We start from the raw sequence: 144,179 nt of genomic DNA, 5'->3' as shown, positions 1-144,179 counted from the left end.
TCCTTAGATCAATTTGAGGAATTGGAACACATGAATCCAGCCTTTCAGCACTGTTATAGGTGAAAGACAGTAATGACAATTTTATTAGTCAATGTAGGACTGGGATGGAAGTTACCACATTCATGCTGATTTAAAAAAGTTAAGCAATTATCTTTCATCGCTAAACTGCTCAAGGTTTCCTCCTGGTGGCTGATAACAAAATTGACCAACTTTATAATAATTTACGAAGGTTAGATAATTACCCCCCATGCTTTTAAAACAATAATTCATACTTATTTGTAAGAGGGATGCCTTTTTCTATTTTATGATGTTTTTGCAGCAGATATCAGAACAAGCCAAATTCCAAGACAAAACATTAAATTCTTTAAAAAATGGGTGTTTAGCAGATTATTGAGAGACATAAACATTGTCAGGCACCTGGAAAAAGCAGTGAGTAACTTCACTAAAACTAAATGACTCACGTGAATTTGACTGAGTCAAATTGTCAATTATACTTTCAAATCCTAATCCAAGATTTTTCTTTGCATTAATATTTTCATTGTAAATGTATGTTGCTGTGGTTGGGGGCACAGGATAATAATTTATTTCTTCTTTTAGGCTTAATAACATTTTAAATATTGTAAGAAATTGCAAAACTGTTTTGTGACTAGTGCTACAAGCAATATAATCTTCAAAGATAGAAACATTAGATAGATATTGCATATTTTGTGCAAAAAATACCGTAAATATGTAAACCATTGTGATATGAGTGGAGTCCAATTTTAGAAGACTACTGATTATGGTTTCTAGTGAGAAGTCAGTAAATATCTTTTTAAAATAACACATTAAAACAGAATGTCCTAGCACATGTGTTAAACTACAATCTTTTCTTCTGAAGTGGGATTTTCACTCTGACTATTCATTACTATTTTAATCACTAATTTTGGTCAAAGGCTTCTTAAAATCATAAAGTCCCTTTAAAACTAAACATTATTATTTGTATTTTACACATTTCCAAACTTTGCTCAATCTTCATTCATTCATTCATAAATCAAAATTCTATGAAATTCTATGAGTATAGAAGTTGGGAGGTCATGTTGCAGTTGTATAAGATGTTCGTGAGGCCGCATTTCGAGTAATGTGTTCAGTTCTGGGCACCATGTTATAGGAAAGATGTTGTCAAGCTGGAGTGGATACAGAGAAAATTTACAAGGATGTTGCCAGGACTAGATGATGTGAACTATAGGGAGGGTAGGCTGAGACTCTATTCCTTGGAGTGCAGAAGGATGAGAGGTGATTTTATAGAGGTGCATAAGATCATGCGAGGAATAGATCGGGTAGATGCACAGAGTCTCTTGCCCAGAGTAGATGAATCGAGGACCAGATGACATAGGTTTAAGGTGAAGGGGAAAAGATTTAATAGGAATCTGTGACATAAAGGGTGGTGGGTGTATGGAACAAGCTGCCAGAGGCGGTAGTTGAGGCAGGGACCATCCCGGCGTTTAAGGAACTGTTGGACAGGTACATGGATAGGACAGGTTTGGAGGCATATGGGCCAAATGCAGGCAGGTAGGACTAATGTAGCTGGGACATGTTGGCCAGTGTGGCCATCGGACCAAAGGGCCAGCTTTCACATTGTATCACTCTGTGACTCTAAATTACAGATCTATAAATTTTAATGATAGAGATGTTCTGACCTCTGAAAGAAGTTATTCAGTTGACCAGCTCAAAGCCTTTAAATCTGTTCTGGTGCCTTGCTAATTTCTTGGGTCTTGGCAATGAAGGTCTGCATTTTCTGTAAGAACAATGAAAAATAACGTTAAAATTGAAATTGATTTCAATTGATTGTAAAAAGATTACATGTTTATTGGCATACAAATTAATAAAGAAATTAAAGGTAGACACAAAATGTTGGAGTAACTCAGCAGGTCAGGCAGCATCTCAGGAGAGAAGGAATGGGTGACGTTTCGGGTCAAGACCCTTCTTCAGATTTGAAACAGCATCTGCAGTTATTTTCCAACACCTAATAAAGAAATTAAGATCAGTTGCAACCTTTGTGTTATTGCCTTCAGCCTTTGTGATTATCTCCATGCTTTTCTCCCCCAAGTGGCTCATCTGCCAATCAAACCCTCACTATTTGGATCCACCTATTACTTACCAGCTCTTAGTTCCCCTTGCTTCTTTCTCCCAGCTGTCGCCCCTCTCTTGGAGACCTATTATGTTCTCCATGTGATTTTCCTCACCCGCGTTACAAGGTAACTTGCCACCAGTCATAATGTGACTGCAACTAGGAACCATTTGTGTAGGTAATCACACACTTAACTTGCAATATGTCACTCAAATAATTGCAAATTGCATCATACACGTCCTATGCATCAGATTTGTGGAGTAAGTGAAATTAGATCTCTTTTCCCCCTCTTTTCCTCCCTGTCCCCTACCATCCATATGCCTCCCTCTTCCTATTCATTGGGTATTTCTAAGGCGGAGATTGACAGATACTTGGTTGGTAAGGGTGTCAATGATTATGGGGAGAAGGCAGGGGAATATGGTTGAGACAGAAAGATAGATAAGCCATGATTGAATGGTGGATTGGACCTGATGGGCCAAATGGCCTACTTCTGCTACTATGGCTTATGAACATCATTTCCTCTGGGAACATCCTGCCCTCTGGGAGGCGCTATAGGAGCCTAAGGGCCAGGACAAATCAACTCAAGAACAGTTTCTTTCCCTGGGCAATAAGAACAGTGAACGGAAGCACATGATTCGGCTACTATCATTTTCAAAAAAGAAACTTTATTTTAAGAATTTTTAAGTGTTTAATCCACTCATTATTTATTAGGATTTTAAATCGGTTTTTATATGATACTGGCATTTGTTGTGTTGGTTCGTATGTCTGTGCAATTGTCTCTGCACTGTCGCACTGTTATCAGTTGTAGCATTTCTAATTTCGTTGTACCTTGTGTACAATGACAATAAAGGCATATTATTATTATTATCTGACATCTTTCTGTCCCTTTTTTACCTCTAGCCTTTGTCACTCATTCCACCCCTTTGCCAATCATGCCCCCACACCCTTAACATGTATTCACCCATCACTTTCAAACATTGTCCCACCCCCAGCCTCTCTTTTCCAGCTTCCTCCTCCCTACTCCAATCAGTCTGAAGAAGGATCCCAACCTGAAAATGTGTTTGTCTACTCTCTATGAAGATACTGGCTGAACTGCAGAATTCCTCCAGGACATTGTGTTTTGCTTGAGATTCTAGCACCTGCAGTTTCTTGTGTCTCCATAATTTAATTCTAAACCATGATAAATTAGAAAGCATCTATCACATAACCTTCATATTTGCAATTGGACAATCTTGAAATTATTTGAATAATGTTAAAGTGACAAAAAAGCTAAAATTCTATGTTGATTTTCATTTTGCACTCATTTTGGAGCTACATCTGGTCTAAGATCCCCAGCACTACTATTAACTTTGCTGTTTGCAAAGCACATTCTTCAAATATTTGGACTGGAAAGGGCTGATGATGCCTGTGAAAACAATGTGGAATGTCAGCTTACTGTCAGCTCAGTTTGTTCCAGAAATGGGATTTAGCTTATTCAAAGCTTTGTTTGAGCTTTCTTATTGAGTGACCAACAATCCATATAACATTGTCCAGTAAAATATTTTGAATTCACAGTCTGCACAAATAACAAGTGAATTCTTTCATTTGGCCTAAACATTTTACGCAAGGTTATTCAATTATTTACTTAAACAATAGAGGGGCAGTCTAAAACGATTCAGTTGTAGCTTATTCCGAATTGGCCGTGTACTGACCTTAGTCATGGAACTGTACAATTGTTGATGCACTCTGACAGATATGGTGAGAATTATTATCTAGTGGTTAGTTTATGGATTCTAGTGGTTTGTGGATGCGGAATTTTCTACTGTAGGAAGGGAGAAGAAAGACATTCCACACAGGCCATTTGATACCACAAGTACATCTAAATCCGATTTTCGTTTAGTTTAATTTAAAGATATAGCATGGGAATAGGTCCTTCAGTCCACTGAGTCCATTCCGAAGATCGATCACCCGTAGACACAAGCACTATGTTATCCCACTTTCACATCCACTCGCTACACATAAGGAGCAATGTTACAGAGGCCAATTAACCCATAAATCTGAACATCTTTGGGATCTGGGAGGAAACTGGACCACATGTATCCCACATGGTCACAGGGAGAAAGCGCAAACTCCACATAGAATCAGTGAGTCAAGGTGAAGAACAATCTGAAGAAAGATCCCAACCAGAAACATTATCTGTCCAATGTCCTTCCATTTATTTATGCTGCCTGATCAGCCAAGTTCATCCAGCAGTTTGCTCTTGCTCTTACTTTTTTGTTATAATTTCATAGGCAAAATAAAGATGAATGCATTACCAAGTAGTTACTTATTTTATGTCAATTTGATGTGGATTAAGCATGCTAAATACCTATATATATATATATATATATATATATATATATATATATATATATATATACGTGATCTGATATTTTTAAAATAATGTTATCACTGCCTTTTCATTGAAAAAAAAATCACTCAGACAAGAAACAAGCACCAGCACATTATTTTTCAAATGTCACCAAACAATATATACTGCAACAAAAAAAAAACCAGAAACTAACAAATAAAGAACATTCTATCAAGGCAACCCACATGATCACAATAACTTACTTCACACCTAAGTTGGATTATATAGTCTATTCTCATTATCACGGAACTCTTTATGACGCGTTTTGGTTATAGCGGACGGAGCAAGCCCACAGTAATCGGACACCATGGTCTCCATAAGAAACGGACCACTAGGTACACTGTGGAGGCCACAAAATTGACAAGCAATTGTTTTGATCGACACTTCCGCAATGATACTTTATTTAACAATGTAACAAACAGCCTTTAGTATTTTTAGCTTGCCACAACAAAAATACATTTTTAGCTGCTAAAACAAACGTTGCATTTGAAAACAACTCATTGTTTCATGGAGTTACTGCTAGATGGTTGGAGTGAAACCCTTACTCAGTTATAATGGACAATTGGCAATAACGGACACCATTCCTCCATCCCTCCTCCCCCATGGTCCAATTTCATGAGGGTTATCTGTAGGTAATTTCTGGTTAGATCTTAAAATGCCAAAATCACCATTTACTCATTATTTCATCACATTGATGTGTTATGTAGGTGTAATATTTTGTTATTATGGTGAAACTACAGTTGACTTTTAAAAATTACCCCTAAGTATCAAATATATATTAAAATGAAAATTACTTTTTTTTTAAAGTAATAGTAAAACATAATACTTTTTTACACTTCTGGATACTAAGAAAGCTTTGACATTGGATCTGGTTTCTCTTGAAATAATCAAGAAAGATAATAAAACCATCTACACAAAGTAGAATTATTTCTTAGTACATCAAAATATATCCAGTTATATTTAATCAATATGGAATTCCATCATTTTAACATGTATCATATTGCAGCTTCCTTTAATATAGTTATTAACCATGCCTCCAATTTTGCCATTAACCGTAAAATTGAATATTATCCAAATAGTATTTTATACATCCCACCAGATATATACGGTATATTTAATATAACTGTAGGAGCCATTTATGCTTAAGAAACAGCGTTTGGAAGATCCGTTTTTGGTATCTCAGAGTGCGGTGTGTGCGTAAGCTATCCCTCCATTCCATCCCCGAGCAGTAAAGGTTATCGAAGTTGGACTTTGAGAAGGTATAGAAACTGCCATTACAATAACATCTTCTCATATATTGCACTAAATGTTTTGACCAGGTATCAAACCTTATGCCAACAAATTCTAATTCTTTCTCAAAAGATAAATGAACATTGTTCAAAATAGCTAGAGATCTCATGCAAACTCCTTCAAATCTGTGCTAGGGATTTTTTACTTCGATCACATGAAGTTTGAAAATATGACTGGGGATTCCCCTGATGCATCTCGTTGAACACCTAATATTGTGTTTATGATAAGTTTTAATCTACAATTTGAGAGGGAGAAGGGGAAATCAGAAGTATCACAGTTGATCAAAGGGGACTATGGAGGTATTAGGGAGGAGCTGTCCAAAGTTGATTGGAAGGAGACCCTAGCAGGGATGACAGTGGAATAGCAATGGTAGGTATTTCTGGGAATAATACAGAAGGTGCAGGATCAGTTCATTGCAAAGAGGAAGAAATGTTCCAAGGGGAGTAAGAGGCGACCGTGGCTGACAAGGGAAGTCAAGGACAGTGTAAAAATAAAAGAGAAGAAGCAAAGATGAGCGGGAAGCCAGAGGATTGGGAGACTTTTAAAGAGCAACAGAGGATAACTAAAAAGGCAACACCGGGAGAAAAGATGAGGTGCGAAGGTAAGCTAGCCAAGAATATAAAGGATGATATAGAAACATAGAAAATAGATGGAGACCAATTGGCCCTTTGAGCCAGCACCGCCATTCATTGGCTGATCATCTACAATCAGTAACCTGTAACCTGTGCCTGCCTTCTCCCCATATTCCTTGATTCCACTAGTCCCTAGAGCTCTATCTAACTCTCTTTTAAATTCATCCAATGAATTTGCCTCCACTGCATTCTGTGGCAGAGAATTCCACAAATTCACAACTCTCTGGGTGAAAAAGTTTCTTCTCATCTCAGTTTTAAATGGCCTCCCCTTTATTCTTAGACTGTGTCCCCTGGTTCTGGACTCCCCCAACATTGGGAACATTTTTCCTGCATCTAGCTTGTCTAGTCTTTTTATGATTTTATGCGTCTCTATAAGATCCCCTCTCATCCTTCTAAACTCCAGTGAATACAAGCCTAGTCTTTCGAATCTTGAATGAATGAATGAATGAATGAATGAATGAATAAGTTTATAGGCCAAGTATGCAGATACAAGGAATGTGCCTTGGTGCTCCGCTCACAAATGACAACACAAACATACAGTTAACAATTAAGAATAAAGCATAAACACATCAAAACAATAAGGATACACCATTATGGTCTAAACATGTGGGTGAAAATAAACCAGAGCAAAAAAGAGACTACAGACTTTGGTTATTGAGTAGAACTATCACTCGTGGAAAAAAGCTGTTTTTATGTCTGGCTGTTGCTGCTTTGACAGTCCGGAGTGCTTCGAAGAGTTTGTGGCCAGGGTGAGAGGGGTCAGAGATGATCTTGCCCGCTTGCTTCCTGGCCCTTGCAGTGTACAGTTCGTCAATGGGAGGAAGGTTGCAGCCAACAACCTTCTCAGCTGTGCGAACGATCCGTTGCAGCCTCCGGATGTCGTGCTTAGTGGCTGAGCCAAACCAGACCATGATGGAGAAGGTGAGGACGGACTCAATGATAACAGTATAGAATTGGACCATCATTGCCTGTGGCAGATTGTGTTTCTTCAGTTGCCGAAGGAAGTACATCCTCTGTTGGGCCTTTTTGACTGTGGAGTCGATGGTGGCCCCCCATTTAAGGTCCCTGGAGATGATGGTTCTGAGGAACTTAAATGACTCCACAGATGTGACTATAGTGTTGTTGATGGTGAGTGGGGGAGGGGAGGGGGGTCTCTTCAAAAATCTACAATTAGTTCTACTGTCTTGAGAGCATTGAGTTCCAGGTTGTTGCGATGGCACCAGGACGCCAGCTGTATCACTTCCCATCTGTAGGCAGTCCAATCAGGGTAGTGTCATCCGCAAACTTGAGGAGCTTGGCAGAGGAGTCTGTGGAGGTCCAGTCGTTGGTGTAGAGAGAGTAAAGGAGAGGGGAGAGTACGCAGCCTTGTGGTGCTCCTATGCTGAGGGTCTGCGGGTCCGAGATGTGCTTTCCCAGCCTCACGTGCTGCTTCTTGTCCATCAGGAAGTTGATGATCCACTGACAGAGGGGTTCAGGCACAGTCATCTGGGACAGTTTGTAGTGTAGTAGCTCTAGCACAATGGTGTTAAAAGCAGCGCTAAAGTCCACAAACAGAATCCTGGCATAGTCCCCTTGTGGTCTAGGTGCTGGAGGATGAAGTGCAGGCAAGATTGACTGCGTCGTCCACCGATCTATTGGCCCTATATGCAAACTGCAGGGTGTCCAGCAGGGGGTTTGTGATGTTCTTCAGCTGGGCCAGCACAAGTCTTTCAAAGGTCTTCATGACTACAGAGGTAAGTCCGACAGGCCTGTAGTCATTAAGACCAGTGACCCTTGTCTTTTTGGGTACAGGGACAATAGTGGAGACCTTGAAGCGGGCAGGGCCAGCGCAGGTTTACAGGGACTGGTTAAAAATGTCTGTGCAGAACAGTGCCAGTTGTTCGGCACAGAGCTTAAGCTGACATCTTTCCTCATATGTCAGTCCCTCCATCCCAGGGATTAACCTCGTGAACCTACCATGCACTGCCTCAATAGCAAGGACGTCCTTCCTCAAATTAGGAGACCAAAACTGCACACAATACTCCAGATGTGATCTCACCAGGGACCTACACAACTGCAGAAGGACTTCTTTGCTCCTGTACACAAATCCTCTCGTTATGAAGACCAACATGCCATTAGCTTTCTTCACAGCCTGCTGTACCTGCACGCTTACTTTCAGTGACTGGTGTACAAGGACACCAAGGTCTCGTTGCACTTCCCCTTTACCTAATCTGACACCATTGAGATAATAATCTGCCTCCTTATTTTTGCCGCCAAAGTGGATAACCTCACATTTATCCACATTATACTGCATTTGCTATGCATCTGCCCACTCAATCAACCTTTCCAAGTCACCCTGCAACCTCCTAACATCCTCATCGCAGTTCACACTGCCACCGAGCTTTGTGTTATCCACAAACTTGCTAGTGATACTTACTAAGATAGTAAAAGCTTCTTTTGGTATCTGAAGAGGAAAAAAATAGTTAAGACAAATGTAGGCCCCTTGAAGATAGAAACAGGTGAATTTATTATAGGTGGAACAAGGAGATGGCAGAAGAGTTGAACAGGTACTTTGGATCTGTCTTCACTAAGGAAGACACAAATAATCTCCCAGATGTACTAGTGGCCAGAGGATCTAGGGTGACGGAGGAACTGAAGGAAATTCACATTAGGCAGGAAATGGTGTTGGGTAGACTGACGGGACCGAAGGCTGATAAATCCCCAGGGCCTGATGGTCTGCATCCCAGGGTACTCAAGGAGGTGGCTCTAGAAATCGTGGACACATTGGTGATCATTTTCCAATGTTCTATAGATTCAGGATCAGTTCCTGTGGATTGGAGGGTAGCTAATGCTATCCCACTTTTTAAGAAAGGAGGGAGAGAGAAAACAGGGAATTATAGACCAGTTAGCTTGACATCGGTGGTGGGGAAGATGCTGAAGTCAATTATAAAAGATGAAATAGCGGCACATTTGGATAGCAGTAACAGGATGAAATAGCAGCACATTTAGAAAGCAGTCAGCATGGATTTACGAAGGGGAAATCATGCTTGACTAATCTTCTGAAATTTTTTGAGGATGTAACTAGGAAAATGGACAAGGGAGAGTCAGTAGATGTAGTGTACCCGTACTTTCAGAAAGCCTTTGATAAGGTCCCACATAGGAGATTAGTGGGCAAAATTAGTGCACATGGTATTGGGGTATGGTACTGACATGGATAGAAAATTGGTTGGCAGACAAGAAACAAAGAGTAGGGATTAACAGGTCCCTTTTTAAAATGGCAGGCAGTGACTAGTGGGGTACCGCAAGGCTCGGTGCTGGGACCGCAGCTACTTGCAATATACATTAATGACTGAGATGAAGGCATTAAAAGTAACATTAGCAAATTTGCAGATGACACAAAGCTGGGTGGCAGTGTGAACTGTGAGGAAGATGCTATGAGGTTGCAGGGTGACTTGGACAGGTTGTGTGAGTGGGCAGATGCATGGCAGATGCAGTTTTATGTGGATAAATGTGAGGTTATCCACTTTGGTGGTAAGAACAGGAAGGCAGATTATTATCTGAATGGTGTCAAGTTAGGAAAAGGGGAAGTACAACAAGATCTGGGTGTCCTAGTGCATCAGTCACTGAAAGGAAGCATGCAGGTACTGCAGGCAGTGAAGAAAGCTAATGGTATGTTGGCCTTCATAACAAGAAAAGTTGAGTATAGAAGCAAAGAAGTCCTTCTGCAGTTGTACAGTGCCCTAGTGAGACCACACCTGGAGTATTGTGTGCAGTTTTGGTCTCCAAATTTGAGGAAGGACATTCTTGCTATTGAGGGAGTGCAGCGTAGGTTCACAGTGTACACTGGAATTTAGAAGGATGAGAGGGGATCTTATTGAAAAATAGAAGATTATTAAGGGATTGGACACGCTAAAGCCAGGAAACATGTTCCCAATGTTGGGGGAGTCCAGACCCAGGGGCCACAATTTAAGAATAAGGGGTAGGCCATTTAGAACGGAGATGTGGAAAAACCTTTTCACCCAGAAAGTTGTGAATCTGTGAAATTCTCTGCCTCAGAAGACAGTGTAGGCCAATTCTCTGGATGCTTTCAAGAGAGAGTTAGCTAGAGCTCTGAAAGATAGCGGAGTCAAGGGATATGGGGAGAAGGCAGGAACAGGGTACTGATTGTGGATGAACAGCCATGATCACAGTGAATGGCGGTGCTGGTGCGAAGAGCCGAATGGCCTACTCCTGCACCTATTGTCTATTGTCTGTACTTGTTCTCACTTAGCACACATCCGACAATGACCTGTTTCCTTTATTATCGTTACTATTTTGCATATCTTTCATTCATTTGGTCTATATTTCTCTACATCACAGTCTTTCTCTCTCGTTTTCCATTCCCCTGACTCTCAGTCTGAAGAAGGGTCTCGACCCAAAACGTCATCTATTTGTTTTCTCCAGAGATGTTGTCTGACCCGCTTAATTACTCCAGCTTTTTGTGTCTATATTCTCCTGAGAGTTCCTTTCCTTAGAAAGCAACAAAACTAGTCAAATAAATTGACAAACTTGAATTTACTTCAATCTCTGAGGCTTTCTGGTCAATTTATGTTGCAATAAATAAAATATTGCAACCGTACAGCTTCAAACCATCTAATTTTTCCAGTTATCCAACCCTGTGGTATTATTAGTAATCATGGAAAAATATTATCAATCTTGTTTACCAACGAAATGACTGAATATTATTGGGGAAGGGAGAGGAAGTGGTGGCGAAATTGGGCACAAAATTTGTTAATAACTAATTAGAAGCCCAATTTGTACAGCACATAATTTTTTTCTCAACTAAAAATCTAACCTCAGTTCAATTTAATATAATATTCCATGTAATCGTTAAACAATTTATTATTTTGTGTGCTTCCAAAGAATAATTTCTCAAATAACAACTTTCCAATTGTTCCTCCAAACAGAGACATCTATTGCTTGGCATGCAATCTGTTCCATTACGATTCCTCAGTTGTTTTTGAACATCAAGAATTGGAAATGACATGTGGCACCAACAGAGCACACCATGTTTTCTACTGTTATAGCAAATTTGATATTCTGTTATTGTTGTTACTTGCTGACCTGCATTGGTTGCATGTCTTCAACATTGAATGAGTCATTTGGCAAAAAAAAATAGAAACATGGAGTATTCTTTTTAATGGTGAGAGAATGAAAAGTAATGATGTTCAGAGGGATCTGGGTGTTCTTGCACATGAATCATTAATTGAAGGATTCCAACATTGATTCACCAGGTTGAATTCTAGTCAGAAGGTTTGTTGCATGAGCACTGATTAATCAAACTGCACCCACATTCTCTTTAATCTAGGAGAAAAACATGATCTGATTGAAATGTACCTAATTCTTATGCGGTTTTATAGTTCTGCGGATAATATTTCTCACGTCTGAGATACTTATGACCAGAGGGTATACATTTAAAGTGAGGTCCACCATCTGTTAAGTTTGTCCAACATCTGCCTATTAAAACCCCCCTCACCTGTATCAACCTATTACCTGCCAGGCTTTGTCCCGCCCTTCCTCTCTTCCAGCTTTCTTCCCCCTCCCCATCCCCAACCCACAATCAGTCAGAAGTTGGATCCTGACCTGAATGTCACCTATCCATGTTGCCCAAAGATGCTGCCTGAATGGCTGAGTTACACCCACAAGTTGTTTAAAAAAAGAAAATTAAGTAAGGGATTGACAAAGACATAGAGAGAAAAAAAAATCTTCATCCCAAAGGTAGATAATCTTTGGAATTCTCTAACTACGCAGGCTTCAGAGGCTCAGTATCTGAGCACATTTAAAATAGAGATCAATAACTTCTTGGATAGTAAAGGATCTCAGGGAGGTAGGACCAATGCAGGAAAGTAGAGCTAAAGTAAAAGATCGACCATGGTCTTCTTGAATGGTGGAACAGGTATGAGGGGTTGAAGCAAACTTCCACTTCTGTTTCTTGTATTCTTGCTGATGAAGTACTTTTCACCATCTTTAACTAGTCCAACAAATTTCTTGAAAGAACATTTTTTCTTCCTTTGTGCAGTGTGTGACGCATAACTGTATTAAATATTCTTCCTGTTGGCCAGTCCACTCACTTTTTGTTTAGATGTAATTTTCCTTAATTTCTGGGGTGCCATTTTCCATTTTTCTACTCTTCCAAGCTTAATATCAAGCCCAAAAGTAACCACATTTAATTGTGCTTTGGTCACAAGACATTGATGTAAGTTAGAATCGGCATGAATTCTAAGTTCTGGACCACTCCATTTAATTTTTACCCAATTCTTAAGAAACTGGTTGAAGGGCCGAAAGTAATGTTCATCTTTTCATGCATGCCCTGAACTTTTAAGTTTAATTGACAATCTTGGAAGGGGAATATATGAACTTTTGCGTACACAGATTTATAAGCTTTGGCTGTTAATTCCAAAAGAAATCAAGGTGTTGAAAAGACGACCTTCCTTATTTAAAGGATGTCTCAAAGCTGTCTCATATATGGAGATTAATGACCTTTGACATTTTTTTTATGTCCAGTCAACATCTTGTTAGCCTTTCTCTGATCTATTACTACATCATTAGAATCCACGGATTCCCTCATAATAATTGATGCTAGTTCCTAAGTAACTGTGGCTTATGAAGTCAAGCATTTACATCAAGCCCTCAATTTTCCTGAAAAAAGCTGCAGATAGTTGGGAATAACATTAATGTTAAAGATTTATACAAAATAAATGGTGAAAACTAACTCCATTCGAAAAATGAGCTTTTTTGCTGGAGCAACAGGTAGAACTACCGCAAATCATAAAGCAAATATGACAGATGCAAGAAAAATTGCTGAAGAAAATGGTGTAGATACTCATCCAGTCAGACAGAGAGAACCCTTCCTCTTTCTTGAAACATCCTTTCCCCAAATCTTATGGAAGATCATCAACTAAATCGATGTTGGCCCTCCATTTAAGGTCCTTGGAGATAATGGTTCCAAGGAACTTAAATGACTCCACAGATGTGACTGTGGTGTTGTTGATGGTGAGTGGGGGGAGGGGAGGGGAGCTCCCCTAAAGTCTACTATCAATTCCACTGTCTTCATATCATATCATATATATACAGCCGGAAACAGGCCTTTTCGGCCCACCAAGTCCGTGCCGCCCAGCGATCCCCGTACATTAACACTATCCTACACCCACTAGGGACAATTTTTACATTTTACATTTACCCAGCCAATTAACCTACATACCTGTACGTCTTTGGAGTGTGGGAGGAAACCGAAGATCTCGGAGAAAACCCACACAGGTCACGGGGAGAACGTACAAACTCCTTACAGTGCAGCACCCGTAGTCAGGATCGAACCTGAGTCTCCGGCGCTGCATTCGCTGTAAAGCAGTAACTCTACCGCTGCGCTACCGTGTCTTAAGAGCATTGAGCTCCACATTGTTACGAAGGCACCAGGATGCCAGCTGTGTGACTTCCTGTGGGCAGATTCAATCAGGGTTGTGTCGTCCGCAAACTTGAGAAGCTTGACAGAGGAGTTTGTGAAGGTGCAGTCGTGGGTGTAGAGAGAGTAAAGAGTAAAGAGGGAAGAGTAAGCAGCCTTACGGTGCTCCTATGCTAAGGGTCTGCAGGTCCGAGATTTCATCTTATGAAAGACCAGATTCACAAGATCCCCTCCTTCAATCTGGACAAGAAGCTACATCTATACAAGAAGCAAGAGGGAATAATTACAAAGCGCTCTCCAAAATGGCCCATGAAACATATAACAAACACTTTAATGCTCAGTTTACAAACAATGAAGAAAACATCACACAATACATAACACTACCCCTGAAATAATTACCTGTATCTGGCTTCATCATTCAAATTGAAAATTACCAGTTACACTGTATTCACAACAGATGCAAGAAAAAACACTCAGTTTTCTCCAAATTATCGTCTACACTTTCTCTTATCTTGCACAGCCAAATTTACTATCATCTAAAAACATAAGGCAACTGCATAATCCAACTCAGGTTCCTCCTGAGGTTTCCACCATCAAAGAAGCTGGCCTCCAGCAAATTCAATCACTCCATGTGCTATAAAGAATTGCAGAGAGCATGGGAGTCAGCAGAGGTTTTGGAACAAGACAACATCTCAATCGTAATTCAGAAAAACTCCAGATTAGCTCCTCCAGCATAGTTATAACACCAGTACTGTGTCTATCAAATAACGTGGGGAAACTGCCCAGGTGAGCATCAGGTTGATTACTCTTTATTAATCATCTGCTTTGATGTAACGTGTAATTGATAGTGCTTTCAAATATAACTTAATCAACAATACCCTTCTCACTGTTGTTTGATTTGTTTACCCAGGACAATTAATTCCAGAGCTCATTCCAGCCTTCATCTCAACAAGGCTAAGGAGCTCAATTCAAAGGTTTCAAAGGGCTTTTATTGTCACATGCACCAATTAAGGTACAATGATGTGCAAATTACCATACAAAAAAAACAACAAGCCACACAACTACATAAAAGTTACCATAAACATCCACCACAGCGGACTCCTCACATTCCTCACTGTGATGAAAGGCAAAAAAGTCCAAACTTCTTCCTCTTTATTCTCCCGCGGTCGGGGCAGTCGAACCATCCGTCAGGGTGATCGAAGCACCCGCAGCCGGCATTCGAAGCCCCCGCGTCGGGGCGATCAAAACTCCCACGTTGGGGCGGTCGAAATTCCCTTGTTTTGGAGTTCCTGAAGTCGGTCTCTGACCAGAGACCGCAGGCCCCGTGATGTTAAGTCCGCAAGCACCCACAGTTGGAGCTCCGAGGTCGACCCTTAACAAAGGGATCACAAGCTCTGTGATATTAAAGTCACGTAGGCTCCCCACGGTGGAGCTTTCAAAATTGGTCTCCAGCAAAGGCTGCCAACTCCTCAATGTTAGGCCGCAGTGCGGACAGAGATACAATACAGAAAAAAATCGAGGTAAAAGATTAGAAAAAGTTTCCCCCAACTCCCCCCCCCCCCCCCCCCCCCCCCCACACAAAACAAGCTAAAGAACACTAAAAACATACATTTAACACATACAATACAAAGAAGGAAAGGACAGACAGACTGTTGGCGAGGCAGCCATTGCTGGCGCCACCCGGTGGTTGAGAAGAATTCCAGAGGTGAAGTGAGAATCAATGCCCTTGACTCAATCATATAAGACTCAAACTTCATTGCATGGGTTCCTTAAAGTAACATTCATCCAAGCAAACCATAATCAGTTATTTCTGCAATAACACTGTCATACTTCCTTCACCAAAAGAACTGCAGCTATTCAAGGAAGTAAGCTCACCACTGTTTTTGCAAGAGCAATTATGAATGGATAATCAATACTGGTCTTTCAGCAACACTCATACGCCATTAATGAATAAAATAAATGAGCAAAATAATCAACATGATTTCCTAATTCTGGACCAGCTACTCTATACAGAAGTCCCTATAGAGAAAAATAATTTCCTAGTCATACACACAGGTCCAAATAAAATTATTTAGGGAAACAAATTCCCGCAAAACTATGTTTCTCAATCTTCATTCTATTACTTTGCCTCATGTAATTTTTCAATCCTGTTTTGCAGAATCATAAAATATTACAATTCATGGTAGATTACAACTTGAATAAAATAGCCTTGCTCCACTTCTCTGGTTCCATCCCCAATGACATTAATTAATTAAAAAATATCTACTTTCTATCCCTCATCTCTCACATGTATCATAATTAATATCACTCACAACTTATAGTTCCTTAAACATTTTGTTGGTTACTTTAATAAACTTTTATTTCCCTAAATCTCCAGTAAAAATAATAGTTTGTTAAAAAGCTTAGTTCCTTACTTGAACCAGAATTCATTTTGATTAAATTCTTGATCCTTGATTTTAAAAGAAAGTGGATATGTATATAGGATGAATGGTCAAAAGCATTTTATAACTTGACTAGACCAAGTGGACCCGTTGGGCCCAAACTTCTCCTGCATTGGTGCAGTGCCCTCTCCTCCCCCACTCCCCCCACACCACCCTCCCCTCTCACTCCCCCCTCATACCCCCTTCCATTCCCTCTCCCACCCCCTCCCCTCCCCTCCCCCCCCCACCATCCCTCCATCCCCCTTCCATTCCCTATCTTCCCCCACTCCATTCCCCTCAACCCCTTATCCGCCCTCCCTTCCCGCTCCCCCCTAACCCCTCCCCCTCCCTGCCTCCCCCTCCCCACTCCCTCCCTCTCTCCATCCCCCCCTCCCCCTCCCTCCATCCCCCCCCCCCTTCCCTCCCTCCCTAGGAGATAGATTTAAACTTTAAAATGTGAATAACTAAAAATATAACACCAATTTCAATGAATCTTCTTCATTAGCACCAAAGGGACGACAGTGAGTAAGGTGGGCCTAAAATTGTTGCACTATCGTGTACCGTTTTGGCTGTAGTTAAGGACAAACAAACAATAATTTTAGTATATAGATTACCATTTTAGCTAATTGCGTTGTTTTAATCCATTGCTTATATTTAAAAAATGCAAGTGTCAACTTTGGTTTAATCGTAACACCACTCATTGAATTTCCACAAGAGTTTTGTCATTCTGAGTGACATTGTAGAACATGGGTTAGTTCTTCTGATTTTCTATCAGCAAGTGACAAGAAAGGTACCTGTGTTTTAATAAACTAGTGTCCAACAACAAAAATAATTTGCATTGCATTTTCAAGGCATTGTTTGACCAAAGCTCTGCAAAATTGAAAATGCCTGACATAATTGATGATATGTGAATAAGGGTTTCCTCCTTCAAGTTCATCTTTCAGCGTCCCACTTTCCTTAAGATGTATCTAAATTTATAGCCAAAACTTTTTTTTAAACGGTTTTCTCCAGCTCTTCCCTCACCGCCCATCACCAACCTATTCCACTTGCACCCAACACCACTCTCCATTGAGGTAAGTTACAAACCTATTGCCCTAAGGAATGAGTTTGGATCGACACTTCACTTCGGGAACATAGGAGTAATCTACTGCTCATCTTACATCTGGTGATGAACCAGCTATTGTCACCTCGAATCATGGAGTCAGAAGTACTGAAGTAGAAGTACTACTCTGTCGATCAACCCCTTAATACTGAATTCCAACCCACATTGCTAATAAGCCCACAAAGCCTGATTTAAAAAAAAAAATCTGGTCCTGCCTATCAAGAATATGACAGCGTGAACATTAAAAAAAATGGTAATATATTGATGAACTTAAATTTTACATGTAGTCCAATTGTTCTGTGTCCCTAAATCAGGTAACATTCACCAGAAATGAAATAACTAACTGGGTCAATCCAATGTGGAGCTGTTTTCAATGTCTCTCTTCTCAGGCAATCTCTCAGGATCAATGATGACTCACTTTGGTTTTGTGTATTCAGTGGTGCATATCTAGGCCAAAGTGGAAACCACAACCTCTTGCAAACAGTTCATTTGTCTTTCCAATGAATTTGTAAGATTTTGTGGAGTTAGCATTTGTGTTATTTTTCTTGTGCCTTCTGATGCTTACTTTACCTATCCCAGATCTCAGAAATTAGTAGAAGAGGAGGGCTTGTGAACCTTATGCTTGGTTTTGCTCTTTCAACACCTATTTACTTAAATGGTTAACGGCTGCATGGGCACATTGAAGATTGTCATGAATTTCATCATCAATGACTGCCTTTACTGAGATATAATTTTCAAGATAATGGAAGTTATCCACATTTTGCAGGGTCTTGCCATGACCCTTTACTGATGGTGTAAGTGTGGTAGAAGCCATTTTTATCTTACGATACTGAGTACCAGGTCTATCCTTTTCTATGCTTCAGCGAAACAATCAGACTTTGAGATGTGCAAATACAATTGTGGTCTGCATACTGTAGTTCAACTACAGTTATTTGGTTCTGGAATGGAGCTGCGATAAATGAACATTGCCATTTTTGAAATTGTTTTATTATTATCATGATAAAGAAAAAAACTTTATTTGCATGCTATCCAGTCAAATCATACTATGCACGAGTACAATCAAGTCATCCACAAGTACAACAGGTAATGCAAAGATAAAAATATCAGAGTACAGAACATACTGCTGCAGCATTATAGAACTAGTTACACAGTAAAAGTCCAAATTCCTGAATGAGTTAGGTTGAAGGATTGGGACTCCACCCTAGTTTATGGGACGAACGTTCTAGAGTCTGATAACAATGGGGAAGAAACTGTTCCTGAAACTGGTGGCACGTGCTTTCAAACCTCTGCCCGATGGGAGAACGAAGAAGAGGAGATGACTGGGGTGAAAAACTCCTGCTGGCTGATTTCATGAGGCAGCGTGAGGTGTAGATGGAGTCGATGGTGAGGAAGTTGGTCTATGTGATATATTGGTCTACATCTTGTGGTCTTTGATAGAACAGTTGCCAAACCAAGCAGTGATAGAATCAGAGAGGATTCTTTCTGCAGTAAATTTGCAGAAATTAATAAGGGCTACTGGAGACATACCAAACTCTGAGGAAGTAGTTACACAGCTACAGTAGGGCAGCATGGTGGCGCAGTGGTAGAGTTGCTGCCTTTCAGCGCCAGAGACCCGGGTTCGATCCTGACCAACCATGCTGTCTGTACGGAGTATGTACGTTCTCCCCGTGACCGCGTAGGTTTTCTCCGGGTGCTCCAGTTTCCTCCCCACACTCCAAAGATGTACAGGTTTGTAGGTAAATTGACCGGTAAAATTATAAATTGTCCCTAGTGTGTGTAGGACAGTGTTAGTGTGCAGGGATCGCTAGTCATTGTGGACTAGGTGGGCCGAAGGGCCTATTTCCACATTGTATCTCTAAAACTGAACAACTAAGTAGAGGCATTGAGGTGCTTTCTTTGCTATTGCTTCAATGTGGTTGATATAGATCAAATTGTTAATGATACAAGACCACGTGGACCCGTTGGGCCCAAACCACTCCTGCATTGGAGCAGCACCCTCTCCTGCTCCACTGTCCCCTCCCTCCCCTGCCCCCGCCCCTGCCACTCCTCCCACCTCCCTACCCCTCCTCCTCCACCTCCCCCCTTTCCCCCTCCCCTCCTCCCTCTTCCACCCCCACCTCCTCCACCCCCACCTCCCACCTCCTCCACCCCCCTTTCCCCCTCCCCCCGCCCCCCTTTCCCCCTCCCCTCACCCCCTCCTCCACCCCCACCTGCTTCCCCGCCCCCCTTTCCTCCCTCCCCTCACCCCCTCCTCCACCTCCCCCCCTCCTTCCCCGCCCCCCCTTTCCCCCCTCCCCCTAAGATTGAGAGAAGTGGCGTCCTGTCAAAAAAGTCATGTTTGTTGGCTGATGCCACTTCCTGCATTTTTCTTGGAATCATCGCATTATGTGGACCATGTCCATTCGGTCTTGAGATGAACAGAATCCACACAGTAGTTTGGAGAGCAGCTTATTTGTCACTGTGAGTGTCCGAAGAGGACCTCGGCAAAGACTCATTGTGGCAGAGCAGACTTCAGGGAATCTCTCTGTTATTACCATAGTCTTAAGCTTGCCTGCTAATGGACAATTCCAATTGTGACAGACTCCAATGTCATGACTCGGGAACATAGATGCTTTGACAATGATGTTGCTGAGGAGTAATCCTGGCTTCATTGAGTGACCTTTACCATTAGGAAGAAGCTAGTCTGATATCTTAAACAATCCCCTGCCAGATTAGTGAATGCCTTATGATCCTTTAGTTGCTCCAACAAGAATCAACATTCTATGTGCATAAGAGCACGACCCTTGAAGTTTCACTCGAGGCCAAGGAGAACCTCCACACGGACATTGTAAAATTCCTGGTCTTAACCCCAAATGGAAACAATCTGATGCTCCAGAATAACCACAATGACAGGGTGGTAAGGGATACAACCCTCCACCAAAGTGTGAATTAGTAAGGAAAGATTAAGGAAGGCTAACTCAGTGGGGTCCTTTTTTAAAATAAATTGCTTGGAACACCTCATCACAACGAAAAGCCTGTTTTGATAGAGAAACAAAATGTCATGGCAACTGAATCAATTTAAACACTGGCCTTAGATTATATCATAGTCCTCACAAGGGACTTTAAAGACGTCTGCATTATCCACGCCACAACAGGCACTGATAACTGTTGAACTGACCAGCAACTAACCTGTGGTGTGTCTTCACCAACCTGGCTCCAAAACATCACCGTCAATTGACCAATGTTATAAGATCAATACCACAAAGTTGACTCTTCTCAGAGTATGCATCACAAACAACCTGTCAAATCCCAGCCAACAGGTTGCATATTCTCCCCACTGCTGCATTAATTTCAATTGGGTGCATTAGTTTCCACCACATTCAAAGATGTGCTAGTTGGTTAATTAACCACAATAAATTACCCCTTAATTTAGGTGAGTGGCAAAAGGGAATGAGATAATAAGTTACAAGGCTGCAGGGAATTAAGATGGGAAGTGGGACTGATAGGATTGTTCTCCTGGGTTCCTCTGTACACTTATGGGCCAAAATGACTGCCTCATGTTTTTTTTTTACAACTGCACGTGCAGAGCCTCTTGACTTCTCCAACAAGAATAATCCAGACTGATTTGATAAGAATGATCTTGATATCAAGCAGTAAAATAACTAAGGAAATGGCCTGACCCAAAACATCGCCTATCCATGTTCTCCAGAGATGCTGCCTGACCTGCAGTTACAACAGCACTGTGTCCTTCTATGTAAACCAGCATCTGTAGTTCATTGTGTCATATATTGGCGGTTGCTGAATTGAAGCACCATTTTCGTTACGGAAAAGGAAGTGTTAAAAGCACTTGAAGGCAAAGATCCACCAAAAAATTCACAACATAAAAAGTTGGTGGATGGGAAGAACATAAGAGGCTCAGCAATTTCTCCAGCTATCTAAAAAACCCACACCAAAGTACCCCCTGCTCTCCCATTTCATCCTCCAGAGATTCAGGAACTCATCAGAGGGACTGAAAGGCACCTCCATCCATTACTCTCTCCTTAACATGACTTCATATCAAGCCATTACACTTGACTGACAAAAGGTTGAGAGAACCATATTCCAACTCAAAAATAACAAAAACACTCAAATGTATTTCTAATGAAACCAACTTGCCTGTGAAACTTTGAATGTTTTGGCAAAAAACAGTGGAATATGATATATTTTGTGATCAACCTGCAAATTGATCCAGTCAAACCATAGTTTGTTTGAGCATTCATCTAATTTGTGTCAAAGGTTGGTATGCAGCTCAAGGACCTGAACGTGTATATTGATACAGATCAGATAGTAAAACAATATTATCTGCCTACCCAGGTGGAAAATAGTTGTGTAGCACAGTGTAAATAAGGTCCTTCAGGCATTCAACATTTCTCTCTGAACCAACAATGGACAATTACCTCATTGGTTGCTGTTTCATGGAACGTAACATTTTATCTGTACTTCATTAAAGATGTTTCTATTCTTAAATTTCCCCCAGAAACTTGTGACTGGTATTCAATGGTACTTTGTCAGGTACACCCAAGTACAGTAAAATTATTTTTTTGTGCATACTGTTCAGTGACACCAGGCACAATCATACTTAGTATAAGAGAATCAGACAGTACAGACCACACTGAGTCAGTACAGGTCGCCACGTTTTAGGTGTCATCCTGAACACTTCAAGTCCGAATTTGTGTTTTTTTTAATGTCTTGGCAATAAAGATGTAAATAACTGTATATCATTTATTAAGCTGCGTATATAACCGTATATCAGTTACTAAGCAGTGTAAAAATATATAACTGTATATCATTTATTAAGCGCTGTAAATATATAGCTATTTCATTTACTAAGGAATATAAATATATAACTGTGTATCATTTAGAGAATATTCAATATACTCTTTTTATAGATGCGGGTTTTGCCCCTGATGTGCAGAGAGTGGATGAGAAAGCGGGGATAACATCGAGCTCGTGTGGATGTGTGATGATGGTCGAGGTGGACCGAAGGGCCTGCTTCCATGCTGTATCTGTGCAGTTAAAGTAATTGGATATTTTGTTGGTGCAAAGGCATCAATACTGCGGCCGATTGTTCTGGAAGCCTGCGCGGAGCCAGCTCACCTCACAATGACGGACAATCCCCCTCAGTGTCGCCGCCTCTCGCGCGGATGATGCAACCGCAGCGCAGGCCGGCAACCGCTTAGCCTATTGAAGGGCACCAACCCGTCTCGCGAGAGCAGCTCGCCCGTCTCCCTCAACCTAGCTTGAACAGCACGCGCGCCGTGACGTCGGCGTGAGTGACCAGCAGCTCGACCACGGAGAACAAAGCTCCGGCGACGCTCTCCCAATGAGATGCGCGGTGACGGCGGAGGCGGGCCTTGAGCCCCATCAAGTTAGGCTGAGCGGCGGCTAGCAGCTGCTGCTGGTGGGACGGGGAGACGGTTTTTGGTCAACGTCGTGGAGGTGAGCGCGGGGATGGCCGCGGAAAGGGAGCGGGAGCTTGTTAACCTATCGCCCGGCCGAAATCAAGGAGTTCACGGGCAATTAAGAATCATTTACCATTCGCATTGACCTATTTTTTAAATGTTTTAACAGATACCCGCAAACGAGGGCGTCTCGCTCCACGAACGGGCTTTTAAATTTCTTTCGCCCAGAAGGTGTTCGGCGCCTCGGCACCGCAACGTGCCGCCAAGTAGTTCATATCCAAGAGCGATTAGGCTTGTGTTTATGTCTTTGTTTTGTGGAAACGGTAAGGGGCGCCGGGTGTGGCAGCGAGGTTGACGTTGGTGGTGGGTGTGAGGGGAGGTGGATGGCGGCGGGCGGGCGGGCGGGTGGACGGGTGGAAAGGAGCGGATCGTCGGGTTCGTCAAGATGGCGGCGGCAGGCCGGGAAGCTCCAGCCTCCCATCCTCCGTGTGACGCACTATGCACCAGGCAGACTCCACTCTCCCCAAACCCACTCTTACCCCCCGCACCCCGCGCTTCTTTATCCCCATGGCTCGACAATGACCCTCTCCCTAAACACTGATGTTCACTCCCAAAGGCGAATTTCCTTTTTATTTTTTTCGATGAGCTCCGCATGGCGACGCTCGGCAGTGACTCACGTGTTGCGGAGGCTGCTGCATCAGGAATGACTCAGCACTCAACGGCACTTTTTTTCTTTCCTCACTCCCCAACTGCAATATGCTTTTTCGTGCCCCTTTCGTAAAATGCCACCTACGGCTGCTACATTAATTACTCGATTTTTGTTTTACCCCGATTCTCTATAACTTATAAATGTGGTGATCGTTCTTCTTGTTGCGCACCGACACGACGTGCTGGGAGTAGCCAATCTTTTCCTGCACTTTACCCTGTTTTAATCGGTCCTTTAAAGCAGGAACATTATTTGGGGTTGGAAAATATGACCGTCGTTTGAGTGAATATTTTACTTTTTTAGATCTGATGATGATATTTTTGCTGTATTATTGGAATTCATTTTCGATTCAAACATGTACTTAAAATCACGGTGTTGACTTTATGAGTCCGATATTTTTAATATATGAAATAGGCTCATCGTAGTTGGGAGGTTGGCATGTTTAATTTCCTACATCCACAATCGCCTAGGGTACAATGTTAACAATATTTTATCGGATCAAAAACACTTAAAATGTTTGGAGCCAATGAAACTATTCTCCATGAATTAAAAATTTTTCCTAATGGTTTCCATCTTATTTTACAGAGCTGTTGCGCAGCCGTTGGTACCTGTGTCGAGGAAACCTAACTAACAAGTGGGGAACTTGCAGCCTAAGTGGCGCAAACTTTTTCATGTCAGAGACCGAGCACACTTGCAATTGTTTATGTCATCCATTCTTCTTCAGACAGAAGATACCAAAAAATTCCATTCAAAGATCTTTTCACTTCACTCATAAATCTAATAGTAAACCAGAATGGCTGTCAACGTCAACCGCAGTGTTTCCGATCAGTTCTATCGGTACAAAATGCCCCGTCTGATTGCTAAGGTAAGGTAGCTTTGTAATGTTTGAGTGACAAATTGTCTCAAGGCCATTGTGGAAACTGGAATATAATTTTTATTTCCTCAAGGTCGAGGGCAAAGGGAATGGAATAAAGACAGTAATAGTCAACATGGTTGACGTTGCTAAGGCGCTTAATCGGCCTCCAACGTGTGAGTACTAAGTTCATCACGATGAATATCTCAACTTGATGTTGGGTGTACCCAAGATGCCTATTGGTGCCACACAACATGGAAATAGGCCCTATAGCCCAATGTGTCCATGCTGACCAAAATGCCCCGCCTCAGTCAGTTCTATTTGGCCCATATCTCTCTTATATCACTTGTACATCTTCACAAGTGACTTGTCTGTACACAATGTTCCTGGTTATTTTAGACACAAATTATACAGGGCATTTCGTTCAAATCACCGAGCTACGCTAGTCTTATTTGCATACATTTGGCTAATATCCCTATTGCTAAATCACTTCTATCCACGTATCTGGAAGATTGTCTTAAATGTGTAGTACCTGACTACCACTTGCATTGGAAAGGATTGTCCTTTGGAACCCCTTTAAATCTAGCTAACCAAATTGATCACATCAATCCTTACTATTGATCACAGTTTTAGTGGTTTACATTTGTGAACTGAAAACTTGAATTTGGTGAGTCAGTGCTATCAATTTGTCACTTTTGGCAAACCTAAATCTGAGCTGACAATTAGGGTTGACATCGCCCTAACAAGCAACAAAAACTCATACAGTGGGCAGACTCCAGATGCTATGTGTTTCCAGCACTTGCTGTTTTTGGACTTTACGGTTATTACAGACCCCTAATAAAAATAAAATACCTTGTCTGAGGCTGGAATAAAATGGCATTTCTTGAGAGTTGAAAATTTTATATCTTTTTTTTCTTGTAGATCCCACCAAGTTTTTTGGTTGTGAGCTGGGAGCTCAGACCCAGTTTGATTCAAAGAATGATCGTTATATTGTGAATGGATCCCATGAGGCGAATAAACTGCAAGACATGCTGGATGGATTCGTTCGAAAATTTGTCCTTTGTAATGAGTGTGAAAATCCTGAAACTGACCTGGTGAGTGATTTCAGAGTGAATTTTTCAATCTTAAGTGTCCTGTTAGTTAATATCAAAGTTAACCTTTTTTTAATTGGTGGTAACATTGCAGTTTTTGCTTGAGGCTCAGCAGTGAGATTCATTTGCCTGCATCTCCCATTTTTATTAGAATTGATATGGTTGACACTTGGACATCTTTTAATATTGCATCAAAATTGTGTTTTGTTTTTTTAGCATGTCAATCCAAAGAAACAAACTATTGGTATTTCCTGTAAAGCCTGTGGATACAGAGGCATGCTTGACACGCGTCACAAGCTCTGCACATTCATTCTAAAAAATCCACCTGGTAAGTTTTAACTTGCCCAGGTTCAGAATTTCAATCTCTATTTTTTTTAATTGATTTAATGTGAGGATTTTAACCCTGCAGAGAATGGGGATGGTGGTACAGCCAAGAAAGAAAGGGAAAAGAAAAAGAAAGGCAAGGATAAAGAGAATGGATCGGTGTCCAATTCTGAATCATCCACCCACAATGAATTTGATGCTCCAGAAGCAGTGGTACATTTTTTGTTTAACTTTCTATTAAGATTATGTACATGAAAGTTTAATGAGAGGGATTTATCTATTCATCCTGGTGAGAATATTAGACTGCATGTTTTGATTTTAAATTTCTTAGGATGGTGAAGATGATGATGAAGACTGGTGTGAAGAAACTACAGAAGAGGCCCAGCGACGCCGAATGGGTGAAATCAGTGACCGTGCCAAAAATCTAACACTCGGTGATGATCAGGGAAAAACCTTGGAAGACAGAGTTAACTTATTCTACAACTTCGTCAAGGTAAATGCAGATTTCATACTGTGTGTTGCTACTTGGAAGATCAGCCATTATTTACTAAATGGTTGAGCCATGTGAGTGGCCATTTTCTTGAATCTTGGATTTATTTATTCTTTAACAAACAAAAATCCATTGTTATGAATTGTTAATGGGTTTTCTGCGTGAGATTATGTGTAATAATGAAGTGTGGATATTGGCTCAAATCTAATAGTCATTTATAGTGTTGTACACTGATCGAGTCATTTTATTGAACTCTTCCGCAGAAGAAAAAGGAAGAAGGAATTATTGACTCGGCTGATAAAGAGCTTCTAACAGAAGCTGAACGTCTAGACGTCGTCGCCATGGGTCCCCTTATACTTAGTGAATTGCTTTTTGATGAGAACATAAGGGAGCAGATCAAGAAATATAAACGACACTTTTTGCGTGTAAGTTTTTTTCCACTTTGAACTGAGCAGCATTAATGTATTTCTGTGAATGACATTCTTTCTCTTGATTTAGTTCTGCCATGGTAATAAGAAGGCTCAGAAGTACTTGCTTGGTGGCTTTGAATGTCTGGTGAAGATACATCGGGACCAATTACTTTCCAAGGTTCCTCATGTTTTGAAGGAACTCTACGATGCTGATCTCCTAGAAGAGGAAGTCATCCTTGCCTGGGCAGAGAAAGTAAGTAGAGTGTGACAATGCTCAACATAGATTCAAGATGGGTATATGAATTAAACAGGAGTACGTCTACTCCATCAAGTAAAAGGACAGATTGAATCTTAAATCTACCACTTCTGCACCCTATATACCATCTTAACAGCAGCTCCACTGTGGAGAATTCCAGCTTACCAGGTGTCTGGGAAATTCTTCTCCATTTGTCTTCAATGGGCAGCCATCTTGTTTCAACGGTTCCAGTAAGTGCAAGATCAATTGTGTATAATGCACTCAGCTGAAGATTCAACAGTGAACTTTTTGTAATTCTTCTATGTAACAGAATACAAATTGCTTTGGAGACTAAAACTGGGAGCATTTCTGGTCTGTTGCCTAGATCAGTCGCCTTGGCTGCGCTCATAATTTGCTAAGCACTCTGCGTCCTTGGTAAATTTACATTTTGCTCAATCAGTGCCTTCCAGGTTACTTAATGTGGATTGTAAATAGTTGTCCCAGTACTGATCACATTGGAAGCCCACTATTTCTGATTGTCGGTCTCAAAATGAACTACTTATTCTGACACTGTTAGTTAATCCCCATCCATATTGCCCTCAATCCTGTGTGCTTGTGCTGAATGCTTAATTTCATTTGGTAATCTTATTTACAGAGTATGTTCTCTGTGGGACATTTCCATTAAAAATTAACTCTAGATCTTCATATTGTGGACTTTGAATAGAGTCAACTTGCATAGAATGGTTCAAACATTATTTAATGTGCTCTCGCACAGGTATCCAAGAAGTATGTCCCAAAAGAACTTGCCAAAGAGATACATTCAAAGGCAGATCCGTTTATTAAGTGGCTAAAAGAAGCTGAAGAAGAATCTGAAGAGGATGATGGAGATGAGGAGGAAGATAAAGATGTAGAGGTATTTGGGAATGTTAGGCCAACTTTTATACTGCATTACCAAAACATTTCCAGTTTACTACACTTGTCAATAACTGATTAATGACCATAAATTGGCAACAAGTTTTGCAAGTTTGATTCTGCAACTAGAGTTTAATTTGATTATGCGCCATGGTACACGGCTGCATGCATTAATTTCACGTTTAAGTTCCACATTTGGTACTAATCTAGTGATGCTTTATTTCCAGGTGGTTTATGACAGTTCTGCAAGAGAAGTGAAAGTGGAGACTCTGAAAACCATTAAGAAAAAAGAGGAAGAGGATATAGATATTGATGCTATTTGATGTATTACTTTGGGGGAATTCACTTTTGCATTGGAAGTCGCAACAATGGGAAGATTTCCTTTCCACTGCAATTACTAAAATGTGTTTATGCCGTAAACAAAAATCTACAATGGTAATTATCTAGTGATGCTTTGCCACCTACCAATTAGGAACTCGAGGACAGCATGTCAAGTCCAAATGGTAGAATGGTCCTCATCTGTTTTCACCAATGACACTTTCACTGATTCTGGGTGATGTTTCTGCATTTACTGCGCATTTATACAGGGATGTAAAATAAAAATTAAAGGGGATCATTCTGTATTCTGTTTTTATTTGGTGCCGGTAACTGGTATTTGCAAAGTTTTACTCTTCCCCATCTCAACCCCACCCCTTACTTCATATTAGAAAAACTGAACATCTTCCATGGACCACTGACCCATATTCCTAATTATATGGATGGGTTAAATAGAGGGTGGCAATACTCTGGGTGATGTTTCTGCATTGACCAATTGTAGAATAACTGAATACCCTCTTCTGCACTCATAACATTCAAATTTGAACTAAGTCATCTAAAGGTCAATTTATAAGAAAATAACTGCAGATGCTGGTACAAATCGAAGGTATTTATTCACAAAATGCTGGAGTAACAGCAGGTCAGGCAGCATCTCAGGAGAGAAGGAATGGGTGACGTTTCGGGTCGAGACCCTTCTTCAGACTGATGTCAGGGGGGGCGGGACAAAGGAACGATATAGGTGGAGACAGGAAGATAGAGGGAGATCTGGGAAGAGAGGGACAGAGGAACTATCTAAAGTTGGAGAAGTCGATGTTCATACCACTGGGCTGCAAGCTGCCCAGGCGAAATATGAGGTGCTGTTCCTCCAATTTCCGGTGGGCCTCATTATGGCACTGGAGGAGGCCCATGACAGAAAGGTCAGACTGGGAATGGGAGGGGGAGTTGAAGTGCTCGGCCACCGGAGTTCAGGTTGGTCAATGCGGACCGTGCGCAGGTGTTGAGCGAAGTGATCGCCGAGCCTGCGCTTGGTTTCGCCGATGTCAGGTTGGTCAATGTGAAACCAAGCGCAGGCTCAGCGATCGCTTCGCTCAACTCCTGCGCTCGGTCCGTATTGACCAACCTGATCTCCCGGAGTCCGAGCACTTCAACTCCCATTCCCAGTCTGACCTTTCTATCATGGGCCTCCTCCAGTGCCATAGTGAGGCCCACCGGAAATTGGAGGAACAACACCTCATAGGTCTCAACCCGAAACATCACCCATTCCTTCTCTCCTGAGATGCCTGACCTGCTGTGTTACTCCAGCATTTTGTGAATAAAGGTCAATTTATATCGGGGGGAGATTTTGATTTGTACAAACAAGCTTTGGACGAATAGCTTTGGGTGGCAACAGTTCAACTTTGAGTTACTTTGTTTCAGCATGGAGTCCTGCAGAATGATACAAAATGTGGCACTTGAATGATTATCCCAAATTTGGCTTAGCTAGTGATTGGTAAGTTCAATGTGAATCTGGTGGCTTGTGTAATAAGCCATAATATCTAATGCACCTGGGCAGATGTTGCCAGCTTTAGTGAAGGGATTGCTGATGATTACATTCATTTAGGCAAGGAACCTTGCATATGTTTAGTTTCCTTGTTTTTCAAATGAAACACAAATGTCTTAAATTTATACAATTATTAGCCTTGTGTATAGAAGTCTGGTATGGCTGCTGTTATTTTTGCATTAATGTCAAAATGTAGATCTTGAAGGATATTTTCTCAATATTAATGTTATAAAAGAATTGTGGTCTGCAGCAAGGCTTGGAAATCTAACCAGTGTCAACTGGTACAACTTTGTGTAATAAGTGCAAGAAATGTTTCGTTAGTAAATTAAAACTTTTGTTGCTGGGGTTCAGTCCAATGGCTTTCTATTGCTATTAGCAGCTACAAAAACTACTAGTTATTGCACATCAAATCTATAGTTATCACTTTGAACTGAAATTTACCTACCCCATCAACTTGCATTAGGCATGGTACTGATAATGCTAATATGTGGACAGAGGTTGAATAGCAATGTTACGGGAATTTTAAGGCCATTGCAAAGCTGTAATTGTGGATTGTGCTGCAAATTTCCCATAGACTAGCTTATCATAGTCATACTTTATTAGCCAAGTATGTTTTGCAACATATGAGGAATTGGCCTTGCCATACTGTCACCAATAAAAAGCAACAAAACACAAAAATACATTTTAACAAACATCCACCACGGGAAAAAAAGTTCAATCTCTTCCCTTTGTTCTGTGGTCGCGGGCCTTGCGCCTGCCAGTGACGGGACGATCTTAGTTCCTGTAGCTGGGGGTTGGGCCCTCCGTGTCGGGACGATCAAGCTCCTGCATCGGGGGCAGGGGGATCTCAGCTCCCCGGGCCGGACGATCGGATGGTGGGATGGGGCTATTCAAACTTCTGTAGGCTGTGGTTGGAGCATCGATCCCAGGCAAGGGATCGCAGTCTCTGATGGCAAGTCCATGGCCTCACGGTGGGGCTCAAAGTCAGTCTCGCACGGCCGCCAGCTCCATGATGTTAGGCCACTGAGCGACCGGAGATACAATCCGGAAAACAATCGCATTTCCGGCCATGTACGAGATTGAAGAAAGTTAACCCCCATAAAACAAATCAGGGAAACAACACATACTTTTAAAACACTTAAAAATAACAAAAAAGACAGACAGACCGTTGGTGAGGCTGCCATCGCTGACAGCACCACATGGTGGAATATTGTTGAAGTTTTTTAATTAAAAAAATAAGCAATTTTAGAGACGACTACAGCCCCTCCTGAGAGACAAGGTGCTGGAATAACTCAGCAGGTCAGGTAGTATCTGGATACATGGCTTGATGAGATTTTACAACAGGACTCTTCAGAATGATTGGGAAGGGTCAAATCCTGCCAAGTGAGAGATGGTAACAGGTGTCAGGGCCTTTGATTGTCAGATGGTTGAACAAAGGCCAGATATGAAAGGGACAAAGGTAAATGAATTGTGAAGCCAGTTGAAGGGGCAGGATTGCGGGAGAAATGGGAGCACATTTAGGGAGCGGGCTGGATGTGTTGGTTAGTTGACCTAAAATTGGATAATTCAATACATACCTTTGGGTTTGCAAGCTACCCCAGCTGTTTCTCTAGTATGCTCATGACCTCTGGCAGTGGACGAGAGTTGGACAGAAAGGTTAGTATGGGATGGGGAGGTAAAATGATTAGCAAATGGAAGCCTTGATGGACCAAGTGCAAGTGTTTGGCAAAACAGTCGCCTGGTGTACACTTGGTCTTGATTTGGTGCCATAGTGACTAGTGGCGATAGGTTTCAGGTGATATAAAGATACAAACCTGAGGAGCAACTTTTTCATTTAGAGGGTGGTGGGTAAATGGAATGAACTCTCAAAGGTGCTGTAGCTGTGGCAAGTACTATAACAGCAATTAAAAGACACCTGGATAGGAAAGGTTGAGGGATATAGGCTAAACACAGGCAAGTGGGACTAGCTTAGTCTTAGTCAACATAGATGAGTTGGGTCAAATATAGGATGGTCTCCTATATGATTCTATGTAATGTATGATTCTATGACTGAGTGAGAATCATAACTAATTAAGGACAACAAAAGTTTTTTTTAAAGACAAATAATTAGAAATATGTTTAATGGAATAAAATCACAAGCTAAATGCAGGAAAAATGTTCCCAATGTTGGGCGAGTCCAGACCAGGGGCCACAGTCTTAGAATAAAGGGAAGGCCATTTAAAACTGAGGTGAGAAGAAACTTTTCCACCCAGAGAGTTGTGAATTTGTGAAATTCTCTGCCACAGAGGGCAGTGGAAGCCAAATCACTGGATGTATTTAAGAGCGAATTAGATAGAGCTCGAGGGGCTAGTGGAATCAAGGGATATGGGGAGAAGGCAGGCACGGATTATTGATTGTGGACGATCAGCCATGATCACAATGAATGGCGGTGCTGGCTCGAAGGACCAAATGACCTCTTGCACCTATTTTTTATGTTCCTAAATAAGGTTGTTGATGGGGATTTTAACTTTCCTAATATTGACTGGGAAAACCATAGTGTGAAAGGTTTAGATGGGGTGCAATTTCTCAAAAGTGTTCAGGAGAGTTTTCTCCGGCAATTTGTAGAGGGCAGGGCCTCTGAGGGGGGTGCAGGGAGTACATCATATCCGTTGGTCCAAAAGGTGGCCCGGCAGCCAAAGGAGGGGGAGGCGGGAATTTCCTGAAATCGCAAAACACATTAAAAGACCAGAAAAAATAACCTTTTCATTAAAAAAAGCCGTTAAAAGACCTGTTTGTTTCACAGAATAGACTTTTTAAAAAGCCGTTAAAATAACCCATTTGTTTAAAGTTTTCTCATTCAGAAAAAAAATATGCTTGATGCCCGATTGGTCTGGGTCCCACGTGAGGGGGTTGTCGCCCCCACTCTTCCCAACCTCACCTTGTCGTTGATCAGCACTGCATGCATGGGGCACAGGTAAGTCGCTTACGCTGCCAACGGGTCCACGGATCGGTAGGGTGAGGCCCGTTGATGTTGAGAGGGGATGGGGTGGGTGAATTGGAGGGGGAGAATGGTGGGAAATATCTCACCATGTCAAAGTGATGTGGAGAAAAAACCTTTATTTTTATTAGAGCAATATCCTGCTGACCTTAACGGTGATGATTTTGAAAAAGAAATGAGAGAAGGGCAAGTGAATGACATGTTTGTGGAGGAGCCTTTTGGGACCAGTGACCACTGTTCGATTAGGTCTAAGATAGTTATGGATAGGGACAGAGAAGGCCCATGTGTTAAAATGTTAAATTGAGAGTATGAGAGAAAGTCTTGCTCAAGTTGATTGGAGTAGGTTGTTTGAGGGGAAAGGAACATCAGCCAAGTGGGAGGCAAGGCTGGCAAACATAAGGAAGCTTGGCTGACGAGGGAAAATGAGGCATTTCAAGAATAAGAATGCATTGGACATGTATAGGCAGCTGGGATCAAGTATCCCTGGAGGAGTTTTGGCAGATAGAATTAAGGACAATCCCAAGAGATTTTAGAGTGGAACCCTTAGTGGAACCTCTCAGGAATCAAAGTGGTCAACTCTGCGGAGTTGGGCAAGGTCCTCACTGTTTCCTCACTGTATCACTCTGACTATAATTCAATGGCTTATCCTGCATAATTTGCACCATCCCCAATGGCATCATCTCCAATTGACTCAGTATTCTGAAGGAACTGTTCACCCTGACTTCATGGTCCACTTTCCATCTCCAGTGAGCACCTACCTATTCCTTCTCATACAATCATGGAAAGTACAACATCTGCCTTTCCCAATCCAACGATGCGACCGGCCCTAGCAGGTGAATCAGCAATTCAGATGTAGTTTTTCCAATTTGCACTGAAGAAAGAAACAGACTGCTTTGAAGTACACCTTACTCTGCAAAGCGATTCCCATCCGCGAGTTTCCAGTCTCTATCACTCATTCATTCAACTCACAATCGGATGTCTATGGCCTTGCACATTGCTCATAGAATGAAATAGCATTTCATCTTACAACCAGACATGTGGTGGCTCTGAGATTTAAGATTTGACAATTTAAGGTAATCGCATTAATTTTTCCCACAAATGGTTTGCACTCTGATAACAACAGCATCTGGGGAGGGAATGGCCAGGCGATGTTTCAGGTTGGGACGTTTCCGCCTCAGATGCTGCCTGACCCGCCGGGCCCCTCCAGCACTTTGCCTCTTGCTCAAGATTCCAGCATCTGCAGTCTCTTGTGTCTGCATACTTCTGGTCTGTAGTTTGCCTGCAAATGGTGTTTCTGGTGTCAAAATAGTGACCATACTTTAAAGCCAGATCAGGTGCACTTCACAGGTTGTTCATCCATAGCATACAATTGATATCAACGTACCTGGATGCCATTACACTCTTTTAAAGTTGCAGGAATTCTTCAGCGGGACGGCAATTGGTCAATCATCAGTATAATTATGTTGCAACATTCCGTTGCCATGCTGTTTGAGGTCCAGTTTTCTATTTGTAGCCGTAAATCTCAACCAGGTCTTAAACTGGCATTGCAAATGGAACTCATGTAAATTTGATGGTTGGGCAGACTTTCCTCAGTGGCAGATAGGCCTTGCTGGAAACATTCGCCACATTCTGCAAATTCTGGAGTATCTGGCCACACCACCAGATGGAGCATTTCAATGTTTAAACCTATGAAGAGAACAAAGATTGCAGCTTTATTTTTTCATTGAGCAGCTGTCAGGATCCATAAGTGTTTACACGTTAGAGACAACAGAGACGTATTACTTTATTTGTTGTTATGCTTATCACATCAAACTACCACTTATTTAATTTTATTTTTCTCCTCACACCCAGGTAATTATGCCAAAAGGCAACTTTAATCCTTCATGTTTTCTTCAAACAGGAGAGGCAGCCAATTAAAATTGATTTAAAAATATATGAAATAGACCTTCCTGCCTGTTTTGGCATTCATTGACATCTTGCACTCCCATGCAAAGATTTCACTGCTTTCAAAGATTCAGTACTCTTTACAAGTCCATAGCTTCCTGAAAGTAGCAACACAAGATATAATGGTAAAGAAGACATATGGTATCAGTCAGAGGATTGAGTACAAGAATCAGGAAGTCATGATGCAATTTTGGTTAGGCCACATTTGGAGCATTGTGTGCAGTTCGGTTGCACCATTTCAAGGAAGAAGGATTTTGCGGGCCAAAGGGCTGGTTCTTGTATGGAACATTTTAGATGAAGAAATGTCTTCATCTCTAATTTTAATTTAAATTAGATGAAGAAACGCAGGCAGGTGGGAATAGTGCAGATGGGACACGTTGGTTGGTGTGGGCAAGTTGGGCCAAAGGGAGTTTCCACGCTATAAGACTGACAGGTTTAAGGTGAGAGGAGAAAGATTTAAAAGGAATCTGAGGAATAACTTTTTCACACAGAGGGTGGTCAGTATCTGGAACGGGCTGCCAGAGGAGGTAGTTAAGGCAGGTACAATAATGACATTTAAAAGACATTTAGATAGGTGTATGGATCGAAAAGGTTTAGATGGGTACCAGCCATAAGACGGTGAACACTCACTGTATTCCCTGAATCACATTCGCTTAGATAGGGCAGACCTGTACATTAAATTGTGGCTGTGATCTCAAGACAGCCCCACACACTTGCCCTCTGATGTGTTTACTCTTGTACCCCAATACTGACACCTTTGCTTTCTAAATTACTTGCCACACCCACATTATTTGTCAGTGATTTGTGCACAAGGGCATCCAGATCTCTTTGAACACCAAAGAAGGAATGGGTAACATTTCAGGTCGAGACCCTTCGGACCCTGAAGAAGGGTCTTGACCCGAAACGTCACCCATTCCTTCTCTTCAGAGATGCTGCCTGTCCTGCTGAGTTACTCCAGCTTTTTGTGTCTATCTTCAGTTTAAACCAGCATCTGCAGTTCTTTCTTACACAATGTTTCCCGATAGTCTCTTAAGGGAAACCAAACACAAATTGCTCCGTCACTTCAATTCACCATCTCATTCCCACATTGATCTACTAGTCCAGGGCATGCTGCACTGTTATATTATAATGTAAAACTGAGCAATAGCAACTTATCTGTCTGTGCACATTGCAACCTCTGGACAATATGGATTCTACAACTTCAAGTAACCTGCTTTCTCTGTCTGCATGAGAACTGGCCGGTCCATCAACAGTATGTGTATAGTTTTTTCCTCTCAATTAATTCAGCTTGGCTTACAATCCTTTGTTTGCATTCACTTTAGGAAGGATATTTCCTTTGTTCTGTCCATCCCTCCCATGTACATTCAATCCATGTTTTTTCCCCAGATCTGGCAAAGACTTAGATTGAAACATTAACAGATTCTCTTAGTGTCCTTGGCATTTTCTATTTTCATTTCAGGTGTGTAACTTCTGCAACCGTTTAATTTACAAAACTATTAAAAATAATTTGATTAACCTCAATACGAGATATTATTACTTAAGTTTAATTATACACAGATCTTGAAATCAGTTTTTTTTTAAATTGGCTAAAAAGCAGCAAATGGTGGTCACTAATTTAAAAGTGCAGTGGGAATGCTGTACAATGTATTGAAGGATTTAGCTACTATTTGTAATTTACATCAGTGACGTGAATCTAGTCTCATTACAAGCCGGTAACATTTTCTACTAAACTAGGAGAAATAAATCACAAATTGGAGAAAAACTGAGAGGATGTGTAATTCTGGAAGCAATTTATTCCAGACAGGTACACAATGCAAAAGAAAAAAAAGAAAATTTGACATATCTTATGAATATGTGTTGAAATAAGTAAAGATAAAACTCAGTTACACTTACATGCAGTAAACGGTCTTAAAATGTCTTCCCATTGTATTATAATGCATTTATCATCTGTTCTTAGTTTCATAAGAAGATTAAGATGGTTTTCCTTGAACAGCTACATCCTTGTGATGATGTTCATACTGAGTTATTGGCAGGGAGTCCTGGAAACCAATGAGAAAGGTACAGGCATATTTATCTAACCAAGGCAAAGCAATAAATACATTTAGACAACTAGAAAATATAGTTAAAGCAATATATTTCCAATCTGTTAAAAACAATCTCAGATGATATTGTGCTTTGCTCAGAAATACCTCTCGGCCATTGGGAATTTAAGTGAGTCGTGGAAATGTTCACCACGGCCATACCCTTTGACACCTTGAGCTGTTGCAATATATATGTTAATCCCACAACCTTTATCCTCTAACAGACACTGATACAATAATGGGAGAGATAAAAGATTAGATCTGCTGGAATTTTGATCAAAACACAAAGTGCTGGAGGAACTCAGTGCGTCAGGCAGCCTTCCAGGGTTTTGACCCAAAACATTGCCTGTCCATTACCACCATACTGTCAGACTGAGTACCTCCAGCACTTTTATTTGCTACTACAGCTGCAGATAAACCAGAAGAGGGCAGAGCAAGGACATGTTTTGACCAGACTTTTTGTGCAGGAGTGGATAGAGCCAATTTCTGTGAGGTAAAGTAGGTCGTTTTGTGAAGCTTGACACTTTTCGAAAATAGCTGCATTTCCATCTTGCAGGCATTCAGATCACCCAGCGAATTGACAGCTGGTTTAATTTAAGTCAAGTGTGTTTTATTGTCACATATACCAAAACATAACATTGCAATTCTTACATGTAGCAGCACAATGGGTCTGTAAACATAGTAGATGACATAATAGACAAATATATATTTTTCCTTGGGTAGGTGGTCTATTTATGAATTAGTGTGTTGTGTGTAGGTCCCAGCTACAGTGCCATCCAACACCCACGCTCCCAATCGGTGTAGGCCAGCACCCACCTCCTCTCCCGAGCTCGATTGCCACTCCAGTTCCCGCCTCCTCTACTCTCTCTCACCTGGATCCATCTCCAGATGCTCCAACCCGTTGTGTAAGTTAGCACTACTTCCCTCTCCCCCTCACCTGGTTCCCTCCCCTGTCGCAGTGCGAGTCAGACCTGACCTCCCCTCTCCTCTCTCTCTCCCACCCTCCCACTCCCTTCTCTCCCCACTCACACCTTCCCCCCCCCTCACTCTCTCCCCTCCTCTCTCTACTCACACCCCTCCCTCATCTTCTCTCTCCCTCCTCATTCCCCCTTCCTCCCCCTCACTCTCCCTCCCTTCTGCATTTCGGCGTTCAACCGACAGACAAATCAGGAAAGCGCCTCAAAAACACATCCATGATGTATTGGGGGAAAGTTTAAAATCACAAGACACAAAGCCTTTCTGGAATTACATCAAGAAAATGAGCCAAGAAGTATTTGGAATCTCAAGCCTCACATCGATGGGGCGGACAGTATCCTTGGCAGCAGACAAGACCGAAGTGTTAAACCAGCAGTTTTGTTCGGTTTTTACTGAAGAAAACCTAGATGAATTCCCGTCATTGAACTCACAACTCCAAAAATTGCAGATCTTAAGGTAACAACGAAAGGGGTGCAGAAACTATTGGAAGAAACATAACCAAAGAAGGCATCAGGGCCCGACCAGATACCAGCCAGAGTTTTAAAGAATTGTGCAGCAAGCTTAGTTCCAGTCTTTCAAAAGATTTTTCAGAAGTCTGTGAATAGTGAACTCCCAGAAGATTGAATGCTAACATTGTCCCCATCTATAAAAAAGGAGATAGGATAAATCCTGCAAACTATCGCCCAGTTTCACTGACTTCCATACCATGCAAGGTATCACAAAATGCTGGAGTAACTCAGCAGGTCAGGCAGCATCTAGGAGTGAAGGAATGGGTGACGTTTCGGCAAGACCCTTCTTCAGACATTATATTACATCAGTCTGAGGAAGGGTCTTGACCCGAAACGTCACCCATTCCTTCTCTCCTAGATGTTGCCTGACCTGCTGAGTTACTCCAGCATTTTGCGATACCTTCGATTTGTACCAGCATCTGCAGTTATTTTCCTACACGCCATACCATGCAAGATTCTCGAACATATAATCCACCGACATATTATGGACCATATTGACTTCCATAAGGTACTAACAAACCACCAACATGGCTTTAGGCAGGGTCGATCATGTGAAACCCAACTGGCGGGACTCATCGATGTTCTAGCCAGGTCACTCGATACGGGTCAGACTGACCTGATTATATTAGACTTCAGTAAGACTTTTGATAAGGTTCCCCACAAGCGGCTCCTGTACAAGCTCAACCATGTAGGAATAGACGGCAACCTCTTAAAATGGATTGAGATCTTTTTGACAAGGAGACACCAGCGAGTTCTCTTGGAGGGAGAGACGTCTATTGAAACTCCTGTGACATCAGGTGTGCCTCGGGAGACTGCCATGGGTCCATTGCTCTTCCTACTGTATATCAATGACATTCCAAATGCAGTTTCGTCCAGAGTTCGACTCTTCGCAGATGCCATAATTTATAGAGAGATTAAAACACCAGAAGAAAGGTTGTACTTACAGAAGGATCTGGATGCTCTCTGTGAGTGGGGGAAAACCTGACAGATGTCATTTAATACAACCAAATGTCATACCATGCATGTCTCACACAAGACTAAACCACTTTTATTGGAATATAACATGGGTAGCCATACATTACTTGCTATCGACCACCCATATCTAGGAGCCGAATTAAGCAAAGATTTAAGTTGGGAAACGCATATTGATCAAGTGTCTAACAAAGCAAATAGAACGCTCGGCCTTTTTAAAAGAAATTTCCACGCATATCATATCATATATATACAGCGCGGAAACAGGCCTTTTCAGCCCACCAAGTCCGCGCCGCCCAGCGATCCCCGCACACTAACACTATTAACACTATCCTACACACACTAGGGACAATTTTTACATTTACCCAGCCAATTAACCTACATACCTGTACGTCTTTGGAGTGTGGGAGGAAACCGAAGATCTCGGAGAAAACCCACGCAGGTCACGGGGAGAACGTACAAACTCCTTACAGTACAGCACCCGTAGTCAGGATCGAACCTGAGTCTCCGGCGCTGCATTCGCTGTAAAGCAGCCGTCAAGGAGAACACCTACAAGTCCTTGATCAGGCCCAAATTGGAGTATTGTGGAGCTGTATGGGATCCTTTCAACAACAAGATCACCCTGGAGAAAGTACAACGCCGAGCAGCTCACTTTGTATGTAATGACTGCAAGCGCAAATCAAGCGTGAATAATATGCTGACTTCTCTTGGGTGGGATACCCAAGTGCTCCGCAGAATCAACCTAAGACTTATTGCAAGTTACAAAGAGATTCACGAAATCATGCCATCAAATCTACCGTCATCCCAGAGCATGAAACAAGACAAAATTACCAGTCCCTACATCATCAACTCGCTAAATTTCAATAAACATTGCTACCAATATCCACTTTACCCATGAACGATAAGGGAATGGAATATGTTACCACCCCCGATGTTCAGTCATTTAAAAAGGGGATTGAGCAACTAGATCTCAACTTGGGCAAAAAGGCCCACTTCAAATTTTAATCACTACTCTACTCACTCCGACCTGCACGAGATAACCACTTATGAGGTGTTTGCGCAGTAATCAACCACAACCCTCATTCTCTCTCTCCCTCCACCCATCTTCTCCATTCCACCCTCCCATCTTCTCACCCTGGTTCCCTCCCTCACTCCCATCTTCTCCCCCCCCCCCCCGGTTCCCTCCCTCCCATCTTCTCCCTCTGGTTCCCTCCCATCTTCTACCCCCTGGTTCCCTCCCATCTTCTCCCCCCTGGTTCCCTCCCATCTTCTACCCCCGGTTCCCTCCCTCCCATCTTCTCACCCTGGTTCCCTCCCATCTTCTACCCCCTGGTTCCCTCCCTCCCATCTTCTCCCCCTGGTTCCCCAGACGGCCGTGTTTTCCGGTGGGCGGGTTCGCGGGCGGTGTTGACGCGCTTCCTGCCGCTGCCCTGGGCTGGGCGATCAGTCTGGGAGAGCGGGGCGGCCATCTTCCCAGGACCCCCCCTCTCTCTCTCACTCAAACACATACACACACTCCCCACTCCCCTTCCCACCAACCTGCCTGCCCTCTGCCATCTGCCATCGTCCTCTCCCCGCGGCCTCCATGTTTGAGGAGCGAGAAGCCGAGGCAGTGGACCGTCGCGTCCGGAGCCGGGAAGCTGAGCGGCGGCCGCCGAGCGTTCACCGCGCCGAAGCCGGGCCTTGTTATTGAGGCTGACAAGACAGCGGGCATCCCTGGACCCTTAACAGCTCCTCAACCGGTGGCGCTTCAAAATAATTCCACCGGAAAGTCTCCTGACCTCTTGGCACATACAAACAGAAAAATAGGTGCAGGAGTTGCCATTCGATGTGAAAATGTGGACGGGTTTAAAGGGTGTTCGACTCTACTAGGCGTGTATTTGTTAAGGGCTACTACATGTCACTGTGTACAATATAAAACACAGTCGGCCGAGCCGGCTTCAGCGAATGCCCGCTGCTCGTGAACATTTCGCCACTCATGTGTTGAATCGAGTCTTCTACATTACTTCGGTGCTAAATTGCAACTAGAAGAAAAAAAAACAAAATGTCCACTCGAACGCCATTACCAACAGTGAATGAACGCGAAACAGAACATGTAAGTAATCTTTCACGAGAATCAGAGACCCGAGAAACTGGAACAGGAATATCGCGGAACCTGCGAATGTAAATGCTCTTCCTGGCTTTCCCACATATGGCTTGGAAATAATGTCAGTAATATGGTAGTTAAACTAGGATACAGTCAAACAACACTGAAAGAGACCCTTCGATCAGTATGAAGAAAGGTCTCGACTCGAAACGTCGCCCATTCCTTCTCTTCTGAGATGCTGCCTGACCTGCTGAGTTACTCCAGCATTTTGTGAATAAATACCTTCGATTTGTACCAACATCTGCAGTTATTCTCTTACACTTCGATCCAACTCGTTATTGCCGACTAGGATGCCCCATTTAAGCTAGTCCAGTTTGGCCCATATCCCTCTAAACTTGCCTTATCCATGTATCTGTCCAAATGTTTTTTAAATGTTGTTAGAGTACCTGCCTCAACTACCTCCGACACTCGTTCCATATACACACCACCCTCTGGGTGAGAAAGTTCCGATTAAATATTTGCCCTCTCACCTTAAACGTATGTCCTGAGGTTTCTTGATTTCGGATTCGGGATAAATGACTCTATACATTCACCCTATCCCCCTAATGATTTTATACACCTTTATAAGGTCACGCTCCTGGACTTCAAAGAATAAAGTCATAACCTGCCCAACCTTTTCCTATACCTCAAGCCTGGAGTCCTGGCAACATCTCGTAAAAGTTTTCTGCACCCTTTCCAATACTCGCAGTTGGAGATTTGAGATGAATGTGATATTTGTTTTGAATGTGATATTTGGATGTCCATTGAACTACACCACACCTTCCTTTTCTCCTCTTTCTGCCCCCACATTGCCTTTATTGTGTCAGGGTAGCTGACAGGTGTCAATGCACACCACACAGTTTGATAATTAGTTATTTACTTGTTTTAAGAGAGCAGCAAATTCCATTTTATAAAATGTACATTGTCGAGCATGAAATTAAACCAGGTTGTTAAAGGCATCCTCTCAACATTGTACCTGTGGTGGGTTCATAATAAAGAATCCCATTTAAATTGTTAGGAAAATATATAAAACCTAAATTTGAAAAGACCATAGTTTTGCAGCTGGAATTGATCTTTGATTAATACAGCTCCCACATGTATAGTGCAAGTGACTGAAAGGTCAGTGGGCAAGCTTTTTGAGTGTCATGACCACAATTCTATTAGCATTAAAATAGTTATGAATAAGGACGGGGCTGGTTCATAGGTTAAAGTTCCAAATTGGAGCATTGAGTATAAGAGTGAGAAAATCAAGTTGTATATTTTAGGAATTTGGTTAGACTGCATTTGGAGTATTGTGTCAAGGACGAGGCTTTGGAGAGTGTGCCGGAGGTTCACCAGAATGCTGCCTGGATGAGAATCCAGCTACCTGGACGAGCAACCTCTCTTTGTAGGTATTGCAGGAAATGTCAAGGCCGGCAGTGTATAGCTTTAAGCCGTGAATGGCAATGTTTAAAAGAGGGCAAGTTTTTTTACACACAGTAGTGTGCACATAGAGAAAGTAGTGCTAAGGGTGGTCGAGGCAGATACAATATTAGTATTTAGGGGACATGCATGGATATGGAGGGATATGGATAATGTGCAGGCAGAGGAGATTAGTATTACTTGGCATCATGTTTGCCACATGTATTGTGGAAGAAAGGCCTGTTCCTGTGCTGTACTGTTCTATGTAAGGGCAACTTGGATGGTATTAGACATGAACTTGGAAAAGTTGATTGGAGTGAGTTGTTTGCAGAAAAACTGACGTCTGGAAAATGGGATAGGAAAATAACTGCAGATGCTGGTACAAATCGAAGGTATCACAAAATGCTGGAGTAACTCAGCAGGTCAAGGAGCATATAGGAGAGAGGGAATGGATGATGTTTCGGGTCGAGACCCTTCTTCAGTCTGACCTGACTGACTTGCTGACTTGGATGAAGGGATTAAAAGTACCATTAGCAAATTTGCAGATGATACAAAGCTGGGTGGTAGTGTGAACTGTGAGGAAGATGCTATGAGGTTGCAGGGTGACTTGGACAGGTTGTGTGAGTGGGCGGATGCATGGCAGATGCAGTTTAATGTGGATAAGTGTGAGGTTATCCACTTTGGTGGTAAGAATAGGAAGGCAGAGTATTATCTGAATGGTGTCAAGTTAGGAACAGGGGACGTACAACGAGATCTGGGTGTCCTAGTGCATCGGTCACTGAAAGGAAGCATGCAGGTACAGCAGGCAGTGAAGAAAGCCAATGGAATGTTGGCCTTCATAACAAGAGGAGTTGAGTATAGGAGCAAAGAGGTCCTTCTGCAGTTGTACAGGGCCCTAGTGAGACTGCACCTGGAGTACTGTGTGCAGTTTTGGTCTCCAAATTTGAGGAAGGATATTCTTGCTATTGAGGGCGTTCAGCGTAGGTTTACTAGGTTAATTCCCGGAATGGCGGGACTATCATATGTTGAAAGACTGGAGCGACTAGGCTTGTATACACTGGAATTTAGAAGGATGAGAGGAGATCTTATCGAAACGTATAGGATTACTAAGGGGTTGGACACGTTAGAGGCAGGAAACATGTTGCCAATGTTGGGGGAGTCCAGAACAAGGGGCCACAGTTTAAGAATAAGGGGTAGGCCATTTAGAACTGAGTTGAGGAAAAACTTTTTCAGTCAGAGAGTTGTGAATCTGTGGAATTCTCTGCCTCAGAAGGCAGTGGAGGCCAATTCTCTGAATGCATTCAAGAGAGAGCTAGGTAGAGCTCTTAAGGATAGCAGAGTCAGGGGGTATGGGGAGAAGGCAGGAACGGGGTACTGATTGAGAATGATCAGCCATGATCACATTGAATGGCGGTGCTGGCTCGAAGGGCCGAATGGCCTCCTCCTGCACCTATTGTCTATTGTGATACTCTGGAAAATTGGATGCTTTTCAAAGTGGGATAGTGAGAGAACATGGCATGTACGTTCCTGTCAGATTGATAGGCAAAGGAAGGTAGGAGTACAAACCCTGTATGATGAGAAATTGAGATTATGTCAAGGAAAAAAAGGAGGCATCGCTTCTCTATAGGCAGCTGGGATCAAGCATATCCCTGGAGGATCCCTAGAGGAGTATGGGAATTGAAGAGCATTCTTAAGAAGGAAATAAGGAGGACAAAGGGAAATAGCTCCAGCAGATAAGAATCCAAAGAGATTTTAAAAGCATATTTCTGCATGCTTTTAATAAGGTTCTGCTTTTTTGTTTTATTATTGTCACGTGTACCGAGACAGTAAAAAGCTTTGTTTTACATGGAGAGAGCAAAGTGGAAGATACAGAGTGCAGAATATAGTTCTCATTATTGCAGAGCATCCGTTCCATAGACAAAGTCCAATGCTCACAATGGGGTAGAGGTGAATTGGAGAATACCCCAGCTTATGGAAAGACCATTCAGAAGCCTCATGAAAGGAGAAAAAGCTATTCCTAGGTCTGGTGGTGCATGCTTTCAAGCTTCTGTACCTCCTGCCGGACTTAAGCAGGAAGAGATGGAATGACCAGGGTGGGACCGTTCTTTGATAATGGTGGCTACTTTTCCGAGGCAGTGTGAACTGTAGATGGAGTCAATATTAAGATGGCTGCTCTATGATGGACTAGGATTAATCTACAAATCTCTGCGATTTTTTGCAGTTTGGGTAGAGCCAAAACATGGAAGGCTGCTTGAGAAGATTAGATCATATAGGATCCAGAAAGAGCTAGTTAACAGGATATAGAATTGCCTTCATGATAGGAAGCAGAAGGTGGTGGTGGAAGGTTGTTTTTCAAACTGAAGACCTGTAAGTAGTGGTGTGTCTCAGAGATTGGGATGTTTATCATCATCTATGTTAACAATTTGGATGAGAAAGTACAAGGCATGATTACTAAGTGTGGATGACACTAAAATAGATGGTATGGAAGACATTCAGGATGGTTATCAAAAAATACAGCGGGATCTTGATCAAGTTGGCTGAGGAATAGATAATGGAACTTAATTCAGTTGTTGCATTTTGTGAAGACGAACCCGGGTTGGACCTTCAAAATGAATGGTTGGGCCTGGGGAGTGTTGTAAAGCACAATGATCTTGCAGTACAAGTACATAGTTCCCTGAAAGTGACATGGCTGGTGGATAGGTAGTGAACAAAGCTTTTGGCACACTCACCTTCATCAGTCAAGGAATTGAGATAGAGGTTGGGACGTTATGTTACAATCGTACTAGGCAATGGCAAGGGTGTATTTGGAGTGTTGTATTCAGATTTGGTCATCGTGATATAGGAAAGATGCCATTAAACTGGAAACTGTTGCAGATTTATGGGGATGTTGTCAGAACTTGAGGGTCTGAGCTGTAGGGAGAGGTTGGCCAGGCTAGGACTTTTTTCCTTCGAGTTCAAATGCTGCGCAGTGTATTATATCATGAGGGGAATAGATAGGCTTTTTCCCAGGGCAGGGAATCAAGAGCCAGAGTGCCTTGGTTTATGGCGAGAGATGAAAGATTTAATAAAAACCTGAGGGGCAACCTATTCACACAGAAGATGGTGGATATCCCTAATAAGCTGTCAGAGGTAGCAGATACAATAAAATTTTCAAAGACAGGTACACAGATGGGATGGGCTTGGAGGGATATAAGCTGGAGGGCCTGTTTGCCAAAAACAGGCAAATGCGACTACTTAAGTAGGGCTTGGTTGTGTTAGGCTGAAGGACCTGTTTCCAATAAGACTCTGTGACTCTGACTCTATCTCACACATACATCAGAAAGTACAAACAAAGATCTCAGTGAATTATTGATAATTTTATTGCTTCATCGTAAAGCAATTCATCTTCAAACATTTAAGAACTTGATGGAACTTGGATGGAAATTGTGGAAAACAGAGGTTCTACTGTTCTGATATCCTCAGACTACACACTAATGGTTATGTTAATATGGATTTGGGGAAGTGAGTTTGTTTCTGCAAATTTGAAATAAACACTGGAAACACAGGTAAGATTCTGTGATCAGGCAGCATCTGCAGTGGGATAACAGAGTTCGAATTTCAAGTCAATGATATTATGTTGCAAAAGATCATTAACCTGAAACATTGACTTAGATTCTTTCCATAGATGTCCATTGTTTTCTGTTTCTGTTTCAGCTTTGAATGTATTTGGATTGGCCCCATTTCCAAAGATAAAGCTGGTTGGCTAATTGTTTGTAATCATGTATAATCAGGAAATTAAATGAAGAATAATGGGTGCTTGCAATGGTCTGCTATTTACTATTTGCAACTTTTTCAGTGGTAATATTCTATCTTTGTTATATGTCAAATAAATGATTCGATAAATCCATAACATTTATCTTTTTCGGCAGGTTTTGTAATTGAGGATGACTCACTTTCAATGCTTTTTTGTGGGTTGCATAGTGGCCAATCGTTTTGGGGACTGCAAACTCTTTCATAGATGGGACAGATTGTATCTTCAAAACCAATTAATGATTTTTGAGATATGGTCCTTTTGTGGCAACTGATTTGCACTTAGTTTGCACCAACAAATAGAAATAAGACTACCGTGTAAATTAATCTAATGTTTTTGGGATGAATATTTTCAACAGCATTTGGAAAACTTTTCTGTCCCTTTAGCTAAAGAACATTGGAATTTAAACCCAAATCTCTGAATGAGAGAGATGTAGTCAGTGATTGAACTAAAATTACATGCCTGTTACTGGTGGTAATAGAGATAATTTGAGTTGATATATTGGTTTGAGTAATTTCAATTGATAAATTAACATTAAAGTCCCTTGTGTAACATAAATATATATTTTGTAAGGTCTAAAGTATGCTAATGTTCCATTGAGACACGTCTGCGAGGATTTGTGAACATAATGCCTATCACAGAAGGCAGTAGAGTCCAATTTACTGGATGTTTTCAAGAGAGAGTTAGATTTAGCTATTATGGCTAAAGGAATCAAGGGATATGGGGAAAAAGCAGGAATGGGATACTGATTTTAGATGATCAGCCATTATCATATTGAATGGCGGTGCTGGCTGGGCTGAATGGCCTACTCCTGCACCTATTTTCTATGTTACTTTTTCCTCAAAGCACATGATGATGCCTCTCTTCCCTCAGCCCCCCCCCCCCCCCAGGCCCCCTCGCATCCTCACTGATACCTATATTTTTCTAATCATCCACTTATACATCCCTGTTTTCAGCATTCCAATATTGGCAGTTATTCTTCCAGCTACCAAGAACCTAAACTGAAATTCCATCCTTTTGCAAAACACAAAGTACTGGAGTAACTCAGCAGGTCAGGCAGCATCGTGGAGGTAATGGATAGGTGGCGTTTTGGGTCAAGACCCTTCTTTACCTTTCTGCCAATAAGATGCTTTTTAAAACCTTACTTGAACAAGCTTTTGTCCAAATTTCAACTTGTCTGGCTTGGAGACAATTTATTTGGTTTGTCATGTTAAACACCTTGTTGTTTGTTATTATGTAACTGCAGAGATGTTATGACCTGCTCTGAGTGGAGCAGGAACATTGAGCATGACTTTGAGATCCACATGATCATGTATCAGAAGCAAATAGAAACCCTGTGTAAATGACTGAAGGACGCATTACCTCACGAGCTACCGTTTCAGTCTTGTCAGCAACCACCTGTCCTATCTGGGAAAGAATTTGTAGTCCCAAAACTGGCCACATTGGCCACCTCGTAACGCACAAAATTAGTTTGGAAGTGAGTCGCCCTCGATGCCAATAGATTAAAAAAATATATATGTATTTGTATAGTCACTTATTATATCCTTTGGACACCCAAAGGAATTCCAGCCAATGAAATACTGTTGAAACATAACGACTATTGTAGTAAAGGTAGTTAATCACATACGACAGTTATTTCAGTGATATCAGTTGGGTGATAAAGACTGCCCCAGGCACCAAAAGAACTTCCTGTAACTTTTAAGATTACAAAATATACTTAAAGGTCTTAAAGTTTCTTCTCTTCAAACAAGTCCTATGTAAATAAATCTCAGTTGTAATTAGGTAGAAAGCACTAGCTATGTGGCATTTTATACTTCCTGAGATGTTACGGTTTTTACCTATTGTACTGTCCAATACATTATTTAACCTTTCACTGATTATTATAACTCTAAAACACAAAGCTTCCATCCTCTAAACTCTCAATTTAAGACCAAAAGAGCTCCATTAAAAAGAAACCAGTTGGTGTTTCGGGTTGGAGAAGTTCTTGATGAAGGGCTTTGATCCTGAAATATTAACTGGTTTCTTTTCCCATAGATGCCACTTGACTGGCTGAGTTCTTCCATTATTTCTATCATTGCGTTAATCCTCTTGTACTGTACATGGTTGCTGTTGGAGCTATCGGAATTCACCTTGAAATGATAGTCACAAAAATGTTTGCTCTAACGAAACCATAGAAATACATTATTCTGTTTCAAATTTATTACATTGTATTATAATATTGCAGTTAAGTTTTTGAAAGTCAGAAAAGACTCATACCTGGCAAAGAACATAAAATTTTGATTGACTATATTGCAGTTATTTTAAATTTATCTTTGCCAGAAGAGTACAGAAGCTTGACTTTAGACATGTTATCCATGGTCATTGTTTATTTCATTTAAAATTCCATAAACTACGTGAAATAAATGTCATGACAATTTGATTTGAAACTACTAAAGATATTAAACTAATATTCTTGTGTATTCCATTTCAGCATACTTCTCATATGGACGGCCGTTCAGAGGTTTCTTCTCGGTCCACTCGCTCTGGGGGAACACGAGTCCGCAATTCAATTACATCGTGTGCTGATGAACAGCCACACATTGGAAACTATAGGCTTCTGAAAACTATAGGCAAAGGAAACTTTGCAAAGGTAAAGCTGGCTAGACACATCCTCACCGGAAGAGAGGTAAATTGATCTACAAATGTCTATATAATTTGTTCACATTTTAAAATTGGATCAAAAGCAGATGCTTTTGTAAACCTCTAACGATCCAAAGTCTACCAATAGAAAATATATGAGCTGTATAGGAAAGTGTTTCCTATCAAAGAGCAAAAACAAAAATGCCTTTGCTGGAATTCTGTAATGGAAACAGAATACTGGAAATATCCAGCAGAACAGGCATCATTGATGGACAGAGAAATTGGGTTAATGTTTCAGGTAAGTGACCTATAATTAGAACTGAGAAAATTTAGAAAATAAACACGATTTAAGTTCCAGAGAAGGAATAAGGTGAAGAGGAATGTCTGTGGTGGGGTGGAGTCAAAAGGAGACTGAATGACATAGCTTTTTGCTCAGTGTTGCCCAAGAAAGAGTGATTATAAGGCTTATTAATTGCAGATTATTTGTCTTGAGGGCTGCAAGTAAATGCAGAAGACAGAAACCAAAAATTGCAGGAACTGCAATATAGTACAAATTACAAGAAGCAAAAGATTACGGATGGTGGAAATCTGAAATAAAAAGAAATCTGTAAATGCTCCTGCATATTAGCCAGCGTTTGAGTGGATAAAAAAAACAAGTTACTGACTTAGATTGATTGCCTTTCAGCAGAACCAGTCAGTTCTGATACAAACCAGAAAGGCTGGCTGACTGAAAGTGTTAACTTCAGCATTAAGTCCTGAGGCTTGAATTGTGCCATCAGAAGATGAGGTGCTGTTTCTTCAGCTTGCGTTTTGTTGAAATTCTCAAAAAAACCCAAGACAGGTGAGAACGAGATGGAGAAGTAGTGACATCCAACATGGGGTTTGTCACCCGTGTAGAATAAAGAGGTGCACCCCACACCCCTGCATTTGGTTTCTCCAATTTGGGAAAGACCTCAGTAAATTATGTTGGAATAGTTACTTGTGACATATTAGCCTAAGACAGTAGATATGGATTTTCTTTCCTCTCTCCACCGATGCTGCCTGACAATGAATATTTCCAGCAATCTGTTTTATTTCCAGCATCTGCAGTGTTCTGCTTCTGTTGTGTATTGCTATTTTATTCCCCCTTTTCTTTCCCTTGTTTAGTTTTCACTCTTCTCATTCAAACAGATCATCAGTGATTAACAAGCCTTCAGCCTCTTTGGTCACTTGTCACTCAGAATCACTTGGTCTCTACCCTATTGCTGTCATCTCATTTGCTCTCTCCACCATTCCTCTTTTCTACAAGTTAAAGCATGTTTGATTGTTAGTTTTCTTATCAAACTGAAAGCATAATTCTGTTTTTGACTGCAGAGATTCTGTTTGATATGCTGAGTATTTCTAGCATTTGACCTGAATGAACTGTTTCTATATGCTCTTCTTTTGATGTAGTGCACAGGAAGCACCTCCCATTATGATAAAGTACTGATAAGGACCACATGAAATTGAATAAGCCAAGTATTAAAATATTTCCATTTACACTTCAATATCTGCAAATTCTGTACACACCTGCAAAAGACCGTTTCTCTGTTGTTAATTCATTATCTTCAGTGATAAAACTCTCCATGCTATTGTGCTCTTAAGATCAAATTAGTTTATTGTCATATAAATCAGCGTGCAATGAAATTCTTTGTCTGCATGAAACTCATAAACAGTAAACATGGTAAAGATAAATACAGTAATAAATACAACGATGAGTGCAAAACCGGAGAAGAGTAAAGATTGTGGTGTAACATGAGGCAGTGTGAAAAAACCTAACGTATAATAACTGAATAACCAAATGGTGGAGTTTAGATAGGATATGGCCCAAATGCGGGCAGCTGCGACTAATGTAGATGGGGCATCTTGGCTGGCATGGGCAAGCTGGGCCCGAACGGCCTGTTTCCGTGCTGTATGACTCTTGAGTCTAGACTAAGAATACGTGGTAGCACCTCTAGAAATGGGGTGTGAAAGAGGTGATCGGTTCAGAAGTCTGCTAGAAGTGCAGAAGAACCTGTCTTAAGTCTCGACATCTCGACCCTCAAGTTCCTTTCCATGGTAGAAGTTCGAGAGAATCCTCATGGACATGCCAAATCTTCTCGGGTGCTTGAGAAAGTAAATAACCTCATGCGTTTTTTTAATGAAGGTTGAGTTGCAGTTAGTGAGCAGGTTTTGTATTATCAAAATAATCCAGAATTGACTATAGTGCAAAGGAGATGCGGTCTTCCATGGATCTTTTTTACTTGTATTCAATTCGCATGGTATCTATATTGTCCAGCTGACTGGTGCTGTGGTGGGCCATTACCGTCCTTTCAAATCACTTAATTATGGTCGATGTTAGAGCTACTCGGCTTAACTTCATGCTGTCTATCTCTGGCTCCCCCTTTCCTTTCTGGATTTCTATCAGTTTGGTATCGCCACAGGTATTCCTCACATTCCCACAGATTCCATAGCTTGCATAAAACAAGCTATTCCTCCCACAAGGACTCCTTTCCATTTTGTAAGTTCCTGTATTGAATCTCCTTTGGTGATTAGACTTTCCACACAGGTGCCTTAGTAATGTTTTCCATTTTCCTGAGTCCTAGTCTGGACAGAGGCCTTGAGCCTTTCTCGCTTTTAATCTTTCAATATAGGTGAAGCGCCTTGGTGCAAAAAGTTGACTATCCATTTCTCCCCACAGATGCTGCTTGAGCTGCTGTATTCATCCAGCAGCCTGTTTTTTTTTGCTGAAACTTTGACTATTTTTCTTTCAACCAGCTGTTATTTTGGATTTTCAGTATCTCCATTTACTTTTGATTTTCAGTAGGATAGTGGCAGGTATGAAAATTTTGTCATAATCATTGTATAGGAAGGTGGGCGAGCAAAACTGATGATTATTTTCCTCCTTGTATCATCCACAACCTGCATTGTGTTAAGTTAAAAGTAAATTGATTACAATAGTTGTGGTTGAAAATATCTTTCTTTTTCAATATTATATATAACAGCTTTAGAACAGAAGACACAGGATTAATAGTTGAAACATAAACTGAACATTTAAGGTTAGATTGGATATGGAAATGAAGGCAACGGAGTTGATGGGAGCAGTGTATATAAATGTGCTTGCTCACATGGAGGTTAAATAAAAAATTTAATTAGTTTTCCTGTGGTGACCTATCTATTTCAGAATTCCCGTTATGTAATCACATCTTTTCTTATTGGAATATGGAACAGTACAGCACAAGAACAGGCTCTTCAGCCCACAATGTGCCGAACATGATGCCAAGACCATCACTTATCTTCCTGCATATAACCCATATCCCTCCAGTTCCTGCATATTCCGATGCGTATGCAAAGGTCTTTTAAATGCCAGTAATGTATCTGCTTCAACCACCACCTCTGGCAGTGCGTTGCAGGCACTCACCGCCCTCTGTATGTAGAAAAATACCCTGCATATCTCCTTTAAACGTTGCCGCTTTCACCTTAAAGCTATGTCTTCCAGTATTTTCTTTTGTGGTTCAAATGCTGAACAAAATGTTGGTATAATTTCTAAATTGGAATGCTTTTCTTATAATGTTTATTACTGTAAATCTTCACTTTATAACTGCACTTGTTTAAATGTTACTGCATTTAATTTCACTTGTCCTCCTTACTTCACTTCTTCAGTTCTTTGCTCAGCTAGTTTAATTCTGTGTCACTATTTTGTGTTATTGACAGAGTATATCAATATGTGTCCTTCATTCACTCCCTAAATTGATGATCTAAAATTACCACTTTAATCAGGACATACTTATGCTGCATCCTGGTGTACAATCCAGAATGTATTTGAAAGATAAAAGTTTTAAACCTCAGATGTTCATTAAGCACATATGCTGTCAACTTCGAGACTGAAAATGAAATTTTATGCATTTAATACTTCAGATTTGCTGTACTTGATTTACACAAACAGAAGTTGAATAATTCCCATTATATGAAAGAGCCGTTAATCATTCCTGAATTTCCCTCTAGGTTGCAATAAAAATTATTGACAAAACGCAGCTCAACCCTACAAGTTTGCAAAAGGTAAGGACATTTAGTTATTTTGGAAATACTTGTTTGCTTAAATTCCCTTTGAGATTTGTATGAACTTTTAAAAAATGTGATTTAATGCAAGATGTGAATATAATTTGTTTTAGTGTCTGAATTTAGCTGGATTTCAAAATATGAATGTACACAGGGTTGCTTGAAATTAGCACCTGAAAACAGTACAATAACACTGTGAATATGTTGCATCTTAGTAGCTTGCTGTTGGTATAAAACAATTTAGACCATGATGCATTGAGAGGGAAAGGAAAGTGGCTTGACTGTTGGAATGTATTTGATTTATTACAATTAGCCCAGCGGAGAAACCTGAAACAACCATTGAACGTGCTTACACCCTTAAGACAAACTTGAAGTTAAAAAGTCTTTGCCATTTCCAGTAATGACAGTATTCAGGAATGAAAGGGACATCTGTCAAAATGTTCATATTTTTGTTGTTTTTTTGCAAATACCTAGTATTTTGTTTTGAACTTTTATGCATTCATGTGTCACAATTTTCAAAACAATTTACGATTTTAAATTAAACCAAGTGATATGTCAGCTTGGAATAATTTAAACAGCATCCCATTCTGTTAATAATCATTTCATTTGTATCCAATTTCCTTCTGAAAATTATCATTTAATCCAATTTCACCATCCTATCAGGTGGTGTATTTTAGATCATATAATAGCAGATAAATTTGTACCTCAGGTAATCATTCTTTCTGGCACTGGAGATGGTTTCTAACTTTAATTTGTTCAAGATTTTGAATATCTCTATCAAATCTCCTCCTATGCTTCTGCTCAAAAACAAACAACAAAACATAGAAACCAGCTCCTTTTCTTTCTCCACAGACGTGACTTTAACTTTGTTTGAAATATTTTGGGTCTCCAAAAGCTGATTTCATAATTTGGCCTATACTCTATCACAGATATTACCATTGCTTTTTCCACTTTCCTCTTTTCTGCAACATAAATCATGCTGGTTTTCTTATTTTCTCACTTTCTGATGAAGGATCCTTGACCTGCAATTTCACGTTTCTCTCTCTGCTGATGCAATTAGACCTGCTGAATGCTACCGGCTCTGTCTTTTCAAGTATTTGAAAGATCATTATTTTTGGATTTTTTTCTGTCACAAGCTAATGAATTCAAACATAATGCTGCAGGTGAATGCATGACTGGATAAAGTGATACAGGTTCCTTGACCATCACAATTAGTTATGGGATGAGAGGGGCTTGTGCAACAGTAAAGGTAAGAAGACACTAATCGGAGTTCTCTACAGGCCCCCAAACAGTAGCCTGGATATAGGGTGCAAGTTGCAGCAGGAGTTAAAACTGGCATGTAACAAAGGTAATGCCACTGTGGTTACAATATGTAGGTAGACTGGGAAAATCAGGTTGGATCTGGACCCCAAGAAAGGGAGTTTGTAGTGCCTCCGAGATGGATGCTTAGAGCAGCTTGTACTGGAGCCTACCAGAGAGAAGGCAATTCTGGATTTAGTGTTGCCCAATGAATCAGATTTAATAAGGGAACTCAAGGTAAAGGAACCGCTTGGAGGTAGTGACCATAATATGATTAGTTTTAATCTGCAATTTGAGAGGGAGAAAGTTAAATCAGAAGTGTTAATGTTGCAGTTGAACAAAGGGGACTATGAAGGCATGAGAGAGGAGCTGGCCAAGGTCAACTGGAAAAGGATCCTAGCAGGAATGACGGTGGAACAGCAATTGCAGGAATTTCTGGACATAATCCAGAAGATGCAGCATCATTTCATTCCAAAGAGGAAGAAAAGTTCTAAGGGGAGTGAGAGCCAATCCTGGCTGACAAGGGAAGTTAGGGATGGAATAAAACTAAAAGAAAAGTTGTATAACATAGCAAAGAGTAGCGGGAAGCCAGAGGATTGGGGAACTTTCAAAAGACAACAGAAGATAATAAAAAGGTCAATATGGGGTGAAAAGATGAAGTACGAGGGTAATCTTGCCAAGAATATAAAGAAGGATAGTAAAAACTTCTTTAGGTATGTTAAGAGAAAAAGATTAGTAAAGACAAATGTAGGTCCCTTGAAGGCAGAAATGGGTGAAATTATTATGGGTAACAAGGAAATGGGAGAAGAATTGAGCAGGTACTTCAGATCTGTCTTCACTAAGGAGGACACAATCTCCCAGATGTACTAGAGGATAGAGGATCTAGGGAGACAGAGGAACTGAAAGGAATTTGCATTTGGGGAGAAATAGTATTGGGTAGATTGATGCGACTGAAGGCTGATAAATCCCCAGGGTCTGATGGTCTGCATTCCAGGATACTCAAGGAGGTGGCTCTAGAAATCTTGGACGCATTGGTGATCATTTTCCAATGTTCTCTCGATTTAGGATCAGTTCCTGTGGATTGGAGGGTAGCTTCTGTTATCCCACTTTTCAAAACAGGGAATTATAGACCAGTTAGCCTGATATCGGTGGTGGGGTAGACGCTGGAGTCAATTATTAAAGAGGTAATAACGGCGCATTTGGATAGCAGTAAAAGGATTGGTCCAAGTCAACATGGATTTATGAATAGACAATAGGTGCAGGAGTATGCCATTCGGCCCTTCGAGCCAGCACCACCATTCAATGTGATCATGGCTGATCATTCTCAATCAGTACCCCGTTCGTGCCTTCTCCCCATAACCCCTGACTCCGCTATCCTTAAGAGCTCTATCTAGCTCTCTCTTGAATGCATTCAGAGAATTGGCCTCCACTGCCTTCTGAGGCAGAGAATTCCACAGATTCACAACTCTCTGACTGAAAAAGATTTTCCTCATCTCTGTTCTAAATGGTCTACCCCTTATTCTTAAACTGTGGACCTTGGTTCTGGACTCCCCCAACATTGGGAACATATTTCCTGCCTATAACGTGTCCAATCCCTTAATAATCTCATAGGTTTCAATAAGATCCTCTCTCATCCTTCTAAATTCCAGTGTATACAAGCTTAGTCGCTCCAGTGTTTCAACATACGACAGTCCCGCCATTCCGGGAATTAACCTAGTGAACCTACGCTGCACGCCCTCAATAGCAAGAATATCCTTCCTCAACTTTGGAGACCAAAACTGCATACAGTACTCCAGGTGCAGTCTCACTAGGGCCCTGTACAACTGCAGAAGGACCTCTTTGCTCCTATACTCAACTCTGTTATGAAGGCCAACATTCCATTGGCTTTCTTCACTGCCTGCTGTACCTGCATGCTTCCTTTCAGTGACTGATGCACTAGGACCTCCACTTCCACTGCAGCACCCATCCACTTGTGCCCTACGTGTGGGCGTGCCTTCCGGGCCCAGATTGGCCTCACCAGTCACTTCAGGACCCACAGTCACCAATCCTCCAACTGAAAGTGAAGTCATGGTCATCTTCGAACCCGAAGGACGAACAACAACAGGACACCCAGATCTCGTTGTATGTCCCCTTTTCCTAACTTGACACCATTCTGATAATAATCTGCCTTCCTATTCTTACCACCAAAGTGGATAACCTCACATTTATCCACATAAAACTGCATCTGCCATGCATCTGCCCACTCGCACAACCTGTCCAAGTCACTCTGCAACCTCATAGCATCTTCCTCACAGTTCACACGGCCACCCAGCTTTGTGTCATCTGTAATTTTGCTCATTTTACTTTTAATCCCTTCATCCAAGTCATTAATGTATATTGTAAATAGCTGCGGTCCCAGCACCGAGCCTTGCGGTACCCCACTAGTCACTGCCTGCCATTCTGAGAGGGTCCCATTTATCCCCAATCTTTGCTTTCTGTCTGCCAACCAATTTTCTATCCATATCAGTACCCTACCCCCAATACCATGTGCTCTAATTTTGCTCTAATTTTGCCCACTAATCTCCTATGTGGGACCTTGTCGAGGGCTTTCTGAAAGTCAAGGTACACTACATCCACCGGCTCTTTCCTGTCCATTTTCCTAGTTACATCCTCAAAAAATTCCAGAAGATTAGTCAAGCATGATTTCACCTTCGTAAATCCACGCTGACTCGGAACGATCCTGTTACTGCTCTCCAAATGCTCCGCAATTTTGTCTTTTATAATTGGCTCCAGCATCTTCCCCACCACAGATGTCAGACTCACTGGTCTATAATTTCCTGTTTTTTCTCTCCCTCCTTTCTTAAAAAGTAGGATAACATTAAGCTACCCTTAAGTACCCTGGGATACAGACCATCAGGCCCTCGGGATTTATCAGCCTTCAGTACCATCAGTCTACCCAACACCATTTCCTGCCTAATGTGAATTTCCTTCAGTTCCTCCGTCACCCTAGGATCTCTGGTCACTAGAACATCTGGGAGATTGTTTCTATCTTCCTTAGTGAAGACAGATCCAAAGTACCGGTTCATCTCGTCTGCCATTTCCTTGTTCCCCATAATAAATTCACCTGCTTCTGCCTTCAAGGGACCCACATTTGCCTTCATTATTTTTTTTCCTCTTCACGTACCTAAAGAAGCTTTTACTATCTTCCTTTATATTATTGGCTAGCTTACCTTCGTACCTCATCTTTTTTCTCCGTATTGCCTTTTTAGTTATCTTCTGTCGCTCTTTAAAAGAGTCCCAATCCTCTGGCTTCCCACTCTTCTTTGCTTTGTTGTACTTCTTCTCTTTTATTTTTATGCTGTCCTTGACTTCCCTTGTCAGCCACGGGTGCCTCTTACTCCCCTTAGAATCTTACCTCCTCTTTGGGATGAATTGATCCTGCAACTTCTGCATTATTCCCAGAAATACCTGCCATTGCTGTTCCACCGTCTTCCCTGCTAGGATCTCCTTCCAGTCAAATCTGGCCAGCTCATGCCTATAATCCCCTTTGCTATATACTGTAATACTGAGACTTATGATTTTCTCTTCTCCCTCTCAATTTGTAGATTAAAACTTATCAGTTTATGGTCACTGCCTCCTGCACCTGTTCTCTATGTTTCTAGTATAGGGTGAGACCAATGCTGTGGTGGAGTATTCAAACTAATTTGTTGGAGGAAGAGTACCAGTGCGTTGCAGCAAAAACAAGTCAAGGTACATAGAAAACGGAGAAAAACTTCTAATATTGGTATCCATTTCTAGGGTTCACTGAGGAAGGAATAGTGCTTGAGTTTGTTCTTGGGATTAAAGTAGAGACCATAATGCAGTGGGAGAACATTCATATAACAGTGGCCATAATAGAAATAGTCAATGTAGTCAAAAGTCCACAGATAAATCAAAAGCAAAATACCTAGAAGAGAGCCATTTTCTTTTATTTTTGAGTAAGAACCTAGCACAGCTTGTCCTACAATAAAAATGGCCAGGAGTACAGTAAAGGCTATCCTTCAGGATAGAGGTACATTAGATACTAACCAAGCACATTCACATCAGGAGAAAAACAGTGATTCAAAACTTGAACTCCAATATGAGAAAGAAAATTGAGGCTAAAATGAAATGCAAACGGATGGTTTATGGTGCAAATCGAGCAGTTATAGTCAAGCCATTTCATGCAAGTAAAAATAATCCGAGCAAATAAGAAAATAAAGGGAACATATGATGAAACCCCATATTCAATTCCAAATCGAAATTGCAAGGATTTGTGAAATAGGCTTGTATTACTGAAAAGTTGAGGTCAAATGTTTTAGATTATCTTAAAGTGCTGAGAAAAGCTAACTGGAGATGGCATAATTTTTCAATGCTGCTTGTATATATGATAGTGGTTTCAGAGGCCTGGAGGATATCAAATGTTAGATCCTTATTCAGAAAAGAAGGGATAAATCTGGTATCCACAGACCTGCCCGTCTTATTCCAGTGGTGGAAAAACTACCAGGACTTTGACGAGAACAAAACTTACTCTTGCTTGGTGAATGAGAGACATCCAGCAAAACTTGCATCTGATGAACCTGATTAGGATCTTTAATGTGATGGAGAGGGTGATTGGAATATTGTATACTTTTAATCTTTTAATAAACTCACTTGACAGTTGTATCAGGCCCTTAAATACATGTAATCTTATTTTCAAACACTGTGCTGAATGTATAAAAAACAAGGTAAACTAATTCTCGGATGAAGTGGGATAAGGTTATTGTTGTGGAGTTGCAAAGCCCATGAATTCCCAGTAAAATTGGGGATGCATTTTAGAAAAATTGTGGAAAACCTGTAGAAGATTCTTTCCGTCAGACATGGTCTTTGCTGTGAATTGAATGATAGTAATTCATCTGTGGTGGGGTTATTCTGCAAAGTCAGTTTGCATGTTTTTCTAGAAAGTTGACCAAATAGTGTGCTAACCATGTGACTTTTACAAATGTTGGTGGGTTATTGCTGGGTCTTGTGTGATTGATGCTGTAGTCAGACATTCCAAAACCCAATAACTCGTCTCTAGCAGGCAAAAAAGGGAAATGGAGGAAGATGGGTAGAAAACTTCTACAGGTTTTCCACGATTTTTCTAAAATGCATTTTACTGGGAATTCATGGGCTTTGCAACTCCACAACAATAACCTTATCCCAAGCATGTTCGCAACATAGCACAAAGGCCAGGATATAGCTCCCAGGATGATGGGAAAGAATCATGAGATGAAATGAGCTGAAATTACACCCCATTGACACAACTCTAAATTAAGCACAATTAATGGTTGGAAGCACAACGAATGGTTGGAAACAAAAACTTGGTGAATTTGCATGTGCACTTCATCCGAGAATTAGTTATAGACAATAGATGCAGGAGTAGGCCATTCAGCCCTTCGAGCCAGCACCGCCATTCAATGTGATCATGGCTGATCATTCACAATCAGTACCCCGTTCCTGCCTTCTCCCCATACCCCCCGACTCCACTATCTTTGAGCTTTATCTAGCTCTCTCTTGAAAGCATCCAGAGAATTGGCCTCCACTGCCTTCTGAGGCAGAGAATTCCACAGATTTACAACTCTCTGACTGAAAAAGTTTTTCCTCATCTCTGTTCTAAATAGCCTACCCCTTATTCTTAAACTGTGGCCCCTGGTTCTGGACTACCCCAACATTGGGAACATGGGATCGTTCCCCAATTCTCCCATCTCCCCACCACAACTGTCCTGACATTCCTGTAAATACAGTAATTGCAGATGATACCCCGTGCCATAGCAGCTGCGGCTTACCTGCGGTCCATTTGTCTTTGTGTTTTTGTTGTTTTTTTGTCTTAATTGTAGTTGTGATGTCGTGTTTTTGTGTTTGTGTACTATGTGTGTATGTGGGGGGGAGGGGGGAACTGTAAAATTGTAAATATGTGTCCCTTCCGAACGGAGACCCGACCTTTGTTTTCTGGGTGGTGTCTCCGTTCCTGCTGCGGCCTACCATCGGCCCAATTCCTGGAGCTGTCGCCCTCCAGGGCTCCGGTTCGCAGAGCCCGCGGATCGGACTTACCATCAGCGGAGCTGGCCGTCTTCGGAGGCTGCGGGAGCAGCTGCACTCGCCTTAGGCTCGGGCCGCGTGGATGCCGACATCGGGAGCTCCGGCAGCGGCAGCGTGTTCGCCCGCCTTGGGTCGCGGACATTTCACCGTCCGGCGCGGCCTAAGATATTTCTCTGCTGGGCGGGGGCTTCAATGTCGGGAGCCACGACCGCCCCGACGTGCAGCAACAGCTGCAGCAGCAGCGTGTTCGCCTGCCCCGGATCGGACTTATCATCGGCGGAGCCAGCCGTCTTCGGAGGCTGTGGGAGCGGCTGCGACTCGCCTTAGGCTCTGCCCGCTGCGGACCGTCCGGCGCGGCCTGCAACCACAACAACCTGACCGCGGGAGAGGACAGCAGGAGAAGGGAAAAGACATTGTGGCCTTCCATCACAGTGAGGAGAGGACTGGAGGAGACTCACTGTGATGGATGTTTTCTTGATGGATGTTTCTTTTGTGTGTTTTGGGGGTTGTGTAATTTTAATGCCTATTTTGATGCTTTTGTTGTTGGACTGTGGGTGACTGAATTTCGTCCAATTTGGATGACAATAAAGCTATCTTGAATCTTGAATTAGAGTAGGCCACATGGACATGACGTTTCAATAAGATCATGACTGATCTAATGTTTTGCTTCAGCTCCACTTGCCAGCCTGTTCCCCATAATGTAGACTCCTCTATTGTCCTCTTTTGTTCTTGACTCAATATCAGTAACTCATTAAAGGTTCGACCCTGACCTTGGATGCTGTCTGTGTGGTGTTTGCATGTTCTCTCTGTGACTGCATGGGATTCCTCTGGGTGCTCAGGTTTCCATAAGCTGTATGGGTTTTATAGGTGGCGCGGTGGCGCAGCGGTAGTGTTGCTGCCTTACAGCGAATGCAGCGCCGGAGACTCAGGTTCGATCCGGACTACGGGCGCCGTCTGTACGGAGTTTGTACGTTCTCCCCGTGACCTGCGTGGGTTTACTCCGAGATCTTCGGTTTCCCCCCACACTCCAAAGACGTTACAGGTATGTAGGTTAACTGGCTGGGCAAATGTAAAAATTGTCCCTAGTGGGTGTAGGATAGTGTTAGTGTGCGGGGATCGCTGGGCGGCGCAGACCCGGTGGGCCGATGGGCCTGTTTCTGCGCTGTATCTCTAAATCTAAAAAAAAATCTAAAACTGGCCTCTGGAAAATTACTCCTAATGTGTAAGGAAGGTATGAGCAAGTGGGATGACATAGATTTAGTTTGAACGGGTAATCAATGGTTGGTGTGGACTCAGTGGGCCAAAGGGCCTGTTTCCATGCTGTATCTATAAACTAAAACACTAAACATGGGCAGATTATTGAAAAGAGCAAGCCCATGCAGAGATAATTTAATAGTTTGGAAGGGAAAAAAGTAAAATTGTACTGATTTAGAGAGTATTAAAAAGGGAGGGCTTAGTTTGCAAATTCGCTGATCTTAGAAGTTAACAGATAGGTTAAGAAAGTATTTGAGAAAGCATATGGAATGCTTGGTATCATAAATTGAAGCATTGACCACAGAAGTAAATTCAAAGTTTGCAAATCTCTAGTTCTGTTTCTGCTGTGCAATTCTAGGCAGCTTTACTAAGTGAGACAATAAATTGATTTTAATCTGGGCATCATAAATTAAAAAGGATATTTAGGCCTTGGAGAGAATACCAATGAAGAGAACATTTTGCTTTGAACGACAGGATGGTTTCTCTTCATGTCGAATGTATATCACGGGTCATAGATTTAACATAATTGGCAAAGTTCTGGAGAGAAAATTGTCTTTTCACATAGTTCTTTCAGATATTAATTAATTTGTAGGAGCTTCCAAAGGGCAATTGAACATGCATGGGAAGAGAACAAATTTGTGGTGTTACTAAGTAAAGCTGCTACGTAGGAGTAAATAGCTCTTTCGAAAAGCTGAGACATACAGTACTCCCTCTGCCCTTTCCTGAGCTGTAAGATCCTATGATTCTATGGTTTGATAATTCTCACTGCCTAGAAATAGGGTTTTCGGAAGCGAATACACAAACATGATGAAATGTATAAAATTATTAAATTTGTATGTAAACTGTGCAGTTACTCATGGTAGCTAATAATTTATGGTAGCATAGATGGTGCATTATGAGATGTGGGTATTACATAACAAGAAAATGGTCTGTATTGCAATTTTTAGTAATGCAAAGCCACATCATCTGTGTGTGCTTTAACAAAGACATATTGAAAAAATTTGTTTATTTAACATTTTTTCACAAATTCTGTAAGCAAATTATATTCTGTATCAAGTTTTTGGGTAGTAATTTGTGAATTCTGTAAAGGCTGTAAAACAACATTTGCCTGTATGTAATTTGAGTAATAATCCAGGGGGGCTGGGCTAATGATCCAATGTTTAAATCACTTAACACGAAGGAATTTAAATTCAGTTAATTTATTTAATTATACTTTGGAAAAAACTGACAGATGAAACTCTTTTGCCAAAAAAATGATCCATGTACTTTACAACAAATTAATTCTGAGCTCATGAGTAATGCCGAGGAAATTTTCAGTCACATAACAAAGAATGTCATAGATTAACATGTCATTTTTGGCAGAAGTTTCTTTTAAAGAGTAAACCATTAATTACAAATAAATCATTCATAGATTGAGAGGATTAATTAACTGGGATTGTCTTTTCTCAGGGTCGGGTGCTGAGGGGGTGAACTGGCAAGAGTATTTAAAATTATGAGAGCATAAATAGGGTAGATCAGCTGTCTTTTTTTCCCAGTATGTAAATGCCCGGTTCTAGTGGGAATAGTTTTCAGATGAGAGGGGGACGTTTAAAAGGAGATTTCCAAGGCAAGATATTTTTCTACGTGGAATGCCTGGAACACATTGCCTGGGGATGTAGGAGAAGCAGTTATAATAGCAATTTTTAAGAGGCATTTAGACACTTCACCATACTGAAAATAGGGGGATGTCCTATGTGTGCAGGCAGGTGGGATTAGACAATACACAATATTCCGATTGAATTGGCCAGTGGCATGCCCAGTATACCATGTTATTGATTGAGTAACATTTGTAAAGATAGAATCAAAACATTATGCTTCTGCAGATAAAATAAAATTGTAGATAGTCATTCTTTGAAGAAGAGTAAGCAATTTCGCTGTCTCATCCACTTTTACAAAGAATCCGAGTTTATAGACATTATAGCCTCCTTTCTCTTTCGTTTATTCAGTTTTATAGGCCTTAATCAATTAGCAATTATTTTATTATGTTCTTTAGACCAATAGCATCGACCTCGTGCATTGGGCAGCAGGACAAAGATAGATATACTGTCTTTTGGGCATTAGCCAGCTCAGAAAATTCCTTTCACTGGATTAATCTTACATGGGTTGGTTTTCTTAGTGGTTATACTGAAGTTGTATAGCTAGACATTTATTGTAAAAGCTTTTCTATCGTCATAACTAATCTTTTGTGGCCAGCGGGAGAAGAAGATGCTGCAGTGCAGCCAATTGAAAAGAAACTGACTGCAGTGGGGAGAGTGGTGCTTGTAGGTCACCCTCTCAAAATATAAACTACTGAATAATTGCTCACAATGTCAGAAAAATAAGTTTGATTGGCAAATGTAAGTACAATACCATACGTTTCTAGAAGTTTCAGGTATTTCTATGATCTCAAGCTTTAGATATTGGCTTTTAAATCTCATTGACTGTGAGTGACCTTGGTTTTAATGGTTTTGTCTCTTCACACACAGAATATTAGAACAGTACAGCACAGGAACTCATCCTTTCAGCCCAGAATGTCTGTGCCAAAATGGATGCCAAGACCAAATCTCAACTGCCTGCACTTGACCCATATCCCTTCATTCCCTGTATATCTATGTGCCCCTCCAAAAGATTCTTAAATGCCGCTATCGTATCAACCTCCACCGCCAATTGCTTATATAAAAATCATGCAAAATAGCCTAACAATTTTTCCTAATAAATTAAGTGAAGATTAATTAACTTCAATTTGTCAGGGATCCAGTTTCAAATCATTGGAGATTCTGAATCTTGGAAAGGTTTGACTGGCATGGGCTGGAAGAGACAAATATTTTTTTTTCTTCCCCATATGTAATCATGGGGATTTCAAGTAAGATCAGGTTTCAATTCAGGACTCCATGTGGAGTGAAAATGTACTGTCATTTGTCACTCTGCAAATTCTGGATTTGAAGGAAGCTTTCATCAGTCTAGGATTCACTTACTAAGGAATAACCAAATGTTGGCATTTCTCCAGCCATAGGTAGTGTGATTTGGCTCCATTATTTCTTTGCCCGTATCTTTAAAACTTTCAGAAGCTTGTTCTATTGATTAGTTTGCTCATGTAATTTCATCTTTTGCAGCATTATCTTCGCCAAAACTAAAAATAATTGTGCCAGCTTTGAATTGCTTCAATCCAGATGGATCAAGACTGGATTCTAATGAGATGCAACGTAAACTGATGGCTCTATATTGTGTGCACATACAGAGAAAAGCAAGATAACATCTAATTGCTATATTAAACGTGTGTAAAGAAAATAACACACATTTTCAGTGCAAATTCACATTTAGTCAGTATACTTATAATGTGATTTTATTAAGACTGCTAATGATCCTGATCTGATAAGGGGGCTCGAGGTAAAAGAGCCATTAGGAGGCAGTGATCACAATATGATAAGTTTTACTCTGCAAATTGAGAGGGAGAAGGGAAAATCGGAAGTGTTAGTTTTACAGTATAGCAAAGGGGATTACAGAGGCATGAGGCAGGAGCTGGCCAGAATTGACTGGAAGGAGGCCCTAGCAGGGAAGACGGTGGAACAGCGATGGCAAATATTCCTGGGAATAATGCAGAAGTTGCAGGATTTATCCCAAAGAGGAGGAAAGATTCTAAGGGAAGTAAGAGGCACCCGTGGCTGACAAGGGAAGTCAAGGACAGCATAAAAATAAAAGAGAAGAAGTACAACAAAGCAAAGAAGAGTGGGAAGCCAGAGGATTGGGGCTCTTTTAAAGAGCAACAGAAGATGACTAAGAAGGCAATACGGGGAGAAAAGATGAGGTACGAGGGTAAACTAGCCAATAATATAAAGGAGGATAGTAAAAGCTTTTTTAGGTATGTAAAGAGGAAAAAAATAGTCAAGGCAAATGTGAGTCCCATGAAGACAGAAGCAGGGGAATTTATTATGGGGAACAAGGAAATGGCAGACGAGTTGAACCGGTACTTTGGATCTGTCTTCACTAAGGAAGATACAAGCAATCTTCCAGATGTTCTAGTGGCAAGAGATCCTAGGGTGACGGAGGAACTGCAGGAAATCCACATTAGGCAGGAAATGGTGTTGGGTAGACTGATGGGACTGAAGGCTGATAAATCCCCAGGGCCTGATGGTATGCATCCCAGAGTACTTAAGGAGGTGGAGCTAGAAATTGTGGACGCATTGGTGATCATTTTCCAATGTTCTATAGATTCAGGATCAGTTCCTGTGGATTGGAGGGTAGCTAATGTTGTCCCACTTTTTAAGAAAGGAGGGAGAGAAAACACTGGTGGGGAAGATGCTGGAGTCAATTATAAAAGACGAAATTGTGGAGCATTTGGATAGCAGTAACAGGATCGTTCCGAGTCAGCATGGATTTTCGAAGGGGAAATCATGCTTGACTAAACTTCTGGAATTCTTTGAGGATGTAACTAGGAAAATTAACAGTGGAGAGCCGGTGGATGTGGTGTATCTTGACTTTCAGAAAGCCTTCGACAAGGTTCCACATAGGAGATTAGTGGGCAAAATTAGAGCACATGGTATTGGAGGTAGGGCACTGACATGGATAGAAAATTGGTTGACAGACAGAAAGCAAAGAGTGGGGATAAATGGGTCCCTTTCAGAATGGCAGGCAGTAACTAGTGGGGTACCGCAAGGCTCGGTGTTGGGACCGCAGCTATTTACAATATACATTAATTTGCAGATGATACAAAGCTGGGTGGTAGTGTGAACTGTGAGGAAGATGCTATGAGGTTGCAGGGTGACTTGGACAGGTTGTGTGAGTGCATGGCAGATGCAGTTTAATGTGGATAAGTGTGAGGTTATCCACTTTGGTGGTAAGAATAGGAAGGCAGAGTATTATCTGAATGGTGTCAAGTTAGGAAAAGGGGACGTACAACGAGATCTGGGTGTCCTAGTGCATCAGTCACTGAAAGGAAGCATGCAGGTACAGCAGGCAGTGAAGAAAGCCAATGGAATGTTGGCCTTCATAACAAGAGGAGTTGAGTATAGGAGCAAAGAGGTCCTTCTGCAGTTATACAGGGCCCTAGTGAGACCGCACCTGGAGTACTGTGTGCAGTTTTGGTCTCCAAATTTGAGGAAGGATATTCTTGCTATTGAGGGCGTGCAGCGTAGATTTACTAGGTTAATTCCCGGAATGGTGGGACTGTCGTATGTTGAAAGACTGGATCGACTAGGCTTGTATACACTGGAATTTAGAAGGATGAGAGGAGATCTTATCGAAACGTATAAGATTATTAAGGGGTCGGACACGTTAGAGGCAGGAAACTTTGCCAATGTTGGGGGAGTCCAGAACAAGGGGCCACAGTTTAAGAATAAGGGGTAGGCCATTTAGAACTGAGATGAGGAAAAACCTTTTCAGTCAGAGAGTTGTGAATCTGTGGAATTCTCTGCCTCAGAAGGCAGTGGAGGCCAATTCTCTGAATGCATTCAAGAGAGAGCTAGATAGAGCTCTTAAGGATAGCGGAGTCAGGGGGTATGGGGAGAAGGCAGGAACGGGATACTGATTGAGAATGATCAGCCATGATCACATTAAATGGTGGTGCTGGCTCGAAGGGCCGAATGGCCTCCTCCTGCACCTATTGTGTATTGTCTAATATAAAATGATCATAATCAAGCGAACAAAATGACAGTTGAAATAAAATGGTTGAGTATTTCTGAACAAAAAGATTTAATCCTATGCTTAGTGCCAGATTTAATTTTAATACTCACCAAATAAGGTACTTTGCTGACTTCTAAATGAGCAAGAATAAAATTTATGAAAATCCCTTTAATCCTGCATTGATTTTGAAGAATGTTTTTAATTTTGGAAGGAAATCAGTAGCTGCTGGTTTGATTTTCCAGCTTGGAGGAAGTTTTGTTAATTCAGCAAAGATTGCAAGTTGAACCTTCAATGTTGCACATAATTGAGAAACAATGAAAATTATTTCTCAATGCCACATCCTGTTGGATGTATTTGTGCATTGAGAAATAATGCTCATTAGTTGTTGAAGGTTACTTAGTTAAATTTCTTAATGTTTCAAATAAATGTATGTATAACTTCCATCAGAGACACAATCAAGACAGTCTATAAGGCAAAGCTCATGTTTCACAAAGTTTGTTAATAGCCTGAGGACATGATTCCACTTCCTTGACCATGACATCTTATTGTTAACTTATATGGAGTTGCATTTCAGCACTGCTTATTTTCAGCACTGAGCTATTCCAGGGCTGGAATAATTGCCGCAAATGACATCAGGTAGAAAATACTTGCATTTATGTAAAATAGTGGAAACCAAGAACTGCAGATGCTAGTTTGCAAAAAAGGACACAAAGTGCTGGAGTGACTCAGCAGCTCCGACAGCATCTCTGCAGAACATGGGTAGATGACATTTCGGGTGGGGACCCTTCTTCAGACGCATTTATGTTATGCCTTTCATAACCCATTTAGGGTATTCCAAGACACAGTCGGTGAACTGTTTTTGTGGTGTAATCAGTGATCTGATGTATGGAACACAGAAGTCAATTTCTGCAGAGCAAGCACCCACCAACAGCACTCTGAGAATATAATTTTTTAATGGTGTTGAAGGAAGGATCAGTGTTGGCAAGGTCGCTAAATATAACTCCCCTGATGTTTAAAATCCTACTTTTATCAACATGATGTTTTGGTATTTCCATAACATTCATTGGATATAAAACGATTAATGAATTTGGGAACACTATTATTGCTACCCAGGCCAAATTGGTTATAATTCGATTTTGGATCGGGACCTGGAGAACCTCTTAAAAGTTACTTTGTAAACAGACAAGCAGAATAAATTGGTTGGGGAAAAAGGGAAAAATGTAACCTCTTGTCAGTAATCAGACACCATTGTCTCTGAAGAACATGTTTCACCTCAGGTGGCCATTGAAATTAGAGGCAATTGCTTCAATTGCCAAAAAATCAAAATGCTGGAGGAATTTGTTGGGACAGGCAGCATGTATGGAGGGAATAGATAGGATACCTTTTGGGTCAGAGCCCTTCTTCAGACTCCTTGACATGTGTGACAATACTCTATTAGAAACAATGAAATATACCATTTAGCTTGCAATAACAAAAAATAACTTAGCTTTTAAAAAGGCCTCTATTTTTGAAAATCCACTTGATGGAGACTGAAACTCTATCCCCCTAATACCCCTTTCTCCATTGACACAATGTTTTGTTTGAACATTATTTTCTACAAAATAGGGTTTCTTATGAACTGAATTATCGTGTTACTGCGTAATTAAAAGAAGACCGCTTCACTGGTCGGATTTCTGCTCGTGCTACTTTGGGATGTCAACCTAGAAAAATGGCCTGAAAATTTTCAATTACAAATATTTACATAGAAATCTACTGAAAATTGCACACTTGGGCATTTAAATGAACATACCTTTTTAAAAGAAAAATTAAATAAAATATAAATTGCACAAGAAAATAGGCAATTAAATTGGATACTTATTTTTAATACAATTTAATACAGTGATCTAAAATCTATGTTTTCTCCCTTATAACTTTAATTAGTAATATTGTTTTTAATTAATTCTCAGGGTGTGTTTTTTTCTTTTGTCGATAAAAGTTATTCATAATTGCTCTTAACTAGTTGTGAAGAGCCACCTTAATTTTTTTCGGGTGGGAAAAGTGATTCAATGTATTTGTCCAGAATCCAGTGATGATAGAGCAAAACACAAAATGCTGGAGTAACTTTGTGGGTCAGGCACCATCTCTGGAAAAATTGGATAGGTGATATTTTGGGTTGGGACCTTTCCTCAGACTGGGTGTTGTAAGGGGGAGAACGCCAGAGAAGAAGTAGCATCAGGACAAAGCCTGCGAGGCCGATTTGATTGGCTGATGGGTAGTGACAGAGGTTACAGATGAAAAGTTGAGAAAATTGTGTCAGATAAGGAGAAGGAGGTGGTAGGAGAAAGGGGTGTGTGGCAAGAGGAGCAGGACGATGAGTGAATTGGATGTGCACCAATGTGGGGCAAGGGGGACACATAAAATAGAGAGGGGAAAGGAGGTTTTTATTTAAAGTCTGAGAATTAATTTTCATGCCATTGGATTCTAAAATGAAGTGGAATATCACGTGCTGTTCCTCCATATTATCACCTCCTGGCATGTTGTGTTCATTCCTTCCCACTGCTGAAGGGGAGATGCTTTAGAGCTTTAAATTCTTGGTGTAAATATCATCAATAATCTGTCCTGGTCCAACCACATTGCAGCTACAGCCAAGAAAGCAACTAACACCTCTACTTCCTCAGAAGACTTGTTTCTACACCAACCGCCCGCCTTACCCTCATCGGTCACCTTTGTCACACCCTCAAAAAACTTGGTCATCTCGCAAGACACAATATGCCGCATACAAAGCCGTGCCGACTGCCCCTAATGAATCCTTTCATCAAAGTGGGAGTAAATCCTATCCCAAAGAACCCTCTCCAATAGCTTCCCTTTCACTGGCATGAGGCTCCTTGGCTTCTAATTACCTGGATTCTCTACTTCCCTTCTTAAACAAAGGAACATTAGCTACCCTCTCATTCTCTGGGACCCTACGTATGGTTAGAGAAAATGCAAAGATCTTTGTCAAGGCTCCTGCATTCTCCCTGAGCGTTTAGCAACCTTAATGATGGTGATTCCCAACACCACCACCATCTTAAACTCAAACTGTCCATGCATAGTGGTGTTCTCCACACTTCTATCACTGTTCTCCATGTTCTTCTCATTGATGAAAACAGATGGAAAAGTACTCGTTTAGTACTTCACCTACATCCCCTAACTCCAAGCTCAAATTCATTTTTTTTATCCTTGAGTGGTCCTATCTCCCTCAGTTTGCCCTCTTGTTTTTAATATAGGTATAAAAAGCTTTGGGATTTTCTTTAATCTGACACGCCAAAGCCATTCTGTGGCTCCTTTTGGCCTTTCTAATTGCCCGATTGAATTCTTTCCTCTTCTTTATATTCCTCAAAGGCCTTTTCTGATTCCATCCTCTGAAATCATACCTGGGCATCCTTTATCGTTTTGACCAAATGTATAACCTCTTTGATCATCCAAGGTGCTCTTACGTTACCATCCATATCCCTCCTTACTGGAACATGTCAATCCCTGAACTTTGATCAATTGTATTTTAGCTAAACAATGTTATACTTAAAAAGAGAATGAAGGAAAAAATGCTTAGATATTTTAAATGGTAAAATGTAAAATTAGCAACAAAATTATCAGTTTTGGCATTAATCGTGAATGATGTAAGAATATTAATGTGACAGTCTTGCAGCTGTTTGGCTAAGCTGTTTGAACTAATAATCCAATGTACTTCATAGATCCAAAGGCTCCATAAAATGTTTGAGGTAGAAGGGAGAGATTAGTGTGATCCTTTGAAATAGTATATGTTCATGTGTTGACTGTATGTTTAAAGGTTAAGAGGACATAACCTTTTGGTATAATCAAAGATACAGGTGATTATAGTTCATGCCTTTCAAATAAAAATAAATATTTTCTGTTTGAACTGCTATATTGAATTACCTTTCTGCACTTAAAGCATAACACTGGATTTTTTTCTAGTCTTTCCTTTTTGCATCTATCATAATCTTTGGCCCACCTCATCTATGCTGCCCAAATTCTCTAACCCAGCTGCTCCCACTTGCCTGCACCTGGCCCGTATTCCTCCAAATCTTTCCTATCCATATATCTGTGCAAGTGTCACATAAAAGTCCAAATTGTACCTGCTTCCACCGCGACCTCTGGCAGTTCATTCAATGTTTACACCACCCTTTGTGTGAAAAAGTTGCTCCATCATGTCTGTTTTAAATTTTACCCATCTCGCTGTAAATCTATGCCCTCTGGTTTTAAACTCATGCGGCTATTCACATTATCTATGCTCTTCATGATTTTATTACTCCTGTAAGATCACCTCTCAGCTTCCTACGTTCTAGGGAAAATGATGCAGCCGATCTAGCCTTTCCTTATAACTCACACTCGCCAAGACACAGGAACGGCCTCATAAATCTTTCATGTAGAAATATTGAATGGAAACGGGCTCTTCAGCCTACCGAGTCAACACCAATCATTGATCACCCATTCACAAAACGCGAATGGGGCCTTAACAAAGTTTGGACCACTACAATGTGACGGTCTGACTACTGTACTGAATATCCTGGCTGGTAAAAGCAAACATATGAAACACTTCCTTCACCAGCCTGTCCATTTGTTTTGCCACCTTCATGAATCTATGTAGCTGCACCTTTAACTCTCTTTTCCATGTCACTTCTGGTGTCCTTGCCATTTACTGTATATTTTTATTCGGTCAGACCAAAATAGTAATAGTAAATTTTGTTCAAATTAATAAATGCACAATTTTATAAACTATGCTACTTAAGAAAACGAAAAGTACAAGCTGCTGTTTGTTCCACATTAAGGAGAGACTGAACAATAATTAACCTTGCCCCGAGAATGTGTTTCTCACTTTCCCCTATACTTCATCCCACATCACCTTTGGACCCCAACTTGATTGATTGAAAGATACAGCAATTAAGTCGGCCTTTTAGCCCGCAAAGTCCACACCGATTATTCGTTCACAATTATTCTATGTTATCACATTTTTGCATTCACTACCAAAGCACTAGGGACAATTAAAAGAGCCCAATTAACCTACAAACGGGCGGGACGTCTTTGGGATGTGGGAGGAAACCGGAGCACCCAGAAGAAACTCGCGCAGTCACAGGGAGAACATGCAAACTCCACACTGATAACACCCGAAGTCCGAATTGACTTGAGTCTCTGGCACTGTGAGGTAGCTCATGTACCAACTACACGACGGTGCCGACATTGAAGCCCCCGCCGGGCGGAGAAAATCCCGCGGCCTATTCCAGGCCGCACCGGACTGTGTATTAATCGTACTAGAACTTACTGAAAAATGCAGTTTCTATAAAGAAGACTCACAAGTTCGGAGCTTGCAAAATTCCACCTGTTATCTTGACTGTTCAGGTTTTCTGCTGGCTGGATACCCATTCTCCAACTTCTATTAACTTTGTGGCCCAAATCTTCTTTCTAATTTCTCCCAACATCAATTTGGATCCTCATCCACCAGTATTTCATATCTAAAATTTGTTTTTGGGAACTCTTCAAACCTTTGCTTTTACAATTTCTGAAGGTTCTTCAAGTCTTGGGACAATCACTCCTCGCCCAAACCCACCCTCACCTTTATTGAGATATAAAGTGGAGCAAGTTTCAAAGTTAGGCTAAAGGAAGACATTTGAGTGGTTTATAAACAAGCAAGAGAATTATGAAGCAAATTTTGCATGATTTTGAAATGAATGAAAGTGTTGATGATTGTGAGCATTGTGAATGGGTGATTGGATTCTTACAGAAGAAACAAAAATGGTTAACGAATAGAAGGCAGTCTTTTGGAAGTGTAGGGATAGAGAGTCTTAATGTAGAAACAAAGAATTTCAGATGCTGGTTTACCAAAGAAAGACATAAAATGCTGGAGTAACTCAACAGGTCAGGCAGCGTCCCTGAAGAACTTGGATAGGTGATGTTTCTCGTCGGTGTCCTTCTGAAAAAGGGTCCTGACTTGAAACGTCACCTATCCAGGTTTCCCAGGGCTGCTGCCTGACCCGCTGAGTTACTCCAGCATTATGTGTCTTTCCTAAATCGTCTTCATGATAGGTTGAATTTGGAATTAGCATTCAGTTTTTAAGAGATAAACTTATTTAATCTTGTGTCTAGGGGTTGACCTGAGGAAGATTCTCAGAAAGCATGAAAATTGAGGCTAGTTTTGATTCATTTTGGTCATCTAATACCAAAGTCAAAATTTAGATAATGCCCTTTTTCCTTGCATAGCATCTTGGGTTATTATCATACATAGGTAACTCTTGCATTACGGCTATTCAAGTAATGGGAATTATGAGATAAAGAATAAAATTCACTTTCATGTAATTTATGAAGAGGAAAAAAAAATGGAGATTTTATTTCAACGCTCATTCTTGATGTATGTGCAGCTGATGCAACTTCCATTATGGGAAAATTGCGAAGTGGTGTAATTCTAGCTGCACAATCCCACACCCCCATTCAGTATTGCAGGGCCACATGTACCTGAGATAGACCTACTAAATTCAGTATTGGGGAACGTACTGAGTAGCACATTATGTTGACGTATTTTGTTCCTCTTTTTGAGGTGAGTTTTTAAAAAAAATCTTTTCTGCTAACTCTTTCCCACTCGTCTTGGTTCTGTATTTTTGTGAAAATTCCACGAATGTCAGAAAAATTCAACCCTTTCTTAAATCACCTTTTTACTTGAACTTTAAAAGTGTACTCGGCCAAGTGGCCCAAACTTCTCCTGCATTGGTGCAGCCCTCCCCTCCCCCCCCTCCCCGTCCCACTCTAACCCCCTCAACCCCCTTTATCCTCCCTCCAACCCACTTCCTCCCTCCCTTCCCCCCATCTTCCCTAGGAGATAGATTTAAACTTTAAACTGTGAATAACATTAAAAATATAACGCCGATTTCAATGAAACTTCTTCCAATAGCATCAAAGGGATGACGGTGTATAAGGTGGGCCTAAAATTGTCACACCATCGTGTACCGTTTTGGCTGTAGTTCAGGAACAAACAAACAAATGAGAGTTTTAGTATATAGATGTTATCAGACTAGTCAGCTGTGAGCTATGTCATACCTGATGCTGTCCATATATCCTTCTAATAGATGTTAATAAATAGTAATCAGGAGTGAAAATATTACCCAAGGTTCCTGTTTCAAACTCAGAACCTTCATAAAGCTTATCAAATGTATAAAAGATATGCAAAAAGCAACGACAATCAAGGAAAGGTGGAGCCCACAATGGTCCATTGTTGGTTGCAGGGAAGTTGATAACGAGCGATACGAACAATGAAACTCAGCAGGACAGTGAAACTAGTACAACGACCCTGGTGGGAGGGGGATGGAGAGAGGGGATACAAGGGTCACTTTTTTGAATGATTTTATTAATTCAGCAGAAGAAAATATTTATATATTTTGCCATAATAGTTTTAATATACATTTAATTGTATTAATAGTTAAAAAATTCAACCTCAAAATCAAGACATCCATTTTTAATTTCCCTCCAAAGATATTTTTAATCTTTGTTCTCTATTTATTGATTACGTTATCCTCCATACTGAATCAGCCTTGTCTTTATTCTGATAATGCAAGTTAATCATCAAAAATGTGTCAGCTGCTTAACTGTTCTGAGTTTCTAGCAGTCCAGAAATGGTTAGGAAAAGCTCTTCAATGCCTCAACGGTAAATATAAGCAGGTGAGCATTTGGGTCCATGACGTTAAACTTGTTGATGGCTGATGTGAGATACCAAACTTAGTGCCATTGGATCTCTTCTGTAATATCCTGACATGATGCCCTAAACCACAATGTGAATGATGCGAGATATGTAGCTGACGGACTGAAAAAGGCCATCCTGAGATGGCATGTACCTTCTAGATCAGCTTGCAGCTGCCTTGCAGTATCTGCAATTGTATGTCTCCCATTATTTGTTGCAGTTACCTTCCTAATTAGAAAGGAATTGATGTGACTCAGAAATGGAAGAAGTTAGTCGTTATTCTTGTGACTATGTGTGAAATTAAGTTGGATGAGAACAAGCTTGGCATGAGCTGAAAACTTCTTACACTGCACACAGTAGTCAATTGTTCATTTGAAATGCCAGGATAGGTCCAAGAGTTTGTAGAATCAACTACGTGTGGGAATCTTGCCATTTTGTTGAAGTAAAAAAAAAAATTAAACTGCAAGTGGTAGAAATTTGAAACAAAAACAAACTGCTAGAAATACTCAACAGGATAAACAGCACCATTGAAAAGAGCAACAGAGTTAATGTTTCAAGTCCAAGACTCTTTTGTCAGTACAGCAAGTCCTCGTAATAACGGACCATGGAAGGAGGGGGGGGGGGGGGGGGGATGTGTGTGAAACGGTGTCTGTTTTTGCCGATTGTCCGCCAGTGTATAGGCTTGTATACACTGGAATTTAGAAGTAGGCTTGTATACACTGGAATTTAGAAGGATGAGAGGGGATCTTATCGAAACGTATAAGATTATTAAGGGGTTGGACACATTAGAGGCAGGAAACATGTTCCCAATGTTGGGGGAGTCCAGAACCAGGGGCCACAGTTTAAGAATATGGGGTAGGCCATTTAGAACAGAGATGAGGAAAAACTTTTTCAGTCAGAGAGTTGTGAATCTGTGAAATTCTCTGCCTCAGAGGGCAGTGGAGGCCAATTCTCTGAATACATTCAAGAGAGAGCTAGATAGAGCTCTTAGGGATAGCGGAGTCAGGGGGTATGGGGAGAAGGCAGGAACGGGGTACTGATTGAGAATGATCAGCCATGATCATATTGAATGGCGGTGCTGGCTCGAAGGGCCGAATGGCCTACTCCTGCACATATTGTCTATTGTCTAACCGATTTGCTTTTAGGGATTTGCTCCAACCATCTAGCAGTCATTCCGCTTTCCGTTTTCTTTAACAGTTAAAAATGTATTATAGTTACTGCAATCTAAAAGCACCAAAGACTGTTTGTTATATTGTTTAATCATGTTGTGTCGATCTAAGCTATTGCTTGTCAATTTTATTGCCTTGTCAATTTCTGCAGCCTCTGCTGTGTAACTTGGCCCTGTGATCTTAAAGAGATAGTAGTGTCTAATTACCGTGGGTCGCTCTGTCTGCTATAACTGTAATCCATTTTTTTAGAGGTCTGTAATAACGAGGGTTTACTGCAGTGGGAAAGACAGAAAACAAGTTCGCTTTTGGGAGCAGGAAATGTGCGGGAGAGATCGCAGAACAAAAGTGAATATCTCTGGGAGAGTTCTGTTAGAAGCACATTATCGTTCCTTGACTATGTTATGTGCAGCTAATAGCAAGGCTGTGGGACATGCCCAACATGTCAGGCAGTACATTGTGATGCTGTTAATCCCTGCAATACCAGGCTCTGGTGTTGGATTCTACTTGAGTTCATTCACAGTTGCAGAGACATTGCGAGCTACATTTGGTGTGAGTTGGCCAATTAAAAATCTTGTTGACTGGAGTTTTCATTTTGAAATGTTTTCCTGGATTTTGTGCAGAGGAATGGTTTACAGATCATCATTATTTAATGTATTTTAAATATGTTGAAGTACTTCACTCTGCCTCCACCATTCCCAGTAAACCAACACTGCGCAGAAATAGTTATGAACTTCCCCCAACATTTTCTATCTGTATAGTCTTTCAACTTTTTGTGGTGTTCAGCATAATTAACCATTCCATCCTGATGTTTTCAGGGCCATTTTGGATGGAAGTTGTTCATCACTTTCATTGTGTACCATTTGTATTGTTAAAGTGAATTGGAAACCAACCAATTTTGAAATGAAAAGCAGGGTGAAAAATTGTGTGGAATATTTCTGTTCCTTTCTGGCATGAGAAAGCTAGGCAATGATTTTGCTGAGTTGTACCATGTGAGTTTTATTTTAACACAATTGGCAGTTTACCACTTCATTTGCATGTGTTCAGCCTTTTCCCATAACTGACCACAGTTGCTCCTATTAACAACATAACGTTGATCTTTTTTCTTATTTGCTTCAAAATAAAATGGCTTAAACAGGATTTTGAACAGATGTATTTCTAAAAAAAAAAGTGGCTTCTTTGGTGATTTCTTATAACACCATAATAAATTGATGACTTGAAACTTTATTGAGAATGTTGCAGTATGCGTTGCAAAGGATCCATTCATACAATAATATCTACCTATACAGGTCCAGTTTCTGTTTCATGTTGAAAATTTACAGTGTAAGTTAAGGGAACATTGAAAATGAGGATTGAGTAATGTAAAGATTGACAAACTTTTGTTGCACATCAAAACAGTGAGGTTTTTTCCCATCATTCCAACCTTTTTCTAACATTGAATAAATATTCACCAATTTTTTTAACTTTGCCCCTCTTGTATAGGATGTGGGAGCTACACTGAGTTTAAATCTTAGGGAGGAATGCAGATATTTTTTAATGTTAACCATTCTTGGTTCATAGTCATAGAATTGTTCAGGCACATAACACGGCCATTTAGCCATTTGTGTCACACCCCCTCTTTCCCCCCCCTTCCCCCTCTTCCCCCCTTCTCCCCCCCCCTTCTTCCCCTTCTCCCCCTTTCCCCCCTCCTCTCCCCCTTCCCCTCCTCCCTCAACCCCCCTTCCCATCCTCCCTCCACTCCCTCCTCCACCCTTCCCCCCCACTCAACCCCCCTCCTCCCACCCCTCCTCCCTCCCTCCCTAGGAGATAGATTTAAACTTTAAAATGTGAATAACTTTAAAAATATAACACCAATTTGAATTAAACCTTCCATTAGCACCAAAGGGACAATGGTGAGTAAGGTGGGCCTAAAATTGTCACGCTATCGTGTACCGTTTCGGTTGTAGTTCAGGAACAAACAAACAAACAAACAAACAAACAAACAAACGAGAGTTTTAGTATATAGATTCTTAGAAAATCTTTTCGTTTGGAATTATATTAACTGATACATGTCTCAAACTAGCCTGCCTTATTGGGAACCGATGCCCCAATTGTATAAATTGTGCCCATCCGTTTTTAATCGCTGCACCGACTCAGTTTAGCCTTGTGTGCACTACATCTAGCAAATATACACAATTGTTTTCTGTAACGGGATTGTTAAAATGTTTGCTCTGAATAAGATCTGTCCCTAACCAACATTTCAGGTTAGATGTCCTATATTTAAAATGCTTGTATTTAGGAAGAATATTTCATAAGAACTGATGTTTTAGTTAGATAACATGATGCTGCAAAGGAAACATAAGAAGGGAAACTAGCATTCATAATTCATCAGTAATTTCTGTAGAGAGGTTAGTTTGCTTGTGGCAGGGTTCCACAGATCAGAAAACCTAACCCTTAATATGCTAATTCAAGTTGTAATATTTGACAGGGTTTAAACATTCTTAATTAAACTCCTAGGTATTCCATGTTGAGGCATTGAGTACAAGAGCAGGCAGTCTTGTGCAACTTTATAAGTTGGTTTAGCTATATTTGGAGTATTGTTTGCAATTCTGGTGGTCCCATTTCGGAAATGGGTGCAGAAGAGGTTTACCAGAATGTTGCTTGGTTTAGGGGGTATTTAGCTACAAGGAGTGGTTGGACAAACTTGGATTGTTTTCACTGGAAAGTCAGAGGTTGCGGGGAGACCCCATAGAAGTGTATAAAATTCTGAGAGGCATATCATATCATATCATATCATATATATGCAGCCGGAAACAGGCCTTTTCGGCCCTCCAACACTATCCTACACCCACTAGATAGGGTAGACATCAGAACATTTTTACTTGGCTGGAAATGTCAAAGGCTAGAGGTTATAGATTTAAGGTGAGAGGGAGAAAGTTTAATGGAGATGTGCAGGGCAAGTTTTTGTTTTACAGAGTGGTGGGTTCCTGGAACGTGCTGCCAAGTGTGATGGTTGAAGCAGATGCGCCATAATCGTGGCATGTAAGAGGCTTTTTGATAGACACGTAGATATTCAGGGAATTGAGGGATATGGATGCAGAGGAGATTGGTTTAACTTGCAATCGGGTTGGCACAGACGTTGTGGATCGAAGGGCCAGTTGCAGTGTTCTACATATCTCTTATGTAAATGGGCCTGGTACTAGGTTGATAGCAGAGGTAAAGGACGAATAGTTAAGAGTTGGATGATGTGTCACCAGCAAAGATACTAGAGGAACAAGATGGACCACTCGACCCTAAAAACCGTAGTATGTCAAGGCGCCAGTTTAGTAGGCAGAAACTTGCAGAAACATTTTAAAAGAAAAATAACAAAAATCTGTGAATTGATAGATGAGATATATTCTACATTTTAATGGTATAATCACACATACAGTTTCCCCAAAACACTGATTACACTGCGAGAGGCATAACGGACGGCGGGTTTTGCCTACTAAAATGGCTCCTTTGCATACTACACTTCAGTATAGGCGATTTCAATGGAGTGGTCAATCTTGTTCCTCTAGTATCTTTGGTCACCAGTACCAAAAGCAGAATTGAGGTAAGTCATTGATTACCTGGAAGAGTTTAAATAAACACAGAAAATTCTCCAAATATTCAGTGCAGAAAGAGAAACGGACATCTCAAAACTGATGGAAAAGTGAGAAATCAAATATTAAGTTGTAGAATATCTGTGATAAAGTGGTGATTTTAAGAGACTGAATAGTAGCGTTGATTGAGAAAGGGTGATGAAGGCTTAATAATTGCAGGTGATCTGTCTGGGGCCAAAACAGTGCTGGAACTGAGAAACAAAAAAGGTGCAGATGTTGGAAATTTGGCATAAATCAGAATGCTGGAGTATTCAGCAAGTCAGCCATAAAAAGAAGAAATGCAGAATCTGGAATCCTGAGCAAAACAGTGCAGGGGGATCTCAGTTGGTCAGGCAGCAACTGTGGAGGGAATGGACAGGTGGCGTTTTACTTTGAGTTACAATTGAACAGTTGGCCATTTGGCCCTCAAGCCTGCTCCAACATTTTCTATTAATAGTCTTCCATTGTTGAGGTTGGATGAAGGTCGCGAAGGATGTTTCAAGAACCTGATAGTTGTAGAAAAGTAGCTGTTCCTGAACTTAGTGGTGTATTTTCCAGGATTATGGCATTCAAAGAAAGGAGGGAGACAGAAAACAGGAATTTACAGGCCATTGATTTTAACATCTTGACATAGGAGAAAATGTAATGAAACAAAATTCAAGCAGGCACAGTCAGTTTGTTCCCATTTTGTCTCTAGATTGGCAAACAGGCACAAATAGATCTTTCTCTCGTTAGCAAGATATGTTGTGTGCTACAGGTTATCAATCCAAGGTCTCAACTCTCTACTGGATGAAGATGTTGAAACAATGATTGTTAACGTTACTGGTGACAAAATTTGCAGGAAAATATATTGAATGGGACGAAGAAGGTTACAAAGGATATAGATGGGTTAAATAAATGGATAAAGATCTGGCAAATGTCACGCAATATGGCAAATTGTAAAATTGTCCATTCTGACAGAAAAAATAAGGTAACAGCTAAATGTTCAGAGTTTTCAGAGCTCTATGATGCAGGTGGGTCCTAGCAGCTAGGACTAGGATATCTTACTGCACAATACCCTCAAGATATTGCTGCGCCACTGGATCAAAATTATACTTCATTTACGGCAGAAACTGGTGATGCCACATGTGAAGTACAGTGTATGGTAGTGGCCACCTTATTTCAGGAAGAATGTTAATGCGTTGGACAGAATTCAGAGAAGGTCCATTCTAATACAAGGAATGATTGGATTATGTAATGGAATTTAGAAGAGTCAGCGAGGCAGATCTTGATGGGATAGATATGGGAAGAACCTTTCCTCCTGCGAGAGAAGCTAGACCTAGGTTTTATTGCTGTAAAAATAAAGGGTGGCTCGTTTTAAGAAAGACGGTGTAAATGTTGCTCAGAGGGTTGTGATCTTTTGGAATCATCTTGCTCAAAAAACAATGAAAATAGAGGTGGACGAATGCTTGATAAGTAATGTGGTGAAATGTTATGGGTAGACAGGAATGTACGTTTAAGGATACAATCAGATCTTCTCTTTCTGTTTTTATTTCAGCATCTGCAATTACTTTGAGTTACAATCAGATCAGCATCTTATTAAATGGGGAGGCGGGTTTCAGATGCCTACTCCTGTACATGCATGTTCGGATTTAGGAAAAGCTGAAGGAGCCTTGAGGTTTAAAGAACTAATGAATTAGAACTGGACTCTCTAATTATATTGGACGTTAGTATTTCTACCAGTTATCTAAAGTATAGAGCTCCCTCCAGTGGCAATAAATTAGCAACATTTTCTTTGTTATGTTGGTTTATTGTCATATACACCAGAGTGCTTTGAAATTTCTTGTCCACGTGAATCCCACATTAAGCATACAGTAATGATAAATGCAACAATGAATACCGTGAGTGAGCCTGTGATGAATTAGATCATGTTCACCACTCTGTATGTTCATTCCGTAAAGAGTAGAGCAGTTGCCGCACCAGGTTGGGATGCAGTGTTTCAGAATACTTTTATGATGCATCTATGGAAGTTCGAGAGAATCTCCTTGACATGCCTAATCTTCTTGGGCGTCTGTGAAAGTATATAAACTAATGCTCGCGTGATAACCGCATCAGTGTGAAGGTACCTGAAAAGGATAACTTAAAACTGTGGACCGTCTCCACAGCAGTCCCATGATGGGGATAGGACTGAGCCCCCCACCCCCTGCATCCTTAGTTCAACAACCAACTCTTCTGTCTTGCTGTTAAGGGATCTGTTATTGTCCTGTCACCATGGTACAACATTCTCAATCTTTCCTGTATTTTATCTTATCATTGATATTGATCTAGTTGCCAATAGTGGTATCATTGGCTAACTTAAATATCGAGTTGGCGTTGTACTTGGCCAAATGGTCATGGGTAGACAGAAAGTAGTGTAAGAGTCTACACAACTGAGGGGCACTAGCATTGAGGGTCAGGGTGGAGGAAATGTTATGACCAATTTTCACCAACTGAGGTCTGCCGGTCAAGAAGTCCAGGTGCCATTGCAGATGGGAGCCCCAAAGCCAAGGTCGAGATGTTTAGGGATTAGCTTATTCGTTATCATGGTATTGAAGACTGAGCAGTAATCAGTGGTTAGCATTCTTACATAAGTGTTCTTATTGTCACGGTGATTGTAGTGCAAGGAAGGCATGCGAATTGCAGGAGCTCCAGATTGTCCAGAATACTGATAAAGTTGTCGGCCATGACCGATCTTTCAAAGCACTTTGTAATGGTTGATCCAGCGCTACTGATCAGTAAATAATACACCCATGACTTGAGAAATGCACAATATGTAAAATTTGTATATTATGATTGCATTGTGATTCAAAGCTTTTATAAAATTGCATGGTATCTGTAAAATTTGTATGGTGCTGCCATGATTTGTGGGAGCTTTATCCCAAACTGCTACATTTATCTTGGCGCTGTGCGTAGACACAAAATGCAGGAGTAACTTGGCAGGACCAGCAGCATCTCCGGATAGTAAGAGTGGGGAACGTTTCGGGTCAAGACCCTTCTTCAGACTGTGGGGTTCCACACTCAAAATATCATTTGTCATTATTATTATTAGGGTTGGGGAAAGAGGGATTTGGACTTGGGAAGAACCAACTTAACAAGTTGAGTTGGCTCGTCTGTAGCCTTAAAGCTGAAGGATGGTCCTTTACATCATAGTACAGTTATAAAATCAACATCCTTCCTGAGTAAACACATCTTCTAAAAAAACATCTTTCTTTTTTTCAGCTTTTCAGAGAAGTAAGAATAATGAAATGTTTGAACCATCCAAATATAGGTAAGTGATTTTCTTTACATAATTTTGAGAAATTTGTGAGGATGAGGACTGGTTTATAGGGAAGAGGACTTTGTTCTTTGGTATCACAGGTAGATAGGATGGTGAATAAGGCTTTTAGCTCTCTGGCCTTCATCAGTCCGGGAGCTGAATGTAGAAGTTGGAAACTGAGGGGTGGTCTTATGGATGTGTATAATATCAACGGGGTTGGTGAATCAAGTACTAGTGGGCATAGCTTTATGGTGATTGAAACCCGAGGCAACTTCTTTACACAAAAGGTGGTACACACATGTGGAACGACCTTACCGGATGAAGTGATAGATGCAGGTGCAATAACAACATTTGGGGAACTTTTGGACAGGTATATGGATAGGAAAGATTGAGGGATATGGGTCAACTGTGAGATAATGGGATTAGATTAGATGGGCAGCTTAGTTGGAATGGATGAATTGATCTGAAGAGCCTGTTTTTGTGCTGCATATATCTGAATAAATTTAGCAAAGAACAATGTTATTTGTCAAAAAAAATTTGGAGAAGATTTTTGTGATATCTTGCCTTAACTCTGACCTGCCATTGTCATGTCCTAACGCTAGTGCACCAATGTTATCTCCTCCTTGTGTGCATTAGTATTCTTTGATAGGCATCTAGCCACTAAAGCTTGTATCATTATTTTAGTTATTTCTGGAATACTAGCCTTCTCGCCCCTGCCTCCGCGCCCCCACTCCCCATCCTGCATCTTTAACCAGCAACTCCTTTACAACTCTTATCCTGCATTGAATACCACTGAAGATCACTCCCACTGAGCTACAACTAGCTATCTGGCCACTGATAATTGGAAATATAAAATCTTTACCAACTTTTTTTTCCTACCGTATCAGGGCCAGATTTTCTGTAAAAAGAAAAATTATTGGGGTAATAAGATTATTATTGTGCAACACCATGTCAAATTTTGAAGTTAAGACATACTCTATGAACTGTGAATGTGCAGATTTTGCTGTTTGCTACACGCTGCTCAGCTGTTTGCCTCAAACAAATGGTATCTTGTTCTCGACATCCCTGTTATTTTTAAAACTTTACTGGATTTTCCCACTGAGTGTCACAGAATAATCAATTTGGTAAATAATGACATCATGGTTGTTAAGCTGGTGTCAAATAACCTCTGGTCTGTTAACTAAACAAGTTAAATGGTGACATTTCATTCCTACAGATAACCGGTTTTCAAGATTTTAACAATATAATATTGGTGATTTTATTTTTGTTTCTGGAGCTAGGTTGACTCAATGCATATTTTCACCGTAGTTATTTATCGATTCACTGTGATTGAGATCTTTGAAGTATGTTGTTATCAGTTCATGCTTCTTGTAAGTTGAAACAAAAAATATTTTTTTGATGAAGAGTGCAAGGAAAAAACTAATAAGGTGCCCTGTCCAAACAAGACCTGCACCAATGTCATCCTATGTGTTTTATGATTTGCACATGCCTTACACTTCCCCAACTGTGATCTGGGGTTCATTCACCTCCTTTTCAACCATCAGTGCAAACAGCAATTTCTGCCACTTTGCCATTGTTCCGTGTTTACCTGGTCTGCTTTGAAAGCAGAAAATGGGAACAAAAATAGCATGATGGAAGGAGGGATTTGTTTTGAAATTACAAGAATTTCTGTTATTTTTTTATATGAATTTGAAAAGAGAAGGTACTAAACTTTTAATATGTTGCATGTAGATTTTGGTTTAATTACCACATTGGTCAAAATAAATGATTGTCTCATATGCAATCACATAAATTGATTAACAGATCAGTATTTCATGTAGCCATTACATTTCAATAACCTGGAAAATGCAAATTAATGCAACTCTTGTATTCCTTGCCCAACTTGGAAATTAAAAGTAATTAAATTAATATCGATGCATTGATGGTCTCCCACTTGCAAAACACTTAGCTTTTGTAACTAGTCTTCTTAACCTTGCCGGAAATCTAAAATCCATGAGCTTGCTTCAACATTAGAATAATCTGAAATCTAAAGTTTAAAAAAATGCCGAAACACAGTAGTTTGACAACATCAGTGGAAAATAAAACACTTAATGTTTCAGGTCCCGGATCCTTCATTTGAACTTTTAAACCTTTGATTAATACGTCAATATGTACAGGTCACTGCACTGAGAACTTTGCAAGCTTTAGCCTCCTAAATTACGTAATTGTTCACCGACAGTCTTTGATTTGTTTTTAGGTATACAGCCTTTTTTAAAAAATGATTATTTTGTGGGTGCAACTTGCTTTTATCTTTAACATAAAATATTCTTTCTTCAACATAAATAAATTAAGTGAGGAATCAAAGCCTTTTCAGCCATGCGCTTGCTTCATTATTTATACAATCGGATATTAAGTTTACAGACATTTACATTTAATTGATTTTTCTCTTTAGATTAATGAGTATTGGAACCAAGTGTCACATGGCATGAGAATACTTCCAATGATTTTTGGTATTTTAAATAATAAGCAATCTTAGGGAGAAAAGGATGTTCATGGCATTTACAAAATGTTCCAGTTTTTGTCTGATTGTCGTAATTTAAAATATTAAAATATTATGTTTTAATGTTTTCAGGCCAATATTTAAATGACCGTTATTGTTGAATATTGAATGGTTAACTTCCAAATGTGTCACATTTCATTCGAATTCTGTATTGGACAATAATTTGATTTGTTCATCAGCATTTAAATGAAATAAATAATTATATTTTAATAATACTTAAGTATTCTCCCTTTTTTATTGTACTACCTTGACGGTAGAGAGAACAAATATGTGATAATATTTGGAGAATTCAAGAAAACAGATTTTTTAAAATTTGCATATAGGGTTGTATTTGTACTTTGAGATAATATTGATGATTGTGTCACTTGGGAGGTGGATATTTTGGCCTCCTTATGCAAGAAGCCTCCTTGGATTTCGGAAGAATAAGTATTGTGAAGAGTTGTGAATCAGTGGAATTTTCTGCCTCAGAAGGCCAATTCTCTGAATGCATTCAAGAGAGAGCTAGATAGAGCTCGTAAGGATAGCGGAGTCAGGGGGTATGGGGAGAAGGTAAGAATGGGGTACTGATTGAGAATGATCAGCCATGATCATATTGAATGGCGGTGCTGGCTTGAAGGGCCGAATGGCCTCCTCCTGCACCTATTGTCTATTGAAAGCAAGATAATTTCAGCAGATTGAATAGAAAATGTGGAATCATAGGAGTGAATTATTGATTATTCTTTTGAATTTTAGATTATAATATAAAAACAATGTCAAATATCAAGTTAGTTCAACTCAATTCCATGTAATCTCTAAATCAGTTGTATTTACTGGAGAGCTTTGTGAATCTGTTCAAATCCTATTGTTGAGCATTTTCTCCTTTTAAGTTTCAAAACTTTGTGCTTATCATGTTTTTGCAAGAATCTAAGAAAATGTCAGAAAGATGTGGGATGCTTTTCCTTTGGCAAGTTAATTTTCCGTGCACCTTTTGCCAACTTCTTCATGAGACGTTACTTCCAAATGCCATCTTATTCTTAGTAAACCTATCCTGCCACATGGATTTTCTGTGAAATGAAAAAATCGTAATAATTCACAGCAAAGTAACTGGATACAATTTGAAACACTTCTGAGAGCAACAGCATCCTTCGTATACCTCAGCAATCCTTTTTTTAAATTGTAAGTTGTCACTGACTGAGTATATTCAAACAATTATGATTATCACATTTGAAAATATTGAAGTTTTCTCCATCTCAAAGAACTTAACAATTTGCCTTTTGAGAAGCATCAGTGAAAGTGCAAAAGAGTAGTAAAAATATAACTATATTATCTAAATGGCTTGATGTCTATTTAGCAATTTAAAAAAAGAATATGAAACAAAGACCTCCAGAACAATGCAACTAATTTAGCCAGGGGACAGATTTTAAAAAAAGACAAAAAAAGTTCCCAGGTTTGATCTGTGTACACAAATTTGGCTCCATGGGAGATCTAAGCTTGGTTCCTTCACTTCACATTTGTAAAGAATCTCCATTGAGGATAGAATTAACATGGCTATATTGGAACTTCCAACTAATTCAACATGTAAAGAGAGGAAATCATTTGTCTTAGTTAATAACAGAATTAATGATTAATAACTGAATTTATAATTCTCCTTTTAGATTTATAATTCTGGATGTATAATTCTCCTTTTAGAACAAATTATAATTATTGCTTGTTCATTTGATATTTGACATTAACTCAGTTTTATTTTAAATATTGTTCAGATGTGTTAATTTGAGGTTTATGCTTATCTCTGTTTAATTTTTGCTTTCAGTGAAATTATTTGAAGTTATTGAAACTGAAAAGACTCTCTATTTAGTGATGGAATATGCGAGTGGAGGTAAGTTTAAATTCTACTGGAAAAATATCCAATCTTTCTCTGGAAATGTATTATCTAGATTAAGCACGGAAGTATATCGTTTTCTGTACAATAGATTATTATTTTGAAATTTAAAATGGGGTTCATATATTGCTGAATATTCTGTTAGCAATTTTGTGTAACACTCTCCAAGTACTGAATTGAATAATGTAATTGTCTTATATGAGGATGCACATAACTTAAATGTTTTCTCTAAATATCTAAAAGGCAATTTAATTATTTTCCTATCATACAATCATTGTTAACTTAATTTCAATTTGCTACTTGGAATGGACTTTTTACATGCTGGAAGAGGAAATGAGGGAAAGATACTCAATGTGCATTTTGAATGCATTCTTTTACCCAGGGTTGGGGAATCCAGAACCAGAGGGCATAGATTTAAGGTGAGAGGGGAAAGATTGGATAGAAACCTGACAGCCAACCTTGTCGTTCAGAGTGTGGTGGGTTTATGGAATAAGCTTCCAGAGGAGGTAGTTCAGGCAGGTACAATAACAACATTTTAAACAGATTTGGACAGGTACGTAGATAGGAAACGTTTAGAGGTATATAGACCAAATACAGTCAAATGGTATCAGCTTAGATGGGGCATCTTGGTCAGCATGAGCAAATTGGCCCAAAGGCCCTGTTTTTATGCTGTATGATTCCAAAAGAAAGTGTCCCCAATTAAGATAATTTAAGATTTGGCATTCCAGGATTTTAACAGTGATATTCAAGCCATAGCAAAATACGAATGTTAGGATACCATAGGAACCAGAATTAGGCCACACGCCAACTGGAGGAACAGCACCTTGTATTCCGCTTGAGTAGCCCACAACCCAATGGTATGAACACTGAATTCTCCAATTTTAGGTCATTACCAAAACCCCCTCCTCTTTTTTTCTTATTCCCCCTCCACTCCCTTGTGCCCCACCTGGACCTGTATCTATTTCTTCCCCCTCCCTCCAACTGCATTCTTTTCTCCAGCTTCATAATTTGCATCTCTTCAATCCTTTTGTCTCATACCTTCTGACTTTTCATCTCTGGTCTGTGTCCAACCATCTACCTACCAACCCCCCCCCCCCCCCCCCCAAAAAAATTCTTGCCAGGCTTTGTTTTGTCCCTCCTTGCACCCATGAAAAGATGGGTTTTGGCCCAAAACATCACCTATCCATGTTCTGCAGAGATGCTGCCTGACCTGCTGAATTACTCCAGCACTTTGTCTTTTTTTCTAGAATACAGTTTGACTTGAACTGGAACTTGAGATTCTTATGACTCTGATGCCCCTTTTTTTTGAGATTCTATTGTGAAAATATATCCCATTAATAAAATCATGTCTGATTAAGATTAATGTAACAGATAATTTTAGCTTCAATATTGTGGCAAAATTAAAATAAGAGCGTTGTCTGTGCAAAATTCCCCGATGTACAATCACAAGGGTTAAAACATACAACAAATCTATATCTGACAAACAAGAATAGCTGTGAAATGTTTAATACTGCTGCAGTGGTTTATTACATATTTTAATCATCGTTAATATAGAAATTGTAAGGACTTTTATTGGATTTTTAATCATTTTCTTTTACAGGAGAGGTATTTGACTACTTGGTAGCTCATGGAAGAATGAAGGAAAAGGAGGCTAGAGCTAAATTTAGACAGGTATACACCTATATTTTTAGTTGCTGCTGTACAAAATTATCAAGAGTCTTAAAAGAGAATTAAAGAGTATTGGGCTAATAAACGTGAGAGGTGTGATTGAGACCAATCTCGTCTTCTCAATTTGCTGTGAATATGACCTACTAGTCTTCAGCTTTTTTAAATCTTGACTTAAATATCTAGGGTATTAGCTTAGCTCTGCATACTCAAGACTGAAGAACTGGGTTGTTCTAGAAATAAACTATCCTCTAGTCTGAGAGTAAATGCATGCAAAAATATGCATCAAAGTCAATTTCTATTTATTTCATTCTTAAGAATTGTGGCATGAAAGGTAATTCCTTATCTTACAAAAGGTATTCTCAATGATAACAATCTAAAGCATGGAATGAACTGTTGATGATAAGGAAACTCAACAATTAATCCCTGCTTATATTTGTGAGATTTTTGGATTGATGATGTGTATTAAAAGATATTTGAACATTAATTATGAGGATAAAAAAGAATTGCAATTTCAAATCTAGTAATAGATTACAATGTGATATTTATGGATTTTATTACATGATGAGAAAGAGAAACTGAGTCAGGCAGCATCTGTGGAGGAGATTCTTCATGTAAACTGGGAAGAGAGGAGGATAACATTGAAGAAGGACATACAATGAAGAGACTTTGCAATGGAGTAGTAAAATGGAGGCACAGGAGACTGCAGATGCTGGAATAATTTCCCTGCACAGAAGCTGTCTGGCCTGCTGAGTTCCTCGGGCCATTTGTTTTACTGCATGTTACAGCATCTGCAGTCTCTTGTGCCTTTATCATATAACTTCTGAGAATGCAACCATTTTGAAACTGAAGAGCAGCTTAGTGAGCAACAATTTTGTTGTTTTGAGAAACAAACAGAAAATCCTAGAAATATTAAATCAGGCAGCCAGAAGAGGTCAGATAATTTGATGTTCCAGATATGGGCCAACAATGATCTACAATTTGAGAAGGAGAAGGGAAAATTGGAAGTGTCAGTATTACAGTTGAGCAAAGGGGACTATGGAGGCATGAGGGAGGAGCTGGCCAGAGTTGACTGGAAAGGGACCCTAGCAGGGAAGATGGTGGAACAGCAATGGCAGGTATTTCTGGGAATAACACAGAAGGTGCAGGATCAGTTCATCCTAAAGAGGAGGAAAGATTCAAAGGGGAGTAAGAGGCGACTGTGGCTGACAACGGAAGTCAAAGACAGTATAAAAATAAAAGAGAAGTATAACATAGCAAAGATGAGCGGGAAGCCAGGGGATGGGGATGGCCAGAGCAACAGAAGATAACTAAAAAGGCAATACGGGGATGAGGTACGAAGGTAAGCTAGCCAAGAATATAAAGGAGGATAGAAAAAGTTTCTTTAGGTCCGTGAAGAGGAAAAAAATAGTTACGGCAAATGTGGTCCCTTGGAGACAGAAGCAGATGAATTTATTATGGGGAGCAAGGAAATGGCAGACGAGTTGAACCAGTACTTTGGATCTGTCTTCACTAAGGAAGACACAAACAATTTCCTAGATGTTCTAGTGGCCAGAGATCCTAGGGTGACGGAAGAACTGAAGGAAATTCACATTAGGCAGGAAATGGTGTTAGGTAGACTGATGGACTGAAGGCTGATAAATCCCCAGGGCCTGATGGTCTGCATCCCAGAGTACTCAAGGAGGTGGCTCTAGAAATCGTGGACGCATTGGTGATCATTTTCCAATGTTCTATAGATTAAGGATCAGTTCCTGTGGATTGGAGGGTAGCTAATGTTATCCCTCTTCTTAAGAAAGGAGGGAGAGAGAACACAGGAAATTATAGACCAGTTAGTCTGACATCGGTGGTGGGGAAGATGCTGGAGTCAATTATAAAAGAAATTGCAGAACATTTGGATAGCAGTAACAGGATCGTTCCGAGTCAGCATGGATTTACGAAGGGGAAATCATGCTTGACTAATCTTTTGGAATTTTTTGAGGATGTAACTATAAAAATGGACAGGGGAGAGCCAGTGGATGTAGTGTACCTGGACTTTCAGAAAGCCTTCGACAAGGTTCCACATAGGAGATTAGTGGGCAAGATTAGAGCACATGGTATTGGGGGTAGGGTACTGACATGGATAGAAAATTGGTTGGCAGACAGGAAGCAAAGAGTAGGGATAAATGGATCCCTTTCAGAATGGCAGACGGTGACTAGTGGGGTACCGCAAGGCTCGGTGCTGGGGCTGCAGCTATTTACAATATACATTAATGACTTAGATGAAGGGATTAAAAGTAACATTAGCAAATTTGCAGATGACAAAGCTGGGTGGCAGTGTGAACTGTGAGGAAGATGCTATGAGGTTGCAGGGTGACTTGGACAAGATGTGTGAGTGGGCAGATGCAGTTTTATGCGGATAAATGTGAGGTTATCCACTTTGGTGGTAAGAACAGGAAGGCAGATTATTATCTGAATGGTGTCATGTTAGGAAAAGGGGAAGTACAACGAGATCTGGATGTCCTTGTTCATCAATCACTGAAAAGAAGCATGCAGGTACAGCAGGCAGTGAAGAAAGCCAATGGAATGTTGGCCTTCATAACAAGAGGAGTTGAGTATCGGAGCAAAGAGGTCCTTCTGCAGTTGTACAGGGCGCTAGTGAGACCACACCTGAAGTATTGTGTGCAGTTTTGGTCCCCAAACTTGAGGAAGGACATTCTTGCTATTGGGCGAGTGCAGCGTAGGTTTACTAGGTTAATTTCCGGAATGGCGAGAATGTCGTATGTTGAAAGACTGGAGCGACTGGGCTTGTATACTCTGGAATTTAGAAGGATGAGAGGGGATCTTATTGAAACACTATAAGATTATTAAGGGATTGGACACGCAAGAGGCAGGAAATGTGTTTCCAATGTTGGAGTCCCGAACCAGGGGCCACAGTTTAAGAAAAAGGGGTACGCCATTTAGAACGGAAATGAGGAAAAACATTTTCACTCAGAGTTGTGAAGCTGTGGAATTCTCTGCCTCAGAAGGCAGTGGAGGCCAATTCTCTGGATGCTTTCAAGAGAGTTCGATAGAACTCTTAATGATAGCGGAGTCAAGGGAAAGGGGGAGAAGGCAGGAACAGGGTACTGATTGTGGATGATCAGCCATGATCACGGTGAATGGCGGTGCTGGTTCGAAGGGCCGAATGGCCTACTCCTGTATGCAAGTATTGAAACTTTGGAATTTCAACACGTCCTCGACTTAAATGCAGCTTAACCCACTTATTTTCCCAAGCATTTTCACTTTCAATTTTTCACTGCCTCTTCTGTTGTTCATGGCTTGGATCATCTATGTTCTTGTATTCCGTCTGCATTTAGTCATGCTCAGTGGATTTTACCTTATTTCTCTAAATATTTACTTCAAGTTTTGTTTCTGCCACTGTTGGCCTAGATAAAACTGAGGTTTAATTATTCTGCATATCCTGTTTAATTAAAAATAATAAATAGTTTTGCATTCATGGTCTTTATGAATGCAGGAGCACTCAATAAATTGTGCAGCTGGTTGAGAATTTTTTCTCTTGAATGAAAAAGCCAGTATTTCACTGATGAAATAAATATGCTGAAATAAATCACTGTTTTTCAACTTTGAAGTACTCAACATATGCAACGTAGAGTCTGTGTTTGGTCTCTTACGTTGCCCCGATTACTAAATTTATGTTGGAACTGTTGGGATTTACGATTAGCACACCGTAATGCAGTACACTTCTACGTAATACATCGACATCAATGGGGGCCCAGTGTGGGGGAACTGTTGAGGGGGGGGAGGGAGAAAAGGGGGAGCTGGCGTGCTTTGTAACTTTTTTCAGCGCCGTAGGTGGCTGCTATTTGTATACATTGTGTATGCAAGCAATGAATCTCACTGTGCCGAGTCACATGTAACATAGAAACATCGGGTAGTGCCAGCAATAGCTGCCCTGCCAACAGTCTGTCTGTTCCTTCCTTCTTTGTTTTTTCAGTATATGTTAAATGTATTCTGAAAGTGTTCTTTAGTCTTAAAGTGTTCTTTAGTCTTAAAGTGTTCTTTAGTCTGTTTTATGTGGGGGGGAGGTTGGGGAATTTAAAAAAAATCTCTTACCTCGACGGAGATGCGATGACTTTTCCGTATCGTATTACTGTTCACACTGCGGCCTAACATCGAGGAGCTGGCGGCCTCTGCTGGAGATGGACTTCGGGAGCTCCAACTGCGGGAGCCTGCAGGACTTACCATCGTGGACCTTGCGAACCCCGTTGGGAATCGACCTCAGAGCTCCAACCGCGGGAGTGTGCGGACTTTAACATAGGTCCCTGGTTAGAGACTGGCTTCAGGAGCTCGAAGCCGCGGGAGCTTCGACCGCCCCGACACGGGAGCTTCGACCGCCGGCTGCAGGAGCTTCGATTGCCCCGACCGCGTTTGGTTCGATTGCCCTGACCACGGGAGAATAAAGAGGAAGAAGTTTGGACTTTATTGCCTTCCATCACAGTGAGGAATATGGAAAATCTGCTGTGGTGAATGTTTATGTTAACTTTTATGTAGTTGTGTATCTTTTTGCTTTATTTTAGTATGATTATGGTCATTCGAGTTTCACTGAACCTTGATTGGTACATGTGGCAATAAACTGACCTTTGAACCTTTGAATAAAGTTATTTGCCTGGTTAACATTTTAAGTAGTTTGTGCATTTTCCTTTGTTTCTCTAAATATCTACTTAAAACTTTAATTCTGCCAAATTTAGTAGATGCAGAACTATATTTTGATTATTCTGTACACCCTGTTTTCTATAGTCTTTCCCTGACGTTTTCTTTATCCCACAGAAGATATAAAAATGCATTTAAATGTAAAATGTTGTTCTTTCTAGATGTTGGCCAGCAGTAAACCCCTCTGAAGTTTTACATGTTTTATATCTGGAAAATCTGCCTCTGTATTAACTTTGCTGTTTCTGTCTACTAATGGCTTCAGTTCTTTATCTAAAATAAATATATGTTAAAATAGCATATATATGGCAGAATAAAAATCCCAGACTAAGTAAAAAAATACTTACAGAAATTTAAAAAAGATGGTGGTTTGGCATTGCCGAACCTTAGATTTTATTATTGGGCAGTTAATGCTCGTTATTTAAAATTTTGGGCAAAAGATTTCGAGGATACCCAATGTCCAGGATGGATAAATCTTGAACGTGAATCTATGCAGGGGTTATCATTGGCTTCTATCCTAGGGGCCTCGTTACCTTTTACAATTACGAGATTGAATAAATATACGATTAACCCAATAATAAGACACACATTGCGAATATGGTTTCAATTTCAGACGTTTTTTGGATTTAATGATTTTACCTTATCGAGTCCTATCATATCTAATTTTTTCTTTCAACCCTCCAGTATTGATCAAGCCTTTCTGCTATAGAAGAGGAAGGGATTAGTATCTTTTTGTGATTTGTTTTTAGATGGTTGTTTTATGTCTTTTGAACAACTGTCCAATAAATATAATTTGCCTAATTGACATTTTTATAGGTATTTGCAAATTAGACATTTTTGAAGGCTACTTTACCCTCTTTTCCATTATCACATCAAACTGAAATTACAGGAAAAAAAATTACACTTGAATCCTTATCAGAAAGGGTTAATATCGGCTATCTATGAGTTGATTTTGAAATTGCAAGTAGGCATATCTGATAAAATTAAGATTGATTGAGAAAGAGAACTTCAAATTTCTTTACCTATAGAGAAATGGGAGAGGATTCTTCAATTAGTCAATACCTCTTCAATGTGATACAATTTAAGGTGGTTCACAGAGCACATATGTCAAAAGATAAGTTAGCGTGTTTTTATGGTCATATAAAACCTACTTGTGATAGATGTAAGTCTGAGGTGGCATCGCTGACTCATATGTTTTGGTCTTGCCCACTTTTGGAAAAATATTGGAAAGACATTTTTGATACTATTTCTGTAGTTTTAGGTATTGATTTACAACCTCATCCTATCACTGCAATTTTTGGGCTACCAATGATAGATTCTATTCATCTGTCCCTTTCAGCCCGTTGGTTGATTGCTTTTACTACATTAATTGCCAGAAGATCTATTTTATTTAAATGGAAAGACTCTAATCCTCCCACCACACTCCATTGGTATTCTGAAACGATATCATGTTTAAATTTAGAAAAAATTAGGAGTGATATTGTTGAACCCTCGATTAAATTTGATATGACTTGGGGAAGCTTTATTCAATATTTTCACACAATATAAGTTGTTCCCTCTCCAGCCGTTATAATAATGTTTTACCTTTATTTGGTGGAACAGATTTAACGACAAACAGGGGTCTAAACTGTTGACATTTTTTTTTGTTGCAGCCCAGATTCTGTTTTGTTTTGGGTTTTTTTTGTTTGTTTGCTTATTTTAGTTTAGGGGGGGTAAAAATTTTTTGTTTGTTTTTAAAAAAAAATCTTTAAAAAAAAAATGTATATAAGTTCTCTTTTAACCTTTTATCTATAATTACATAGAGACTGGGAGGTCTATACCCTATATGTATTTTGAAACTGGATTTATATTAAGGCTACATTTGTTGTTAATGTAACCCTGATCCCTATGTATCAATATCACTGTTATGTTTATTATTTTTTGAAATTTAATAAAAAGATTTGAAAAGGAAAATAGCTTAAGATATTCTTAAAGTGAATATATATTGCTCCTCGGGACTTCTGGGTATGCCGTACCAATATATCAGTTTGATTAGATATGTAAAGAATAATAGACACCAACAGTAATTGAATCAGATTTTTTAAATGCTGTTGGAAATAGATTGCTAATGTTTCTTGTTCTCTTTTGTAACAGATAGTATCAGCAGTGCAGTACTGTCATCAAAAGCAAATTGTGCACAGAGATCTTAAGGTAGGTAGAACCAGTGCATTTGCACACAAGTGATCTGCTTGTTGTCAAATACTGGGCAAAGTACTGTTCTTAGGTTCTGTATTTTAATGAATAAAACATTCAGTTTACTTTTTTCTCTTCCACTTGTACTTAAGATTAATAATGAATTTGTGGCTCTTAAATACTGCTATCAACTATGCTTCCACCACTGTCTCCAGCAGCACATTTCAGGTAGTCATCTTTCTCCAGGTCAAAAAACTTCCCCTCGGATCCCCTATAAATCTCTTACCCCTTACCCAAAATTCTTGTCTCTAATTTTATTCACCTGTGATAAGTGGAAATATTCCTCCAGTCTACCCTAACGATAACCCTCATAATTTTACATACCTCAATCATGTCCACTCTTAGGCTCCACCACTCCAGGGAAAACAGAACTAGCATCTCCAGCTTCTGTGTTTGCCTGGGAACCTTTTCCTCTCAACAGTAATGCCCCTCGGGTATGTTACATGCAGGCAAGGGAGTTCTGATTGTATTATCAGCAGAATTGAAAGAATTGTTGTAATTAGATATGACATTGTTTGATTAAATACCATTGAGCAATAGAAAAAAATAGCCGTGTCATTTTCCAAAGGAAATCCCTAAAGTTTCCTCCTGCTATGAACCAGCAGCCTGTTATCATTGTCCTTGATAAACTAGTTCAGTTCTATATACATATTGTGTTTATTTATTTCCAAATAATGAAATGTAATAAATTTTATTCCATATCTCAAACTTTTAGGTTGTGATTTGTGAATTCCGTCAAAGCGAGGTTCCATTACCTGATTACTGTAACATCAGGGTACACTGTATTGAAAAGATTGAATCTTTCCAAAAACCCACATTTCTTGCTATCATTGACAACTTTCATAAGGAGAGGTCTGTGGGTAACTCATTCAACGAGTATATTTAAACCCATACTCAGTTGAACCAAAATGCTTATGACATTCCCTGGAAAATTTTAATGTGTACATCAGTTCTACCTTTGAAATTATATTGGAAAATATTCTCCTTGCTGCAGCATAGACTTCCCTCTAATGTGGGTGATGAAAGATGTATTTTGTTGCTTTAATATGATGTTTAGATTTTGGTGTGATGAAATGAAGCTTCTGCTTGTTTACGTTGGATTGAACAACTGAATAAATTAGATGATATTGACATAGAAAAGAATATTTACATATGCTTTTGGTTATTTGATGATTTGCCTTATTGTTTTAAACTAGGCTGAAAATCTACTATTAGATGCTGATATGAATATTAAAATAGCAGATTTTGGCTTCAGCAATGAATTTACAATTGGCAATAAACTGGACACTTTCTGTGGAAGTCCTCCATATGCTGCTCCAGAACTCTTCCAAGGGAAGAAATACGATGGGCCTGAAGTAGATGTTTGGAGTTTAGGTGTTATACTTTATACATTAGTCAGTGGTTCATTGCCATTTGATGGACAGAACCTGAAGGTAACTTGCACATTTAATGTTTAAAAGCTGTATTTTTATGATATAAGTAATTTCTTCGTTTTGACAACTTTTGAGTTTGACAGATTTTCATTAAACATAACCTCTGATCACCTGGCTGTTCTTCAGAAGTTTCTATTTCATTATCTGGCCTCTTATTCTAATACTACATCTACTACAATGACTGAAAAAAAGACCAAATTCATTCATTTTTGACATCAAATGAAATGGCCAGTGTGTTCCTTGGTTCATGAATATTGAGGGATGGGCATTAACTGCTGGTCTTCCTAGTGATGACCCTGTCCTGTGAAGATATGTTTGTTTTTTTGTGAAATAAAGATTAAATTTGCTATTTATTTATTCTAACTGGGTTATAGGACCAGGTTTTACCATCAAACTCAATTGATGTCAAAGCACATGCTTTGTGTATTTAAGTGTGCCTGTGCTTTAAGTGATTCAGCTGTAGTACTATAATCTGAATTAAAAACCAAGCAACTGCCAAGGATATTCAACTGAACAGGCGGAGGTCTGTACAGAGAGAAGCAGTCACTGTTCAGGTTAATGACTTTCTTCAGCATTATTTGTTTCAGATATATGGTCTCCTAGACCAAGTTCAGTGATATGCAGATGATCAGCCGTGCAGAAGTAAAGAAACTCGGTCTTCTCTCAGGGGTCTGGAATGTAGCTCGGAGTACCCAAATTGCCAGCTTTAAAGTAGAAGATAGAGTCAAAGCCCAGACAGTTGTAGAATTTGGTCCCTATACTTTGCAGTGTTAAACTCATTGCTTCATAGTGTGGAAAAATTACAAACTTCAGCAGTGATCATTACATGGAAGCTTTGATAAGGGCTTTTAAAAAAAAATATAATTAACCTTCATTCACTGAGATGTTTTTTTATTTTGTTAAAGGAACTAAGGGAAAGGGTGCTCAGAGGAAAATATCGAATCCCATTTTACATGTCCACAGACTGTGAAAACCTCCTGAAACGTTTTCTAGTGCTCAATCCTTCTAAAAGAGGCACATTAGAGGTAAGAAACCCAGAATATGTTCCTTTACTTCTTCTGGAATTCTGGTGATTAATTCAATATTGTCGCCTGGGAGGGATTGCTGCTAGGTAGATAATTTGTTTTTGGGGAAAAAAAACATGCTGCCTTCATTCACGTGGACTAACAGGAGTTCTGCTGACTCAAACAGAATTATAATGGTAGAGGGCAAGATGAAAGGGATGAGGCTATGAGTGCAGAACACAAAGAAAATAGGACTTTAATTGGCGTTAAATCCAAACTAACCACAATTCAAAATAACCAGGATTTTTCTTGCTTCCCACTTAATAATCACTTGCATAACAACTGAAGTTGTACAGCATGGAAACAGGCCCTTCGTTTCACTGAGTCTGCGCCGACCTACGATCACCCACACATTAGTTGTATTCTACATACAAGGGACAATTTACAGAAACCTAGAAACCTGTCAGTCTTTGGAATGTGGGCAGAAACCAGAGCACCCGATGAAAACCCATGCGGTCACAAACTCTGCACAGACACCACCCGTAGTAAGGATTGAACCCGGATCTCCGGCGCTGCAAGGCAGTATCTACCACTGTGCTATTTTGCCAGTTAAAGCGCACACACGGATTTCGGGATGTGATTCAAAGCTTCAAGAATGGAGACGAACTGTTAAAGATTCAGAAGTCAATAGATCATATGATAATTGAAAAATAGCTTTTTAATGCATTTTAAAGAATTTTATCGAGCAATATTCACAGACTGGTGGACCTCTTGAATAGGCCTTCACTGATTCAAAAATATATCCATTGATAGGTAAATGAGCTATGTGAAACAGGGAGGTCTGGTGGCTGAACTTTTATATGTGTTCGATTAGTTAATTGCCACTTTAGCACTGATTTTGAGCCACAATATCATCCTCATTATGATCTGGTGAACTGACACACGTCATTTGGATTCAAGTTAAAAGAGAAAGCCCTTTCAATATATCAGGATTTTCCTTTCTTAATTCATCACGAGGGCCAGTGAAACGTTATCCTTGTTCTGCCTGTGGGGAGGTAGTGCAAGAGCAGAAATACAGGACACAAAGGAGACATGGGTGAGGGACCCATTTGCAACATCTGGGAGGAAACCATGTTTTACTGATGACAACGGGGGGGAAGTCAACATTTCCCTTTTATTGTACCCACCCCCACTCCTCTCCTCTCCACTTCTCATCCCCTTTCATTCTCAACCAACATCCCTCCCTCTGGCATTACATTTTACTCCTTTTATCTGATACTTTTTTGTCTCTTTTGCACCTCTACCCTTTGTCACTTACTCCATCCATCTACCTCACCTATAATCACTGGCCACTTGCCAGACATTGCCCCACCCCCTCTCGCTTTACCAGCCCTCCCCCCTCCTGTACCTGAAACGTCAAACCGTCTCCTTCAATGGTGCTTAGCCTGAGTTCGTTTTAGCATTTTCTGTTTTATAATACATCTTGTTACATTTGTATTCTTTTCGCACCAGCAAATCATGAAAGACCGATGGATTAATGCTGGACAAGATGATGATGATGAGCTTCGACCTTACGTGGAACCGGAGTTGGATATCACAGATTCAAAGAGAATAGGTAAGTGTAAATCTGTCGTTGTGCTCTTTCTTATTGATTCATTATAATGCTGAACAAATATTCTATGTTGTGGTTTCAAATTTGATTAAATTCTTTTGGCAGTTAACATGCATAGTAAAACCAATGTTATTAAAAGGGCCCATGCTGAGATTGAAAACATTCAACAAAGCAATTGCAAAATTGTTTTGACTCTCCAGCGTAGAAGAAACTATAAAACTATATTGTGATCAGTGGTCTTAGCTCTCTACACTGTTCGAATGAAATTAAAGATCAATTATTCTTTTGATTAAGTACTTTAAAACTATCATTATCATTTCAGTATGTAAGCGATTGGATCAGGATCCCCACATATCTGCTTCATTAATCAATAAGATCTTTATTGCTCTTCCACTTCTGCATCACTTTCCTGCGCTAATACCATACCTCCTGATTCACTTAATATCTAAAATCAGTTCTCTGCTTTGGATATGCTTTGTGACTGGAACTCTTGGGGAGACAATTTCAAAGATTCACTGTCATTTGGGTGAACATGTATCTACTTGTCTCTAAACTGAATGGCTGATGACCTTTAGTTCTGGACACACCAACAAACGGAACATCATCCCCACATCTGTCAAATCCTGTTTGAATTTTGTACAGTTTAGTACGATTAACTCTAATTTTTCTAAACTCTCAGAGCATAGGGCCAGTCTACTTGTAGCTCATCATATGTCAAACCCATTATCGCAGCAATGATTCTGGTTAAGCTTTGCTGCATTTTTTTCCATCACAATTATATGGTTCCATGGGTATGGAGAGCAGACATGTACATACTATTCCAAATGTAACCTCACTGGGGGCATATTTAACTTAAGCAACATGTCTCTACTCAACAATTAAATCCTTTTGCAATAAAGCAGGATGCCATTTGCTTTAATCATGGATTGCAAAACATACATGTTAATTGTTATTAGTTTGTTTTTGAGTACACTGAGATCCTTATGAGCACTAACACCTTATTTCAATTAATCAGATTAAAGTGAACCATTCTGCCATACCTTATTTTCTCATTGTCAGCACAAATACTTTTTCTGTTAATACAATGTTCAGTTTATTAACTTTACAATTGTAATGCTTTTTGGTCGTAGTCTATTATCCTTCTATTTAATAGAGATTTCTGCCTCGCCCCTATCACAGACCTTCCCTCTGGTTCTTTCCTCTCCTCACATAGAGAGTCGTACAGCATGGAAACAAGTCTTCAACACACCTTGTCAATGCCAACCAAGTTGTCACCCTTGTCATGCCAACTAAGTTGTCATACTGGACAACCTCATAGCCCTTTGAACCCTTCCTATCTAAATGTCTCCCTGGATCTGTAATTTCTAATATATTATTAAATCATTCATACCTCCAACCAAGTTTAGATGCAAGGTTATTGACCTGAAACATCAACACCATATTTTTCTCCACAGACTCGCCTGACTTGCAAAGACATCTGAACTATTTTGATTTTATTTCATGTTTCCTGCAGATGTGGAATATTGTTTTGTTACAGTTAACATTATTGTTAGTACTTGACTAAATAGTTGCCTCAACTAATAAATAATGTTTGAGGCAAAACAAGATGATTGGCAGTACAAAATCTTAAATTATGTCCTTTAAAATAAAATGTAGCAAAATATATGGTGGCACTTTTTCAAACTAAATAGAATTAAGTGTTGTTTAGTATTTTGGATTTCAATATGGCCAAGTACTTTATTTATTTCAATCGTCACTTTGTAAAACTTTTTTTTAACCGTATCAGTGCTGTGATATTTTATTAATCATTCCTCACATTTTATAATTCAAATATTTGTTTTTCTTGCTCTCGGTGGAAAATATGTCCAGCCTGACCTTCCAGGCATGTCTTTCTGCTCTGCATTTTGCAACTCTTACATTATATATATATATATATATATATTCTCACTCTTTAACTGCTCTCATTCAGCCTTTGACCAAGTAACCTTGTTTACAACTTATCCCCTTGCTCACCTTCATTTTGCCCTATCAGAGTAATTCCCTGCATCCTCTCTGCAGTTTATCAAACTCTCCTTCCCAGTTCTGTTAACCGGGCTTCGACCTGAATCGTTAACTCTGTTTCTCTTCCCACAGATGCAACTTTATATTTTCCAGTTCTTCTAAATCAGCCTCATGGCTACATAAATACATTCATCCAATACTTTTGTAATCCAGGTATTATATTGTAAACTCAGTCTTGCTGCAGTATAAACCATGGCAATGTTTAAAGATAATAGGATATCAATTACATTAATCATCCTTCTAATGTTCAAGAGTTCTCAGTTAAGTTTTCTGTACTTTTACACTAACAAAACAAGTATTAAGAAATAGAAGGTTTCTAATTTCAAGAATGAATGAATAGTGAGGTGCAGCAATGCAATGGTTAAATTTCTGTACTAGCAGCCAGAGTGCAATAGACAATAGACAATAGGTGCAGGAGTAGGCCATTCAGCTCTTCGAGCCAGCACCGCCATTCAATGCGATCATGGCTGATCCCTCTCAATCAGTCCCCCGTTCCTGCCTTCTCCCCATACCCCCTCACTCCGCTATCCTTAAGAGCTCTATCCAGCTCTCTCTTGAAAGCATCCAACGAACTGGCCTCCACTGCCTTCTGAGGCAGAGAATTCCACACCTTCACCACTCTCTGACTGAAAAAGTTCTTCCTCATCTCCATTCTAAATGGCCTACCCCTTATTCTTAAACTGTGGCCCCTTGTTCTGGACTCCCCCAACATTGGGAACATGTTTACTGCCTCTAATGTGTCCAATCCCCTAATTATCTTATATGTTTCAATAAGATCCTTATAAGTTCAGGACCATTGTTCAGGACCATTGATACTGAAATTCAAGTAAGGAAATGCATGTCCTCTCCAGCTTATGCATGCCTGACTTGCGTACAGCATGTATTTCCAAACAATGTTTGGAGACCAGTGGTATATGTATGCCAACTGCTGTGAGGCTGCAAGTATCTTCTGTTGTATCGAACTCTGTTTGTATCTGTAATTCTGACTTGCAAACTGATCGGTTTACAAACAATTATTGGAAACGGAAACCTATCATAACGTGAGACATATCTGTAAATCTGTAATTTAGTAAAAGTTACCCTCAGCAATGGAAACCATGAAACCTCTGAATTGTCATAAAAATCTATCCAGCTTGCTAAAATTCTTGGATCTCAGAGAACTTTATCTCCTGCCACCCACCTACATTGAGGGCAATTTACAGTAGCTGCATAACCTGACTGCTAGCATATCTTTGCAATATGGGCGGAAACACAAGTACTCTGGAAAAACCCACGCAGTCAAAAGGGGAGCATACAAATTCCACGTGGACAACGCTGGAAGTGAAATCCTAACTGAGTCATTGAGTGATGAGACAGCTGCACTATCTGCAGCGCCACATTAATCATTATTTTGCAGTTTCTTCCCAGCTGTTATCAGGCAACTTAATCGTCCTCACACCAGCTAGAGTGCAGTCTTGACCTCCCATCTCATTGGAGACCTTTCAACTATCTTTAATCGAACTTTATCTTGCACTAAATATTGTACCCTTTATCCGTACACCTAGGACAGCTTGATTGTAATCATGTATAGTCTTTGACTAGATTGCATGTAACAAAAGGGTCTTCACTGTGCCTCGGTACACACGATAATAATATTTTTTATTTGCTTGGGTTTTGTACAGAGTGACGCTTCCACAATTTTATCTTTTCATATGATAGTCCATAAATTCAACCCCAGACATAACTGTACAGTTCAGTTTTCTATCTCATGTAATGCTTTTCTTTTGCTTGCAATTGATTTGTTTTACTACTGCATCCTGCTACAGGAGAATTCTTTTAATACTTTCAGAGTGAATTTGCCTCAAACCTTATTCTAATGTTGAAACTAGAATGTGTAAAACCAACATATCATTGTCACCTAGGTAGGTACCAGGACCTCAGGATATGTATGTTATATGAACACATTAACTTTGGGGCAATTGACTTGAAAACTATCTGATCTCATTTTCACAGAGATAATGGTTGGAATGGGTTACAGTCATGAGGAAATCCAGGAGTCTCTTGCGAAAATGAAATATGATGAAATAACAGCAACATATTTGCTTCTGGGACGAAAGTCCAATGAGGTAAGCATTATGAAAGCAAAGCAAACTTGCGTTTATATATAAGAGAGGAAATCAAACTTGCATTTACAACTTTGAAACATATATCTTATTTTGTAGCTAAGATGATATTTTCAAAGCGTGAATGCTATTGGAAGGTCAGGAAATGCAGCAGTAACTATGCATAGAGGAATGTCCAATGTCACAGCTAAAGCTATAAGATGAATTATTAGTTTTTAAAAATATATTTGATGGGGTTAAATGTTGGTTGGGGGACCAGGTCCGTTTCTCAGTTTCTTCAAATATCAAATATTACTCATGTAAGTGGTTTCACCCGAGAGAACCAGTTGTATTAAAATAAATTGTGTTCAGATACTCAGATATTTAAAGGAGACTGCAGCCCAGAATCTGATTCAGTGAATAATCATATCCAAATTAATTTCACAAAATGCTGGAGTAACTCAGCAGGTCAGGCAGCATCTCAGGAGAGAAGGAATGGGTGACGTTTCGGGTCGAGACCCTTCTTCAGACCCATTCCTTCTCTCCTGAGATGCTGCCTGACCTGCTGAGTTACTCCAGCTTTTTGTGAAATAAATACCTTCGATTTATACCAGCATCTGCAGTTATTTTCTTACATATCCAAATTAATGCTAATTGCCCCAATTATTTGTTTAATTGCCCCAATTTTCTAGGCTGTCTGGAACGTGTCTTTAAAATACAATTATTTGACAACAGGTTAAGTTAAGGTGTAATTCTATACCCCCACCCCAACTAACCCCCTGCCCCACTATTCTTTGGAAATGAAATAGTTCTCACAATGGAGATGAGATATCAAGGAATTGAATCTATACCTTTTTGTTGATGGTAAGAGGTTCATTAGCACATTTGTAGGAATACTATTGCTTGCAGATCAATTTACAGTTGTCCATTTTCAAAAGAATTACTAGGATTGTTAAATTAAGAAATAAAATTGTGGGCAATGGTGGTAAATAAAATAATTATGACTGAAGAAGGTTTTTTCAATTCATCACTTAGTTATATTGTCAAATCTGTCTAAAAAAGAATACACTATTTTCTTGTTCAGTACTTTTCCTTGAATATTATTCCTGTGAATTACTTGCTGTTTAACAAGAAGAAACTGTTTCCTTGCTTCACCGTTTCTATTCCCAGGACTATCTTGTACCTTTAAGACCACTGCAGTGGTATCCTATCCAAGACTCAAGTCAAGAGTGTTTTATTCTCATTCGTCCCAATCAGAACAATTAAATTCTCACTTTTCTCCCCCTAACCCTAACATAAAACCTGAATGTCCAAGTCTCTGTTCACATTTCAACCCAGTGGCAATTGTTTTAGACAATAAGTGCAGGAGTAGGCCATTTGGCCCTCCACGCCTCTGATATTTCCAGCCATTGCCTAATTTGTATCTTGGCAAATCGGTCTGGGTGCAGTCGTCATGGTCCAGTCTGACAAGTACATTTGTGGTTTGTTTATAATTCTCCCTGTTTGGTATCCATCTGTCTGGCCATATAGCTCAACATCCAATTGCATAGTTGATGGTTTCACTCAAGTCCTCTGTGCTAAATTCTATACTCAAATTTGCTTTGCCAATATTCATATTTACAGACATTCAAAATTCACTGCATTTTCTAGTAAAATTGACTACTTTGCATTGAATTTCTGAATCCGAGTCATTTGTATGATCTATGCAAGAAATGATAACAATGAGTACTTAATGGTTCTTTCTCTCGTCAACCCTAACATGAACACTGCAAGAAGCAATGAATTTTACCTAGTGATCAGAATGTTTCCTTTTTTTTAAGTTGTTCCCCACAACTTTGTTTTTAACTAACAGTCTTTTGTGTGGAACTTTGTCAAATGCTTACTGAAAGTCAAGGTACATAAGTCCTCCCATAATCCATTTGGGTTGTCACTTCCTCAAGGAAGGATAAGAAATTGGTACGGCAGAATCTTTTGTTTCTATAGATTTGACTACTGCTTATCAGGAGTACTGTTGTACAATTTGCTCGATTTTGTTTTTAAAACAACACATGTAAAACTAAAGTCTACAATTGTCTGTGACTATATTGTCCTCATTTTGTCAAAGGGAACCATGATATCATGTCTACAATCTATTGTTATCCCAATTTCCAGTGAACTCTTCAGAGTTTGTTGTGTCTAATGTCTCTTCCCTTGTTTGTGGTTTTATTGCCACTTATTCCAGGCAAATTGCCTGGAGGCCTTTTAGTCCATCTTAGTGCATTACAGTGGTGGATTGAAGTGATTTTTAAATGTCAGCTCAAGTAACTCGTTTAATTTCATATTTAAGATTTGACAAACTTCACAAAATATTTGTAACATATTTTATTTAAATTGGGTCACATTTTTTTGTTTGCTAATTTTAGTTCTTTTCATCAACTGAGCATTCCAATTTTTAAAAAACTGATGTGTGGCATCTATTTTACATCAAACTATCAAAAAAGATTTTTGTTGGCATGTTTTTACACTATTTTTCTGTATTCAGTTTTATTACAAACTACTGTTTCCAATCAAAATGAATTTTAACCATTCTGGTTGTAAATGTCCAGTGTAATTGTAAACCATGATCAATATATTGTTATTTGGCAATAGTTTGGGCAGAGATAAATGCAAACACTGAATGGACTGAAAGGATGAAATCTACTACTTTGGCCCACAACTTTAAAAGATTTAAAGAAATCTACCAACAAGAGAAAATTAAGTTGACTATAATTTGTCCAGTGAGCAAACTTATCTCAAGTAGAACTTAAAGTATTTAATGCAAATGTAAAATACACGTTTAGACTTGAGGGGGGGGGGGGGTTAAATATCAACATTGTCTTTCTTGGCTATTAATGAGAATTGTTTGTGGGGATAATAGATACACAACATTTAATGAACAAAACTGAATTTCTTATTCACTGTTTTAAATGCAGTTGATTATTTGTCAACTAAACTTAGCTCGTTACCTTCTTAGTTGGAAGTCAGTGATTCGAGCTCCAGCAGTAATCTTTCATTAGCTAAGATCAGACCAAGCAGTGACCTCAACAATAGCACTGGACAATCTCCTTCCCATCATAAGGTCCAAAGAAGTATTTCTGCCAATCAGAAACAACGACGGTACAGTGATCATGGTGAGTGTTCAGAATCATTCCTGATTCATTTTGTCAAAAAATACTTATATTTCATCTTCTGAATTGACTGCAAATTCCTACTTGTTTCTGAGTGTTGCAGCAGAATGTATATTGCATACATGTTGTCCAGAGTGCCTACCTAAACCTAACAACAATAATAATCAATCTGTGATAATGCTGCATGTACTACTCTCTGGATTTTGGAATGTTACTAAAGTCTTTTGTTCATCCGTCATGGCAGATGTGACAGATTTAATAACGGACATGACAATTAATTATGAAAAACTTAATATGAAAATCTTTTTTTTAAGCTGGACCCTCAATTCCACCAGTGGTATCTTATGCAAAGAGAAGTCAGACTAGTGCAACGGATGGTGACTTGAAGGAAGAAGGTCAGTCAAGGAAGTCTAATACCACTGTTGTTGGAGGAAGAGGAATTACTCCTTCTAGCCCTAAATTGGGAAATGCTAACAATCCTAATAAAGCAGAGATTCCAGATCGTAAAAAGAATTCTGCTGTAACTAGTGTAAGTATGCTGGATGCCAATTCTATATATAATATGTATTGTACATTAGCTTTGCATTATTGTCTGAAAGGGGTAGCATGTCCAGAACTCAAGATTTGGACATTTTACAGGTAAATAGTTTGGATTAAAGTCAATAGAGGGATGAGGGTTGGAAGGAGGGCAGGAGAGGGGGTGGATCATACGAGGAAAGGGTCGTTAGAGGGAGGGAGGTAGATAGAGTGAGACTCGGAGGGATTGAGGTTGGATGGTAGGTCAGTGGGAGGGAAGTCAGACAATGGTCACCTCTCCATTCCCTTCACAGATACTGCCTGACCTGCTGAGTTACTCCAGCACATTGTGTTTTCCTACATATATTGTACACATCCTACCTGAAGCTAGAAGGAGAAATTGCATTACAGAATGAGCATAGAGCAACTCATACGATTCATAAGACGTAGGAGCAGTAAAGTGGATTCAGCTGATTGAGTCTGCTCCACCAATCGATCTATTTTTCCCCTCAACCGCATTCTCCTGCCTTCTCCCTATAACCTTTTATGCCTTCACTAATCAACAACCTATCAATCTCTGCTTTAAAAATACGCAATGACTTCTGTGGCAATGGATTCCATAGATTCACCACCCACTGGCTTAGAAAATTCCTCTTCATTTTTATTCTAAAGGTACATCCTTTTATTCTGAGGCTATCCCTCTATTCTTAGTCTCTCCCTCTACTGGAAGCATTCTCTCCACATCCACTCTGTCTACGTCTTTCATTATTTGGTAGGTTTCAATACAATTGAGAATAAATCAATGCTTATTTGTCTTTTACCAGAATAATACGGTGTCTGGGGGAATGACCCGGCGGAATACATATGTCTGCAGTGAAAGAACAAACATAGATAGGCATTCTGTATTGCAGAATGGTAAAGAGAACAGGTAAATTTGTCAAATTTGTCTTATAATGATGCAGAATTTGCTTTTGGAACAATTTATAAAACTAATATTCCAAATGAATCTGTTGGAATGATAGAAGATAAATTAAAAAATTGTACATGCCACATATCTAATATTCCTCTGTTTACTTACATTAGATCTTTCCATGTGCTGAAATATATTTTGATGCCTAAAAATTACATAGTACTGAAATAACTTCTACTGCTTTGCAGTTTTTAAATTACTTTTCTTTTTCTGTCTTCACTTGTATTTTAATTTTAAAAGTTAAATCGCAGCAAACTTCTTTAAACAGCATGGTGTTTACTTTCTTTTAATTTGCACTTGTTCGACATTGTGCTCCACGTTGTACTTCTGTCTGCTTCTGCCTCTATCTCAACCACACCATCACAGCCTGACAGAAATGTCTGCTTGTGCAACTAGTTCTGCGTCTGCATATGTATCTGCTCCTGCATCTACATCCGCTTCTGCTACATCTTCCACTTCTACCCGATTGCGACATCAGAAGTCAATGTCCATATCAGGCTCAGGGTATGCTACCAAGATGATGTCTACAATAGACAATGAAGCTGATAACTTCAGCCCGAAGTAAGCGAAGGAAGCTACTTCATTAAGTTTACTTGCTGATGTTTTTATCTATTCTAATTCTGTTTAACTTTCTTTGTTTTGTAATTTGTAAATGATTGCATAGACTTACATGCAGCCTAACTTGGTGCCACAATTCTGAAGAATTTGTTAACTCATGGGCCCATTTGATTGCAGTCCTGCAGTTGGCACATGCATATCCTGTTGAATATATAACATTCTTCAGCATAACATCAAAAGGCTGAATTAATGTTCTGAAAGTAACAGATCAGAATTTCTGATTATTTGTGTTTGAGCTGTAATTGTAAATACTACATGCCCACTCTTCAAGGTGGTTTTCTTAGCCCTTAAACTAAGCTGTTTTATTTTCAGTTGGGTGTGCTTCACACACACTTTCATAAGTAATTTTCCTCTGACTTCATTTCAAATATAATTCTGGTTATCTCAAAAAGATTTTGATGAACCAAAATGAAATTGCCTGTGACTTGGTTTTGCAGTGCTACTTTTGTCAATTAAATGATATTTTTAAAAAATGTTTAATGATTAAATAATGTTTATATACCTGAATTGTGCGTCTTGTACAATTACAAGTCAAATTTTCACTTTTATCATTTAAGTGTTATGACTTTTAATAATTTTGACTTACTAATTATTGCTAGCTTATTAAGTTCTAAATACTAGTTGGCTTTGTTATTTTTTTGAGGAGTTTTTTGTTGATTCGAGAAATAATAGAATATTAATATTTTAATATTGAATTATAATTATAGAGCATGTAATTTTCTCTGTAATGATGTTGCTGTTTCTTAAAAGCAAGTTTTCTTGTAGCACTACTCCAGGGCAAAGAACTCCTGTGACTTCCACCCACAGTATCAGCAGCGCCACTACTCCTGACCGAATGCGTTTCCCCAGAGGGACTGCAAGTCGTAGCACTTTCCATGGTGGCCAACTCAGAGAGCGGCGAAATGCCACCTACAATGGACCGCCGGCATCCCCAACACTCTCTCACGATGCCACTCCTTTGTCACAGACACGGAGCAGAGGCTCAACAAATCTCTTTAGTAAATTGACATCAAAGCTCACAAGAAGGTAGGAAACTTTTAGAATATGGATTTAAAAAAAATAATATTATACATAAATTAAATCCAATTTATAGTATTTAATCTTAATAAATTGACATTGAACTTTCCACAAACATGAGTCTGTTGCTATACAGTGGTGCATAAGATTGTCATTAATGTTAAAATTGCTTTGCCTAAAGTGTGAGGATTATAGTTCCTTGGAAGCTGTTGCTTTGATATGACTTCAACAAAAAGAATGGAAGCCAGGAGCACAACATATGACCCCTCAACACCATGTTAGCATTAAATAATTTATCGTGCAGTAAAGTTTCTCACAGCATTGTGATATCTCAGGTTTCAAGTGCAGGTACTGTTTTTGTGCAGGTGAAAGCATCAGCCAGTTTACACAGTCATGTCCCTTAAAACAGATGAGAAAACAACTCGTTCAATCTGTTTTTGGTGGAGTTAATTGGGCTAAATTCTAGAAGAACTGTCCTGGACTTTAGTTAATACTATGGGTTCTTTAACATTGCGGGATTTTATCGTCTCCACCAAGAGGCGAGTAATTAGATTACATGCTCACATTTCCTGACTGGCTACAATCTTCAGAATCAATGTGGGATTGACAGCAATGGACTAAAATGGTATTGTGCCAGTTGTCCAGTGATGCAGAAAGTTTTGAAATTACTTTTTTTGCATCAATAAAGAAAATGATTTGCATTTTTTTTTTTTTTTTACAACCTCAGAACATTCAACAATTTTTCTAACATATTGTTGTGTTAAATTATTATTATAGTGGTGCAGCTATTTTACAATACAATTGTGCACATTAAGCATTACAATGGCTTGGACAAAATATTGTTCAAATTCCGAGTAGGGCGATATACAAACAGTTTGCAATTAATATTTAGATTTGTAGAAGTCCAAATTCAAATTGCGAACTTCTGAATTCATTTTTAAATTATTTCTTCTTGCAAGATTGCAACTCTATTTCAACCATTTTTTACATTTTTGTTCCATATTGCATTATTATATGATTTTCCTGACACAAAATTTAATTATGAAGTAGCAAAGAAGATTGGAAAATTCTTCATGAATCTCATTGAAAAGTTCTTCATGATCTATTATGAGAAAAACTGTAAAATAGGTTTTGTTTCCTCCATTGCAGAAGATAGGGAAAACAAAATAATTTTGTGGAAAATCAGAAGTATACTGGAGGTTATCTTAAACGGTGCCTGTCTCAAATGTGCTATGCTAATGACGCTTTAAACCATTTTTTTTAGCCTGACTTTATCAAATAATTGCAAAAGTATTCGTTTGGTGCACATAATGAGCAGAATCTTCTGGTGAGGAAATTGTAATTAATTGACATGAATCTGCTCCATCAATGCTAAAATTGGACTCTGTAGCTATAAGATTATGAGCATTTTCAAAGTTAAACATAAGCAGAAATCCATCTTTGGTCATAATATAGTATTGTAGTGGTTTTGTGTTTTTGAACCTAAGTTTTTGAAATTCAATTGCATTGAAATCAACAGAGCCAAATTTCACAATTGATATACAATGTGAAGCCACCACTACATTGAGTGTTTACCACAATTGACTGAAGCTAAATTTCTACCCAATTGGACCCTTTTCTAAGTACAGTTATCCAGTCAGAATGTACCACAAGCTTGAACTAAGTTATTCATGTGAAAAAAAACAGAATTAATTTATTTTAACAAACGAGATTGCACTATTCCAGACTGGTCTGTTGGGACATTCATAATTTCTCCATGGCTTGAATCTAGATTACAGTTGTGGCTTTGTGGTTATTCACACCTAATTATCTCATGGCATCTTTCTCATTACTATTGTTTGATTTAGGCATAAAACATGCAATTTTTGTATTACATACATTTGAATTTTATTTACCTTTTTGCTTTCTCATTTTTTTTTTTAAATTTAGAAACATGTCTTTCAGATTTTCCAAAAGGTAGGATTTAAAATGTGATGGCTTAATCTGCAATGTTAGCAGAAACCTGATTTCACAGCCTTGATAACTCAATGACTTGCTGCTTACATGAGAAAAAAGTACTGGCTTACTTATGAAATTGTATACTATTAGACCATTAATGATGGGGAGCATTAAAAAAATAGCTACAGCTGAGCATGCTAACCACCTGCTATTACATTAGTTTCATTTTTAACTGAAAATCTGATGGGATTATATTGCTCTTCTATTAATGCACCCAGCATGAGTGAATTTACATTTTTTTTAATTGAATATTGAGCACTGTAAATCTGGTGTTCAGAAATAACATTTTTAATACATTATGGGCTGATGAAGCAGATTCTGTGATTGCAGTTCCAAAGTCTGCTGTAAAAAGTGTGATTTAGAATCAAGATGCGCAGGGAAAATGGATTTCTGTGGTAACTGGCATAATTTTGAGTACCATTTATACATTTTAGAACAGATGATTTGCCATACCTCATGGAAAAGTCTTGTTTAAAAAGAAATGCTAGAAAGACACAGCGGGTCAGTCAACATCTGCGGAGAGGATTCATAGTTGATGTTTCAATTTGATGACTAGAAAACGTTAGAAAGGAAACATTTTAAGTTGCAGAAGAGGGGTGGAGTAAACAAAGGAACTCTATGATTGCGTGGACATCCAAGAGAGACTGAATAATACAAGTAGGGTGGTGCCAGCAGAGAGAAGGCATTAAAGGCTTGTTATTTGTAGTTGATCTATCTGGAAGAGATGTAAATAGAAGAATATTAATGTGAACAAACAAGAAAAAACAAAGTTTAAGCAGGAAAATTCAGTCTCTCCTGATCTTCACCCTGTCACAGATATTCCCTTTGTTCTCTCCATCTTTCCCACATCTTTGCAACGTAGAACATGTTTGATTTCTAACATTTATTAGTTCTGATTAACAATTATTTTCTTCTCCACAGATGGTTCATCCTGTACTGAGAATTTACAACATTTGCGATTTTTGTTTTAGATTATCAGCATATGTGAAAAGCTTTGTACATCTAAATATTTTTTCCCTTCCATGATATTATTTATTTGGGTATGATTCCGCTTAGCTTAATTGTGTACGTTTCTTCAAGGGGTGAAGATTTACTGTCTTTGTTGTCTTTATAATGTCTCACTTGATGCTGTAATGCTTAATGTACTGTAATGATGTTGTGCAGTACAATATGTACTAATAACTAATAACTAAAATATGTCTCACCCTCAAGTGGGTGATTAGAAAGACGAAAAGGGCCTGAAATGTAATTTTGAGTAGGAGTACAGAAAATCCTGGCTTTTTATCCGTACATTAAAAACAAGAGGGTAAAACAGGGAATTTATGCTTGGAGTCAGAGGATGTAGGCGAGGTACTAAATTAGTACTTTGAATCTGTTTTCATCAAGGAGAAGGACATGGAAAACACTAAGATCAATTTGGAGGATACGAATATGAGAGGGCAGCTTGAGAAGGAGGTGATGTTGGGGCTCTTGAATAGTATTAAGGTAGATAAATCCCCAGGGCCTGATGAGATCTATCCCAGGTTATTGAGAGAGGCAAGAGAGGAGATTGCAGGAGCATTGACAAAGAACTTTGTATCTTTGTAACTTTGCCTACCCCAATCTATGCCATTCATAATTTTATATACTTCTATGATGTCTCCCCTCAGCCTTTGGTGTTTATCCAACCTTGTAAGTGATACCCCCTAATCCAGGCAAATTTCTGACAAACCCCTACTGCATCCTCTCCAAAGCCTCCACAACCTTCCTGTAATGGAGTGACCAGAATTGCATGCAATACTCCAAATGCAGTCTAATCAAAGTCTTGTAGAGCTGCATCATGGCTTCCTGACACTTGTACTCAATACCCTACCCATTACCCCATGCCAAATCCACTGGGCACAAAGCTCCAAGTGGAATGACACATTTTCACCACAACCCCCTGTCTTCCAAGAGTAAGCCATTTCTGAATCCAAATAACAAAATCGCTATTAATGCCGTGCATCCTAATCATACGCACAGCCTTACATAATCCCTGTAGACAACATCTTCCACCCCACTCTCAGTGATCACCTTTGTCATCTCCTCAAACAGTCGTTAGTAAGACATGACCTGCACGTACAAAGCCACAGAGAGGCTGAGGGGAGATCTGACAGTAGATAACATAGCCAATTGGATTGTAAACTGGATTAAAATGGAAAGTCAGTGTCATGGATTGGTGAAGGCTTTAGGGAAAGAACCCCAGATGTACAAAAAAATAAGAGTTCTATTCTGGGTCTACTGAATCATGACATTTATAAATCATATTGAAAAAGATGGGATGTGTAATATTTCAAAGACTGGTAACTGTCGTCACATGATTTAGTCGAGTGATCTCCTGTCTGAGTTGAGCTGAAGAGTGAGATTTATCTTGCATTTGTGTAACAATCTACGGAAGAAACATAAAAAATTATTCTGTGTCTTCCACCAACAGGTGTAAATAGAACAATGAGTTTATGTGTGATTTACTGACCATCTATTGAATATATTTAGTTAATATGATGTTATTATCAAATTGATAAATCAGAGGATTCATTTTCAGGAAATTCACAATTAATTTAAAAATACAAACACGTAGGCAAACAGAAACCACAGCATGTTCTTACCTGCAGAATAAAAGGTAGCCAGTTAGAATATTTTCTTGTTGGTGTTTAAGGAATAAATGTTATTCTAAGTTCCGCCACTTATGCCTCACCACTCTGGCCAATTAATATACTGCGATTCATTGAATAACTCCACCTTTCAGTTTCTTTGCATCGTAAAGGTGGGATATCTGTCATTGCAGCATTATCTTGTTCCAGTACCAAAGAATTATCTTGAAGATGTGCATCCTATAGTAAAGATGGAATAACTCAGACATGAGTGCTGCATATTCACTGCTAAGTTCCATAATAAAATAAACGATCGACACATAAAGCTGGAGTAATTCAGCGGAACAGGCCGCATCTCTAGAGAGAAGGAATGGGTGATGTTTCGGGTCGAGACCCTTCGACCTGAAACGGCACCCATTCCTTCTCTCCGGAGATGCTGAGTTACTCCAGCTATTTGTGTCTATCTTCGGTTTAAACCAACATCTGTAGTTCCTTCCTATCCATAATAAAATATTTGGACTTTACTGATGCTCCCACTGGGAAATTGTGGGAAACACTCGGAGGATTCACTAGCTTGTATACAAAATGAGAAGAAAAGTGACATTGGTTAATATTTTTCCAGAACTGTCGAAGATTGAAATCTTACGAAACAATTCTGAGATACTTTAAAACTTTTTTTTAATGTAAAAAGCTAAACCTTAAAACAAAATTGAGATATTTTCAAACGTTTCCAAAAACTTAAAATTAACACTTCTTTGGGATTTTTAAGAATCCTTAAATTTTAAGTATAGTCTTGAACTTTAAATCATTTTTAAATATCAACTCTTAACCCGAGTCATTCAGCAAAATTGCCCTGCATTGAGATCAATGGCATAATTTGTCCTTCTGCAGAATGTTTTGGCAAGTTTATATCGTAGTGCTGAGTAATCAGCCCAAGGTCCTGCTTCCTCACTCAACTGCATGACGGCTGCAGTATCATACTATGTTCTGATAGCTTGCTGTTAATCATTCACATCAACTTCAGGATTTCCATGTTCATGGAAATCACAAAACTCTTGTCAGTTTTGCAAGATTATGATGTCAAATACCGAAAGATTATACCTTATTACTAAACAAAGCTTGGGCCATCAACTTGAAGGAAATTGTTTAAAGGCCCTCCCCAGTTATGGTAGTATTCGATTCCTGAGAACTGTTCTCAAACCCAACTGTTCATAAGTTAGAAATATGGCCACGATCTGATTACCCACATGGCAGAAGATGTCTGTGGCTCCACAGCAGCTAGCAGATCCGTCCCATTGTGCCTACCAAGCGCTCGTTCATATGTTCGGACTGTACACAAGTCGGGTGTTCATAAACTGGAGAGGATCTATGTATAAAGACTTTTACAAGTGTGGTGGTATATCAATCTAGTTATTGTAGAAACTGTCCTCCAGTACAAACGGGGAAGTTCTGACACCTTCATTTGACAATTAAATTAATATCTCTATCTGAATCTTGTTTCCATTTGTGATATGTGGGTGTTGAGGAAATTTGATTGTTTAAAAAGTGTTAGAATTCTGCCAGTGTATCTTGTTAAAACATAATAGTTATGAGGCCTGTCATTTTATATTTTTTGTTGTTGAGTATGTTCATTAAAATTCTTTGAATTTATCTATTTTTCATCCATTCTTCCTCCAATGTAATTGGTATTAGCATTTTAAATTATCCATATTGGGGAAGGAATTTACAGACCAGTCAGAGATACATTTCAGAACTTTTATTTCAGAAATTATAATGGAATAAATCTGCTTACTAACCTTTTGCTCCAAGGTTTGATGGTATTTGTAAACCAGTTAATTACTGCAAACCATTCCATTGTCACTGACCAAAGGGAATGCTGGAAAGTTATTGACTATCTTGTAAACCTATTATTTTTACAACTGATCGGCATGTAAGTGTTATTTTTTGTTTCTTAAATAAAGAAGAGCTGTTAATTGAAGTCTTACTCATGAAACTCAAAGACTTTGCTGTATGTTTGTTCCAAACGTTAATCATAGCCTTCAAATTTTCAATAATTTTACACTAACAACACATCCTAAGATTAAGTAATATAGTTTTTGGAATCAGGAATCGTCTTTCTAAAGTGCAAGTTTTCATAAATTTTACTTTTCAAAACCTGCAACTTTTGTAATGATCCTAGTAATGAGGAGCAGGACAATTAATGGCACGTGAAGAGTATTTATTTCATCTTTCCACATTAAGCATATGGGACAGAATAATCAATTGCATGTTTATTTCTGCTATTCAATGCAAGTATCCCAATATGACTGATATCGCAACACAATACAATTCATGATATAGCTCTTCTCTCAGAATAGTTGATACATAGTTAAATTGGTTTTGCATAATTTATTATTTTTTTTTTTTTATTTTTTTTTTTTTTATTGTTACAGCATGGAAACAGGCCTGTCCGGCCCTACCAGTCCACGCCGACCATTCTCCCTGACCTAGTCTCATCTACCTGCACTCAGACCATAACCCTCCAATCCCCTCCTATCCATATACCTATCCAATTTACTCTTAAATAATAAAATCGAGCCAGCCTCCACCACTTCCACCGGAAGCCCATTCCATACAGCCACAACCCTCTGAGTAAAGAAGTTCCCCCTCATGTTACCCCTAAACCTTTGTCCCTCAATTCTGAAGCTATGTCCCCTTGTTGGAATCTTCCCCACTCTCAAAGGGAAAAGCCTACCCACGTCAACTCTGTCCGTCCCTCTCAAAATTTTAAAAACCTCTATCAAGTCCCCCCTCAACCTTCTACGCTCCAAAGAATAAAGACCCAACCTGTTCAACCTCTCTCTGTAGCCTAAGTGCTGAAACCCAGGCAACATTCTAGTAAATCTCCTCTGTACCCTCTCCATTTTGTCGACATCCTTCCTATAATTTGGCGACCAGAACTGCACACCATACTCCAGATTTGGCCTCACCAATGCCCTGTACAATTTCAACATTACATCCCAACTTCTATACTCGATGCTCTGATTTATAAAGGCAAGCATACCAAACGCCTTCTTCACCACCCTATCCACATGAGATTCCACCTTCAGGGAACAATGCACAGTTATTCCCAGATCCCTCTGTTCCACTGCATTCCTCAATTCCCTACCATTTACCCTGTACGTCCTATTTTGATTTGTCCTAATGCTCATCTTAGTTTCAGTTTTAGAGATACAGCATGGAAACAGGCCCTTCAGCCCACTGAGTCCATGCTGACATTGATCACCTGTTCACACTAGTTCTATACTGTCCCACTGCCTACTCACTTGGGGCAATTTATAAAGGCCAATTAAACTACAAACCTGCACGTCTGGGATGTAGGAGGAGTCCCACGCGTTCACTGGAAGAATGTGTAAACTCCTTACAGACAGCACCTGAGGTCAGGATCAAACCCAGGTTTCTAGCGCTGTGAGGCAGCAACTCTGTGACACTGCGTTTTAAAAACGGAAGGTATGGTAACATAGAAAAATGGGTGCAGGAGAAGGCCATTCGGTCCTTGAGCCAGCACCGTCATTCAATGTGATCATGGCTGATCATCTAAAATTAGTACCCCGTTCCTGCTTTTTCCCCATATCCCTTGATTCCTTTCGGCCTAAGAACTAAATATAACGCTTGAAAATATCCAGTGAATTTGCCACCACTGCCTTCTATGGCAGAGAATTCCACAGATTCACAACTCTCTGGGTAAAAAATGTTTTTCCTCATCTCAGTCCTAAATGGCCTTAAACTGTGACCCTTGGTTCTGGTCTCTCCCAACATCGGGAACATTTTTCCTACATCTAGCCTGTCCAATCCTTTAAGAATTTTATATGTTTCAATGAGATCCCCTCTCATCCTTCTAAATTCCAATGAAAATCCAGTCGACCCATTCTTTCATAGAAACATAGAAAATAGGTGCAGGAGTAGGCCATTCGGCCGTTCGAGCCTGCACCGCCATTCAATATGATCATGGCTGATCATCCAGCTCAGTAACCTGTACCTGCCTTCTCTCCATACCCCCGGATCCCTTTAGCCACAAGGGCCACATCTAACTCATCATATGTCAGTCCCGCCATTCCAGGAATTAACCTGGTGAACCTTCGCTGCACTCCCTCAATATCAATAATGTCCTTCCTCCAATTAAGAGACCAAAATTGCACACAATACTCCAGGTGCGGTCTCACCAGGGCCCTATACAACTGCAGTAGGACCTCCTTGCTCCTAAACTCAAATCCTCTCGCAATGAAGGCCAACATGCCATTAGCTTGCTTCACTGCCTGCTCTACCTGCATGCTTACTTTCAGTGACTGATGTACAAGCACACCAAGGTCTTGTTGCACCTCCCCTTTTCCTAATCTGACACCATTCAGATAATAATCTGCCTTCCTGTTCTTGCCACCAAAGTGGATAACCTAATTTATCCACATCATACTGTATCTGCCATGCATCTTCCCACTCATCCAACCTATCCAAGTCATGCCGCAGCCTCGTAGCATCCTCCTCACAGCTCACGCTGCCATCCAGCTTTGTGTCATCCTCAAACTTGGAGATGTTACATTTAATTCCCTCGTCTAAATCATTAATATATATTGTAAATAACTGGGGTCCCAGCACTGAGCCTTGCGGCACCCCCACTAATCACAGCTCATAGCAGAGCAGTGAGAAACTGAAATACTGGCTTCATGCTATATCTGAACATGCTATGCTCAGTAATGCTTGGAAAAAACTATATTGCCAGGATTACCATCCTGCATTTAGAGCATCCTTCAAAACACTTCCTCCCCCCCCCCCCTTATCCACTCACGACTCAAGTGGAATAAATTGTAATTTATAACTTGTGAAATACTGACCAGCCTCATTCCCTGTCCTTTCTGCTCCACAAAAAGGAATATAAACATATTATTAAATTATTCAGATGGTTACACTCATACTGGATTCAAATTAAAAGTTGATATCACACTGTCCCATAAGTATAGCTGTAGATTTTTATAATCCTGAAATGTAACTAAGATTTTTCCAATTGTTTTAATAGCTGAGAATCACCCATTAGTTTCCTCATTTAGATGATATCCTTATCTACAGTTTTAACAAATCACTTTACAGATTATTTAATTAATTATGCTTACATTGAAAGAATTCAAAGTTCAGTTGTAGTACCAAGGACCCCACATCCTCCCAAAATAATAATTTTAATTTATATTACTTCAAAAAAAATAGATGAACAGTAACATTACACCTTTGTGGGGAAACAGCATTTGAAAATTAATAATCCAGACAATGTGTTCAAAACTACAAAGGCAGTTTGAGATTTTTCATTGTATTTTCATTTTCGGTATCTGTGTTGTAGCAAGGCCAGCATTTATTGCCCAGCCTTTGTTACCCTCAGGAAGCAGTGATGCTCTGCTCTGAACTTCTGCAATCCTTCTGGCAAAGCTACTCCAAAAACACTTTGTTTAATGTGTTTCAGAATTTAGATCCAGATTTCCAAGTCATCTGTCACATGTCATATGACAGAAACATATTTCCAAGTCAGGATTGTGCGTTGCTTAGAATAGTTGTGTTCCCATAAGCCTGAAGTCATTAGTGGTGGAAGTTGTGGGTATGGAAGGTGCTGTCAGAGTAGCTTAGGCAGGTAACTAATGGATTTTTGCAAAAGTATACGGTGCAGCCTTGCACAATATGTGCAGGTGATAGAGGAAATGAAAGGTTTGTGCCAAGATTCTTTAATATTGTACGAATTGCAGTCATTTGAGCAAGTATTTAATCACACTCCTATCTTGTGCCTTCTAGATGCTGAAAAGAGGGTGAGCCACAAGTAGTGTGGTGTAGCTAACTTCTGATCCCCACTTGTAGCCACTGTATTTATGTTGCATATCCAGTTGAGTTTCTGATTGTTGCGGTCCCTCAGGATCTTGATGTTGGACTCGGCACAATTAACACCACTGAATGCGTAAAGTTGGTTATTATTCTCTTTCTTGTTGGAGGTGGTAATTGTCTGGAAAATTTGTGGTACGGGTGGTATTTTAACTTATCAGCCAGGCTTCAGTGTTGCTTGCAGGTACGGACAGCTTCAGGTGCTGCATCTGAAATTGAACATTGTGAAATGGCCATCGAGCATTTTCACTCCTGACTTTATAATGGAAGGAGGGTCATAGAGAAGTAGCTGAAGATGGTTGGGCCTAGGTCACTACCCTGAGAAACCCCTTTGATGAGACTGGGATGATTGAGCTGAACGACGACACTTTATTCCTTTGTGTACGGCATGATTCCAGTATTAGAATTGGTTTCCCCATTGACTTCAGTTTAACCAAAGCTCATGAATGCCACCTTAGGTGAAATGCTCTCTTGATGTCATGAACACCCAGTTCCAGCTTTTGAATTCAGTTCCTTCGTCCATATTTGCACTAAGGTTATGATCATGTCTGGAGCCTTGTTTCAGTTTCACTGGAACTAATGCTAAGCATTGGTATAAGTGTGTAAGTTCCACTTGATAACACTTTTGAAGATTCCTTTCATTACTTTGCTGCTGATTGAGGGTCAGGTTATTAATTAGCTAGGTTGGATTTGTCCTGCTATTGGTTAACAAACATACCCAGGCAAATTCCAAATATTATTCACTTATAACCATGTCTCTGCAGTATTGCAACAAATTGTGTTGATGAGGGTCCATTAACATGAACATTTGTTTATTGTCTTCCTCCACCTAGTTACAATGGTACAGAATTTTGATGTCCCGGGTTCAATGGCTGCTATTGATGAGCTTGAAGTAACCATGGGTTTTTACAGAGAATTGTTGGACAAGTATCAATGGAAGTGATTGCTTGTCAATTTTGAAACCAACTCTCTTAAGTGACTTCCTGGTTAGCTTGTGTTCTCATAGGAGGCAATAGTGTCTGATTATTGCCGCGAGGTTATATTTCAACCAATTTTTACGTCTGGTTCATGTTTGAATTTAATATTTATGGGCGCTAATTTGTATGCATGTAGGTGGTGTGTAAAATTTCATAAGTCAAACATTCGTTGCTCAGGATAGCCTGTAAGTTTGCAGATGACACAAATTGCCGGTAGAGTAAATGCTGAAGAAGGTTGTCTAAGTTTACCATAGGATATAAACATAGCACAAAAAGTAAGGAAATTTGTGTTTGGTAGATTATTTCTTTGTTGTAACAATGCTTCTTGGCAATAAATCTTATACCGTTGGAAAGCCTGTTTATTTCCCTTTTAAATGGTGCCACATTTGTAAGGAACACGCATTTGTGGGATGAGCAGCAGAGCTGAGTATGTGGGTTGCGCCCATGAAAAATCTGCCAAATCTTCTCTGCCAATGCCAAACAGCTTATTCTGCCATTGACTCTTGTTCGGTGTTGTTAGGTGGATTGGATGATTGAAGTCTGAAGAAACAAGACATATTGGCAATTTAACAATTTATTCATTTAATAAACAGGAGCCTCAGTAGCGTGTGGAAGAACCATACACAGCAACAACAGCCTGGCACCTCCTCCTCATGCTGGTCACCACCCTGGTCACACACTGTTGTAGGATGGCATCCCATTCTTCAACCAGCATTTGTCGCAAGTCAGCCAACGTGGTTGTGTTGGTCACTCTGGCACGAACAGCACGCCCAAGCTGATCCCACAAGTGTTCAATGGGGTTGAGGTCAGGACTGCTGGCAGGCCATTCCATCCTCTCCACTCCCAAATTCTGGAGGTAGTCTCTGAGAAACCCTGCTCTGTGGGGGCGAGCATTGTCATCTTGGAGGATAGAGTTTGGTCCCAGACTGTGGAGATATGGGATTGCCACTGGTTGCAGAATCTCATCTCGATATCTCTCTGCATTGAGATTGCCTCCAATGATGACAAGCCTCGTTTTTCCAGTGAGGGAGATGCCGCCCCACACCATCACACTGCCTCCACCAAAAGATGTTACTCTATTGGTGCAGCATAGCGTTCTCCGCGTCTTCTCCACACTTTGACCCTGTGATCCAACTGCCGTAGGCAGAATCTGGACTCATCGCTGAACATAACGTTCCTCCACATGATCAGGTTCCAGTGCACGTGTTGCCGACACCAGCGCAAACGGGCCTGATGGTGAAGGGCAGTCATGGCAGGCTTCCTGGCAGCCCTATGAGACCGGAGATTGGCTGCGTGCAGTCTGTTCCGAATTGTCTGGGCAGAGAGCCGTCGGCCATATCGTCCTGCAAACCTTGACTGCAAATCTGTAGAAGACAGCCTACGGTTCCTAAGTGCTGACAGGGTGAGGAAACGGTCTTCTTCGGGTGTCGTCTTCTTGGGACGCCCACTTCGCGGCCTGTCTCTGACATCCCCCGTTATATGGAACTTGGCCTTCACTTTGGAGATGGTACTAGGGCTCACTCCAAATAATGCCGCAACTTGGTTTTGCGGAACACCAGCTTGAAGTTGCCCTATCGCACGGGCCCTATCCAAATCAGTCAAACGTGGCATGCCGATTCTTGGAGCAGACACCTACTGACCACTGTAGCAGGGCCCATGCTCACAGATGCTGCCAATCTGGTGCCAATCAGGCACCTGATTGTCAGCACCTGGGGGTACCAGAAGCTCAAAACAAGAGTCAATAGCAACAGCAGAATAAGCTGTTTGGCATTGGCAGAGAAGATTTGGCAAATTTTTCATGGGCGCAACCCATATACTCAGCTCTGCTGCTCATCCCACAAATGCATGTTCCTTACAAATGTGGCACCATTTAAAAGGGAAATAAACAGGCTTTCCAACGGTATAAGATTTATTGCCAAGAAGCATTGTTACAACAAAGAAATAATCTACCAAACACAAATTTCCTTACTTTTTGTGCTATGTTTAGATGAACTGAAAAAGTGGACATTAGAATGGCAGATGAAATTAAACTCAAACAAGTGAAAAATTATGCATCTTAGGATGTTAAACCAGGGCAGGACATACACACTGAATGGCAGGGTGCTTGGAAATGGTGTTGAACAGAGACCTAGGAGTATAAGTATATAGTTCCATGAAGGTTACACGCAGGTGGATCGAGAGATGAAGGTGGTGCATGGCATATATGCCTCCATCTGCAGTTACTGTTGTACCAATTGTTTGTCAAGCTGCACCTGGAATATTGTGTGAAGTTTTGGTGGTCAAACTACCGGAAAGATTAGATTAAGCCAGTATGGGTTCACAAGGATGTGACCAGATTGGAAAGCTTGAGTTATAAAGAGAGATTGGATAGATTAGGTCTGTTTTCCTGGAGCAAAGGAGGCTGAGAGATGACATGCTAGAGATACATAAAATTGGGAGAGGCGTAGGTAGGGAAGATAACCAGAGTCTGCTTCCCATAATAGTTGTGTCTAAAATGAGAGGGATTTATCCCTCTAAACGATATTTATGAATCTCGGAAAGCTTGATTTAACAATTCAACTGTTTTGTGGTCATCATTTTCATTGACTTGATTTTTTTTTTGTCTCTCCAGTCCTCTGGAATACCAGTCCTATTATTAAACAACTACATCGTCACCACATCTTTTAATTCATTGCTTAATTAAAATTCTAGTGTCAGTGAAAGTTGCCAGGAAGTTATCAAAGGCCAACAACTACATCATCACCACATCCTTTAATTCTGTGCTTTATAAAATTTCTAGTATCAATGAAAGTTGTCAGAAAGTTATCAAAGGCTAACTGATTCATTAATGTGCCTTCAGGAATTGTTTATTCTGTCTTCCTCTGTACTTAAATCTGGTTGCCTGCTGAAGAGGCCTCGCAATTTACTTAATTATATCAATCTGCTGAGAAGGTTAACCATTCATCAGCGCAGCAAAAGTTGGACAAATGCTAACCTAGTCAGTGACACCATGAACTAAGAATTGGTTATCTTTAATTCAATCAAGTACAAGGTGCTTTGGACAAGGATTCTTAGAATAATTCATCAAGAGCTTCACAGCCATTAAAAAATATATATAGTAATTGTTAGAAAAATACAGGAGCCATTGTAAACCAATATTTTGCAACTTAGTAATGAGGTACATGAATGATTAATGTTTTCGGTGATGCTGGTTTTCTCCTATTTCAATTTATGGTAATAAAAGTGAATTACTTTGAGTTCTGAATAAAAGTCGAGGAAAGCAAAGACAGACATGATGGAAGGCAGGATTTCTTTTCCTCTAAAGGCATAAATAGATGCATTTTCATTAGCACTTGATGGATAGTGAAAAATACAATGTTTATTTAGTGTTACAATATTATTTCCCTGCTTCCCAACTGTATGTTCAACATTGAAAACTATTGAAGAATATTACAGTTTCGAATGGGAACCTAGATCATCTTTGGTCAGTGATGAGGAAGTTGGATTCATTTAGTTATTCTAATTTACTTGTAGATAACGAAATAGGAACATCAGCACATGTGCTGATTTCTGTCAGACTGATTAATCTACATGTGCAGTTTAATTCTCCAACATTTTTCCTCTTCTCAGGGTCACTATTGACCCATCAAAACGGCAGACTGCGAACAAATCAGTGCCCGCAAATACTTCACAAGGATCAAAGACTGTTAGTAAGTCTTCAGTCTCTAAATCTTTCCTCCTCATAGCATTTATTTCTGAACTTTTTTTTAATCATAAATACTTACAAACCCTGTATTATGTTTGGAATTCCTCTTCTCTTCTAGATCTGAGTTCAGAAATATATTTCCCACAGTCTAATGAATGCAGTAGCTGAAGATTAGTTAAATTTAAATGATTTATACAGAATTATTTTGATTGATCCAAAAAATACATCAGATTATGATATTTTAGAATTAAGAAATACCCTATCTGAAATTTGATTTAAATTAATTGGTTTCCTTATTTATTTATATGTTAGCTTTGGATTGTTAAATACCTCAAAACTTGTTTTCTGTGCTGAAAAGCATTCTTCATTTCAGCATGCTGTTTATCCTATTTTATTCTGTTTGAATGTGAAAGCTAATCAAAAGGACAGTTACGTGTTGGACCACATTTAAAATATAATTTCAGTAAAATTTCAGTAATATAATTTCAGTAAAATTGAGTAATTAAATATTTATTGCATAAGACTCCTGTGATTAATAAGGAAATATTTCAGGATACAATTAATTTTTCATTGTTAATTTAAAAATATTGCATGTAGTGTTCACGCAGTAGGAGGAAGTCTGGGTTTGATTTCTTTTTACCCTCTAATGCATTGTAAAATTAATGTTTTCTTTAAATTATGGCACCTAATATCATTTGATGACTGTTAACGCACAATCAATTTGCAGCATTGTATGTAAGACAATTAACTGTTTTGAACTTGGATATAAGAACTTTAGTTATGCTATTTTTTTCAGCATTCCTTTACATTATTTGCAGATTTCCTTTCTTTCCTGTGTTTAGTAGTGGCCATTGTAATTATTTTTGCTAGACTAAATACATAGGATGTACTGATATTGATAAAATAGTCATGTTCTTTTGTCTCAAGTTGTTTTGGTAGCTAAATCTAAATGTTAAATCGCACTGCACAGCTATTGAGCCTTTTCAATTTGTTGCAGTTGAGGCATTTTGTTGTGCTCATGAGGTCCTTTTTTGTTGAAAATGCTTGAGGGAAATAGTATTTTTAGCTGAACTTGAAATTAAGCATTAGTCACAGATAGTCACTTAAAGTAAACCTTTAAAGTGGATTTGAATACACAGTGCAAATTCACATTTCTAACAAGCTCAATGAAAACTAACAACTAAGTTTAAATGAATACATTTTGTCGTTGTTTAAATCTATTGTGCGCAAATGCTCCATCTCATAATGGGCAATTACAAATCTAATTCCTGCAAAGATATACCAGTACGTTCAATCTCTGGCTCTGTAGGAAAGATGTGCATTGTGGTGGTAAAACTGATGGAGGTGTTAAAATGAAGGGGCAGTAATCCTCTTGTAACAAAGATAAGATAAAAAAAAGGTCCTCTATCATCTTATTAATCAACTACTGGAATTTTAGTGATACAGAGTTTGAAATATACAATTTTGTTATGCTTTATTAATTCCAAAGAAAAAAATTAAACGTAATGCCTCCCAGTGATTTAATTATTAGTCTAATCGCAGGTTTGAATAACAGAACACCCATTAATCTCCCATATGTGTTAGTAAATATTACATACTGTGGATGTATAGCTGTTAAATTTGAACTAGTTTTCCAAAAAAAATGGTTTGCTTCGTTTGTAAGCAATCTCTAGTCTAATAAATCAAAAGCTTTAACATCTATTGGCAGATTAGGCTTACATTATCTTTTTCATCGTTATGGCAAATCAATTTTAAGAGTGCTTCAGTTGGAAGTTTTTAAATATACTAAAATATCTATTATTGTTCTAAATTTGTAGTATGTGTTTTATGCCATGATATCAAAACAACATTGGATGCAGTCAAAACCTTGCTTATTTTTTGGTTTAAAATCAGTAACCACTGAAATCCAAAAACCCAAATGATTTAACAGTTGAATTTGGTGCCAGCATGTATTGATCCGTTCACATCTGTGCTCATTTTACATGTTGTATTTGAAAGAGGAGATGATGTTGGAGATGTAACGGGAAAGAAAGCAGGAAGTACCAAATATATTGCGTAAAAATGTGCTTTATCTTAAACTTTTAGTTTTCTTTTAGAGGAAAATTTGACTTGACATTTACAGTGTAATGTGTGATTTAAATTATCGTTTTCAGCTTCTATTAATGGCACTGCTGGATTTTCTGTGTTTCAAATTCATCTTCTCCAGCATTTTATTTCTACTCACCTTTTACGTTAATTATTTTTAATTTTTTAACATGATTATTTTGTAGTGCTGCTTAATGTTTTGAAGACTGAAGGGTTTTCATAAATTATGAATCTATGGGATTCTTATGCCCGAATTTCTGAATTGTGCAACAAGTAATGAGATAGATTTCTAGTGTCCTAATAGACAAGGATTCTGTTAATACAAAACCAAAGTCCTGAGCATGGTGGAAATATGAAATAAAACCAAATGCTGGAAATGATTTTAGGACGTAGAGGAAAACTTGTGTTAGTAATTCAGGTCAAGATTTAATTTTTCCTCCACTGATGAAAAAATAATGGCCAAAATGTTTAGATTTTTGATGTCTTCAGTTCATCTTATTTAAAGAACTCTTCATACACTTCTTTAAGGAGTAACGTTCATCTTCCTCTAAAGGGATATGTTACAACCTTTGTCATCTTCAGTTCTGTTCAGAATCTCATATCCCCTTCATTACAAAACACTCCTTTTCTTCTCTCTAATGTTACCCACTCATGTTCTAATCTCAGCCCATCAGCTGCTGAAAATCTCATTCATGTCTTTGGCTCCTCCAGACTTGTATTTTAATGCTGCACTAGTTAGCCTCCCATCCTCCACAAACAAAAAATAGGGCATTTGAAATCCCACTGCCTGTGTCATATTTCGCAGCAGGTCATCTTCACCACTTTTCACTGACGTGTTCATTTCCAATCTCCCAGTATCTCATTTAAAATGATTAACTCTTCATTGGGTTTTGAATATTGAATTGCTTCTATCTCTCTTTGTTTCAACCTCTAGCCTAACCTCAAAATTGTCCATTCTTGGGCACTGAACAGTTGTGCTTTTTTTTCTCCTGCATTCCTGTCGAACCCATTGTTGAGGAGGAGTAGGAAAAAAAAATGGCAGATGCTGGTTTAAATCGAAGGTAGACACAAAATGCTGGAGTAACTCAGCGGGTCAGGCAACATCTCGGGAGAGAAGGAATGGGTGATGTTTCAGGTCGAGACCCTTCTTCAAATCTCATTGTTGACATGATTTCGTAAAGTTCAGCAGGAAAAACAGGCCATAACTCATAACAAGAGGAGTTGAGTATAGGAGCAAAGAGGTCCTTCTGCAGTTGTACAGAGCCCTAGTGAGACCGCACCTGGAGTACTGTGTGCAGTTTTGGTCTCCAAATTTAAGGAAGGATATTCTTGCTATTGAGGGCGTGCAGCGTAGGTTTACTAGGTTAATTCCAGGAATGGCGGGACTGTCATATGTTGAAAGACTGGAGCGACTAGGCTTGTATACACTGGAATTTAGAAGGATGAGAGGAGATCTTATAGGAACGTATAAGATTATTAAGGGGTTGGACACGTTAGAGGCAGGAAACATGTTCCCAATGTTGGGGGAGTCCAGAACAAGGGGCCACAGTTTAAGAATATGGGGTAGGCCATTTAGAACTGAGATGAGGAAAAACTTTTTCAGTCGAGAGTTGTGAATCGGTGGAATTCTCTGCCTCAGAATGCAGTGGAGGCCATTTCTCTGAATGCATTCAAGAGAGAGCTAGATAGAGCTCTTAAGGATAGCGGAGTCAGGGGGTATGGGGAGAAGGCAGGAACGGGGCACTGATTGAGAATGATCAGCCATAATCACATTGAATGGCGGTGCTGGCTCAAAGGGCCAGATGGCCTCCTCCTACACCTATTGTCTATTGTCTATAATAGATCAAATGAAACATTGCCTCGCTTTGCCACTCCACAAAAGCAGCCTAAGTTGCAGATTATTTGTAGAAATTAGAACTTATGCTTTTCTATTTTCCCTTTGCATGTTTTTTTTAAATGGCAAGAAAAGTGAAAATATTGAATCTCACAAGAGGTGGGACTACTTGCATCTGAGTCCTGGAAAGTTAACATGCAAATATGGGTTGGAGATATTTCATTGCTCAGGTCCAAGTTTTCCCCATCAGATTTAAACATGCAAAGTGGGTTTTGGTACAATTTTGGACATTAAAAAAAAAGAGGGGAATTAAGTATAGTGCAGAAGCGTGAAGTTGAGTTGGATGATCATTCAAATAATAATTGCTTTGAAGGCTTTCATAACCTCACACTTATCCACATTAAACTGCATCTGCCATGCATCCGCCCATTCACACAACCTGTCCAAGTCACCCTGCAACCTTATAACATCTTCCTTACAGTTCACACTACCACCCAGCTTTGTATCATCTGCAAATTTGCTAATGGTACTTTTAATCCCTTCATCCAAGTCATTAATGTATATTGTAAATAGCTGCGGTCCCAGCACCGAGCCTTGCGGTACCCCACTAGTTACTGCCTGCCATTCTGAAAGGGACCCATTTATCCCCACTCTTTGCTTTCTGTCTGTCAACCAATTTTCTATCCATGTCAGTACCCTACCTCCAATACCATGTGCTCTAATTTTGCCCACTAATCTCCTATGTGGAACCTTGTCAAAGGCTTTCTGAAAGTCAAGGTACACCACATCCACCGGCTCTCCCGTCAATTTTCCTAGTTACATCCTCAAAGAATTCCAGAAGATTAGTCAAGCATGATTTCCCCTTCGTAAATCCATGCTGACTCGGAACAATCCTGTTACTACTATCCAAATGCTCTGCAATTTCGTCTTTTATAATTGACTCCAGCATCTTCCCCACCAATGATGTCAGACTAACTGGTCTATAATTTCCCGTTGTCTCTCTCCCTCCTTTCTTAAAAAGTGGGACAACATTAGCTACCCTCCAATCCACAGGAACTGATCCTGAATCTATAGAACATTGGAAAATGATCACCAATGCGTCCACCTCCCCTCTCACACTGGTCACAATTGGCCCTGACCTTACTCCCTTATCCCTTCTAGAACTTCCCTCCCCATTCATTCGAGAGTCCTTTGCAATTTCTCCTGTATTCGCTTCCCCTTTAACTCTATCTCCATATTCCCGGTTTGTCAACCCCTCCCCCCCACTACTTAGTTTAAAGCCACACTTGTAGCACTAGCAAACCTACCTGCCAGAATGTTGGTCCCCCTGCTGTTAAGGTGTAACCCGTCCCTTTTGTACAGGTCACCTTTACCCCAGAAGTGATCCCAGTGGTCTAGAAATCTGAATCCCTGCTCCCTGCACCAGCCCCTCAGCCATACATTCATATCCCCGATCTCTCTATTCCTGCCCTCACCAGCAAGAGGTACAGGTAGCAGTGCAGAGACAACCACCTTCGACGTCCTACTTCTCAGTCTTCTTCCTAACTCTCTAAACTCACGTCGCAGTATCTCCTTCCTCTTCCTCCCGACGTCGTTCGTGCCCACGTGCACAACTACTTCCAGTTGATCGCCTTCCCTCGCTAGGATGTTCTGAAGCCGCTCCGTGATGTCTTGAACCCTGGCACCAGGGAGGCAACAGACCATCCTCGAGTCCCGCCTGCCGCCACAGAATCTACTGTCCGTACCTCGGACAATGGAGTCACCCACTACTATGGCTCTTCCTTTTGCAGTAACTGGGAAAATGTAGAAATTTGGCACGGAAATTGCAGAGAAAGAAAAGGTGGGAAGAACAATGGGGATATATGTGATGGAGTAGAGATAAAGAAAAAAATAACGACTGATGAATCCTTGTTAAGAAAGTAACCTATCCAGGAAATTTGCAAATTGAGTGAGAACAGAGAAGAAAGACGTACACAAACCATGATGTAACTATGAGATACAGAAACCGGCTTTTGTTGGAAATTTGGATTAAAGGACAAAGCAGGGAAAGCCCATCAAATTGGACAGCATTGTAGAGCAGGAAAAACTGATTTACATGAAACACCCACATAGAAACATAGAAAATAGGTGCATGAGTAGGCCATTCGGCCCTTCGAGCCTGCACCGCCATTCAATATGATCATGGCTGATCATCCAGCTCAGTAGCCTGTACCTGCCTTCTCTCCATACCCCCTGATCCCTTTAGCAAAAAGGGCCACATCTAACTCCCTAAACGTGACTCCCATATCCGAGGAAAGATGTGCTGGCTCTGGAGAGGGTCCAGAGGAGGTTTACAAGGACGATCCCGGGAACAAGTGGGTTAACACATGATGAGTGTTTGACGGCACTGGGCCTGTACTCACTGGAGTTTAGAAGGATGAGGGGGGAACCTCATTGAAATGTACAGAATAGTGAAAGGCTTGGATAGAGTGGATGTGGGGAGGATGTTTCCATTAGTGGGAGAGTCTAGGATTAGAGGTCATAGCCTCAGAATTAAAGGACGTTCCTTTAAGGAGAGGTTTTTTTTTAGTCAGAGGGTGGTGAATCTGTAGAATTCTTTGCCATAGAAGACTGTGGAGGCCAAGTCAACAGATATTTTTAAAGCAGAGATTGATAGATTCTTGATTATTACGGTTGTCAGGGGTTATGGGGAGAAGGCAGGAGAATGGGGTGAGGAGGGAGAGATAGATCAGCCGTGATTGAATGGCGGAGCAGACTTGATGGGCCGAATGGCCTAATTCTGCTCCTATCACTTATGACCTTATGATGCATCTGTGAAATGGAAAAGGCTCGATTGTAATCATGCATTGTCCTTCCGCTGACTGGATAGCGCGCAACAAAAGCTTTTCACCGCACCTCAACAAACTAAGCTGAGAATAATCTATTGAGATCTTTGGAGTGTCTCTCCATAGTCCCCTAGCTGGTAAAGACCTCTAGAATATTGCAGCAGCATTACTCTGCAGATCCGAGGCTGAATGAGAAAGCTACTAGAAGAAATAGTTAGGATTTGGGAGTGTTCGAAGTGTTCGGTGAGTGCTGATTCAAGACGTCCATGACAGATGCTTTAAAAATACCTAAAGCCCCCAAATTGCAGAAAATCAATTGAAATGTTTCACAATACTTTAGCCTACAATGGCAAAAAGCTTTTAGTTGGTCTATTTCGGCTATATTAAAACCATTTCTAAAGGCCTCAAATCCATTAAGTAATTTACAGTGGTGGAAAGAATGGGAAGAAAAATAATATTTTCACATATCCTTGGAGGCTTTTAGCACAGATTTATCTTCCATTCAAAAAGTCCGAATACTGATCCTTGCAGTGCCCACGATTTATTGTTTGCCATCCTCAAATTATCCATTTACTCCTATACTTTTTTCCCCCAGCTAATTAATTATTGGTCTCTGCTGCACCCATCAATAACATGAGCTTATAACATTTTGTGTAATTATCTTCTGTCTGCTACCTTACAGGTGAATTTTCTCAAAATATATTGTGTGACTACTATCAAAAAAAGGGAAAATCCTGGAAACACTCTGCTAGTTCTGATGAAAGATTTCCAACTTGAAATGTTGGCGTTGTTTCTCTTTTGCTTGATGTAGCTTGACCAGCTGGGTGTTTCCAACATTTTCTGCTTTTATTTCAGATTTCCAGCATTTCCTGTGTTTTGATTTCCATTTATTCTCTAGTTGTGAGATACATAATTGTTGTAGTAAACACTTCAGTTGGCCTATTTGTAGAAAATTATAAATCAGATATGCCATTAAAGAATAGAATGATTTAAAAAAATATTTCATATTGAAAGTGTGATTATACAGAATTGTCTTTGTCACACAAAATTGCATGTTTTCTGTCTGTATTCCATATCATGTTCTTTGTCATCTTGGTATGCGACAGACTAAGTTTCATAGGTTTAAGAATTTTCTTCTTCTTTTACTCACTTGTGCTTTTGGATTGCTTTCACCGAGGGTCCCAACTGAACCTGAGAGAAACGGGAGATTTGAGGGCTCAAGGTGAGAATACATATGTTTAGCAAATTTATCACAGTGCAACTAAAAGCTGCCTTTCAAAATGAGTGTGCCTTTTTTCACAATAAACCTTTGTTGTAAATGCTGATGTCTTTGATCAGATTGTTGAAATATTGACTATATCACCAACTAGAGGATTAGTTCAATCTATGTTAAATAAGGATATTTAATTACATTTGTAAACATTTTCTCATCCCTTTCAACATGTGGTGATATTGAGAACCAGTCACTCTTGGTGAATGCTGAGAAAAGTAAGCAGAAATTTGGCACTGGGAGCTAAAGATTGGTTAGTTGTACGTAGCAGACATATCAGCTGGTACCCAGCCAACAGATCTGCTTTGCACCACAGCAATGCTAACAAAAAGCTAGCTGGTTTGGTTCAACAAAAGGAATTTGAAGGGGTAAATTTGCCACACAGTTGGTAAGGAGTAGATCATTTATAACAAAGTTTGAAAATACTGTATATTGTTTTTGGAATAGTTGGGAATTGAGGGATGTGAGGATACAGCAGGGAAATAGTGTCGAGGTGAAAGTCTGGCCATTACTTTGTTGAATGGTAGGGCATTCTCAGTTTGCTTCTTGCATTCAAATCCAAATAACAATTTACCTGGAAGGCATTGAATGGGTGGCCGTGCATGTCAGATGCCTGAAAAGATTATTTTGCTGATTAAATTTTTTATTTTTTTTAAATTCTGCTTTCACTGATATTTGATTCTCACTAATATACAATTTTTAAAATAAATCTAACCTGCTTCTGGGTGCGTGGGACTGCCTTTGTGATGGTTACCAGGTATTGGCTCTGCAGCTCCACCTTATGGACACCTTCGTTTTCTTTACATTTATGTTGAACTGTACTTTTGAAAATATTTGGTAATCATAAAGATATCAGAATTCAGATTTTTTAATGCAATGCTCCGTTCTCTTTATTTTTATGCACAAATGCAATACTTAGACTTGCAGTTCATGCTGCACCACCACATGTGCAGGACTCATGCATTTGTCACTGCTATTCTTTGCACTTTGATATGCACTACTATGTTCTCATGAAGAGAGCTGTCTGTGCTTTTGAAGTTCCATAGAGTTCAGCTTCCTGGAGAACACACTTTTAACGATAGGAGATGCAAATTCTAATGATATGGGATTCATGTTCCTCAAGCAAAGCATATTAAATTTAAGCTGTTCTCAAGGATCTAACCGATATTTAAAACATGTTTCAACTTCCTTTTGTGTGAGTGTGAAGATGTACTTTATGGAATACGAAGCTGCCAGCTAAAAGTGATTTGAATTAGTTTCAGTGATTCCAGATATACTGCTCTACTGGCATTGATGTGTAGATGCTGCAACAAAAAAAAACTTTATAGCTTTATAAATTTACAATTAAATTAATTCTTGCAATATTTTCATAGTGTTAAGAAATGAGAGAGGGCTGTAAAACTAATCCCAGCTTCTATCTGATCCATTTTTGTTGACAGATTTTGACTATTTATGAAAAAAATAAGTAAAGGGATAGGAGCAATATAATGTCGATTGGTATTCTAATGTTTTGTTGCCCAAACTTTTTTGTTTTCAGTCGCAATGTATCTGGGGATCAAAAAGACGAAATCAAAGAAGCAAAACCCCGTTCACTTAGATTTACCTGGAGTATGAAAACAACGAGTTCCATGGATTCCAATGACATGATGAAGGAGATCAGAAAGGTCCTTGATGCAAACAATTGTGATTATGAACAACGTGAGCGTTTCTTGCTCTTCTGTGTCCATGGCGATGGACACGCAGAGAATCTTGTCCAGTGGGAGATGGAGGTTTGCAAACTGCCAAGACTGTCACTTAATGGAGTTCGATTTAAGCGAATATCAGGAACATCCATAGCTTTCAAAAATATTGCTTCCAAAATTGCCAATGAATTAAGGCTGTAAAATATGGTTAAGTTATAATTTCTTAAATAACATTTCATGAGTGTTTTTTTTTCAGAACACTGGTGGAAATTTACTGAAGAAAATGTATAGGATAATGCTTACGCAATAACTCTGTAACTTCAGATCATGGTATTATAAGAGAGTGGAAATTCTCGTGGGTGGGATGAGCGGTTGGGGGAGTGAATAAATTTTTGTTTTAAGAAGTGCACTACAACATTCTAAACAGTTTGCCCCTTCATCTCAGTTACTTAATATGTTTGTTATTAGCTTAGAGTCTGTGAAACAAACTGAAATTCTATGTAAGTATGATCCCTGTATTTAAGAAAAAATGTTTAATGAAAGAAATTCCAGTTAAAATCCAGTTGAATGTGGGACATGGAGATACTCATGTGCTTTAATCCTGCATATCTTCCCTCCTTGGTACTGATTCAGGTGCTTAGCTTTTCAATGATAATGCATTGTAAGAAACAAATAAACTCATTTTTCATCAACTGTGTTTAATGATCTTCAGACAGTTGAGGTGTACCAAGTAGTTTCATCAAACAATATACTACATAATGAGCAAGTTCTGCAAATGAAAGAAAATACCAGATGTATTTAGGCCTATTAATGATATTAATTACCTGTGTTAAACCAGAAGTGCTGTGATTTGGAAATGATTTGCGTTCTATAAATCACAGATATTAAACCACACTTAGGGTTTCTCTACTGTGGAAAATATCACCATCTATGACTGGTTCCTTGATCAATTAGGGCATCAATTATATAATTATTTTGGTTTCTTTACAACAAAGCTTAGATCAGAAACAGTTTTGTTCTGCCATTCTTTATTTAGCTGTAATTATTGTTAATATTGAAAATGATTGGTCCTCCACACATATTAGCTCAGTAAAAATGTTTGAGTTTGTAATTTAACTGTTGGGCCCTATGGGACAATATTCACTAAAGTATGCATTTTGTTTTCCTTTCAAGCTGTCCGCAATGTCCTTTGGAATGTAAATAATGTAACTTAGTTTTGCAGATAGCATCATATTGTTATACAATTTGTTTTCCATTTTTTTTTAATGTTCTGTAATGACCAGGAGTTATGAAATCAATGTAAGTTGTCTGCATTTCAGGTTCACTGATCTCTTCATTAAAGGAACAAAACAAAAAAATGTATTTCTGCAATCTCACAGATGACTCAATTACTCATAAAGGATCCACGCAGTTATGTCAATGGATTGAGTGCATATATTTAATTTCATAGTTTTCTTTTTACAAAAGTAGTTCCATGGAAAAACATTGCTGATTACCCTACTATCAAGAAAAACAGCATATCGGAAAAGGTGCAAAACCAAGTTGGTGAAACAAAAGCTCCAGTCTTTTTTGCAATTTTATCACTCATTTTGGAAATCCTTGTTTACTCTAAAATAAACATTTCTAATCGTCAAACAGCAGGAAGCGCACGGTATTTGATCATATTTTTGTAGCGTGGCCCCATTTCTCCAGCTTTGCAATATGTCAATGTTGTCCCCTGCCGGCATTGATTTTTGTTCTGTAAAAATAGATTGTATAATTGTAAGCAGGTCAGCTCTCAGCTGAAAATCAATGCATCCAGTTGTCATTCTCTGATAATTTGGATAAATATGCTTGATTTTACTTTTATTTTTAGTTACAAAAAGCACAGCAAACTGAAATGGGAGCCTTGAAGGACCAATGAATTTACTTGATTACCAAATGCCATATTCATATCTTCCATTGGCTTCCTGCTGGGCATAACATTTTAACGTATCTAAAGTGCATATTTTTTGACAATTGAGCAAATGGAGTAGGTTATAACATATGTTTTTACCAAAAAATGCACATGTTGTGTAGGTGGGCAAGTAAAGTTAAAATCCCCCAACCAAATTAATGTTTCCAATCAGATCCACTGTCAAAATGCTCTTGTCTTGTTTCAGCAAAGCTGCAGTTTAAAGAAACATGTTAAGACCATGACTTAGGAGCAGAATTTGGCCATTCAGCCCTTCGAGTCTGCTCCGCCATTCGATCATTGCTGATCTATTTTTCCCTTTCAACCTCATTCTCCTGCCTTCTCATAACATTTGATGCCCTTACTAATCAAGAACCTATCGATCTCTACTTTTAAAAATACCCAATGACTTAGCCTCCACGACCATCTGTGGGAATAAATTTCACAGATTCACCACCCTCTGGCTAAAGAAATTCCACCTGATCATTCAAAAGGTATGTCCTTTTATTCTGAGGTTGTGCTCTCTGGTCTTGGACTCCTCTTCTGAAAGTACTCACTGTTCAGAAAGTATTCACTGTTTGGTCTCTTAACTAAATAAATGTTTATTGGTATATCCAGTTCAAGCCAAACAAGCATGGTAAGGTGTTATTTGTTAATCAGTTTTTGTTACATATTAGTTTTCTTACTGTTCCTTCATCTTCAACTTCTCAACCTCTTTCCAACCCATTATTTTACCATGTTTCAAATTTATATTCCCATTCAGAGTAATCTGTCAATTCTTGTTTACAAAGATAAAAATAATAGGGAGTTGGCCATTGTATATGTGGAAGACAACCATTGATATTAGACAATGAGCTTATCAATATGTACACATCTGATATCAACAATGTGCCACAAACATGTAGTGCAATTTAAAGAAGAGGTCCTCGAAGGAACAGTATCTTAATCATGCTCATAAGTTATTGGAGCAGAATTAGGCTATTTGGCCCATCCAGTCTAATCAGTCTTCCAATCATGGCTGATCTATCTTTACATCTTAACCCCATTCTACTGCCTCCCATAGCCCCTGACACCCTTACTAATCATCTGTCATTTGTGATCCTGCTTTTTTTTCCCCAAATCTACAATGTATACTATTTTTACGTGGAAAAGAAAAATGCCGAAAAGATTCAGGTCAGGCAGCAAATGTCACTGAGAAAGCGAGTTAATGTTTTGGGGCCAATAGCCTTTGAGGGAGAGAAAATATTGATTTTCAGTAACAGAAGGTGGAGGAGAGATGGATAAAACAAAGGGAATATCTTTGAACGGGTGAGATTAAATGGGATCGTTAGAAGTACATTATATTTTTTTATTTGTATTATATGCTGCCAATTGCAGGGCTGCTTACAATGCCAGGCTATATCAATGGAGAGAAAACAATTCACAGACTTGATGATTGGCCAGTTCCGATACAGGAAAGTAAGAGCAAGGTATTTAGAATCTGATAATTCAACATAAAGTCTTACAAACTGCAAACTATGGTAGAGAGGAAGTCATGGTTCCCGGAAAAACAATTCATTTTGAAATCCTGTCAAATTTCAGTTTTGTTACTATTCCGATTGTGAATCAGAAGTTCACTTTTTAATCAGGGACTTTTCAAGAGCTCATAGTGTTGGGTAATATATTGTAGCTTGGGTAGACACTGACGAAGGAAACACTGAGGGTAAAAGGGTAGTTTTCAGTTTGGCAAGTTATAACCAATTGAATACTACAGGAGTCAATACTACACTTAACTACCTACAGTCGATATGAATAACTTAGATGAAGGGAGACAATTGAACGTTGCCAAATTTTCTGATGATACAAAGATGGGCAGATGAGCAAGTTGTGCGGAAGACACAAGGAAAGGAAGTAGGGACAGCGTAAGTGAGTAGACAAAAACATGACAGATGGCATGCAATGTAATGAAGTCTCAGGTTATTTGCTGGTAGGAAGAGGAAAAGAATATTGTTTAAATGGCAAGAAACAACAATGCTGCTGTACAGAGGGATCCAGATGTATTTGTATGCGAAATTCAAAGTTCGTATTCAAACCCAGCAAGTAATTATGAAGGCAAATTGAAAGTTGGCCTTTATTGCAAGGAGTACAAAAGTAAAGTTTTCCGTGAATGTACTGCATACAGTTTATTTTCCTTATTTAAGATGGGAAATAATTACTTTGGAGGCAATTTAAAAAAAGGTTCATGGGTTAATTCTGGAATGAAAGGACTGCCCTGTGTTTTAGCTTAGTTTATTATTGTCACGTGTACCGAGCTGCAGTGAAAAGCTTTTTTTTGCATTCTATCCTGTCAGAGAAAAGACGATACATGAATACAATCAAGGCATCCACAGTGCACAGATAAAGGGTGCAACATTCAGTGCAAGATTAAAAAATTGGAGTGCGATAAAGTCCGAATAAAGATGGTTCAGAGGTCTCCAATGAGGTAGATGAGGAGCAATTGTAGTCCATCAGTTCCATAGAACTGCTGGGAACTGCTACAATGCTGGGAACTACATTCTGTACTCTATCTTCCCCTTTGCCGTACCTATAATATTTGAGTTTGACTTAGATTTTATTTATGTATAGTATTACTGATCAATTTGGAGAGCATGCAAAACAAGCTTTTCAGTCTACCTTAATTTATTTTATTGCCATGTGTACCAAGGTAAAATGAAAAGCTTTTGTTTGCATGCTGTCCTGTCAAAGAAAATACTACATGATTACAATCAAGCCTCTATAGTGTATGGATAAAGGGTACAATATTTAGTGCAAGATATAACATTGAAGTCGGTCTAAAGATAATTCAATTGAGTATGTATGACCTACGCGAGTTAGAAGAAAGAGGTTTTTAATGAAGTCTACCCCTACTATTTCTTATGTTCTTATTAAAGGATCCACACTGACAACTTTGACTTGGATATTGCTGTTATAATAAAGGTGAAGCTATTAATAGTCCCTGTTATTATTTTTAAAAATTCATTCTAATTTTAAGGTTTCTTCCTAAGCAGTTTAGCACGATATTTTAGGGCTTTCTGTTAGATAAACCTTGTCCCTCTGCTTGGTATGCTGTAAAATTCCTCTTTGACAGTCTTCACATTGAACTTTCTCCAATGGTGTGAACTTGGGTTATCTGGTTCTGCATCAAAGTCAGCGAAGAAATGAACAACAGAGGGGTCCGGAGCTACCATATCTACCTCATTGGGAACCCTCGGACAATCTTTAATCAGAATTTTCTGGACTTTATCTTGCATTAAATGTTATTCCCTTTATCCTGTATCTGGGCGGCACGGTAGCGCAGCGGTAGAGTTGCTGTTTTACAGCGAATGCAGCGCCGGAGACTCAGGTTCGATCCTGACTACGGGTGCTGCACTGTAAGGAGTTTGTACGTTCTCCCCGTGACCTGCGTGGGTTTTCTCCGAGATCTTCGGTTTCCTCCCACACTCCAAAGACGTACAGGTATGTAGGTTAATTGGCTGGGTAAATGTAAAAATTGTCCCTAGTGGGTGTAGGATAGTGTTAATGTACGGGGATCGCAGGGCGGCACGGACTTGGAGGGCCGAAAAGGCCTGTTTCCGGCTGTATATATATGATATGATATGTACACCGAGAGGCTTGATTGTAATCATGTATAGTCTTTCCGCTGACTGGATAGCATGCCACAACAACAAAATTGGTACACGTGACAATAAACAATAAACTAAACTAAATTAAAGAAAGTTAGGGCCGTTATGTTGGAACACAAGTAATAATTGCTTCTGGGCAATTTCATTGACCATGCATTTATTTTGTATGTAATCTCATGCTTTCAGAAGAAAATTAATGTAATTTTTTTTCAATTTGCCTTTCCTGCAATTCGTTTAAATGTCATTTATTTCATGCTTTGCATTATCTGATTTAGGCTCTTGTTTAGATTCTTCAATCGAGTGGTTGAAGAGGCTCGTTGCTGTTTGTTTCTTCCTGTAGAGGGCAGCAGGCTGAAAAGAAGTCAGATTGTAGAAATCTCTGATGGCAAATTCAGAAAATGTTCTTGGCAATTTCAGCATTGTGAGTAACAAAAAAAAAACTTTCCCTGTCTTTAAAATTAAATCCAGGCAATTCCATACTTTGAAATAAAATGGTAAAAGGAAAATGTAATAAATATTCAAGCCTGGAGGCTCACGTGGTGAAAGAAAGCAAGTGATCATTTCATATAATGTAATAATGAATATAACTTTCACCACAGATTCTGCCTGCCCAGCAGGGTATTTCCAGTGTTTAGTTTAAAAAAAAAGAGTGATTAGAATTTGTAATATCTCGCATTTCTGTTATATCCAATATTCTCGTCACCAATCACATAAAGTTAGCAGGCTAGTGCAACATGTAGGTAAGAGGTCTAGTGGTATGTTGGCCTTTATTGCAAGGTCATTGGATTGTAGGAATGGGAAGGTTGGTGAGGCCACACCTGGAGTACTGCACACAGTTTTGGTCCCTTTACCGATGAAAAGTTGTTGCATTGGACGCAGTCCAAATCAGATTCACCAGGATGAGGATTTTCCTATCAAGTGAACCTAAATAGATTGGTATGTATTTTTTGGAGTTTGGAAAAATGAGAGTAATCTTAGTAAAATATATAAAATGCCAAGAGGCATAATAGGGTAGATGTTGAGATGTTTCGATGAGTAGGATAATTTCAAACAAGGAAATGTAATTTCAAGATGAGGTGGTTATTTAAACCGGGATATGTAAAAAGAAAATCACCTTACAGAGGATAGTGACTCTCTGGAACTCCCTGCCCCAGAGAGTTGTGGAGGCCAGTTCATTAAAACTATTTAAAGTGAAACAATATCATATTTATTTTGGAAGATCAAGGGATTTAGGTTTGTGGGTTCAGACACAGGAGGAATTGGGAACAGGGGTAGATCAAGCATGATTATCTTGAATGGCAGGTCAAGCTTGAGGGGCCAGGTGGCCTACAACCGCTCCTATTTTCTTGTGTTCTAATTGTTTGCATTGTTTGCTCCTTTTCTTCAGACATTCAGCATCAATCATTTTTTGTCATCCTTCTTTGGGAATTGAGTACAGTAAATTCCTCCATGTGAGACCTCGGATTAATTTCCAAAGTAAAAGACTAAGCAAATTGAACCATTTGGGGTTAAAATATAAGTATACTTGCAAGAGAAATTGAAGATTTTTAAATTTCCTTTTGAAAGCATTGCATGCTGCAAGGCATTTAGAATCAGTTCATGGATGGAAGAATACTTGGGTCAGATCATGTCAAGCAACATTATCACCCAGAGGGTGGTGGGAACGAGCTGCCAGAGTAGGTAGTTGAGGCAGGTACGAAAACAAAATTTAAAAGACATTTGGACAGGTACATGCAAAGGAAAGGTTTAAAGCGATATGGACCAAACATGGTCTGGTGGGACTAGTATAGATGGAGCATCTTGGTCGGCATGGGAAAGTTGTGAATTGACCTGTTTCCGTGCTGTATGACACTGAGGAAAGAATAGAAACGTCAGATACAGACTCTGGAACACCTCTTAAGATCTGTGACAACTGACAGGTGTGACTCTTTAAATCCACAGCATTCAGCTGCAGCAAAAGCTTGGAAATGTTTCTTGTGTCTGGCAAGCATTAATGAAGCCTTTATTGGATCTGCGACTACCTGCCACCCACATGCCTCCTGTTTCAATAAAGTCCAGATGGCAGCCCCATTGACAATAGACACCAGTGTAGGTATTGCGTTTTACACTAAATTACTGAATGTTGCAGATGCAGGCTGATTTCTTTCAGGTTCTGATATCTGCCATTGGACTCTACAGTCCACTGACCTCTGGGACAAAGTGAAATAGTTTGCATTGACTTGAGACAATCTTCATTCTGCAAATTTAGAGTCATCGAGTCATACAGCATGGAAACAGGCCTTCGGCCCATCTTTCCCATGCTGACTAAGATGCCCCATCTACACCTGCCCATGTTTGTATCCAGTGGCGTATCTAGGGTATGGCAGGTATGGCACGTGCCCTGGGCGCCACTTAAAGGGGGGCGCCACTTAAAGGGGGGCGCCACAGAGCAGTTTCTATTAACTCCAGCTGCTCGCCTTATGATTGGCCCGCTTTCCCCTTGGATACAGGGGCGGGCCACTGGATACAAACATGGGCAGGTTGGGCCCGGGGAGGGGGGGGGGGGGGGCGCGGTGAGTGGTGGCGCGGCAGTGCGCTCCCGCTGTCAGAGTATCTCCAGACAGGTAACTGTGCAAAAAACAATATAGATATGAACAAAAGGAATCGCAGAGTAAACAGCAGTACCCTGTACATGCAGATTGGACTAGTGACAAGAGAGGGGAGTTGCTGACCAACATAACAAATAAATTCAACATTCATGTGTTCTTGCATATCTTTCATTTGCACCATTGAGTCCGGCGACTTGGGTGAAAAAGATCATTGCAACTTGTTTTTGCCCATTATGAATTTGCAATTTTCTTTCTTGTCAAGATGTGTCTGTTTTTCTTCCCCTGGTACCTACCTCTGTTTTTAAAAAATAATTTAAAATATTTGTTTGATTTTCAAATGCAACGGTGCAGTGAAAAAAGATCAGGTGCATTTGCCTACTGAACCGATCTGTGTGTTGAATTATGAAGTGAATGTGTGATTCACAGGGTTGCAAAACTTCAAGAATTCTTGTGAAAGGGTATTGGAACTGTTTTTGTTCCCTCCTTCACCTCCCCCAATCGACATTAATAGTGTATAAATTAGTGGAAATTTTCCCCATTAAGTGCATCCAAGGTTCTCGGTTCCATTTAACATTACGTTAGCCAATTAAAGTATGATTGCAAAACGTAAAAATAGTCATTCTAAAATTACA

The 144,179-nt window shown here is 39.7% G+C and overlaps 2 protein-coding genes and 2 long non-coding RNA genes across 17 annotated transcripts in view; 2 read left to right on the top strand and 2 right to left on the bottom strand.

The window, feature by feature from the left end:
- Positions 1-15,349, bottom strand: part of LOC144597641 (uncharacterized) — a 16,334-nt gene extending 985 nt beyond the window's left edge. The window contains exons 1-3 of one of the 2 annotated variants that reach the window (XR_013547779.1): positions 14,912-15,349; positions 1,677-1,774; positions 418-554 (exon numbers count right to left, since the gene is read on the bottom strand). This is a non-coding gene — a long non-coding RNA (uncharacterized LOC144597641). Of the gene's footprint in view, positions 1-417; positions 555-1,676; positions 1,775-14,911 lie in introns of those variants that run through there. The other variant, XR_013547778.1, reaches the window with a different exon arrangement.
- Positions 15,350-22,695: 7,346 nt separating this feature from the next.
- eif5 (eukaryotic translation initiation factor 5) lies at positions 22,696-29,016 on the top strand. The gene is made up of 12 exons (XM_078406521.1): positions 22,696-22,814; positions 22,947-23,100; positions 24,069-24,348; positions 24,431-24,512; positions 25,258-25,430; positions 25,644-25,755; positions 25,837-25,964; positions 26,083-26,244; positions 26,505-26,666; positions 26,740-26,904; positions 27,662-27,799; positions 28,026-29,016. The coding sequence occupies exons 3-12, from the start codon at positions 24,277-24,279 to the stop codon at positions 28,119-28,121; spliced, it is 1,290 nt and encodes a 429-aa protein (XP_078262647.1). The 5' UTR covers positions 22,696-22,814; positions 22,947-23,100; positions 24,069-24,276; the 3' UTR covers positions 28,122-29,016.
- Positions 29,017-29,790: 774 nt separating this feature from the next.
- On the bottom strand, positions 29,791-40,239 carry LOC144597315 (uncharacterized). Of its 4 annotated transcripts, none has more exons than XR_013547735.1 (4): positions 39,498-40,239; positions 36,468-36,613; positions 33,389-34,316; positions 29,791-32,351 (listed from the first exon to the last, which is right to left on the bottom strand). It is a non-coding gene; the product is annotated as an uncharacterized LOC144597315 (long non-coding RNA). The 4 variants fall into 4 exon arrangements; XR_013547736.1 differs by having other exon boundaries at positions 29,791-33,924; positions 34,015-34,316; XR_013547733.1 differs by having other exon boundaries at positions 29,791-34,316.
- A 254-nt stretch (positions 40,240-40,493) lies between these two features.
- Positions 40,494-136,747, top strand: mark3a (MAP/microtubule affinity-regulating kinase 3a). Of its 10 annotated transcripts, none has more exons than XM_078406514.1 (19): positions 40,494-41,206; positions 48,898-49,056; positions 53,049-53,102; positions 83,054-83,102; positions 87,419-87,484; positions 89,088-89,158; positions 95,972-96,028; positions 97,267-97,503; positions 98,409-98,528; positions 100,020-100,122; positions 104,173-104,285; positions 107,254-107,410; positions 107,722-107,936; positions 108,748-108,851; positions 109,260-109,454; positions 110,277-110,537; positions 111,793-111,855; positions 133,611-133,655; positions 135,241-136,747. In XM_078406514.1, the coding sequence occupies exons 1-19, from the start codon at positions 41,156-41,158 to the stop codon at positions 135,584-135,586; spliced, it is 2,466 nt and encodes an 821-aa protein (XP_078262640.1). In that variant the 5' UTR covers positions 40,494-41,155; the 3' UTR covers positions 135,587-136,747. The 10 variants fall into 10 exon arrangements, with proteins under 10 accessions (XP_078262640.1, XP_078262637.1, XP_078262638.1 ...); XM_078406511.1 differs by having other exon boundaries at positions 48,898-49,092; positions 109,290-109,454; XM_078406512.1 differs by lacking the exon at positions 111,793-111,855 and adding an exon at positions 112,458-112,484 and having other exon boundaries at positions 48,898-49,092.
- Positions 136,748-144,179: the final 7,432 nt, after the last annotated feature.

The sequence above is a fragment of the Rhinoraja longicauda genome, chromosome 10 (genome assembly GCF_053455715.1).
Source record: "Rhinoraja longicauda isolate Sanriku21f chromosome 10, sRhiLon1.1, whole genome shotgun sequence".
In the NCBI taxonomy this organism is placed as follows: domain Eukaryota; kingdom Metazoa; phylum Chordata; class Chondrichthyes; order Rajiformes; family Arhynchobatidae; genus Rhinoraja; species Rhinoraja longicauda.
This window is presented reverse-complemented; position numbering and strand designations above follow the sequence as displayed.

What these genes read in the sequence shown, in the direction of transcription:
- eif5 (XM_078406521.1), top strand. Translation starts at nt 24,277, where the DNA reads ATGGCTGTCAACGTCAACCGCAGTGTTTCCGATCAGTTCTATCGGTAC. An exon ending in TGCCCCGTCTGATTGCTAAG is followed by an intron (nt 24,349 to 24,430) that starts GTAAGGTAGCTT and finishes TATTTCCTCAAG; the next exon opens with GTCGAGGGCAAAGGGAATGG. An exon ending in GCTTAATCGGCCTCCAACGT is followed by an intron (nt 24,513 to 25,257) that starts GTGAGTACTAAG and finishes TTTTTCTTGTAG; the next exon opens with ATCCCACCAAGTTTTTTGGT.
- mark3a (XM_078406510.1), top strand. Translation starts at nt 41,156, where the DNA reads ATGTCCACTCGAACGCCATTACCAACAGTGAATGAACGCGAAACAGAA. An exon ending in TTGATGGACAGAACCTGAAG is followed by an intron (nt 97,504 to 98,408) that starts GTAACTTGCACA and finishes ATTTTGTTAAAG; the next exon opens with GAACTAAGGGAAAGGGTGCT. An exon ending in ATAATGAGCAGAATCTTCTG is followed by an intron (nt 111,856 to 133,610) that starts GTGAGGAAATTG and finishes GCTTTCACCGAG; the next exon opens with GGTCCCAACTGAACCTGAGA.